The following is a 121,896-nucleotide window of genomic DNA, read 5'->3' as shown; positions in this document are numbered from 1 at the left end:
TTAAAAAACATTTGGAAAACTTTTCCTATCATATCTTGCTCAAGATTGGTGAGTCCATTGTAAAACAAAGACAAACCCTAAAGAAAAACCCATTTAGCTTTATTTAGCCGGTGTTTTCCAAGCCTGGTGGGTCATGGAACCTTCTGAACACCTCGTGGGGCAATGTTCCACGGACACCAGTTTGGGAATGCTTTGGGCAAAGGCAGCAGGGGAGCCTCTGAAAGGAAAGGAAGGGGTTCCCAGGAGAACCTGTCTGGCCCGGGCAAGCCACGGCAAGATTCCAGTGTGAGAGGAGGAGGGAGGTGGCTGCAAAGCCCAGGGTGAGGGACCCCATAACTGGAGGGAAGGGTTCATGTGAGAGACACACAGTGGGGAGAGAGAGAAGACCAGGGTGCTGTTTGGATGTGGAGGGGAGAGACGAGGAGGCAGAGGTGACCCTGAGAACTCGCATTTCGGGAGGGAGCAGGAAGGGGGCGGAGACTGGGGGGCAGCCATCACTGCGTCCACACCACCCAGTCCCGGCCCGCTCACCCCATCATTCCTTCCCAACCGTGTGACCGAGGGGAGTCTCAGCCCCGTGGCCTCCCCCAGAGGGGGCCTGGAGAGAGAAAGGTGGGGACAGCCGCATCATGGGGAAGAGCAGCCCCCAGGAGGCCAAAGACAGGCTGTCCCCGCTACGCACAGATCGTGTTGTTGTAGAATCGACAGCAGACGTCCAGGGCCTCCTGGGTGACTGCTGGGCCGGGGCTGCAAAGAAGCAAAGGCTGTGGTTTGGCTCCAGGCCTGGCTCTGCTGGCCACAAAGGGCTGTGCATCCCTGGGAAAGTTGCTTCATGCCTCTGGTCCACCCTTCCTCTCCAAGTCTGCTCTTCAAGCCCCATATCAGCCACGGCCTGAGCATTCCTACCCCTCGCCCCAGAGCCAGAGGCACCCCTGAGGCACTTGGGCCCTCTGCACCCCGTCACTGTCAGGGCCCCAGAGCCCCCGGCCCGGGCCTCACCTCTGGAAGGCCTCACGGCAGCACTGGTACACCTCGAAGCTGCTGCCGCTGATGGTTGTGTTCAGGAGGGTCGTGCAGTCGGCCGCCGCCCCCCGGGGCACATACAGGATCCCTGGGCAGGGAAACAGCTGGTGGGCAGTGTCTGTCCCCCCACCCCCACTCCTGCTGGGAACTTCCAGAGAGCTGGAGCCCCAGTGTCCCACCCTGGACAGACCAGCACTCACCTGCCACGCAGGCATTCACCAGGGACACACAGGTCCCTGTGCAGAGCGCCCGGAGCACTATCTGGGAGAAGTCGCTCTTCCGCTGGGGGGCCATGGAGGCTGCGAGGAAATGGGTGTTGAGGGCCAGGAAGCCCTCAGCCCTCGGCCCACAGTCTGCACCTCTGGATGCCTCTGCAGACTCCCTTTCCCCTTCTGGGCAGCTGGAGGGATAGATGTTGTCCTCCTGACCGCCTATGGAGTTCGGGAGTCCTCCTTGGCCTGACTTGGGCCCCCAGGTAGCGCCCCACACCGGCCACCATCAGAGGCAGATGTAGTTTTCGGTCAGGCAGACCTAGGATTCAATGCAGGCTCAGCCACTAGTAGCTGAGTGACTGGGGCCATCACTTCCCTTCCCCATGACCAGTTTCCTTCTCTGTAAAATGGGATGGTTACACCACTGGGCAGGGGATCAGTGAGGAGTGGAGCTGCCGAGAACCGTGCAGGGCTCTCCTCCCTAGGTCTCACCAGGGCTGCCTGTCCACCATGGGTATGGGAACCATGGGAACCGGCAGGCCAAAGCCTCGGGACGGGACGGGCCAGGCCCGCACCTTCCCTCCCTGCCAGACTCCTGAGCCAAATGCTAATCCCTGGGGAGTCCGGGGGCCACAGAGGTCTCCTGGGACTGGGAGGCTCCTCCACAGCCATCTTGCTCAGGCCCCACCCTGGACACACAGGAGGACTGAGGCCTAACGATCCCCCAGAAGGCTGTCTCAGAGCCAGGCCCCCGAGCGCCCAGGGTGCTGGGGAGGCCCCCAGGACTCACTCAGGCCTCCCAGCATGATCCCGATGGAACTGAAGTTGGCAAATCCACAGAGGGCGAAGGTGGTGAGGATTTCTGCTCTGACCTGAGAAAACAGAAGAGCAGTGAGGACGCCCGTGCCCCTCGCATGGGGCCGGGCACCCCCACACCACCCTGACTCCCTGCCCTACTTGCATCCACCCCCGTGTGTCTTTGATCTTTGCGGCCCACGGTGCTTGCCAATCCCCCACCCCAGGCCTTGCAAACTGGCCTCTAGGTCCGAACAGGCCTCACCGCCTGAGAAACAGCCCCCTTCCCATTGCTTCGGGAAGTCCCCTTATCTTAATTGTCAGTCCTTCCGGGTCTGATTCAGGGTAGCCCTGGGCCCCGGGGGCACTTGGTGAATTGGCTTTCCTAATCCTGTTGATGGGAGTTTGTCTTCCTGCAGGTGCTTTCAGGCTGAGAGCGGAAGGAGTGCAGCCTCCTGAGACAGTGAGGCACTGAGAGCCCAGCCGGCTGGGCTCCACGCGTGTCCCCACCTATGACCAGACTGAGCAAGTCAGTAGCCTCTCTGTGATTTGGTGTCTCTGTCTGCAGCGTGGGAATGACAGCGCCTGTCTGAAGGGCTGTGGCAGGGGTCACACCGTGTGGGGGGAGTACCAGAATTTAAGCAAAGTAATTCTCCTTCCCCTCCCAATGAAACAGTTATCTAATTTCCCAGAAAGAGGTGTTAAGAGCCAAAGGGAACAATTTGGAATAAAAAAAAAAAATGGCTTAGATCATACCTCACACCATATTAAAAAAAATCAATTCTAGAGCACTGAAGCAGATAAATACTGATATCTTAAACAGCAAATAATAGAAAATATAGGGAGATGATAATGATCCTTACAAGGTAGATTACTTTCATTTTGGAGAGGAGCAAACCGAGACTCAGAGAGGTTAAGTAATTGAGGCAATTCACACAGCCAGAAGGTGGCTGTGTCAGAATTGGAATTCAGTTCTGTCTGGCTGCAAAACTCATGATTTTAGGTATTTCACTACATTGTCTTAGGAATGTAACACCTACCAGATTTTTGGAATGGAGATAACTTTCTAAGTTTAGAAATAATAGAAGAAATCACAAAGGAAAAGATTTGGTGTAAAATCTGTTAAAAGAAAAATCCCCAAATGCAAAAATAAGGGGGAGAGAAAACCAGGAAATATATACATATAAAACAAAATAGAAAAAGGTTAATGTCTTTGTAACATAAAGAGTTTACACAAATGGATGGAAAAATATTAAGGCTCCTGCATCCTGCTTGCTCACCTACCATCACCTCTCTCTACAGCAGCTTGTGGAATCTTAAAATGTAAAATGTCAAATCTTCAGGAACTTTCTGCTGCTCCTCGGCCCGCCTCTGCTACAATTACCACCTGTTCTAACTGTGCTTCTCTCCTTTCGGTTCTCCAAACAAGTGCTTTTCAACCTCGGGGCCTTTGCACATGTCTTTTCTTTGTCTGGAATGCTCTTCCCAGCTTCACCTGGCCCCTTCGCCTCCCTCCAAGTCTGGGCCTAAATGCTATACCTTGCGGCGGGGGGGGGTGCTTTTCTGACCAGCCCAGGCAAGGAAGACCCCTCTGTTTCCTCCTCTTGTTTCCTTTGTAGAACTTCATTCAAATTGTGGTTTACTTTTTCTTGCTTCGCTTCCTTGGGCTTTTCACCAGATGTACATTCCATGACAATAGGACCACATCTGTCTACTTCCCCTTTTTAAATTTCTGGTGCCTAGCAGAGTGCCTGGTACCCTAGCAGTCTCAAGCAGTACTTGCTAAAGGAACAAAGCTCCTAAAAAGTTTCTAAAGGAGCAGCCCATCCACTATCTCTAGAGAGACTGAGACAGGGGTTAAGGACAAGGAGGAAGGGGAGATCTGTGCTTTTGGTCTCACTAAACGGAAGGCTACATTCCCTTACAATTTAAATCATAATTTAAAAGACAAGAAAAAATATTTCCCCTTCGAAGTGCTTGCACCCCAAGAGATGCAAATTAAAGCAACGAGCTATTATTTGCCTGTTAAAGTAAGCACAACTTTTTTTTAAGGAGGCTGCTCGGTGCTGTTTGGTGTGTGGTAAAGTCCGAGCTCGCAGCCCAGCTGGGGGCGGTTTCCGTCGGTGCCACCCTTTGGGAAAGTTACTGGGAGCGACCACAGGAGGGTTCATGCCACGTGACTCATCCAGTCGTCCCACATCTGGGAAAGCTCTGGAGGAAATGAGCCGAGAGGAGGGAGAAGTTCGGTGCACAGAGCTCCTCCTTTCAGCACCGCATAAAATCACCAAACGAGACCCTTAACCCAAGGGGGCCCAACAGCAAGGGGTGGGTTAAATGTGTCAGAAAGCATCCGTCAGAAATGATGTTTCTGTCCTAATAGTCGGGGTGGGGAAAGCCGGCTCCGACACAGGGTAGAAGCCTCCTAAGAGGCTTCGGAAAGGAGGCAGTGAAGCCCGAGGTCATCTTGTCGCTCAGGGCACTAGGACTGGGAGGCTGGGCACCACCTCCGGGTGTCGCCTGCCTGTCCAGGAGCTGGGACAGCTGTTGCCCGGGGCCCGGGAGCAGCAGCATCACACCCCTGCCACAGGGAGGGGTCCGGACACTCACGGAGATCCACTGCTTCTTGGTGCCGACCCACTCTTCTGCTCCCGCGAGGCGGCGCTGCTTGTACTGGGCCAGTTCCTGGTAGGCCACGAACTCGTTCAGGAACAGCTTAGTTCCCAGCAGCTCTGCCACCACCGGGCAGTCCTCCCAGGCCACCCCCATCAAGAAGGCCACAGGCCTCAGGGCGTAGGAGCAGATGAGCTGAGACACAAGGCAAGGGCAGCTGCTGGGACCAGGGCTGGCTGGGCCTCTGCCGGGTGTCCCCCAGGGCCGCCCCCCTCCCAGCCCCACGCTGCCCCTTGCAGGCCAAGCAGGCAGCCCAGCGGTACCTGGAAGCTGAGCTCCTGGGCACCCACCATGGCTCCCAGCCAGGAGAGGGCCGCGTTGACGAAGGCCAACAACGCCAGGAAGGCAATCAGGTTAGCTCCAATGTTCCCAACCAGCTTCACGGAGATGGCAGCCCCGCTGCTGGCGGCTTCCAGTAGGTTCCGAGCTTCTCTGTTTTGGGGACCAAGAACCACCATGATGGGCCTGTCCCCACACACAGCGGGGCTCTCATCCTATAGGCTCCGAGAGGAACCTTGGACAAAGTATTTCAGAGCTGAGGGAACTTGTTTTGTTTCTGAGACCCCGGAGAGGGGAGGAAGGGGCTGGTCCGAGCACTAGGATAAGGCCCGGACTGCCAGCGGCCACTTAGGGCTTTGGAGAACCTGAAAGGAGGCTGGTCAACACGGAGGTGTGTTATAAGCCTAAACTCAGACCAGATTTCAGAGATTCAGGACAGAAAAAAACCCCAAACAAACCATGAAATAGCTCATTAATAATGTTTTATATTGATTACATGTCAAAATGACAGTATTTTAGACACAATGGATTTAAGAATATGTTATTAAAATCACTTGTTTCTTTTGCCTTTTTAAAAACACAACTATCAGAAAACTTAGCATTCCAGATGGGGCCCACACTCTGGTTCCATGGGGCAGCACTGCTCTAGACCTGCCCGCCGTTTCCCCAAGCACACTGGTCAAAAGGATCTTCTCAGCAATTTTAACAAAGTCCGTGTTACACGGTGGTTGCTGGGCTGTGATGAGAGGTGTTAGCAGGGGAGGGAAATCAGGGATGGTGCTGATTCCGTATGTGGCCACCCTGGTGGGGGAGCTCAAGGCAAGGGGAACAGCTGGGGGAGGGCTTTCCAGGATGCTCTCCAGCACACACACCACCAGCTGCTCTCCCATGGGACCTGCTGGTCCTTTCCCTCTGGTCGCAGCCAGGAAGTTAAGATGCAGGACCGGAGTCCAGGTGTTTTGTGAGCGAAGCCACAAGCCGGGCAGTGAACAAGGAGAGGGACTGGGGCTGGGCTGAGAGAACCAGACACTGCTGCCCCTCCCTCCCCTCCTCCCCCTCTCCCAGAACCTCCTCTCTCTCCCCCAGAACCTTCCTCTTCCCTCCCTTCCCCCCCCCCCCGTGGCCTCCCCCCCCCCCCCGTCCCCCCCCCCCCCCGTACCACTCCCCAGGCCACCCTCCTGCAGTGCTCACCCTGCGGTCAGTTTCACCCCTTCTGTGCCCTTAAACTTGGACTCCTCCACCTCCGGGTAGACCAGCTTGGAGAGGGCCAAGGCACAAGGGGCGGCCATCACGGAGGCAGCAATCAGGGAGGCCGCATCGATCTGCAGGGTTGGGAGTGAGACTTACTGGGAGACAGAGAGAGACAGGAGTGCAGCCCAGGGCAGTTTGGTGCACGGATGCTCTGCCTCACTGGGTCATCCTGGCAGTACTGCTGTCAACCATGGTGACAGTAGTGACACCTTTTCTGGCCGTATGCTCAGAACGTGCTAGTTCCCTGCAGGACTAGCAGGGAAGTGGAGTGGAGCCAAGCAAGTAGTGTTAGCCCACTGTCCGGACAAGGAATCTGAGGGGGCCCCCCAACACTAAATGTGACCTGCCCAGAAGGAAGACAGAGAAGGAATTAGAACCTTCATGTCTTTTGGTTCCAAGTTCAGAGTTCTTCCTTCCCTTCTGGGCTGTCCCCCTTGGGGCACTAATCTGAAGGCTGGTCCACCATCGCCTGAAGGCTTTGTGAGGGTTTCAGACAAAGCTCAGAGGACAGGAGTTGGGATGGATCCAAACGGTGACTTAATTTGACCTCATGATAGAGGAATGTCCTTCCTCTATAGGATTCTTGTCTTGAATACTTACTGGGAAGGGAGCTTACCATTTCAAGGCAGCCTGTCACACCCACTGCTGTGGTCAGAGAGCCACCAAAGTGGCCCCCCTTTGGCCCTAGGTCTGTCCACAGGAGACACGCTATGGAATTCCTGCCCAGCACGATGGCCCAGCAACCTGAGCCTCAGGGATTTGTCCTTCCTGAGCTATTATCCTCACTCTGGCCTCAAACCCTTCCCTTTCCTGTGAGTGTATGTGTGTGTTTTAAGGTTTTCTTTATTTATTGGATAGAGAGAGCATGAGCTGGGGGGGGGAGGGGCAGAGGGAGACGGAGAAACAGACTTCCTGCTGCACAGGGAGCCTGCTGTGGGGCTCAGTCCCAGGACCCCAAGATCCTGAGCTGACCCAGAGGCAGATGCTGAACTGAGCCCCCCAGCCCCTGCTTCCCTGTTTTCCGCCCCAGAGATGGATGGGATGTTTTTCCAACGCTGTATTATTTACCAAGTGGAAAAATCAGAACCAACCCAAACATCTAACTCAAGGGAACGGCTAAGCATTGTCAAACCGCCACGGGGAGGCTCCCTGTGAGGTCATGACCTGAGCCAACATCAAGAGTCGGACATTTAACCGACTGAACCACCCAGGGGTTCTTCCTTCCTGTTCTTCTAAACCCCCTTCATTTATTTTCAGTGGGGAGTAGAAACCCCTTAACCCAAGTATCAGCACCAACGCCCACCTCCTGCACACCTGTCCTAGGCCCTGGGTGTGCAGCCCCCTCTTTGCAGGAAGAGACCAGCCTCGGGGCAGCAGTCCTCTCTCCACGTTCCAGGCTGGGCTTTGGAACATCACCAGCCTCCACGGGGCTGCCCAGATCCCATGGGGACTGTGCCAAACCAGAATCTAGGGCTTTCCCCTCCAGCAGCCAGGACCCTCTCCCTACTGCACTTTGGAGGTCACCTCTGCTTTGCCACCCTGAGCAGGGTACACATCCTATCGGTGTCACATTCCTGGACACTGAGTGGGCCAGGCCTGGCCAGAGCCTCAAGGGCTCCGGCTGGTCATTTCAGCTTGGAAAGGGCTGAGTTCTCTCCCGGCTGGCCTCCCTGGGGCAATGGGTCAGTCCACACACAGACTCCCCACTGCCAGCGACATCTCAGGCTGTGACACTTGCAGTCCTGCTGGCAGGCACCCCGTCAGAACACCTGTTCCAGAATCCCAGGGCCTACTTCTGCTCCAAGCTTTCCCCTCTCTACCCAAAGGTGTCCCATGTGGAGAGGGAGAGAGGGTATGAGCCCTCCATCAAAAATAACTTTACTGGGGCGCCTGGGTGGCTCAGTCAGTGAAGTGTCTGCTTTCTGCTCAGGTCATAATCCCAGGGGCCTGGGATGGAGTCCCATACGGCTTCTCCCTCTGCCCCTCATGCTGCTTGAACTCTCTCTCTCTCTCTGACAGATAAATAAATAAAAACTCTTAAAAAAAAAAAACAAGAAAAGAAAGGAAAAGAAAAGAGAGATGTATGAGAAGTTCACAATGAAAGAATTCAGTCAAGGGAGCCCTGGGACCTCCGAGCAGGGGAGGAGGTCTAGACCAGTGTCATCCAATACAAGTACAATGAGAACCATGTCTGTGATTTTAAATTCTCTAGTAGCCAATTAAAAAAGTAAAGAGAAACAGGTGAAATTATTTTCGGTAATGCATTTTACTAAACCCAACATATCTAAAACATTATCTTTCCCTTCACGCAATCAATATAAAACTTATCCATAAAATATATCCATTTTTCCCGCATGAAGTCTCGCAGCACACTTCACCTCAGACCAGCCACATTTCGCAGCTCGGTAGCCACGTGTGGCTAGTGGTCAGGGTTTCGGACAGCAAGGGAGAGAAAGGAGAAGTGTGTGAGAGGGATCCTTCTGGAATTCAGGGGCTGAGGGCAGAGTCAAAGAAACAGTGATGATTTGCCTGGGGGTGGGAGAGAAAGAGAAGGGGGGGCATGTGTGTAAGGCCCCCTGCTGTGGGAGACGGGGGGGGGGGGGGGGGGGTGGGCTGGGGCGCGCCCTGGGGCTGCTGCAGTGGCAGCCAAGAGCCAGGTGGGGGCAGAAGAGAGCTTCTCTTATACCATACAAGAGGCCCTTCCAGAGCAGGGAGGGAAGGAGGGAAGGAAGGTCTGGGGGGCGCTTTCCACCTGGGCCGGCTAGGGGGGCTGGGGCCTCGTACCAGGGCCTGTGCAGGAGATCTGGCGGCCTCTGCACATACTGTTGAGCTAAAGGGAAGTGGACCGGTCAGGGCAGCAAGGCTCCCACGGTGGGAAGAATGCCCTTCCTTTACTGACCCCCCCGCCCCCCAACACGCTGCCATGACAAAAGTTTCAGAAACAAAGTTGCGAGTTTCCATTTTTGAAACATCCAATTCCTTCCAAAATCAGTTCAGGGTAGGGGGGCTCTCCTGGGCCTCGGTGATACAAGTGGGAACCAGAGGATCTCTAAGATTCTCGTTGGGAGGCGGCCAAGCCCAGAAGACCGAACCCCAGAGCACAGGGGGACTTTTGGGAAAGTCACACAGCCTCTGCTCTGCTGGGGTGTGTGTGTGTGTGGTCTCTGTGGCCCCTGTGCCCTGAGGGCAGACTGGCCCATTACCCTGCCCACTCCAAAGAACAGAGATGAGAAAGACAGGGGGAATTTGGGACCAGAGGAGGGGACGGGGTGGGTCATTCTAGCATTCCCCTCTACACACACACATACACACACACACACCCGCATGCACACCAGGAGGCCCACCTCACTCTAGGGGCTGAGCCCCAGCACATGACAGGGATGACACTTAGGCTGTAGCTCTTTCTTTCCTTCCCCCCCCCTTTTTTTTTTGTAATTACAAATAATGTTGGCATTTGGCATTTTTCAACCGCTTATGAAAATATTTCTGTATCATAATAGTCCTAACCGGATGAAAGGGAAAGAGTATCTTTAAAAATATTTTAATTATTTATTTGAAAGAGAGAGAGCACAAGAGAGAGCAGGAGCAGGGAGGAGGGGCAGAGGGAGAGGAGCAAAGGGAGAGGGAGAAGCAGACTCCCCAACAAGCAGGGACCCCAATTCCAGGACCCCGTGATCATGACCTGAGCCCAAGGCAGGCGCTTAACTGACTGAGCCACCCAGGCACCCGGGAGGGAGTATTTGAACTGACAGATGTTCTCCCAAAGGTGATGGCAAATTACACTCCTATTAAGAGTGTCCCATAGTCTTGCCAGTTAGAAGCACATAAAGAATTCCTGTGTGGCTCGTCTGTTAAGGGTCTGCCTTCAGCTCAGGTCCAGATCTCAGCATCCTGGGATCAAGCCCCGAGTCAGGCTCCCTGTGGGGAGTCTGCTTCTCCCTCTGCCTGCTGCTCCCCCTGCCTGTGCTCCCTCTTTCTCTGGCAAATAAGTATTTTTTTAAAAAATAGAGGTGTATAAAATGCTACACATCTTCCAGAAGAAACAGAGGTTACTATTGTTTTAATTTCTTTGACCATCAGTGAGCTGGAAGATCTTTTCATGATTTATGAACTATTTTCACCTCCTCAATCATTTAAACTTTTTAAACATTGTAACTTTCACCATACAGACATCTTTCATTTTTATTAGTAGCTCTGTCAGCCTTTTCCCTTATACTTCTGGATTTCATATCATGCTCAGATTTTGCAAGAAAATATCAAACTGCAGAAAAGCATGGGTAGAATTACCTCATTTTTAGCCAAAAAAAAAAAAAAAAAAAGGCAAGTATATGCATATTCAGGTATAGATACTTAAATGACGACACAGACCGATCTGGAATGATGAATTTTAAGTCAGTCGTTCTCAAATTGAGCACTAGAGGCATCTGGAAGGCTTGTAATAATACGGGATGGCAGCCCCATTCCCAGTGTTCCTCATTCAGCAGGTCTGGGCTGGGGCCCAAGAATTTGCATTTCTAACAAGCTCCCAGTCAAACTGCTGCTCAAATATTCTAATCTAGTAAAAGCAGTTCCCTTGAGAAGTGGGTTTGAAGTTTTTTTTTTTTTTTACTTTCTTTGCTTCTGCAAGAAGCAAGAATTCCTTTGATAGTTAAGAAAAACATTAAGATCTTTAAAGATGTGCATGTGAAAGCACAAAGAAGCACAGAGTGTTGGACAAATGCAGGAGGCTATTACCAGGCACTCTGTAAGGGACGTGTGGGAAGATTCATGCCTGCTTGCCACGCAGGATGGGGACTGGGGTGAGGGTTCGAGTCACCCCATTGGAATTTGACCTAGAAATGCATTGCTCTCAAAAAGCTGCACAAGCAATAATTTAGGGGCAGACGAGGGACTTGTGCCCAGCAAGGATGTGGGGAAGAGGAGGGCAGGGGGGAGTAGGACAGATCTCCAGGGAGAGCCCAGGTGAGGGACCATGTGTAGGAGTCTTAGAGTCAGACAGATGTGGGTTCGAATCCCTGCTGGGGCATCCCACCTAGTCTCTGGGCCTCAACTTCCTCATCTGTAAAATGGGGATGTCGAGATACCTAGCACTTTGCCTGGTACGTGAGTGTGCTCAGTAGGAGGAACACTGGGACCTCTTGCCCCCAGTGGCCACGTGAGAAGTCGGAAGGGTTGAGCCCACCTGGCCTACTTTCATTCAGGGGCATCGCGGCAGCCCGGGTTCTGGACACAGCCCACGAGAGAAGACTCTAGGTTGCTCTGGCCATGGGCTGTGTGGGGCTCCCACACAGGAAGGTTTCAGGTTCTTGAGGTTTTCAACAAACAAAGGGAGAGCTCGACATACCCCAAAGGAGATGTAGGCGCCCAGCAGGCTGCCAGCAATGGTGGCATAGCCTCCGGTCATGACCGCGTGGATCTCAGAGAGGGTCATGTCGGCCAGGTAGGGCCGGATCAGCAGAGGAGCCTCGGTCTGCAAACAGAAGAGATGTCAGACAGCCAGAGCTGGCCAGGCCAGTGTGGACCCCAGGGTGTCTCCTCCCTCTGCCCCCTGGGAGTGGGGACATCATAGTGGGTCCTGGGGACCCCAGCGGCAGAGACGGGGTTGGGGCCATAGTTTGTGCTTGGCTGGGCCTCCCTGGACCTCTGCATTGGCCTTGCACTCTGGAGGGACCCCCAGCCCTTCCTCTTGGCCTGGTTTGCTCCCTTGGGTCAAGTGCTCACTAGGTCCTGGCATCCCACAAGCACCTTACATGTGTCACTCATGACCTTCTGAGAAAGAAGTGGTCATCCCCCTTTCCCAGGAGAGCACATAGAGAATCAGAGAGATTCAGAGAATTACCTCTGTTCATGCAAGGGGCCAGAAGCAGATGGAACTCCAGGCCTGAGCTTTTAATGAAGCTATGGGGTTTGCCAGAAAGAAAGGAGATGGGGATTTGATGGGTGTTTACCAGAGGGCATCTGGGGAAGCCTGGAGTCATTCATGTAGTCACTTAATAAACACTTACTGAGCACCTCCTATGTTCCAGACTGTTCTACAGAATAGGGATGGGGATTAAACAAGATAGAGCCCTGACCGCATAGAGCTTTTATCCTGGGAGTAGTGAAGGAGGGTGGGTTATGGGAAGAAATGGACAACCAACAAGGAAACTGGGAGATAAACAGTGTTTCATAGACAATGCTAAAAGCTACGGAGATATGTGTGGACAAATGCCTAGTGGCTGCAGCATATTTAGAATTGAGTAACAAGCAAAGGCCATCCCAAGGAGGGGACATCGGAGCTGAGACCACAGGTGCCATCGGCTGGGTTTGGTAGCACAGCATTGCAGGTGGAGTGAACAGCCAGGGCCCTGGGGCAGGAAGGGGGGCAGGGCAGGGGAGCAAGCCAGGGTTGCATGATCTGGCTCGTGTTTTTAAAAGGGTCGCTCTATCACGTGCGTGAAGGACAGAGGGTAGTGGCAGGAATGGAAACAGGGAGAGTAGGAGGGATTCTTTGTCTAGTGGGGGAGACGAGGGCAGCCAGTGGTGAAGGAGAGAGGCAGCAGGGCAGGGCTGGGACAGGGTCTGGGGGCGAGCTGGCAGGATTTGCCAATGGGCCAGAGGCTTCTGGGAGCATGGGAAGCCGAGGAAGGAAGGAAGACTCCTTGAGTTTTGTCTGAACAACTTCATGGAAGATGCTGGTACTCTTTCCTGAGAAGGGAAAGGCTTGGAAGTGTGCAGCTGTGTTGAGGAGGGAATCAGGGTTCTGCCTACTTGGACTTAGTGTGGTGAATTTGAGATGCCCTTTAGGTATCTAAGTGGAAGGTCAAGGGGCAGTTGGGTGGGTCAGACTGGAGCTGGGCTCTGGGTGACATTGAAGTAGTTAAACCACGGGGCTTATAGGACAGTGTGCCCAGAGAAGACGGCACAGGATGCCAACACTGGGGCTGAGATGATGCCGTTGACCCTCAGGGCTCCGCATTCCCTTGGGGTCTAGGTCAATGTGGCCGCCAACTGGCCGACAGTCGGTTCACTTGGGGAGCTCTTCACAGCACCCAAAACCCATTCACCTGAAAACTTGTATTTTGTCAGCAAAAACCATGGAGCACATTTGCCACATTTCATTTAAATAAATGCTTTTGTGTTTCTGTATTTCTTTCACTTTTGCTTCATTTTAAACATTTTAAGGGATTTGAGACAGGAGCACATCTGTCCTTACAGGGTTTTAAAAAACCTTTGAAATCAACACACCGGTACTACAGCCAAAAGACGCAAACATGGCATTCTGTGGCAAGTATGTCTTTTGGTGACTTCAAAGTTGGTCCAATGGACTGGGTCCCTGGAACGGGCTCTGGGGTCTCACCCTCAGGAGGGCCGGGCCTTCTGAAAGGGGCTCAGGACTGACAGGTGCTTTCACAAGTCACACTTACTTTGGAAAATGCATTTTAGAAAGAAAGGGGAGAAAAGAAGACAAAATGATGTCATGTAAGGAACGCTGCCCAGGAAGGGCGCATCTGAGTTCTAAGTCCTGACTTACATTGTGGGGTCCTGGCAAGCTGTTCCCACCCTCAAGCCTGTTTCTGCTGGAAGGGAGGAAGGTGGATGCCACCCATAGGATTTGTGAGTCTCTGAGCTGATGAAGACCTCCGCAGCCTAGAGTGGTAGAAGGTGCCAGATAGAGGCCATCCTCCCTGGCGCGACCCAGGCAAAGAGTGCCTCCCCAGATGGAGCATCCCCAGGGAAGTGGCCTTTGGTGACCCTGGGAGAAGGTCTGAGAGCCTCTTCCACTGACTGAATCTAGCTCCGGGGACCCAGGGCACCCACCCTCCCTGGGGATGCTGCCGCTGACCAAGAGGGCAGGGGGCTGCAGTACCCACCTGGCTCACAAAGATGTTTCCAGCCACACTCAAAGTCTCCGTGGCCGTGGTGCCCATGGTGGCCTGCATCAGCCAGCTGATCTAGAAGGCAGAGCACTCTTTGTGGGCGGGCGGGCATCCGCAGACCCCAGAGTTGGAGAGAGTCAGGGGTGAGGTGGACACACCTAGTAAGTCTTCCTTCCGACTTCCAGCCCAGCGTAGGAAACCCTCACCTCCGTTTCTCCCTCCACACCTCCACTCATGAGGGCTTACCATTTCCCAAGCCCCCCTTCACCTTAGGATAGCTCTAATCACTACAGTAGCACTTCTAAAATGCATGTTCTCTGTCTCTATACAAAAGCATTCCCTGGCCCAATGTACTTGAGAATTGCTGTACTTGCACATCTTGGAGGTTATCAAATACACACCAGGTTAGTAAAGGCTCTGAGAAGTCCTGCACAAAAACTTGTTCAAATTTGTCTACCCCAGAAGTATTTGACCGTGGGATCCCTTTACCTAGTAACATGTGTTAACCCACTATGGAGCTGGAGTTTTGTGAAAAAGCCTTTGGGAAACATTGTATTAGAAAGTTCTCCCTTTCGGGGCACCTGGGTGGCTCAGTGGGTTAAAGCCTCTGCCTTCACCTCAGGTCATGATCTCAGGATCCTGGGATCAAGCCCCCATTGGGCTCCCTGCTCGGCAGGGAGCCTGCTTCCTCCTCTCTCTGCCTGCCTCTCTGCCTACTTGTGATCTTTGTCTGTCAAATAAATAAATAAAAATCTTAAAAAAAAAAAAAAAAAAAAGAATGTTCTCCCTTTCAATCAAGATGAAGTCTGCTTCCCTGGAATCTCTCCCCACTGCAGGAACCTCCCTGGCTTTGCTTGCTCTAACCTTTCTTCTCTAGGTATTTGGAGACAGCTCTCCTACCCTCACCTCCTCCTGCCCTATGCTTCTCTTCTCCAGCCCAGCAGGGCTAACCAGCCCTACTTCTTACCACCATCCTGTAGAGGGCATGGCATCAGGCCCCATCACTGGCCCCTGAGGCTTCAGCTGTCATAGCCCCTTGGCTGAACACATGCTCTAGATTTGGAGAGTCCTGCCCCGAGCTGGGCACTCTTACCATAATGCAGGTGGGTTTTACCTTTCTGGCGGTCCCCTGCTGTGACTGATTTATCCTGAGCTCAATCGGCTAAAACCTCAGACCTGGCCTCATCACCAGGTCCAACTCCTGCCCAGTACCACCTCCTGCATCCTGGTTCCATGCTGCACATTTTATGAACATAAGCACAGGCTTTGACTGTTACACCAGCTAAGTCTGGCCCACATGGCCCACTGCTCCAATCTCTTAAGGTCTTTTCAGTACAAATGATTTCTTTTCCTGACCCTTCTTCTCAAAGCGGCCTCAATTCTGCAAACTTTCCTCACACAAAGAACACATTGGATTTGGTGCCAATTCTCCTTAGGATCATGACAGGAGACTCTGCGGAAGATGTTTGGCTAACAGTAAACTCTGAGTGGGAGGGTGTAGATGCTGGGAGCAGGATTCTGGGAGGGTGTGGACCCCGATTCTGGGAAGGTTCAAGCTCTCTGAGCTTGGGAAGTGAGCAACAGTCTGGGCTCTGGGTGCAAGCCCTTCTGGGAGAGCATGAGCCCCATGGGTAGGTGGTCCTGGGACAGCCCAGGCCGTGGCACTGGGAACTCACCTTCTGGATCACCCACTGCATGAGGCCCACGTGGTAGAGCATGGACATGACACAGCTGAAGAAGATGACAATGGGCAGAACCTATCAGGGGAGAGCACAGGTCCCAGGGTGAGAGGCAGGCAGCCAGCAGGGTACCCAGGGCCTAGGAGACCCCAGACAGCCCACTCAATCCAAGGCCTTGCCACGCGGACACCTGACCGGGTCGAGGAACAAGGTCCGAATTCAGTGCCTGAGGTCATGAACGGGGCCTCTTTGGAGGCACTTTGGTCCTCTCCGCTGCCAACTGGCCCAGCTGTCTCTCCCTGTCCCCTCCTGCCCACAGAGGAGGCCTGCGCCGTGGCAGGGAAGCAGGACTCGAGTCCTGCACTTATTATCCCCTCGTCTGTAAAGTGGGGATAATGCCAATTTCCCGAATAGCTGTGAGAAGCAAAGGAACCAGCTCAGGGCCCAGCACCCTGCACAGTGGCCCTCCTCCTGCGTGAGCTCAGTCCCAGGCCCCTGCCTCTGGGCTTACCCTCCCTCCCAAGCCTGGGGCCCCAACGAGAGGCCTCTCATCTCTCTAGTATTCCCTCCCCCTCAAGACCAACAAGCTCAGGACTAGAGTCACGGGGGACCTGCAGTCCTGTCACCCCCCTCCCTGTCACCTCTCTGCCTATTCCAGGCCTCATTGATTCTTCCTTCAAAACTGCCCTCACACCCCTTCCCTCCACCAGGGGCCTGGAGCCATCCCAGCACATGTCCCCTCCAGTCTGACAGAGAACAGCCACAAGTGCCAACCACTCAGACGTCTGTCCGTGGACGGCCAGTCTCCTGAGCACAGCTGACCAGGCAGCAGGGCACGGAGAGTGCGGGAACGGGAATGAGGCTCTCTGCGGGCCGTCAGGGAATGATTTCCAAGACAGCGTCTTTAATGGGAAAAGGGCAGGTGTCAACAGGGTGTGCGCGGTGCTGGTCTCTGGGCCAGGAAGGGTGATTGGTGCGGTGTGGGTGCCAAGTAGCATTAAAAGGGTATGCAAGTGTGGGCAGTTGCCTTGGGGAGGGAACCAGGGGACAGGGGTTCAGGTGGGAGGCAGACTTATGTTCTACTATGTCCCCTTCTGTACTGTTAAGAATATGTTAGGGGCGCCTGGGTGGCTCAGGGGGTTAAGCCTCTGCCTTCAGCTCAGGTCATGATCCCTGGGTCCTGGGATTGAGCCTCATGTTGGGTTCTCTGCTCAGCAGGGAGTCTGCTTCCCTTCCTCTCTCTCTGCCTGCCTCTCTGCCTAATTGGGATCTCTGTCTGTCAAATAAATAAATAAAATCTTTAAAAAAAAAGAGTTGTTAGTTGTTGCAAACAGTTCTATTGTTTTTTAATTTTAATATTTTCTTGTTTTAAAGATCTATTTATTTGACAGAGAGAGAGAGCATGTGCGCACACATGTGTATGCACAAGCCGGGGAGGGGAGCAGCAGAGGGATGGGGGAAGCAGACTCCCCACCAAGCAGGGAGCCTGATGCGGGGCTCGATCCCAAGACCCTGGGATCAGGACCTGAGCCAAAGACAGACACTTCACCAAATGAGCCACCCAGGCGACCCTCCAAACAATTTTAAAATAAGTTACACAGAATTGGTAATAGCAGGTGCAACCTTACGCTAAAACGTTGGGTGGGGAAACTAGATCTTAAAAGCATAGAAAGGCTGGAAGTCAGTACATGCCAACAGCAAGTAGCTGCTCTGCGTGCTGGGACTAGGGAAATGCGGTTTCTTTTTTCTGTATTTCTAATTTCTCATATGCTCCTGTCATTTTCTGTAAAAGGAGACACCTCTCAAGGGAGGGGAGCACGGGCAGAGGGGAGGTTTGGGGAGGCTCATCAGCTGTGTTCTACATGTGCTCGTTTGAGACGCCTGTGCAAAGAGCAAGGGGAGTGCGGAGTGGACAGGTGGATAAGAGGGTCGGGAGCTCAGAGGAAAGGTCTGGGCCAGGCCTGGTTTGGACCTGTTTGCCCAAGAGTATAGGCTGAGGCCATGGGACAGATGTAATTCCCCGAGGAAATTGCCCTGAGGGAGGAGAGCACTGAGGAAGGACAGGGCACTGAGGTCAGCCTCACAGAAGTGGGAGAGGGAAGGAGGGGCACAGCAAGGGGGCAGAGAAGAAATAGGTTGGAGGACGGCCAGGCCAGGGCTGTGATGGACACTGAGGACAGCTTTTCAAGCAGGACAGTCGGTCAGCTCTGCCAGATGCGTCCGAGCATTCCAGAAAGATGAGGAGTGACACGGACCCTTGACAGCTAGCAATCCAGGGGTCCCTGGTGGAGACAGCAAGAACAGGCCGCTCTTTCGAGAAGCTCAGCTGTGCAGAGGAAAGGCTGTGAGGAGAGGTGAGGGGCGAAGGAGAAGCTGTTTTGTTTTTAACAAGGGGAGTCTTGTGGAATCACACTCGGGCTGTGGTTCAAGATGAATGGGGATTGCACAAGGGCCCCAGAGGAAGACAGAAGCTCTATCCCAGGCAGCTCCACTAGAGACGAGAATCAGGCCCAGGCTGAGGTGTTTCCCCTGCCCCAGGCCACACGGACGCTGCGGGTTTTCTCTGGACCGGCCCCACGCCCCCGCCCTGTCACCAGCCTCCCTGCTGCGGGGATGTCATCCCACAAGGAACACAGGCTGTGCGTGGAGGAGCCCTTCTCCTGCCGGTGACTCGTGACTGCCCTGGCTGCCCGGAGCCGGCCACGCCCCCAGCACGAGGCTGCTGACATCATCCACCCGCCCTCGCAGCCAGACACAGAGACAATCACGTAGTGTCTAGACCGCTCGTCCAATTTATCATGAGAGGGACTGCCCGGCGGCGGCCTGGCAGGCCTGCAGGCAGGGCCCTCATCAGGGCGGAGAGAGCTGGACCAGACTGCAGATTTGGGACTCTCTCCCGGGAGCAAGCGAGAGACATTTTCTACCTGTGCGATGGGGAGTTTGGGGTGAAAGGGAGGCTGTGTTTTGCATTACATGGTGACTGTCTTGGGAGGGGAGATAAATGCAATGGAAGAGAGGTGACCTCCAAATTTCTCACGCAGGACATTTCGTAATCAGTAAGGTCCCTGAGGCCTACGGGATCTCTCAGCATGGGGAACAACTCTGGGGCCTATGTTGTGTGTGAGGAGCCAGGAGAGGGGACAGGCAGCAGAAGCCGGTGTTGCCGTGGTCAGGGAGGGGAAGTACACGCGGCCCTCGTGTGTGTCCACACGCAGCCCTACGTAGGCCAGGGTGTGGTGACTCTTCTGTCCTCACACCAACTGCGGTAGATGTAAATCCACTTCCCCGTGGGCACGCTGAGAGTGTGAGATGTGTGTTACCTGCCCAAGGTCACACACCTGCAAAAGATAGAGCCCTTCCTGGTCTCCAGCAGGTTGCGGAGGCCCTGCTGTGACCCTGAGGCAGTTTCCCTGGGGCTGGTCCTGGATCCGCATTTCTATGTCTCCATAGAAGCATTCATCTCCTCCAAGAGCAAGAGCTTCTTGTAAGTCCTGACCACAGCCAGCTGGTCTTTTCTAGTGCGGAGGCTCACCCATCACTGAAGGGAGGGGGACTTCTAGCTGGTCTAGGCCACTGGTTCTCAAAGTGTGGTCCCCGGACCAGCAGTATCAACCGAGATGTCGCTAGAAATGCCAATGTTGAGCGCCACCCCCAGAGTTTCAGATTCTGTAGGTCTAGGGTGGGCCTGAGGATCTGGACATGAGCATTGCCAGATGCTGCTGGTGCTGCTGGCCTGGGTGTCACAGTCTGAGAACCACTGCTCTTCCTGATGCTTGAACCTCCACACCCCCAGCCCCAAAGGCCTAAGCATGCAGATAGGGCCCTATTGCCAGATCCACAAAAAACCCACAAAAACCCCAAACCACAGAATCCAAAGTCGCCCAATAATACGTTAAAAGGATCATACACCATCAATATTTGGGATTTATTCTAGGGAAGCAGGAGTGGTTCAACATCAGCAAGTCAATCAACGTGATACATCCCATTAACAGAACAAAGGATAAAAATACACCATCATCTCAACCGATGCAGAAAAAGCATCTGACAAAATCCAACATCCGTGCTTGATAAAAACTCTCAGCAAAGTGGATGTGGAAGGAACGTACCTCGACATGATAAATGCCACACACGATGCACCCATAGTCTACATCATCCTTGGCGGTGAAAGGATGAGAGCTTTTGCTCTAAGATCAGGAACAAGACAAGGATGTCTACTCTCACCACTTCTATTTGACCTAGAACTCCTAGCCAGAGCAATCAGTCAAGAAAAAAGAAACAAAATGTATCCAAATTGGAAAGGAAGGAGTAAAACTGTTGCTATCTGCAGATAACATGATACTATATATTTAAAAAGTCCCTAAAGACTCCACCAAACAATTATTAGAACTACTAAATGAATCACTCAAGCTGCAGGATATAAAATTAACACACACAAATCAGTTGTGCTCCTATACACTAATAACGAGCTATCAGAAAAATTATAAAAAACTGGTCGACTGGGTGGGTCAGTCGGTTAAGTGTCTGCCTTCCGCTCAGGTCATGATCCCGGGGTCCTAGGATCAAGTCTGAGTCAGGCTCCCTGCTCCACAGGGAGTCTACTTCTCTCTCTGCCTCTGCCCCTCCCCCACCACTCATGCTCACTCACTCCTTTTCTCTCTCAAATAAATAAAAGATCTTTCTAAAAAGACACTGGTGAAAGAAATTAAAGATGACACAAATAAACGTAAAGATATCCCACACACATGGATTGGAAGAATTAATATTGTCAAAATGCCCACGCTACCCCAAATTATCTACAAATCCTATGCAATCCATCAAAATACCAATGGCATTTTTCACGAACAGAACAAATAATACAAAAACTTGTCTAGAACCACAGAAGACCCTGAATAGCCAAGGGAATCTTGAGAAAGAAGAACAGAGCTGGAGGTAGCACGTTCCCTGATCTCAAGCTACACTACAAGCCTATAGTAGTCACAACAGTGCGGTCCTGGCACGAAAACAGACACGTGGATCAATGGAATAGAACAGAGAGCTCAGAAACAAACCCATGTTTATGTGGTCAGTTAACCTACAACAAGGAGGCAAAATATCCAATGGAAAAAAGACAGTCTCTTCAACAAATAGTGCTGGGAAGACGGACAGCCACATGCAGAAGAATGAAACCGGAGGACTTACACTAGACACAAACATAAACTCAAATGGATTAAAGACTTGAAGGTAAGGCCTGAAACTGTAAACCCCTAGGAGAAAACAGAGGCAGTGAGCTCTCTGACTGGGTCTGAGGGATGTTTTTTGGAGCAGTCCCCTCAGGCAAGGGCAACTAACTCTAAAATAAACAAATGTGATTGCATCCAATTCAAGTTTCTGCAAGGGGCGCCTGGATGGCTCAGTGGGTTAAAGCCTCTGCCTTCCTCTCAGGTCATGATCTAAGGGTCCTTGGATTGAGCCCTGCATGGGGCTCTCTGCTCAGCGGGGAGCCTGCTTCCCTCTCTCTCTGCCTGCCTTTCCGCCTACTTGAGATCTCTGTCTGTCAAATAAATAAAATCTCTTAAAAGAATTTAAAAATTAAAAAAAAAAAAGTTTCTGCACAATGAAGGAAGCCAACTACAAAACAAAGGCAACCTACTGAATGGGAGAAGATATTTGCTGATCATTTATCTGTTAAGGTGTTAATATAAAAAACAGATAAAGAACTTACACAATTAACTTACTACCCCACCCAAAATAACCCAATTAAAAAATGGGCAGAGGACCTGAATAGATATTTTCCCAAAGACACCCAGATGGCCAATAGAGACATGAAAAGATGCTCCACATCACTCCTCATCAGGAAAATGCAAATCAAAACCACAATGAGAGACCACCTCACGCTGGTCAGATTGTCTATCATCAAAAACACCAAGAGGGGCGCCTGGGTGGCTCAGCTAATCAGTCCCAGCTCAGGTCATGATTTCAGGTTTGTGAGATGGGGCCTCGTGTTGGGCGCCACACTAGATGTGGAACTTAATTAAAATAAATAAATAAAACTTTAAAAAAAATTCTAAAAGTAAATAAGTCACAGGGCTGCAATGCTCAGCTAGGGAATAAAGTTGATAATACCGTAATAACTTTGTACAGTGACGGATGACTTAAAAGATGACTTATTATGGGGATCATGTCATAATGTCTAAAAATATCAAAGCTCTGTGATATACACCTGAAAAGAATAGGATGTCATGTCAGTTACACTTCAATAAAAATGAAGGAAAAGGAAGAAAAAAGAGAACCACACACACACACCAACCACATACACACACAGTAACACAAAGCCGGACGATCCCTCTGGGGAGGGTTATGGCTGGGAGGGGGGTGGCCCAATGCCTTACGGGGGCAGAGGACACTTACTCCATGGTCACAAAAAGTGGACATGCCTCCTGATCTCCTGTTCCCGCTGCCCCTTGCCCTGAATGACCTCACCACTGCTCCCTTATACCCTATTGCCCATCAGAGTCTCCTTCCCAGACCTTTGCAGAAACCAGATTGTCACAAGCTCTCTCCCAGTCCAGTCATCCCACCTCCTTCCTTCTAGCACCGACCCCAGTTTCCACTTACTTCCCACTCCCTCCCCCGAGAATCATGTTCACTGAGGTTACCAGGGGCCCCCGGTTACTAAGTCAACCACGGTCGGTGCCTTTTAGCCCGTTTCTTATTCAATTTTATTTTTAGCCAGATGCGGCACCATCGACCACTGGGATGGCCGAGGCTACATCGGGCAGACACCCTGAAACCCTTGGGAGATGAAACCATTTTCTTTCCCCCAGCTGTTCCTCAGGGAGAACATGTGAGCAGCACTGCTGAGCTCAGCATGTGGATGCATGTTCCAGAGGCGGGAGCCACAGCGTAGGAACCAATGAGCAAGCACGACCGGGTCCACCAGACCCAGGAAGGAAGCAGGAGCTTCGGGGGAGGTGACCGTGTGGGTGGGAAATTACCAGAAGGGAGATGGAGCCAAGGTGGGATGACTAATCAAGATGATACAGCCAAGAGGAGGCTGCCACGTCGACGGGTGCTGGACTCCAGGCCAGCGGAGGTGGAGGGAGGACCCAGAAGGCCTGGGCTGAGGCTCAGCTTCCCGGAGAAGTGATGAGCTGGCCTGTGGCCCAGCAGGAAACAGCGTGGATTCTGAACATCTGAGTGAGCTCAGAGAAGACTTCCCCAGGCCATCAGGAGCCAAAGGCCTTGGACCACGGTCCCATGACCCATGGAAAGAAGGCAAAAGAAGAGATCTCGAGACTTCCATTCGACTCAGCACCAATAAAACCACCCCCACCTTGAGGACCAGCCCCGGGTTTAGCAAGTACTTGTGCCTGTGTGTGTGTGTGTGCCCGGGTTTAGCAAGTACTTGTGCCTGTGTGTGTGTGTGTGTGTGTGTGTGTGTGTGTGTGTTTGAGTGTGTGCCCAATGCAGGGAGGGGGTGGGGTGGGCAAGTGAAATGTCATGATTAATGAATCTTGTGGAGAAGGGAATTCCATGGCCATGGAACATTTAAATCCTCCATGATCTGGTCTGTCTTAGCGAAGGAGGCCACTGGCTAATCCACTAACCACGAGTTTGGCCAGAGGACAGGGCCTCCCAGGAGCCAAAGCACAGTTAGTGTTTGCTGGGAAACGCTGCGTCTGGCTAATGATAAACCCTCCTCCCTTGTTTTTTCTCTCTTGGCTGAACATCCTAACTCCAAGTCTTTAGCAACCATTTAATATGTTTTAAATTTAACATTATCAGCATTAAAGTTGCTTTTTGTATTTGGAAGGGAGACGCGATGTCCCTGACTTCACCTTACAGTGTGAGAAGAAACCGGCCCTTGGCTGGTAGTCCAGTCACCCCATTCTAGCCCCGGCTCTGCCCTAACTCACTGGGTGACTATGCCCAGGTCACCGCTCCTCTCTGGGGTGTGGTTTGACCATCGGTAACGTTAAGGGGGGGGCCCAAAGATCCATGAGCTCCCTTCCAGCCCAACAGTCGATGAAGCCATGGTTGTACAGGGTGATTTGGGGAGACAGACAAGTAGCAATGTGCACATGTTCTTCCAGAAAGGGAGAAGAGATGGGAGGACACACAGAAAACACTGGCAAAAGGATGGAGACAGCAGCAGACCAGGCAGGTGATCATTTCAGTGCCAGACTGGGAGAGAAGCAAGGTAGTGGACAGTGGCTGCTTGGCCAGCCCTGTCCCCCTCCCCCTGCTGCTTTTGGTAACAAAGGTTTGAGAACCACCCCCTCCTCCACTCTCCCTCTGTGGACTCCAGGTCTGATGGATCCAAGGCATTTATCCTCCCTGGCTATAATCTGAAGATGGCATATACTCCAAGCCAGGCCAAGAAGAACCCACTCCTGGGTTCCCTGCTAGAGCTAGCGGAAATCAGGCATGCGCCCTCTCTCTCTCTCCCTGCAAAGTAAGGTTGCTAAGTTGGTTGGACATAAGCCTGGTATCTCTTTGCCTCTACCTCAAGGGAGCCTACCTGAGACTAAGTCTAAAACCAACACCAAGAACACAGAACCAAGACACAGCCCAGGTGGGTCCCAGGTGACGCCCAATACCCAGATCTGACAGGGTCCGAGACCCCTGGACTTCTCAGTTATAGAAATCAATCTTGATTTTTTTAGTTCTGTTTTGTTTCTTTTTTTGACTTAAGTCCTTTTGAGTTGTGTTTCTGTCTCTTACCACTGACTAAGTCGGGAGCTAAGCACCCTACTCAGCCAGCACAGCCTAGACTCCCAAATACGTCCCCACATTATGGCTGAGAGGGACATAGATCAAAGGGTCAATGCCACTGCTGCTTCTCCCAGGCAGGTGTGCTAGCTCTCACCTGGGCCCTGCTCCTGTACTAGGCCACAAACACCCCCGTGGAACACAAAGACGCCCTGAAAGAACAGATCCTACAGGGAGCTGGCTGCCTTGTTTTCTGTCCTGGAGGGATGGCACCGGCTCCCCTAGGCTGTGCTCCTTGCAGTGGTGAGCTTCTCAGGGTGGCGTCCCCTCAGCCAGAGCACCCCACTTCCTGGCTTTGGGCAGGAGCACAAATCCCAGTTGTGGCCACTGTAGGATCCCACGCCCTGGGCCTTGGTCCAGGGATGGTCACAGGCCCCGAGGCAGGGCAGGCTGAAGCCTGCCCCAGGATTTTTTGCTTTGGGCCGGCAGAGAAGAGTCTCCCTCACTTGCTGTGAGAATGAGCCCTTGATGTTGCTGGGGGCCCGGGGGAGATCTGGTAAGCAAAAGCGAAGCCAATGTCCTGGCATAAGCAGAAATGTGGGGCTGAGGGCCCTGAACCTGGCTGGCCCGGGTACAGCCTGACCTGCTCTACCTCGCCTTCCCACGTGAGAGGCCAGAAACAGCCCTCATTTCCCCCTCCCTTTAAAGCAAGTTTTAAATGGATCTCTGTCACTTGCAGCCAAACAGTCCTCAAGAATACTCTTTTCTGGGACCCTCAGTCCATTAAGCATCTGCCTTCGGCTCAGGTCATGATCCGGGGTCCTGGGATTGATCCCCACATTGGGCTCCCTGCTTAGCGGAGAGCCTGCTTCTCCCTCTGCCTCCTGCCTCTCTCTTTCTTTCTGTGTCTCTTGTGAATAAATAAATAAAACCTTTTTTTTTTTTTTTTAAAGTGAATACTCTTTTCTTCCAAACCAAGAGAAGAACAAACACCTAAGATCCGGGCCCTTTGTCGCCACTGCCTACCAAGGAAAGCGCTTTGATATCAAGGCACAGAAGCTAATACACAAGAGCTTTGGACCTGGGCTCCAATTTAATCCCAGCAGTCACCAGCTTTGTGACTCTGTCCAAGTAACAGCCACTCTGAACCTCAGTATCCTCATCTGTGAAAAAGAGGATAATGATAGCATTTCCCCTGTGGGTGGCTGGGAGGGCAAAGTGAGTGCCTGGCAGACGGCTCTGACTCCACAGCCAGGGGCTCTTACTACGATTTCCTTCTCCTGGTTCTTTTCTACTCTGCTTCACCAAGGTCTTGGAGGGGGACAAAATGGTTTCTGGTGGCCCTGGAGCTGGTGGAAAGCCTGTGTGTAGCTCTTGGCCCTGCCGAGGAGGTTTGGAGGAAGAAGAGCTTGGCCCTGGTCTTGGGCTAAAGGGAGAGCTGCTCAGGACCACACAGTCGGGGGAATGGTGGCCCGGCCAGGGAGAGGAGCCCAACCCACAGCGGTGGCTCACAGAGCCGGATCTTCCCAGCAGGCACAGATGGACATCCCACGTGCAGGCCTCGAAGAACCACCATTTGCTCAGCAAAGAGCAGTGTCCAGGCCCTGGGTGGGGCTTTGTGGGGCTCAGGGTCAGTCAAGGGACACAAGGAGGAGTAAGACCCAGGCATTGCCCTCCAGTAGCTAAATGCAAACATGGCTACAACAGCAGTGACGTGCTTCCTGCAGGCCCCCTCAGCCTCCCTTCCCTGCGGTGACCTCACTCCTGCACCGTGGCAGCCTGGTGGCCCCAGGTCACCACGTGGGGATGAGGCAGCCTCCTTTGGTCCTCTAACGCAAGCATCCTGGCTACAACCTTTCCCACCCACTGTTGACATGGTAACAGTCCAAAAGCTCCAGAAAAATCCCTCCTTGCTCAAAAATCTTCAAGAGATCCCATTTCCTGGGGACAAAACCCAGGGGCCTCTGCCTGGCATTTCGGGCCCTTCCTGGTACAGCCCTGCCACACATCCAGGTTGCGCCCTGGCCCATGCTTTCCTTACAGCAGCTCCCGAGCCGTCACACGGAACTCCAGCTGTACTTGGGACACACCAGCAGGTTCTCCCCTCAGTGCTTGTCCCGTGAACTTCCTCTTGCCTCTGCACATCCAGATCTTTCCTGTCCTGCCCGTCCTGCAGCTCCACAGAAAACACCACCTCTTGAGGGGGGCACCATCCTCACTGTCCCCGGTGGAAGCCATCCCTCCCTAAATGGACTGCCTGGGCACCTTTCCTTGTGCCAACTGCATTTGAACCTGGCTTCCTGAGGAGGTCAAGCTGCAGAGTGTTGTACGTTCGTCTTTTAAAGACCGTGAGGACGCCGGCTGCTGTCTCTCTGTCTGGTGAACGCAGGAGGTCAGCCAGTCTCTGCCTCTCGCTGCAGCCCTGGGAGGCCCCTACTTGGAAATGCAAATGTGAAGCGAGCCTTGTCCTACAGGGATGGTGTTCAGGGACCTTTGGAGGGGGCCGCCAGAGGCTGCCCCTCCACGTCCCCTCTCCACACAGAGCTGGTCTCCAAGAAATGTGATGGACCAGCTCGTCCCAGGGCACACCAGACTCTTGAGAGGACAGGAACCAGGTCCCTTGCATCTTTCCTCCTAGCACTGACATTATCAGAACGCCTTGGCGAGAGTGGACACCTCCCTGAGAGCTGCTGGCAGAAACAGACGCTGTGAAGCCAAGACAGCCTCACCACCACCCAGTGGCAAGGGAAGCCAACCTGGAGATGTCCAGACTCACCAGCTGACTCAACATCAGCCCAGCAGGGCAGAGCTGAACCCACGGCTCAGGCCGGAAGCCTCCGGGGCCCAACACCCTCCACCCTAGTACTGAGCTGTGGGAGGATCTAGAAACAAGGGCCAGAGTAATAGAAAAAAGAAGCCTCTAAAACCTACACGTGGATCCCACACGGCAGCAGCACATGGACAGTGGTCTGGGGCACACGGCTGTAGGCAGCATGGGATCATGTCCGTGGCGCTGTGGCAACAATGGCAGAGTGTCCCCCCTCCCCACCCCACCGCTGGCATCACAAGTGGAACTTAAGCCTGGAGGGGGCTTCAGGGTCTTTAGACAGCTCGGGGGTCAGGCGGGCAGAGGGGAGCCCCAGCAGAGGTCTTAGGGAAGGAGGCAAGTGGGTGCTCGGGCAATCGGAGAAAGCAGAAATACACGCACATTTCCACGCAGCACAGGGGAGTGGCCCCCAGCAAACTCAGCCCAGGCTGCCCCGCTTGGAGGCAGGGTCGGGGCTCTACCACGCACAACAAGGCCCTGGAGTCTTCCCGCTGGTTCCTCTGTCGTACTGTGCAGGCAGCAGGCATGCGATAAACAGCGGGAAGGAGGGAGGGAGGGGCTGTAGGTCCAGGAGAGTCCAGAGAAGGGTGGCCTAGCCTGCGGCTGGTAATCAGGGCTGGCTTCCTGCAGATGTGGCCCGTGAGGGCCTTGAAGTAGAAGCAGCCCTAGAGGGTCGTTTGCGACTAAGGGTTCCTGGAAAGTGTCCTTCACAGGCCTCGGGTCCCCAGCATGGTGGCGGCTACGGCAAAAGCAGGTGCCAGCCCTCCTGGCATAAGCATGTCCCTACCCTACCTTCTTGTCTTCAGCTTCGTGCAATTCCAGCATCTGCGGGTTCATTTTTAAGGAAAAGAATACAGACCTATCTTACTTTGCAAATGTTACAAAGTACACTGAAAACATACCAGCCGGTGAACACATTGGAGGGGCCCTACTCAGCCGGTGAGCCTCACGCTTCTTGCTACCCATGACACTGCTCCACCCGCAAGAGGCCTCCCCTCCCCCTGGGCCATCGGCTCACCCAGACTCCGGCTAGCTGCACACACCAGGCAGCCGTGACTAAAGGCCTCGTGGGCCAAGAGTTGAGCTGACCTGAAAGGCAAAGACACCCCTGACCATCGCCTCCCCAAACACGAAGCTGGAGCCGACGTCCGTGTAGCTCAGGAAGATCTGAAAGCAAAACACAAAACAAAGCAAAAGCCTGGAGGGAGGCCAGGAAGCGAAGAGGGAGAAACGGTGGCCTGGAGGCCGGGGCTGGGTGAGCTGGAGGGACCTTGCCAGCCACAGGCCTGTCTGGCAGCCCAGCAGAGGAGAGGGACGGCAGGCCTCCTGGGCCTCACGGGGGCCGGGGCACCACCAGCTGGCAGTGTGCTTTGGGAAAGCAAAGAAGACGGGGAGCCAGACTTAAGGGAAGGCTCTCCTCAGTGGTGCCTTGTGCGCTTGCTTACTCCCCTCTGACCAACGGCACAGCTGCCCTCCTGTCCCCACCCCAGACTGGTGGCCACCCTTCTGCAGAGCTGATTTTTGGTCCTGAATCTGCATCGTGACTGCAGGGACAAGTCAGTTCTCTTGCCCAGACCTCAGGTGTCCCGTCTGTAAGATGACGGTGGAGACCAGGGCAGCAGCTCCGTCTCCTCCACGACACGCGGGCAGACACGGTCGGTGCCAGGACACACCGATGTCCCCGCTCCCTCCAGACGGCACAGAGAAATCTGAGCCGGTGAGGTCGGGGTGAGGTTAGCCACGCACCCCTGATACTTTATACTTAAAAGAGTAGCTCATGATGGGTACACAACGATGTGAACGAGCTTCGTGACCCTTAAAGATGGTGAAAATGGTAGATTTCGTGGTATGTGTATTTACTACAAAAACAATGGGATTTAAAAATAGGACTTCATCAAACTGAACACTATTTATAGGCACACACATACACAAAGGAAATCAACTGGAATTTTCTCTTTGCACTTTTAACTATTCTAAGTTCCCTATCACACGTGACCGCCGAGAGCCACGTGCCCTGGGCCCAGGTTCCCTAAGACGCTTCCTGTCCTGAGACACCCTTCCACGTCAGACCAGCCTCTGCAGGGACAGCTCCGTCCACACAGGTGTGCCAGGCCCGAGGGGAGCGGCCGCCGCGCCGCTGGGACCCCAGCTGCTCACGTGGTCTGGGCCCCGGGGCGCACCTCGGGCCTGGTCCCGGTCCCTCCCTGCGGCCTCACCACCCAGCGCCGCCCACAGAGCGGCCTCTCCCCCACCTCCTGGCAGCTCAGGGTGTGCGCCAATGTTCGGGGAGCGCGGGCCCGTCTGCGCACCTGGATCTGGCTGCCCACCCAGCGGAATGCGGTAAATCCCGGTTCCGTTCTGATGACGAAGAGCCCAAGCGCAAGCTGCAGTCCAAGGCCCCAGGACACAGCCCTCCAGGACACCTGCCACCCAACAGAAAGGCCCTGGTGAGCTCAGTCCCCGGGCGGGGGCGGGGCAAGGGGTCCACAGGGAACAGCAGGGTAAGGCCAGAGAGCGGGCGTTTTGGCTGGTCTGCAGGACGGAGACTGGAGCCAACCAGAACTCTGGGGCTGTGGCCAATGGTCGCCTCCACCCTGGAGTCAGAGCAGGCCACACTCTTAGCAGCCACGGGCCTGGGGCAGTGGTCAGGGGTGGGGCGAGGTCTGAGGACGCATGCAAGATGAGAGCAGGCTCCAGCCTGCCACGGCCCCCGGGCCGGCTCATCGCGGGGTGGGCAGAGCTGGAGTTGTGGCGTCTGCCCCACCTTCCCCCACCCCTGCTCCACAGGTAGGGCTCCCGGCTGCCCTGACCCCATTCCCTCGATGCCCACACCCCCGGCGGAGGTGCTGCTGCCTCTCGGCATTTAATGATCCTTAGTATTGGTCCCCAAACTCAGGTGTGCATGCGGATCTCTGGGAGGCTTGGCCGGAGGCTGAGGGGGACGCTGGCCACTCTGTGAACCAGGGAGGGGTCCTGGCTGCGGGGGGTGGTTGCAAGGCCCAGGAGGACAGGGAGAGAAGCCCAGGCCGGGCCTGACGGCTCAGCACTCACTGCGCGGTGATGCTTGGAGCAGGCAAAGAGGAGGCTGACGAACACGCAGATTCCTGCAAAGGACACTAGCTGCTCAGGTCGCTGGGAAGTGTCCAGAACCAGCCACAAGACCAAGCCCAGGCAAGCAGCGAGGGCCAGACCCCTGCAGGGGAGAGGCAGAAAGCTACCACTCTCGGCATCTTCCCACCCCCACGTGATAGCACCCAGGGCCTCAGGGAAAGGGTGCTCATGGCTGATGGGAGGAGAGAAAGCTGTGTGACCTCACACACACTGCCCAGCCTCTCTGGGCCAGTGCCCTCATTGGGGAAATGAAGCCAAAGACCCGCATGTCTGCAGGCTGCTGAGAGGACGAAAGAGGAGAACGCAGGGACTGAGCTTCACACAGAGCCCAACAGGGCTCCATCAGGGGGCAGGAGCTCCCACAGCCACCACGATGCTCAGCCCAGCCTGGCCAGGCTGAGGCGGGGCCTGTGTGGCCCAGGACAAGGCAGTCGGCTCCGTGGGCTCTGCTCTCCAGAGCAATAATGTCGGACTGGGGAGCTGAGCCAAGCGCCTGAGCTCGAGGCCTGGACGCAACCTTCACAGCCACGCTTTCCTCCCTGGGCCTGGATGAGCTGGCTTGTCCAGGAGGGCTGGGCACTGGGGGCTCGAGACCTGCCCCTCACCCGGTCATCAACTCCCTCGGAACCCCTGAGAATGGCTAGTGTTCATGGAGCACCTACTGGATATCAGGAACTACACCGGATGTCAAGAGAGGTATGTTTCTTGCCCATTTTAGAGGTGAAGAAACTGAGGCACAGTGAGTCTGAATGACTTGGCCACAGCTGCCCATCTGAACAGTAGCAGATATGAGATTTTAACCCAGGAACCAGGAAGCAAGTCTGTTCTCTTAATTAGATCCGTGCACAGCCACCAGCTGGTAAGAGGCAGACATAGGACCAGAGCCCATGCGGGCCATGGCCAGAGCTCACTGCTCACTTCTGCCCGTGTTTCCAAGCACCTAACACCCCCGGGGCCACATGCACAGCTCTCGCCCCGTCTCTGTGCACTTGCCTTACTATTTCTCCTCATGCTAAGTCACTTTATAAAAACGTAAGCACAGGGGAACCTGGCTGGCTCAGTCTGTAGAGCAAGCAACTCTTAGTCTTAGGGTCATGAGTTCAAGCCCCACATTAGGTGTGGAGACTACTTAAAATAAAATAAAATAACAAGTGTGTGTTTGGGGCTGGGTTTTTGTTGTTGTCATTTGTTTTTAACAGCTTTGCAGAAGTACATTTGGCATATGATAAATAGAATACATTGAAAAGTACAATTAAAACATTTTTTCAAAAAAGGGTGCCTGGATGGCTCAGTTGGTTGAGTATCTGACTCTAGATTTCGGCTCAGGTCATGCTCTCAAGGTCAGGAGATCAAGCCCTGTGTCAGGCTCCTCACTCAGCAGGGAGCCTGCTTGAGATTCTCTCTCCTGCCACCCCCTCCCACTTGCACACACACATTCTCTCTCTCTCAAAGAGAAAAAAGCATATAATTTGATAAGTTTATGTACGACCTTGAGACCATCAGCACAATTAAGACAGTGAACGTATACCCACCACCCTCAAAAGGTTCTTCACGCCCCTCTGTCATTCCTCGCCTCCTCCTTCATCCCCAGGCAACAACTGATCAGTTCTGTCACTAGATTAGCTTGCATTTTCCAGGATTTTATATAAACAGAATCATCCCATACATATCCCTTTTTAACCTGATTTCTTTTGCTCAGTGTAACTATTTTGGGATTCCTCTACGTTTTTGCAGGTATCAGTGACTCATTCCTTTTTATCGCTGAGCGGTTTTCCATCACGGGGGTGCGTCACCACTGGCTTATCTGTTCCCCAGCTGAAGGACGCTGAGTTTGTTTCCACTGCTTGGCTGTGGCCAATAAAGCTGCTATGAACTTTCGGACGTTCCAGGGCAAATCTTTGCACGGATGCACACTTTCACTTTTCTTGGGTCAGTACCACTTGGGTAGTGCTTGGGCGAGTGAAACGGGTGAATCACACAGTAGACCTAACTTTGTAGGAGTTTGTCAACTGTTTCCCAAACTGACCACACAATTTTATACCCCTCACCAGCAGTATTTAATAACAGTTCCAGTTTCTCTATATTTTGGTCACTTCTGATAGTCAATCTTCCAAACTCTAGTCATTCTAGTAGACACGCAGTAGTATCTCTTTGCGGTTTGGACTTTTCTCTTGAGCCTCTTTTCACGTGGTGATTTACAACTTACATGTCTTCTTTAATGCAATGTCTGCTCCCAGCTTGAGCCCATTCTTTAATTGGGTGGTTTTTCTTATTATCGAGTTTTGAGAGAGCTTAACACAGTCTGGACGCAAGTCCTTTGTCAAATGTGTGATTTGCAAAACTTTTCTCATAGCCATGTCTCCTCTTCTTATTCTCTTAGCCATGCTTTTTGAACAGAAGTTCTTAATTCTGATGAAACTCCATTTGTCCAATTTTTTCATGGATTGTGATTTGGGTTTTGTATCTAAGAAATTTACGTTAACTCGAGGTCACAAAGATTTTCTCCTATATTTTCTTATAGAAGTTTTATAGTTCCAGGTTTCCAATTTACATTTTGTCTCCGTTTTCAGCTAAATTTTCCATATATGGTGGGGGCATGAATTATTATTTTGTTTCTCATCTTCTTCCTTTTGACTATAAATATACCATTGTTGAAGCATAATTTGTTGAAATGATTATTTCTCCACTGAATTGCTTTACCATTCTTGTCAAAAGGCAATTGGCTACATATATGTGGCTCCATTTCTGGACTCTATATGGTGCTACTGATGTATCTGTCTGTTTTAACACTGATACCATATTGTCTTGATGAGCACAGCTTCACGTTCCAGGCACTGTTCCCTCTAATCCTTTCGGGTGGGTCTTTCCTCGGTCTTGGAAGGTTTTCTCATATGCATTCACTGATCAGAACTCAGCGGTATACTCAGAGAGGACCCTCTGTGAATTTCTGGAGTTTTCTCTCTGTGCCACTGTCTTCTCTCATACTCTGTATCGTGAGGTCTCACCACCTTAGTTTCCCTGGCTTCCCAGCCCTGTATCCTCACCCACAAAATCTGCTGGCCCACCTTGGTTCCCTTTCCCTGCACCGTGGCCTGGAAACTCTCAATGCAGTAAGTGGGGGGCGATCATAGGGCGCATCTCCCTTGTTTCCTGTTTCTCCAGGATCACTGTCTTCTGCGGCCAATATTTTGTCCAATATTTTAAGAGCTATTGTTTCATATATTTGTTCCAATTCTTTAATTGTCTCTGTTACTCCATCTTGACTGGAAGCCAATACATCAAATACATGTGTTTTTTAAATTGAGACAAAATTCACATACCATATAATTTGCCCATTTAAAGTATACAACGTATGGGGCGCCTGGGTGGGTCAGTTGGTTAAGCGTCTGCCTTTGGCTCAGGTCATGATCCCAGGGTCCCGGAATCCAGTCCTGCATCAGGCTCCCTGCTCAGCTGGGAGTCTGCTTCTCCTTCTCCCTCTGCCTGCCACTCACCCTGCTTGTGCTCTCTCCCCGTCTCTTTCTGTCAAATAAATAAATAAAATCTTTTAAAAAAATAAACAAATAATATAATATAATGGCCCTCAGCATATTCAGAGTTGTGTGACCGTCACTATGATCAATTTTAGAATATTTTCATCAGCCCAGAGAAAAACCTAGCACCTCTAGCCATCACCCCCAATCCTTCCATCTGCTCTCCCAACCTTAGTCGATCACTAATCTACTCTCTGTCTCTATAGATTTTCTAATTTGGACACTTCATATAAATGGTCCTTTGTGACTAGTTTCTTTCACTTGGCATAATGTTTTCAAGCTTCGTCATTATTACTGCCAACAGCTTCCCTTTCTGTGGCCAAATATTCCATTATACGGATATACATATTGGAATGTATGGCAGACTAGCTGGAGGGCAGACTAGCTGGAGGACAGACTAGTTGGAAGGCAGATTAGTTGGAGGACAGACTAACTGGAGGACAGACTAGTTGGAAGGCAGACTAGCTGGGAGGACAGACTAGCTGGAGGGCAGATCAGCTGGAGGGCAGACTAGCTGGAAGGACAGACTAGCTGGAGGACAGACTAGCTGGAAGACAGACTAGTTGAGGGCAGACTAGCTGAAGGGCAGACTAATTGGAGGGCAGACTAGCTGGAGGGTAGACTAGCTGGATGGTTGACTAGCTGGATGGTAGACTAGCTGGAGGACAGACTAGCTGGAAGGCAGACCAGCTGGAGGGCAGACTAGCTGGAGGACAGACTAGCTGGAGGGCAGACTAGTTGGGAGGACAGACTAGCTGAAGGACAGACTAGCTGGAGGACAGACTAGCTAGAGAGTAGACTAGCTGGAAGACACACTAGCTGAAGGACAGACTAGCTGGAGGACAGACTAGCTGGAAGACAGACTAGTTGGAGGCCAGATTAGCTGAAGGGCAGACTAGCTGGAGGGTAGACTAGCTGGATGGCAGACTAGCTGGGAGGACAGACTAGCTGGAGGACAGTCTAGCTGGAGGACAGACTAGCTGGAGGACAGACTAGCTAGACGATAGACTAGCCAGGGAGCAGGCCAGCTGGAAGGCAGACTAATTCAAGGACAGACTAGTTCGAGGACAGACTAACTGGAGGGCAGACTAGCTGGAAGGCAGACTAGTTGGAGGACAGTCTAGCTGGAGGGCAGACTAGCTGGAGGACAGACTAGTTGGAGGACAGACTAGTTGGAGGACAGACTAGCTGAAAGGCAGACTAACTGGAGGGTAGACTAGCTGGAGGGCAGACTAGCAAGAGGACAGACTAGTTCAAGGACAGACTAGCTGGAGGACATACTAGTTGGAGGACAGACTAGCTGGAGGGCAGACTAGCTAGAGGACAGACTAGTTGGACAGTTGATGGACACCTGGTTTGTTTCTACCTTTGGGCTATTATAATGTTGCTATAAACATCTGTGTACAAGTTTTTGAATAGTCCTATGTTTTCAATTGTCAGGTATATACCTAGGAGTGGAATTGTTACATACGGTAACTCCAGTTATGATATAACTCCATGCATAATATTTTGAGGAACTGTTCTCTTTCTTTTTTTTTTTTAAGATTTTATTTATTTTTGAGGGGAAGAGCACACATGCACAGGGGGAGGGGCAGAGGGAGAGGGAGAGGCCGACTCCCCGCTGAGCAGGGAGCCCGACATGGGGCTCAATCCCAGGACCCCAGGATCAGGACCTTAACCAAAGGCAGACGCCTCACTGACTGAGCCACCCCGGTGCCCCTGGAACTAATGTTTTCTAAAGCAGCTGTAGATTCGCATTTCTACCAGCTGTGGGTGAGGGGTTCAGGGCTTCCATAACTGGGTCAACACTTGTCACCATCTGTCTTTTTGTTATCTTCCCAGTAAATGTGAAGCGCTATCTCATGTGGTTTTGGTTTGCATTTTGTTGATGGCTGATGATAAGCACGTTTTCATGTGTTCACTGGCTATTTGTATATCTTTGGAGAAATGTCTATTCAAATCCCTTTCCCATTCTTCAGTTGGGTTGTCTTTTTATTGCTGAGTTATAATTCTAGATATAAGTCCTTTATCAGATACCTAATTTGCAAATATTTTAAACTTTTCTGTGGGTTGTCCTTTTACTCTCCTGATGGCGTCCTTTGAATAAAAAGGTTTTTACTTTTCATAATGTCTAATTAATCTGCATGTATTTTTTAAAGAAAACCTTATATCTATACTTCAAATAGACAACCAGTATCAATGATTTGTCACAATTAAGGTGACTGTAAAAATAAATCCTCTTACACAGTAATAATAGTAAATATTACTAGTAATATTACTAGTAATAATAGTAAAAATTAAACTATTTAATTTTTTATTAGTATTCAAGTGACGCCCTTTTGTGTTTTACCAATTTTTTTTAGCTGCTCCAGAGATTACAATGTGTGTCTTTAGCATAACACAATCTACTCAGAGCTAATACTGTACTAGTTTAATAAAAGTCCAATTGTAAAAAAAATCTATTTATAGATTTATTTTAATTATTACAAATTATAAATTTTTAAAATTTTACTCAGTTTATGTAATTTATTAATTTTAAACTTTAATTCATTTAAAATTATGAAAAATTATGATTATGAATAATTATTATTTATTATACATTTATATATAAATAAGATGAAAAACATGTGCTCACCCATAGGCCAGCCCAAATCATTTTGCTGTGATACCTCCCTCGCTTAGTCACTGGACATGCTTGAGCACCAGTTTTCTTTTTTTTTTTTAAAGAGGATTTTTTTTTTTTTAAGATTTTGTTTATTTATTTATTTGACAGACAGAGATCACAAGTAGGCAGAGAGGCAGGCAGAGAGAGAGGAGGAAGCAGGCTCCCTGCTGAGCAGAGAGCCCGATATGAGGCTCGATCCCAGGACCCTGGGATCATGACCTGAGCCGAAGGCAGAGGCTTTAACCCACTGAGCCACCCAGGCGCCCCTTAAAGAGGATTTTTTAAGAAGATTTTATTTATTTATTTGAGAGAGAGAAAGTGGGAGACAGCATGAGAGGGGAAAAGCTGAGAGGGAGAAGCAGACTCCCCACGGAGCTGGGAGTCCGATGCGGGACTCGATCCTGGGACTCCGTGATCATGACCAGAGCCGAAGGCAGTCACTTAACCAACTAAGCCACCCAGGTGCCCCGAGCACCAGTTTCTATATCAATAAAATGGGAGACCTAAAATGGACTGGGGGGCTTCAGATTTTTTTTTAAGCCACAAAAACCTTTTTTCCAGCTAGCTTTTTTTTTTTTTTTAAGATTTTATTTATTTATTTGATAGAGATCACAAGTGGGCAGAGAGGCAGGTAGAGAGAGAGGTGGAAGCAGGAGCTCCACTGAGCAGAGAACCCGATGCGGGGCTCGATCCCAGGACCCCGAGATCATGACCCGAGCCGAAGGCAGAGGTTTAACCCACTGAGCCACCCAGGTGCTCCTCCAGCTAGCTTTTTATTTTTACTTTCATTTTTTGCAAACCTCAGTTTATAAAACAGATAAAATAGAGCTTCCTGGTTGAAATGGAGATTTGGGGGGGGCTCTGATGTTCTCCCCTCCAATCTCTCCCATCCTATGTGGTACCTCCAAGGTTTCTAGACCTCTAAGGAACCCAGTTTGAAAACCAGGGGATCTCAGACTGTTGTCCAGGAACATGGCTGGCTGCATGAGAATCCCCTGGGGGTTCACTAAGGCTCCCGGGAGGCAAGGAGAGTGGTGTGTGCTCCATTGCCCAGGATGACCCAGGTGGGGCAAGGACTGAGGCCCTCCTCACCCAGGCCAGCGGTGACCCAGAGGCCTCGGCCACGGCCCGCCCACCCTGCCTGGGGCTGTGAGCTCACTCACCTCTCAAACCAGAGGCCCAGGCGGTCACGTCCCAGAGGCTCCACACACCTCAGCAGTGGGGGCCCCAGCAGTCTCTTCAGCAGGCCGTGGGCAAGGACAGTGACCCCCACACAGGTGAGGATGAACAGTGCCAGGGCCCTCTGGAAATCCAGGAGGCTGGCAGTCAGCAGGAAAGCAGCAAACGCTGGGAGCAGCAGGGGAATGAAAGAGAGAGGGGTCAATGACAATGACATGGGCCGGCCGCCCTACCCCCCAGATCCACCTTGTCCCACCAAGGGCACAGAGAACCTCTGAGCCTCAGCTGCCTCATCTGGAGTTGGGGACAGGGGTCTCTGCTGTGCTGGAGGGTTGGTCCGGAGTCACTGAGGAAGGTGTGTGGAGGGCTTTGCACACCATGAACCTGCTGACTGGCTGCAAGGGACGTGGGTATGTAGGGAGGGGGCTCCGAGGGCCTGCTCTGTCCCAGATCACGCGAGCGGGGTTCCATGGCGAGCAGAGACAGACAGGTCAGTCACTCCGGGGAGGAGTTCACTCACGTGTGCCAGGATCCTACTCTGAAAATACGGACCACTCTCCTCCTAGAATGTCCTTCACCCTGCTCGCTCCCCTCCTCTTCGAGTCACTAAGTCAATCTGTGCTCTGCCTGAGAAAGGAGTATGACAGTGGAGAGCAGAGGGAAAAACGTCTCCCCTGCCTTACGGATTTCAGAAGTCAGGGCCCCTGAAGAATGGAAAGGACTTACGGTTCTTCCGCGGGGTAAAAATTGGAGTATGAGTAAGTATAAATCCTACCCTACTCCCTCTGCCGCCAGACTAGTCAGAGGATGCTAGCTGGAGGGCAGACTAGTTGAGGACAGGGGTTGGAGGACAGATTAGCAGGGGGACAGACTAGCTGGAGGGCAGACTAGTTGGAGGACAGACTAGCTGGAGTACAGTGGTTGGAAGACAGACTAACTGGAGGGCAGACTAGTTGAGGGCAGTGGTTGGAGGACAGACTGGAGGACAGACTAGCCAGAGGGCAGACTAGCTGGAGGGCAGACTAGTTGAGGACAGGGGTTGGAAGACAGATTAGCAGGGGGACAGACTAGCTGGAGAGCAGACTAGTTGGAGGACAGACTAGCTGGAGTACAGTGGTTGGAAGACAGACTAACTGGAGGGCAGACTAGTTGAGGACAGTGGTTGGAGGACAGACTGGCTAGTGGGCAGACCAGCTAGAGGGCAGACTAGCCGGAGGGCAGACTAGTTGAGGACAGTGGTTGGAGGACAGACTGGAGGACAGACTAGCCAGAGGGCAGACTAGCTGGAGGGCAGACTAGTTGAGGACAGACTAGCTGAGCAGGTCAGGACCTGGGGGACCCCTGAGGAAAGGGGTGAAGGGATAGTCCACATTGACAGAGATTAAGTTCCTATCATGTAGCTGGGATGATGAAACTGAAATGGAACAGGAGTCGAGTTCTAAGAAAGCCAGCTCCCTTCCCCTCACACCGAATGTGTGGCCTGGGCCTCCGACCTACACAGGTGTCACAGGGGGGCACGCTGGTGTGGCTCTGCAGGGCTGGGACGCAGGCCCAGGGAGGCTGTGGGAGGCTGAGGGAGGGGCAGCTGGGGTGGGAGGGGGCCGCGCTCAGCACCTCACAGCCTCGTTTAACCACCCACAGCCAGGTCTGTGCCGATCCCCAGTTAGAGACGCGGCACCTGAGGCCAGCAAAGCAGGGTGGCTTACACCCGCAAGGAACTGAGCTTAAATTCCTACCTAGGTCTGTCTGTCTCTGAGAGGGTGGGGGAGGACTGGCGCACTGTGCGAGAGGGGGCAACGTGGACAAGTCCCCCGGACGGGGCATGGAGAGATGTGTCTTCGGAATTATCTGTGTTCTTCTAGGGTCTGTAAACCCCTCTGGGGACAGGACGCGTCTGCTCTCACTCTGAGCCCATGTGGTCCGGTGATGTCCAGCCCACTTTAGCGGTGGGAGCCCAGGGAGGGGCACGCGATGCAATCAAAGACCTCTGGTGACCTGGCCAGAAATAGGGACTTCTGAGACTGGGGACCCCGAGGCCCTCTGTCAGTGAGCGGCCAGGGCTATCTCCGCACCCACGGAGAGAGCCCATGCGAGGGGAGGACCCTGACAGCTCAGACATACGGTGACAGAACATAAGCTTCCTTGCTCCGCCACACCTACGCCCAGAAAGTACGCAAAGGGCCTCACCAGAAAAGACACAATTCGGTAAAGCTATCAAACAGTGGGAGGAAAGCAAGACCACAAACATGGAGAAAATTGAGAATGGGCATTGTAAAGGATCATTTACTGACTGACAGCCACGACAAAGGCGAGAGAGGGTGAGACAGGTCATTTTCATGATCTTCCTCAATCATTTCTTTCCTTTTTAAAAGAATTTATTTATTTATTCGAGGAGGGGGAGGGCAGAGGGAGAGAGGCTCAAGCAGACGAGAGAGGGTCTGAGCTCTGGACCCTAAGATCGGGATCTGAGCCTCAATCAAGGGCTGGACGCTTAACCAGCTGAGCCACCAGGTGCTCCTACTTCAATCATCTCTTCAGCAGAAGCCAGTATGAGTCTGAGTGGGGGTGGAAGCAAGCAGGCAGAGAAGGCCGGGCTCAGATCCTGCCGAAAGAAGACTTCACTGTCTCAGGCATCTCTAGAAGGAAGCTCTGAGGGGCCATGAACCAGCCCCTCTCAGCAGACAGCCCTGCTTTCACTTTCAACATGGAGACCCCGGCCCTTGCCATCATGGCGCTCTGCGTCCTCTCCCTGCCTGGCCGCCTGTCGGGGGGTCTCTGCCTCTACACTCACACCCTCTCCACTTCCTACCTGCAGGACGAGGTGACCTGCCCCTTCACGCGGGCCCCTTGCCCTCCTCCCCTAGGTCTAGGGGGCTGCCCTCCACCTGCCGTCTGTCTCCTTGTCCTTCCCCTTCTTTCTATGCACCCCCCAACTCAGCTCACAAACATAGTCCAAGTGTCTCCTGTCTCCAGCACACACCTTCCCTGACACTGACACACCCTGCTTGTTAACATTCCCACCTGTCCTCGTAAAGAATCCCTCCAGAAATATGTCTGTCCTTGCTGTCCGCACTGCGTCACCTCCCGTTCACTCCGATCCAGCCCCCCCCCTCCTCCGCAGACCTGCTCGGCACTAAATCCCCCGGCCACCGCCCCGTCCCTGTTCCACAGCCCCACTTTCCGCAGAGGAGCCCTCCACCTCTCCTGACCACCCCTACCCCCGGGGCTCCTGAGTCTCCCGTCCCCCACCCCCATGCCCACATCCCCTCAGGCTCGCTCTGCCCCCTCCTCTGCCAACACCCTCTGTGCGGCTGGTCCCCAGGCTGCCGTCACTGACCCGATGCTCGATTCATTCTCCAGGTGTCCCTGGGGAGCCCCTCCCTTCCTCCGAGGCCTGGCTGTGGTGGCGTCAGCACCCTGTCCCAAACAACCGGCCGTCCCTCCTCCTGCCAAAGCTGCCTACTCCTGTGTTCCCCGGCTGTGGAGGTCCCATCATGCACCTGACTGCCTGACTAGAACCCCAAGGCACCCCGGATTCCAGGACATCCTTCACCCTGCACATTTGCTGGGCTTCCAGGTTTGCTGGAGAAGTAGATTCCCCAGGGCCTCCCCGTCCCCTACACTCTGTCTTCCCACCCATGGACTGCCGCCCTCACCACCTCCTCGTCCTCCCTGCCTCCCTCTCCCAGGCTTCCACAGTGTGGATCCCGCCCCAACGCCTGCCTGTTCAATCTCTCAGTGGTACTCTCTGGCTCTGGGGTAACATTCAGGTCCCTGAGCAGCCTGCCCGCACCATGCCGGGCTTCACCTCTGCTCCTGGGGTTCCTGCATGGAGTGCTTTCTCACCCCTTATCGTCCTGCTGCTGCACCTGGCTGGCTCCTGTTCGACTGCTGAGGCCTGAATGTCACCGCCTCCTGGAAGTCCTCCCCAATCACTCCCATCCCTCCTTGGCGTTCCTAGCTGGCTGGCTGCGTCATGGGAAAATATTAGCTCCCCTCTCCCTGGCTGAGCAGAGAGGACCTTGGGGACAAGACCTGACCTGGCTTCCTTCTGCTATCCCAGCTTCTGGCCCGGAGCCGGCCCTGAATTACTGGAGAAGTGGGTGCCCTGGGACATGGATGGCTGGGTGGTGGGCACTGGGCGGGGGGGGGGGGCGCGGGGGGGGGCAGGGCTGTCTCCCAGGTGGGGCGGGGCCCCAGGCTCACCGGCACAGAGCAGGCCGGTGCAGATCCATCGACAGAGCGGCGCGTGCTCCCTGCAGAAGCGTCGGGCCCTCAGGGCTGGCGACAGGCTCCTCCTGCGGGAGGCGGGGGGGAACCGGCAGGTTCTTCTGCCAACACCTTGGGCAGAAGCCACTCAGGCACATCCCCAGCGAGATGGAGGCGTGGGCGAAGCGGGGCGCCGGTCTCGACGTCACAGGACCCCAGAGCCAACAGAGAAATGGCCCGGACCGGCCGCGCCGCCCGCCCCAGAACGCGGCCCTCGGGCTCGGGAGGGATGTGACCCGGATGCTGAGGCGGAACGGGCCGCCGCAGACATGCGCAAACCAGGACGGCGCGCGCGGCCTGCCCCTCCCATGCCCACCTGTCTGCGGAGCCCGGGGTTGGTCGGGGAGGCTGCCAGCTCCGCATTCTTCCCAGGGACGGGAGACTCACCACCTGGGTTGCAGCCCGTCGCAGCCTGTGAAAGCCCGCTTCATGCCCGCAGTGCCCCCCAGCACCCGCCTTCCTGCCCAGTGCAAATGCCAGCTCTTGCCTGGTCACCTGGCTGCCTATCTCGGGAGGAAAGGAGGGCCCTGGGATGGCCTCTGGGGCCCCACAGGCTGGGCATGGAGGAGGTGCTCACTTCAGCCACCAGCTGCTATTTTAGGGACGCCCCTCCTGTCCCTGTCCCCACTTCCAGCCTTTCCCCACCTCCCCTCCACCACCCTCCTCCTCCCGCTCTGCTCAGCTCAGGATCTGGCCAGGGGGGACCCCTGCGAGCCTGGGCATCCAGAGACCGAGTTCTAGGCTCCAACTTGCTGCCTGTGTGGCCAGGGCCCGTCTCTCTTCCTCTCAGGGCTTCAGCCACCCCATGGGAAATGAGGGGACCAGACCAGTTCAGGGGGTTTCAAACCAAGTCTCGAGGTTTCCAGCAATGCCCCAGAGACTAAATGGGGTAGCAGGTAGATGGAGAGGTTGCGGGGTGGGTCAGGCTGGTTCGGGGGCCCCAGCCAGCTTCAGTCAGAACAGCCCCACAGGATATACTGAGGTCCCTGCAGGGACTTCGTTCCAGCCACTTCAAGGCAGGTTGGGAGCTCCTGGCCTGGGTCACCACTGCCCACAGTGCTCATTTGTTGGCTAAAGCATGTTTGCTCCTTTCTGTGACAAAGATTCTGGGAGCCCCTCCCTATTGTCAGCAGGCCAGGTTCCTGTCCCCGCTCCCCACAGTTACCTCCGCCCCGGGCCAAGGTCCCTCCTGGAGACCACCTACCAGCCTGAGAAGGGCTCCGGGCGGGTCTCGGTCCAGCTGTCCCCACCCTCTACAGGGCTTGAGACGTCACCAGGGGTCCGGCCTTCCTCCTAAAGCCACCAGAGAGGAAACAGTGAGAGTGGAGAGAGACCCTGGCTGGTACCTGCATGACCATGGGCACCTTAGGAGGGGGCTGGGGTGGCGGCTGGGCTTTCACACAGGAAGTCATTAGAGGACAACTTCATTAAATTCTGCAAAGCACACATTGAGTGCCTACTGTGTGCTGGACTCATTACCAGACACATCCTACCCTCAGGGAGCCCATAGTCTGCACGCAGGAGGGACCCTGGAACCTCAGTGGCAGCCGTTGGGGAAGCCACAGGCGGGTCCAACTCATGGCATGGCCCCAGGATGCCATCTGCCCTCCGTTTGTCTGCAGAGTTGTGTTTTGGGGGGTAGAGGCTCCTCTTGCAGAGGACAGTGTGAAAGGAACACCCTGGTGCTGCACGTTGTGCTGAAGGGACAGGGGCATGTGCTGGGAACAGTGGGGAGGGAAAAGGGTGCCATATTTAGCTCCAGAGTTCTGGGGGGTAGGACTCTACTTGGCCATTGCAGAGCAAGGACAAGATGGCCAGCTTCTTAAAGGCTGTGGCCCCAAAAGAGCTCTACCCCCACCCCACCTCTGATCACGTGGTCTCTCCTTGTTTCTTAGATCACAGCTCAAACGTCCCTTCCAACCAGGGCAGGTAGTCCCGGTACACTGCAGGGGCACAACATGGCGTTAATGAGCGAAACAAATGGGCTGCCCTGTGTGGAGGAGGCCAACATGTTGGGGGTTCCCTAAGTTTTCAAGCAAAGAGGTAGGGGGGTGAAGGAAGATGGTGTGCAAAGAGCCCTCCCACAAGGGAGCCAAAATAGGGAAGGGGAAGAAGACAGACCAGGCTTTCCAAGAACTCAGCCCCCATGTTCTCCAGACCATTAGCCACAGATGTGAGCGAGATGGACTCTCTTGGTTTTGGTGTCTTGTCTTCCATGTGTCAGACCTTCCAGCTGAAAGACAAAGTCAGGGCCCAAAGCTGAAAGCAAAAGGTGAGGCAGGACCCAGGGAGGGGGCCTGGAGAAGGGAAGAGGATGGGAGAGGGATGGAAATGGGGAGTAGACACCTGGTGCTGCTTTGATCATCCCAGAGTTCAACCCTCCATGTGCCTGGGGGGCCACAGGGGAAGGTACCCCTTCCTCCACTCACTTCTGAACCCATGGGGCCCAAGCCCTTGCAAATTCTGTCTGTCTCATGGGGAGGTCAAGGAAGGGATTCTGTAAAAGAGGCTCTAGCTTTCATCACTCCCACAGCAGGTTAAAGACTAAAGTTGTCACTAAGGGATAGCTTCACCATATTATACTGTCCCACCCCTGAAAGCTGGAAAAATAATATCCCAAAGACTCTTCCAGGCCCTGACTCTTCCAACCAGACCTGAAACTAGCCCTCCCACTGGACTTTTCACTTCTGAGAGCCAACATAGTCCTTTTTTTTTTTGCTAAAGTTCATAGGCTTAACTCATCTGAATAAGAGCCCGAGTTAAGACCCCATCTCTCTCCACTCCTGTCTCCTCTCTGTTTCTTCCCCTTGGGGAGCACCCTATTCGATCCAAACCCCAGCCTGGTTAAGCTCACACAGTGAGAAGCACATACACATGGGTGCCCACGCGAGCAGGGAGACGTGTGCAAGCACACAGACAGGCAGAGCCCAGGAGTACCTAGCTACCAGTGCATACAGGCAGACGCACAGCCACCAGAGATAGGCAGGACCCCCGTCCTACTCACGTATTTGTGGTGAACGAGTTACTTTCGGGCCTGGACAGGAGCGTGTATATCCACGGGGACAAGATGACTTTGACCTCCTTGCACTTCGGCCCGTCTTCTCTTTTCAGTGCAGGTTCCTGGGCAGAGTCCAAAGCCCAGGAAGTTGGGCCTCCCACCTAGCTCCATCCAGAGCTGGAGAGGTGCCCTCTCCAGAGCCCATGGCGGTGGCCGGGGCAGGGACCCCAACCGCTCTCAGGGAGAAGGGAAACAGAGCCAGTGGGTCCCACTCTGGGCCTGGCCTGCTGGGCTCCTGCTTTTAAACTTCATCTGCCTTCCTCCTCTGAGATGCCCTCCTCTTTACTCTTCCAGGTCCCACATGGGCCCACCTCTTCCAGGAAGCCTGTCTTCACTATTCTCATTCTTTGACGTTCATCCCCACCCAGCCCGTGGCCCGCTTCTCCACTGGCCCTCGAGGTCACCCAGGCTGGAGGATCATGCGTGTTTGCTTTTCATCTCGCATCTCCCCAGGCCCCCTTCCTCACGGAATTAGTGATTCTGACAGCAAGCTCTTTCCCCGCACTCAAAGGTAGGGAAACCAGGCTGCTGTCACAAACAGCAACGGCGGCTCATGTCCAAGCCTCCAAAACGTCAGGACAATGGAATGAAATCACACAGTTTGGCCACCTTTCTTCTTTCCTCCTTTCCTCTTCCCTCCCTTTCTTCCTCCCTCCCTCCCTTTCTTTCTTTTTTTCTTTCTTTCTTTCTCCCTTCCTTCCTTCCTTTCTTTCTTTTTCTCTTTCTTTTCTTTTTCTTCTTTCTCATATAAGTAATTTGTTTCTTTTTCTTTTCAAATTTTTATTTAAATTCCAGTTAGTTAACAAACCATGTAATCATTTCTTTCTTCTTTTTTTTTTTTTTTTTAGTCGACACCTAAGCAAAAGTATGTGAAGTCAAGGGACAAACACATTAATGTTTCAGTCCCCCAACTAAACATTAAACTGTTCTGACAGGGTGGACGACATGTCTTTAATAATTAATAATGTGCACTCGGGACAAAACCCCATGTGATGCATAAACATTTCCTGGTAACACAGGCTGGAGGGTTACCTGCGTACACCGGTTGTTCTAGATGTTTGGAGAGGGTGATGGATGGTGGGGGGGGGGGTGCCCTTTGTCTTTAAAAACATTTTTTGTCCGTCGCTGTGATTACCAAAGCATTACATGTGCTTCATGGAACACTGTGTAGAGATAAACAGACAACAGCCAGTTAAAGACCCCTCGAAGCTGAGCTCCCTGAAGGCGACCTGGAATCTGTGGGATTGTTCTCCAGACTTTTCCTTTATGTTACTGCTTTTTCAAAGGGGGCTGAGACTACACCAGCTTTCTTGCCATCTGGGGCAGAGATCCACACCCTGCCCCACTCTGTTGGGGACTCCTGTGTTGCCTTGATTGTAAACTCAGTGTCCAAGGCATCACCTGGCTTATCCTAAAGGACGCCCGTCTCCGTGGGCGGCCCCCCAGGGATGGGCTTGGAGCTGTCCCAGCAGAGGGCCTGGTCAAGCCCCGGTGAGCCTGCACCTGCTTCTCTGTTTCTGCCTGCTTCTAGCCTCTTCCCCCTGCCCTCCCCTCCCCTCCAACTCCCCCTTCCTCCTCCCTCTTCACCTCTCCCCTCCTCTCTTGGTTTCTCTTGGCACCCAGAGGAAAGCCACAGGGTACAGCTCAGCTAGCAGCAGCCAAGCTTGCTGGCAAACATTCCCTGTGCTGCACCTAAAACCCTTGACATTTTTGTGTGCCCTGATCTAAAACATGGATTTCATAGGCAGTGTGTCATGGTTTGAACCCTGAGCTAGACCTTGAAGACTCTGAAAGTTAACTTGTTTCTTTCAAGTTAACAAGGGGGGTTACAGTACCTACCTCAGAAATAAATATTGATGGGGCTTCAAGGAGCTAAAGCAGGGGAGGTGTTTGGCAGAGAGCCTGGTGCCGTCAGGCTGGCGGGTGTCATCACTGTCACAGGGTCCTTCTCAGGGATGCCTTGACACTGCTCTCCTTCTCCAAGCTGAGAGAGTCTGGAGGAGTGACCCCAGATCCCCTCAAATAATCCTGGATCCCAGAAGTCAAATGCTTTTTAAGGTGGAATTTGGCCGAGAGCCCCAGGCTGGGGGTTGGGAGGCTGGATAGGTTGGGGTGAGCAGCTCCCACATCCCCGGGGAAAAACCCAGAGCTAGAGGACCTTGGGGATCCTGGCTGTCCCCACCCTCTAGCTGAGTGACCTCAGCTGACCCTCTGCATGTCTGCCTCTTGAGGAGGTGGTCTCTGAGGTCTGTCCCATCATGGGGTCGGGAATGGGGGAGGGAAGCCAGGGACTGAGCTGGGGACGCTGGGTCCAGGGCAGAGGCAAGGACCACATCTCTCTATGTCTCTATCTACCTACTTTCCTGTATCAGTGTGTGTGTGTGTGTGTGTGTGTGTGTGTGTGTGTGTTTTCCCTTCCAATCAAAACAAAACAGCACTTGAAAGGATTTGCACGGAAGAGCCTGCTCTACCTCTCCCACTCACGTCCCACTCTGTCAGAGGCAGCCACACACCTGTTTCTGGTGTGCTTTCCCTGGGGCCGCTTCCTGTGTCGGGGGAATTCTTGGCCAGAGCGGGAGAGCATCCCTTCTCCTTGCCAGGCTCTGAGAGAAGAAAGAGAACGTTCGTAGGGCCGGTGAGTGAGCCATTCGGAACTGTCAGAGGCAGACGTTACCAGAAGGCATGTTCCCCGGTCTTGTCACTCTTGGCTCATGACTGTGCTCACACTCCTCCTCGGCTGTTCCCCGATGAGGCCCTTCCGTGGCACCTTTTCCCGTGTCCAGGCCGTACACAACAAGAGAGGCTCTCGCTGTCAGATTCCATAAACAGGAGCCTGTCATCCTTCTCTTCTAAACCTGCTTCTGTCTCTTACTCCTCAGCTGGTTGACAGAAAGGACAGCCGCTGATCCCATACGATGTTTCCTGTCCTCGGGGCACTGAGAGATGGGCTTCCTATAGTCGTGGCAGAAATATTCTAAACTCGAAGGCACATAAAAATTCTGGATACACAGGGCAAACTACAAAAGTGGAAGAAACAGTTTAGGCTTTTATAACCTCTAGTATAAAAAATGTAACTCATATAAATTTTATAAATTTGGGGAATGGACTCTCCCAAGACTTAGAGCATGGCATTCTTCCTAGCAACTCTACCACATGTCTAGGTGTTCACAAGGGAAGGAAGCAGTCCAAAGCCTTTCCCCCACCCCCTTCCCCAGGCCACCACCACCCTAGCTGGCTTGGCATGACTCTCCAAGAGTCCCCTGATATATAGTCCACCCCTTGCCCCTGCTCATTCATTGGGAACAGATGGGCACAAATAGCCTTTACCCAAAAGAATGAGAGGATGACTCTGGGGCTCATCTATGTCAGCTGGGCAAATAAGGACACCTGGTCCCACACCCACGCAGAGGGAAGTTTCCCTGAACAGTTAAGAGATCACTATCTCTAAATATTGAACTGGTTGCTATTTTGGGAAGTCTATTTCCCTCATGGTTCATTTCATTGAACATTTCCCTTGTTGTTCTATCCCTCTGCCCTTCCACCCCCTGTCAGCTTCTTACGTAAGGAGAGACTGAGACATTTTCTTTTCAGTTGGGTCAAGTTAAGATGTTCTACAAACCAAGATAGGTCGTAATTCACGTCATCCTCTTGGCTTCAAGGATGACGTCTCTAGCTTTGACAGATTTTATACCAAAGGCTATAACCCCCCTCTGAGGTGCACCATTTTCCATGTGTCATCCACAGGGGACATGGGCGCTACTAATTAGGATCTCCATGGCCTTGCTGGCCCAGAGCTGCCACTGAGTCACAGCTGAGAAGCTGGTTCATTACATAGGCAAAAACAAGTCCTTCATTGTTCCCTCCTCTCCTCTGTCAGAGAAGTGGTCTCATGGGACCCCCACTGAGCTTTAGAGCAAAGCCTTTTTTTTTTTTTTAAAGATTTTGCATTTATTTATTTCTGAGAGACTGAGGGGAGGGGCAGAGGCAGAGGGAGATGAAAGGAGTAGCAGACACCCCTCTGAGCATAGGTACTGACCATCCCAGGACCCTGAGACCATGACCTGAGCCAAAATCAAAAGTCGGAGTCAGATTTGAGCCACCCAGGAGCCCAAGGCTGATATTTTTATAGAAGTTTCCACAAGGAGGACCTTATGCCTCCTGGGAGCAGCCAATAAAATGAATCTACCACAGACCAGTAGTGTCTATAGGAAAGGTACTGATCAGTAGGGCTTCACAAATTACATACAATTGTTAGAACAAAAATGAACACCTCTGAGTGTCACATCTAGACATTGGAACTTTCCAGGCATAGCTTGCTTCCCTCCACCCAGGTGGAGTTCCACCGATAACATCGAGCCATGGAATGAAAGACATAGACTCGCCTCTGCCTCTCCTCTGACTAGTACCAACTGTTCCTCCTGTGAGCACCTGCCAGTCACACACCATGACTCATTCTGAAACATTTCCTTTCCATTTCACTCTTCCTGTAGAAGCAAGTTTCATATTCCAAAGGCTGGATCCAATTCCCTTCACTTCATGGCCATGGGGGTTTGTGGAGAGCCTGAGCCCATCCCAGGAGCTAAACATTGGCCACCTTGTGGGTCAGGAGGCCGTGCTGAGTGTCTCCCACAGGATGAGTGTTGACAAGATGGTTTTCAGGGGCAAGAGTAGAGATCTGTGTCAACCACTCCACCTTGAGGGAAAGGAGAGACACCAGGGTCTCACACCTTGGAGAAGAGCAGCATGTGACTGGCCCCGGGATGGATTCTATAGTTCCAAGAGATGGGAGAAGCTTGGCATATTCCAGGCTGGGCTATAGCCTCTACCTGTGTGGTCTTGATGAACCATTATAATAATCCAAGAAGGTCCGTCCTGGCCACTGTTTCTCCCCACCTGTCCTCCATGCAGGTGTGTGACGAGGGGACCACCGCCATAAATGGAGCCATCATGGAGAAGTTGAACAGTCCCAAGTAGAACCATGGGGCATCATGCTACATGTTTGTATCTGGGAGTTCTGGATCGGGCATCCAAACTGTCCACCCCATGTTTCTACCTCGCCAGCTGCTTGGCACCTGGATTCTGGGCTCACACTTAAAGCTGACGGCTCTAAATTGTGTTTTCTGGTCAGACCCCGTGAAATCTGGGATACTGTGTCTCTGAGCAACTTCCTAAGACCCAGCAAGAATTCTGCAGGGGCTGATATGCTGGACAATCACACGCTGAACCTGAGTAATTTGACTCCAACTGCTACAAACACATACATTTTGTCCTGAAAGAAAAGAAGAGCCCCAGTGAAAGTTCTTTTCCAATGGCAGAGTCCACACAGCAGGACACCTGATGGTCTCAGGTACATTCTTTAGCCTGAGGTGGGGATTCCTGTTCAAGTGATTTGCATGGGATGGGGTGCTCTTGGCAGAAGGGGAGGAAGAGATACCAAATAAGGCAAGGGTAAAAATAGAAGTGTGGTTTTGACTAGAATCTGGCTTTAGTTGGGTTCCACAGGAAAACTCTGGAACACGAACTTGCCCATAGGTTAGTCATACCTTGAGGCCAGGCTAGACCATTTGGTCATGGGCCAAGGACTGGGGAGGGATTAGGAGGCCTCCATTTGACTCAGGGCAATTCTTCGGAAAAGGGGTGGTTGTGAGATAACTAACTCACAGCACCTGGGGGATGGGTCACCAGTAAAGGGGCCTGGGCAGGGCACCCTCATTCCCAGGCTGCTGGAAGCAGGGCGCAGGCTGCAGGATTACCCCAGGCCTGGGCCCATGCCCAGAGTCTTTTCCATCAGTCTTCTGCCTGCCTCAGGGGGTCTTGTACATGACCCTGGCTTTGTCTGCAGCCTTGTTCCAGTCTCCTGGGGGTTTAGTGGAACCAAGGTGGTTTAGTGTGAAACCAGGGTGTCTAGTTTGGTTGGAAATGACAACAGCCGGTTGAACCATGAGGGCCATATCCCATACTGGACTTGGAAGTACTAGACAAGTCATTAAAAAGCCAATGGCCAGAGCAGTTGGCTAGACCATTCCAACAGGCCGGGAATCCCCAGACTCATCTCCTATCGTAACGCTGCCACCCGGGGATGTATGGCAAGTGTCAGGAGCATCCCTCCGTCTGCACATGTGCCATGTCCTCTGAGGCTGTGGGCACAGCAGCTGCTACTCCTCATTACCCTTTGGAAACAATAGATAAGAGCCATTTGTGAACCATATAAGTTCTGAGGCCAGAGGACAGTGCCTCATGGGTTCCAGGACCCCCTGCCCTGAGCTGGCTCCAGCCATACAACCACAGCCTCCTGAACCCAGAGACTCCTAGAGCCTGAGTTCCATCAACCTCGTCCTTGCCACTGCAATTCAACAACGGGGCTCCAGTTTGCGTGGTTGAGTGGGATACGACCCAGATAGGTGGTCCCTAAAGCAGAAGGAGTTGGGGGTCCCAAGGTGGGTACTTTTGTTTCAAGTAAGAGTCACATAAATGACCAAAAAAGGATACTTAAAGGAAGCGCACCCCTGGACAATCTCAGGGAGACAAGAACCAGGAAAACCAGAGACCAGCCCCACCCTCAACCCGACCTACAGAAAGACTGTCCTTGTTTATTCACTTCTGACAGCCAACTCTAGAAATAAAATAGGCAAATGACAGATAAATGGATGGATAGATGATTGATAGATAAAAATACGTAGACACTATTTTTTATTGTCAACTTCAGTCATTCTCTGTTGACTCAACTATATACTACGAGAATTCAGCTCTCTTGTTTGACAGTTGTATTACCATTTTCGTTCTTCTATTCATGACGTTGCACTTGGGGTCAGTTGCTACTGCTTGGGTTGGCAAGAAAGAGAAGAGACCCGGAGGAGCCTTGGCTTGGACAACATCCTAGAGCTACCATGCCAGCCCTACGTGGGCTGTGCCCAGATCTCCTAATGCCTACGTACCTCTTCCTAAGGAGGAAATAACTCTGTCTTGCTTAACACTACTGCCATGGGAGGGCTTCTCTACTATTTCCAGTAACCACTGATCCTACTGAGGCACCACTGCTCGTCGGGTTCAGTGCAAATGTCCTTCCATGTCTAGCCTCGCTGCTCTCTGAGCCTTGTATTTCGATACCACTGTGTTCTTACTGACCGCGCACTATCCACATGAGTTTTCATTCCATCCCTCTGCTACAACTGGACTCAGAACCTTGCACGGATTGTTTCCCCTGCCTGGTATGCTCTTCCCCTTCCTCTGACCAACAGCCTTCTGATTTCAGCTCATGTATCAATGCCTTCAGGTTGGCTCCTGAGAGCCCCAGTCTAATTCGGGTCCCACACTCTGCTGGTGCTCTCTTCCATTCTTCTGCTGTGTAGTACTTAACACACAATTCACCATTACACGTTTATTGGTGTATTTGTTCAATGTTTGTCTCCCCCACTAGACTGTAAGCTCCCTGGGGGAGGAGTCTTATGTCTGTTTTGTTCACTGTTATGTACCCAGAATGTATAATTGTCACATATGATAGGCAGTCTGTAAAAGTCCTAGTAAAGGGATTTAAACAACGATGAGGCAGCAGAATTCAGGGAATTTAAGCAACAGGTTCCAACTCCTCTGGCCAAGAAAGCTGGGTCTGAACTCGAGTTTATCTCCCTCATTCTAAGCTTGCCTAACAACTTTTCCATTTGGAAAAAGAAGGGAAGAATTTGCTTCTCAGGTCAACGCAAGTGTCTGGTTTCCTGGTTGGTTAAACTTCTCATTAAAAATCAATGAGATGGATTTTTGGTGCACAAATCCCATTTTCTCATAAGCTTAATGAATGAGACAGCCTCGCTGAGTTTTATCAGCACCGGGATACCGGCATGATTGAGTCATAAAATTGAGACCCAACCCTGTCCCCCACTACACTGCTGATCGGCCAATAACCAGAATCCACACTCAACATAGCTCAGGGGATGAGAGGCAGAATCAGAGCAGGAAAAAAGAAGAGTTACACCTGGAAGAAACTGTATTAAATAGCTAATACACACGGTCAAAAACTATAAGGAAAATTTATGGGAACTTTTTAAAGGCTGTTTGACCGAGACAGGTGGAATATAATTCTGTTTCAGGTTGTATTTATTGATATGTCTGCTCAGCAAAATCTACATTTAATGCAGAATCTCAAAGAGCAGGATACAGTTTGTAACCATTGCAGCGTTGGGGGGGGTGGATAACACAAATCTGGACCAAATGTTGACCCATGCTGAATTATATGAAAGAGACCAACTATCCAAGAAAACGAGCTCACAGATTTCAGGAGAAAAGAACGCTTTATTGGGTCCCTTGCCTGCATCCAGCCCATGCACCCTCTCCCTGTCCTCAGACAGGCCCCAGAAGATGGTCTTGCTCCTTGCCATGAGAAAGACGTGGGTGAGGCCCTGCTGGCTTTCCTCTCCAGGCCTGGAATGCTGGTTGGAAGAGCTGCTATGAAAATGGGCACCCTGGTCTCAGACGGATATGAGGAACAAAGTAGAGGAGTCGTCACAATGGTCATGGTCATGGAAACCAGACCTCCAGCTGCGGCTAATCAACCCTGGGGTCCCAGAAGAGAAGACCAGACAGTCCCTTAGATATCATCTAGTTATACCAATAATGTAAGACTTCCGGTTGGACAAAAAGGTCTGTCTCAAGCTGCCAAGATGGAGTCAAAATCTTCCACTAATTTCCAGATCTTCGATGGAGAGAAAGCCAAATATCGTTGAAGGGAAACCTTACTTTAACACTTCATGCATACTGCCCACCTTCCTTGGCCTTCCCCAAAGTGATCTGCATCCATTTACCTGGGAATTATAGAAGGAAGAGAAAGATACCCAAACCTGGGGAAAGGAGTTCCGTAGGATACTGGCGCCAAGCTGTCCAGTTTCTGGGCAGCACAGAAAAGCATGCGGTCTGCCAACCCATGGGGATGGTTGCACCGAATTTGCACCACGGTAGACACAGAGGAATCTCAAAGCCAGCCAATGATTGTTTTGACTGACTGGTTGAAACGGACAGACTTTGAAAGAGGCATCCCTCCCACAGTGGTGCTCTGATGAGTGGGGTAAGAGTGACCAGAGTAGGATAGGACAAGCATAGGCCATTGGAATTCCCCTCCCTACCAAAATTGTAAATCAAAGGTAGAACTGTATTTCCAGGGGGGGTGTAGAAATTGGTGTAACTACCGACGACTCGAGAGTGAAGTCCTAGTGATTCCCACCACGGCTCAGCTTGGTCAGCGCAAAACACCGGGAAGTCTCTGGATTGCTGTAAGCTTTAAAAAGTGACGTCTCCCACGGCAGGTGCCCTTCCAGAGATGGCCTTCTCGCCAAGCAAATTCATCCCAGCTCCTCATATGCGGTACGAATCCTTTGATCTAGTGAATTCATTTTTTTCTTCTATTTTGATGAACAAAGAACTTCAGAAAGCGTTTATCTTCAGCTGGGCTGCAGGAGGGCAGTGTATCTTAGCTGACCCGCTCTGGGCCACCACCTGGCCCCCAGGGACACTGCCCTTGCCGGCACAGTGTTGCCTCACACTGGCTGCATCGTGCTGATAGAGCCTGGAATCAGCAGTTTCCCGAGATGCCTTGATAAGACATATGTGAGTCAGAGGTGGGAGATAAATCATGTGAAAATGGAAAAAAAAAAAAAAAAAGGTCTAAAGGTCTTGTAAAGCTTCTGGGGGTTGAGAGGTCTGATGAGGTCAGGATATTTCCTCCACAACATAGAACAGATGACCGCATTTTGCATCCCTTAACACGAAGACCCAGTTCCAGAAAATATGTCACTTTAGAGCCTCTTGTTCTGACCTATGTACTGAGTGACATAGAGGGCCACCAGCTTTGGGCTGGGCCGAGAGCAAGTGAAGGTTCTCCAGCTGGGAGAATGGTTCTCCTGCCAGCCCCATGACCTGACAGATCCCAGGGGGCTTGACGTGTCCCTCTGTGGCATATTGGGGAGCCGTGTGGGGCCTGTGGCATAATGGAGGGCTAATGAAGCTTGTGACAAGTCCTAATAAGAAGAGAATGGCAGGGAAACCCAGGTTTCAGAACCAAGTGATTCTCTGGCCAACAAGGAACCATTACCCTTTTGAGACATGGCGCTCTGGCTTGCCACTGGGCTCTGGGGGAGCCTAAATGCTTGGTTACAGCATAGCGGGGGGCCATGCTGCCCCTCATGAGCTGGGGCTATCTGACCCACCCAGCCACAGTGAGCCATGGCCAGAAGCACTCAGAGCATCAAGGAGATGCTCCAGGACAGGGCTCTGACGCCACAGGTAGGCCACGTGCGTGAATTCTGCCCACGTCCTTCCATGCTCCCTCCTCCTGCTCTATGCTGAACCTCCCTAGTCTACGCCTGTCATTTCAAGAGGACAGGAATCGGTCTCGGCCACTATGGGCCCTTTATCTGCATGTGGATTTGCTTTCCCTCCGTCATGCCTCTCCCACCGTCAATATCCATCAGATGCTGGAGACATCACTGTGATGCCCCACACAGGGCATCCAACACTCTCTGGCAGACGTAAAGCAATGGGTGGGGGCCTATGGCATTCACTCGTGGGATCAGGATCCCTGCGGTCTGGGAGCAGTCAGCTTGCTCAGACCATGAGATGGTTTGCTGGAAACTCAGCCAGGGCGCCAGATGAGTGGCAGGGACCGACCCGCTGGAGGCAGCACAAGCTCTCGGAACTGGCGAGCATCTCCTCCTGGTGCTCATTGGCCCTCACAGGCTGGGAAGCAGGTGGAGAGGGGAGACTTTGCTCCGTCTTGATGCCTTGCCCACGCCTGAGGTTTGGGACAAGTCTGGCACAGAGGTTTTGGTCTCCAAGGAGACACATCCTCAAAATGTCATAACAACACAGGCATTGGAAACTGAGGCACACCCGGCTGGTACAGGCTCCTTAGAGCTTGACACACAGCAGGAGGTCATGGGAGTAGTAGGGTGATTAACCCTTTCAAGGGAAAATTTGATTGCTGCTGCTTAGAAGGGGGCAGGAGTACAGATGGAGGCAGTGGGGGTGGGGGGGGGTGTCCAAGAGTGCTTCCTGGGCCTCCATATGCCATGCTAAAAAATCACCTGCTGCAAGGGCAGGACCACCAAGGAGCCGGACTTCAAGACAGAAGCTTGGGGTCACTCCCAACAGGTGGAAAATTCCCTAGTCAGAAGCATCAGTTCTCGTGACCTGTTCTGGAAATGGTCTCAGGCCTTACCCGTGCTGCCTCTCTTGCTGGGTTCAAGAATTTGGGTTGACTATGGTTCATTTTTATCCCCAGGCTGCAGAATTTCAAAATGGGATTGTGATAGCAGAGGGAAGAGTGTCACTTCTGATACTGGATTTGGAGAATGGTAGCTCCTGGACTTAGTCACCGGACGTGACCTTGAATGGTCTCACCCAGGCAGGGCGGAATTTGCTCTTGGTTTTGTGTGGGGGAGTCGTAATAGGTCGGGGGAAAGAACAGTGTGTGTGTTGGGAGGGGGTTATCTTTGCTGTTGCTGCCAAGTCCTTTCTACCCTCCTCCTCTCCACCATTCTCCTGGTAAGAATCCTGGTCCTTTGGAAGACTGCCTCTGTCCCTCTCCACAGTGCCCTGAGCTCTAGGACAGGAATTCGAATCTCGAGTGAAGGGAGTCGGGCTGGTTGGTGTCGATCCGCCCACAGCAGCAGCTCCCAGAAGGCGAGCTCTGCAGCTCTGCTGGCTCCCACCGTCTCAAGCCCAATCATTCAGCTACTCCTTTGGCTCTGGGAGCTGCCCCAACACCCTTCCCATGAACCCCTTTCTCTTTTGAGACCGCCTCACGTATCTGTGCCTCCCACAGCTGTCAACGGGGGGCCTGGCACGGAGGTGCTCAGTGTATGTCTGCCGAGCGGACGGACGCATGACTGGATCACGTGCCAGCTCAGTTCACCGAGGCAATCCGGGTCTGCAGACTGGGAGTCGGGAGCACACGGGGGCAAGAGGAAAAAGTGGGGAGAATCCCCTGAGCACAAGAGGAGGTAGAGAAGTCAGAAGTGCCAAAACCGAGAGGCCTACCTGTCAGGCAAGGAAGGCCTGGCTGGCGGCATGGGGCTGCTGGGGACGAAGAAGCCTCCGCAGCTTGGGGAGCAGGCAAGGGCCGGTGAGCAGCTGAGAGGCAGATGCTGCTGGTCCCTGGGGTGGCCTTGTAGCGGGGGAGGCAGGCCCCCATGCCTCCAGCCCTGCTCTTCCCTCCTGGGGTCCTTCCTCTGTGTTCCTCTTCCAAATGGGGGAACAATTCCAAAGACCTAAGTCCCCAGATCCCCATCATCCCAGCTGGACAAGCAGCACAGACCATGTGGCTGTGGCCACAGGCTGAGACTGTGTATCCATCCAGGAGCCGAAGCCTGGGTTCATTGCTGCGGTGGGCCCAGCAGCTGCAGGGCGCCCTCAGAGCATCCGCCTGGTGAGGGGGGACCCTGACCTCATACACCTACAACCACACCAGATGCGGGCGAGCAGGGTGCACAAGGCTGCCTTTATTGCAATCCAAGGGGAGCAGACTAGCACCAGGCCCACCCCGTCCCAGGCTTCTAGGAGGGGCTCTCAGGAAGGACCCCGGGGGGTTGGGCTGAGCACAGCAATTCCTTGGGGACCCATAGGGGAAGCCCCAGAGCTGGAGCCCCGAGATCAGGAGTTAATGGCTGGGGCAGGCGTCCTCATTCCCGGGCACAGAGATGCCCTCAGCCCAGCACGCAGGTGGACCGCATCCTTCCTCGAACTCCCCTGCACACTCCCCTATGGAGGAAGCCCTGGCCCTCCATCCCCGCTCTAGAGGGCATGTGAACTGCACTGTGACTGCACCTCCCTCCAGGACGGAGCACAGGATCCCTCCCAGTCAACATGGCCCTCTGGCCACAGGTGCTGACCCAACCTCCCCACCACCTCTCCCTCACGGGCAGAGGGCCTGGGAGAGGTAGGGAAGGGGCGGACAGGGTGCAGGGTGCGGAGTCGGGCTGGGGAAGCACCTGGGCAAGGGGGCAGGCAGAGAGGCAGCAGAGGAGAGGCAGCAGGCTGCAGGGGGCTGGAAGCTGGGGGCAAGGGAGCACAGCAAGCAGGTGCGTGAGTGCCTGAGTGCTGGGGGAGGGAGCCTAAGAACACGCATCACCAAAGACCACCGCACAAGAACAAGACAGGCTCTAGAAGGGCCCTGAGCCCCATGTGGCCTCAGTGACAGGTTAGTCGCAGGACACGCTGGGAGGCAAGAGGCCAAGCAGCTGGAAGGAGAAAGCTCCCTGAGAGTCACCAGGCCAGACTCAGCGCAGGAAGTCTGGAGCCCCGAGGACGGGGAGAGATCGGGGCCAAGCAAAGGTAGAGGGTAACCGCTGGTCGGCGCGCCCCTAGAGTACGGCATTCATGGCAGGGTCTATGGTGGGGTGCTGGGTGCAGAGCTCATGCAGAGGGCTCGGGAGCCTCCAGCAGTGGCCCGTGTAAACTTCAAGGAGGGGCTAGACCGCCAGGCACTTGGGAGTGGGGCCTGGGAGCCCCAGCCAGCGGCGGCACCAGGAGGGGCCCCCGGGTGCCACCACGTACAAAAGCCGTCCGATGAGGGGCGGACTGAGGAGAGGACCGAGAAGAGCTGCTCTGAGAGCCCCCCGTGGCGCCTCCTCGGCACACCTTCTTTGGTTAGTTCCGTAGTTCCGGAAAGTCTCCATCGCCTCGAGCTGCTTCCTTGTTGGTCTGTTGCCGGGTGGAGGCCCCCAGCCTCCTGTGGGGGCTACCGCAGGCCCTGGGCCTTGGAGCTGCCCTCTTGGGTGGGAGGCTGTCCCAGTAACTGGGTGGAGAGTGCCCCTGATGCTGGAGGGGTGGCCTTGGTGCTTGGCGTACTCTTCCGGGTGCCCTGGGGACTGGGGGGGCCTTTCTTCTGGGGCTGAGGACTCAGCTGGCCGCCCTTCCTGCCCGTGGATGGGCTCTTGGAGCCTTTGGCCTTGCCCGGAGGGTGGGCAGCCTCGGGGCCTTTGAGGGGCTGGAGCCCCAGCATCTCGCAGAAAGGGTTGCACTGGTGGGAAGAGGCAAACTGGTCCAGCAGGGCGGGAAAGCAGCTCTCCTTGAGGCCTTGGTATCTGCAGCCAAACAGTGAGAGCTGAGCAGGAGCCCCAGCCACAGGGAGAACCCCCGGGGGCCTGCGGCGGGGTGGCCGTGGCCAGGGTGTCACGCCCCACCCTTTTGGGGGTGCTGGGGAGTCCAGCAGGGGGCAGCACCCCAAACCTCCATCCCACACGGAGGCTCCACTACACGGTGGTGCAGGAGTTTGTCATATCCACACTGCCTGGTGTGGGGATGATCTGCTTGTTCGTACCAATCAGAGCAGACTCCGCATCCCCCCTTTCCTCCTAGGGCCCTGGCTCATCTGCACCATGATGAACTTTCTCTAGCTGGAAGGAAGAGGAGACCAGGGTTGCAGGTGGGGGAGGGGGGCCCCAATACTGTCGCTCCAGACCTGAAGTCAGGGGCACGGAGGGTCTGGGATGTGGCTACATGGCCACCCTTACAACTGGGATCATCTGGCCACAGGCCAGCCCCTCAGGGAGGGAGACACAGAAGACCTTGGACAATTTCATAGCCTGAGAAGATTCTCAGAGGGCCTCCTGGCACGGACAGTCACTCACCCTCGCAGTTTGGTTGCAATCTGCACATCTGTCATCTTCCAATCAACCCCTGGAAAGAGACAGAGCTGGAAGCTGGGGCAGCCCGGGCTGGTTCCAGGGGCCCCCCCAACCCCCAAACAGGTCTATCACTGGACGGGGGCGTCCCAGGGCTCAGGGCGTGCCCTCACTTCTAGCCGGGCTCACAGGCGGTATGGGCGTCTAGGTGTTGTTAGTAGCAATGATGCCCCCTTCCCACAAGTGAGGAGGTGGGCTCAGAGGTCAGGGGCTAGAGCAAGTTCACAGCCATTCTTCCCGTTTGCTAACTGTGCACTGACAGTGTGCAGCAGCCGCTGTCACAGTGCGAGCTCAGTTCTTACTCCTAGACCCCAGGCCCCTCCAGCTGTGCAATCCTGCCTCTAGCCCATGACAGTAGGCCACAAGCAGGGCTGGCCTCTTGCTCTGAGCCAGCATCTGCCCCTTCTTCTGCCTGGGATTAGCCTCTCTGGGCAAGGGAGGGCAGGTGGGAATGGGAACGTAACCTGGGCTAGGCCGGCAGAAAAGTAAGCGTGGGGAAGACTGGCTTCCACCTACTCACATGGGCAGCAAGCATGCACCCTAAGAAGCCGAGATGAGGGGACGGTGCTGGGAGAACACAACCAGGCAGAACGGGCTTAGGGGAGTGGCCTGTCCAGCCCGGCCGGTCCACCCCAGCATCCCAGCATCCATGCATTAGAGGGGGAGCCTCTCCCCACTTTCAAACTGTGCTGTCATATCCTTCTGGGAACCTGCCTTTCACTGCCAGGGCCTGGGGCTGGGTGTGACGAATGAGAGTCGGGGCATACGGGCACTGATTTCCGAGCTCTGCGAGCTTCAAGAACCATCCCTAGTCCACAGCTCTCAGAGGAGTGGATGCCACCGGCCTCGCAGGCGATTAAGAGCATCAGGGGGTGTCTAGCTTAGTGTCTGGGGCACGGCAGCCACACAGTAGACGTTAGTCCCTGTCATTTCTCTGCCGGGGTTGCCACCTTCCACTCTGCACCCCAGTAACCATGGCCCCTGACATGTGCACAGAATTCTGGTTTGCAAAATCACTCACAGCCATGGCCTGGGAGGGACTGGTCAGAGAAAGGAAGATTTGTGCTTATTGGCTTTTGATGATGGGGGAGGGATCTGAGGAATGGGGGAGATAGAAATAAGAAGGAGTCACAAGACTAAGATGAATCCTGTAATAAAAGCTAACAAAAGTGGAGGAGGAGGGTGTAGAGGAAGAGAAGGAGAGGGAGGAGAGGAAAGCAGAGGAGGAGGAGGGGAAGAAGGGAGACAGAGGAGGGGAGAGAGGGCAAGGGCAGGCTGAGGGGGAGGAGGAGATGAGGAGGAAGGAGAGGAAGGAAAAGGGGCAGGAAAGCCAGCGAGCTAGGATGGGAGAGTCTGGGGAGTCTGCCGAGGGGGACTGTCCAGAGCGGATTGGCCAGGAGGGGAAGAAGGGAGATTTTGAGAAGATTTTGGGTGTGGGTGTTTCATTAGCTCCCATGTCGTGTTCTTTGACCTAAATTCCTTCTTAATTGTAACTGGAGCCTGGAATGTGCTCCCGGGGATGCCACGGCAGTTCTGGACAAGGCCGGTGAGGCCGATGTCCTTGACCAGGTTCCCGGGAAAAGCAAAGGAGAGGAAATGTGGGAGCACAGGGGACCCGGCTCTGCCCCTCTGCACACTCTCGTTCTCAGGCACACATGCACCCACACCCGCCCAGACTCCTACCTGCCAAATCCGTGACAAGGAAGCTGCCATTTGTCCACAGATAGAGCCAGTGCTGGAAAGTCTGGCATTTCTGCCTGACCTCAGAGCTGCCAGCCGTCTCCGGCGGGGCACTGCCCCACTCCCGGGAGCAGTAGGGCTGCAGGGGCCGGCCCAGGTCCTCCTCCAGGGTCGCGTAGGGGATGTTGTTGGCCGGCCGGTAGATGAGATACAGTGGGAGGATCCTAAATACAGTTGCACTCCACTGTGAGCGGGAAGTGCGGCCCCAGGAGCCCCCCGCCCAAGTCTACACTCTTGGGTTGAAAAGGAGGGTCCTTCCAAAAAGGGTATTCTCTGCTCCGAGACCAAAGGACGGAGAGGGAGGCCAGCTCCACCCTGAGCTCGGGGAAGGAAATGAGGCCATCAGCTTCAGAGTCCTGTCCGTGCCCTGAGCCCAGTGGGATGAGAACCGAACGATGCTGTGGTCCCAGGAGGACCTGAGCTTGGGCGAGGGACCCAGACCTGGATGCGTCCACCCGGAAGGAACCCCTCTAGAGAGGAGGCTGCCACACCCTGCTCCATGCCAACCAGACCCCAGGGTTCGAGAGTCAGAGTTCAGTCTCAGCATGGAAACAATGACCCTTTATAGCTGACTCCTGCAAAAACCTGCACGGACACTGGCTGCCCGCCTGAGAAGAGTCCTGAGCCACTGGCCTAGAGGCCTAGCTACCCCCCTCCCCTGTCCCTTTTGGAGAGTCCCAGCATCCTGCCATCCACAAGCGAAGGAGGGGGGACCTGGGGTGAGCAGGAGGAGACCAGGAGCTGGGCAGAGGCTTTTCTAAAGTGGGCAGTTAGGGCTTCGCTTCTAGATTTTGGGGGACCATGGAGCCGAGCATGGGATGTAACTCAGGATGCCGCTGATGGACCCTGAAATCACTGCTCTGGGCCAAAGCTCAAGTCTGTAGGTCCGCACAGCACCTGCCCCTCCTTGTGAGCACTCACTCTGGCACCTCTCCAAAGCCAGCGGCCGCCTGGGCTTCGGCTGCAAAGATCTTGCAATACTCCCGGCTCATGTTCTGGATCTTGCAGCCCTGGGGATCAAAGAGAACCAGGTCGGGTCAGCAAGGGCACTCCGCTGCTCTCCGTCACATCCAGCTGGAAGCGGGAGGGTCCGCTGCAGCAGGACTGCCGGGGGTGGGGTGGGGTTCGGATTCCAGTCCTGGGAAAGGTGGGGGTCACTCCTTCCCTGCTCCCTGCTCTGCACCTGAGTTTTCTCATTTGCAAAACAAGAGGCTGTGGGCTTGTTTTCAAAAGTGGTTTCCAAACTGTGTTCCCTGGAGCCCCAGTGGCAGTGCCCCAGGGCCCACCCTGTGGGGAGTGAGACACCGAGACTGTCCCCCCTGCACCCAGTCACTCTCTTGATCTCACGCAGAGGGTCCAGGAAGATATGCATGAAGGCAACGAGAAAGGTTTCTGCTACAAAAATACGCTTTGAGGGGCGCCTGGGTGGCTCAGTGGGTTAAAGCCTCTGCCTTCGGCTCAGGTCATGATCCCAGGGTCCTGGGATCGAGCCCCGCATCGGGCTCTCTGCTCAGCAGGAAGCCTGCTTCCCTTCCTCTCTCTCTGCCTGCCTCTCTGCCTACTGTGATCTCTGTCAAATAAATAAATAAAATCTTTAAAAAAAAAAAAAATACGCTTTGAAAACTATGGCCCCAAAGACAGAGCCAAGCTCGTCTGCAGACCCGTCCCAGAAGCCTCGTGAGGATTCACACAGTCAGCCTCTGCCTCCAGTGGGACCCAAGCTGGGGAAGGGGAGAAGGTGACAGGGGAAGGAGGGACCTGGGATGGGACATGGAACCTGAATGGTGACGTCGTAGTTTCTGCCCAGGAGAGAGGTCTCGCTGCTGGGTCCAAACACGAGAAGGCTGGACACCTTGATGACGCACGTGCGGCCTGACTCGAAGATGGGCTCCAGGCCGTAGATGACCTTGGCCTGGGAGGACTTCCGCAGGCCACACCCATGTCCACCCCCTCGTAGCTCTTCGCTCACCAGGCGTCCAAAGAGCTTGTCCCCCCAGCAGCCAGAGTCAGCCAGACCCTTTGCAAAGACCATGGGGGTCATCTCAATCTCCTCTCCAACTGCAAGGGAAAGGGAAAGGTGCAGAAAACTAGACATTGTTGCCCCACCGAGGTCGGGGGTGTGTGGGGCAGGGAGAGCCAGAACAGTACCCCCTCCCCCACTCTAGTACGCTCACTGTCTCCCACGACTGCTCTCCAGGGGCCCGCACAACTCGGGGCCCAACCCAGCCCGTGAGCTCTCAGCAGTGGATCTGTCTGATGCAGGCCCTGCCGTTTGATGGCACTCAGCGTGCCCCCCATGTGGCAAGGATGTGCTCAATGTCTGTGTAAGTCACAACTTTTCTGGGGAAGCGGCCACCCGGGTGTGGATTTTGTTTGGGAATTAGGTGTTTGGATCAAATAAACAAATGTCTCCATCTCAACCAACATGTCTGACTGCAAAAGGCTTCAGGACCCTTCCAGAAGCATGGGCTGCCTCAGTGCTCAGACTGTGGTCTCTACAAGCCATCTCCCTGCAAAAGGACCCCGAGCTCCCTCAAGAAATGGCTGGGTCCAGGTCTCGGGCAGGAAATGGACTCAAAGCATCTGGGACATCCTGTCTGACCCGAAGGCGAAGAAGCCATTAAGACCCCAGAGGCTCAACAGAAGGACACAGGAGCCGTGGAAGGGCCTTCCTTGGGGGCAGATCAATCTTACCAACCAAAAGGAATGATTTCTACAATGTGGTGAACATATCAAATATATTTCAAAAATCACAGTCATCATTGTAGTTGAAAAAAACTCACTCCTCCCCCCGACACACACACAAAACCCCAAACCTCATTGGTGACCTTTGGAGGACGCTAGGGACCAACTCGAGGCAACAAAAGGACCATTTCTCCTTTACAGAAGAAACTCAACGGATGGATGTAGAAATGACAGAATTAAAATACTCTGGTTGGAAACCCAAACAAAGTCATGGATTCGGGCAATAACTGGTAGCTGCTAGAACCCCCAGGTAACAAGTATCAGATACAGTTCTTGAACTTTTTCAAAGGATAGAGAGGGCAGGAGACCGTGGAACGAACGCAGGGATCAATCTTAACGTTACTCGAGTAAACCAATCAGACATCATGTGCCTCCGGATGGGATGCTAAGCGGCAGACAGAGCACCCTGTGATGGGTTCTTGCCCACCCGCACAAAGAACTGCACTTGAATCTGACCAAGCCTCTCCATCGAATTACCAGTTTAGGAGAAGCACATGAGAAGAGAAACATGTTAAATGGGATTAAACCATCAAAATCCAGATTGCAAGAAATCCTACCCACCAAGCGACTTCAACAACTAAAGAGGGAAAACAATGAGCAAGAACAGGTATGTGTTAGAGACTTGAGACTGCCCAAAGCAATGAGTGATTCCTAACCCAGGTAAGCCAGCCGTGACAACACAGCGGGGGACGTGGGACTGAGAGTTTGAGCACGTTAACGCGCTATTGCTAAGTGTGTAGGTGTGAACTTCCATTTGATTTTGCTTGCACTTGACAACTGATCAAAGACGCTAGTTGAAGGACTGAGGGATTAAATGAGTGAATGAGCAAATGAATGAATGAATGCATTAGTTGGCAACGAAGCTCTAAAATTTTATCCCCAGCTGCCTTCACAGCCCTGATTCTCAGTGTGTTTCCTACGGAAGCAGCCCAGACTTTTGCTCTAATGTTCAGGGACACGCATTATAATTTAGGGGTACTACAGTCACCAGAGACCTGCTGAAGATGCTGCTTTTCTGGGTCCCTTTCCCCAGATGTTGTGATTAAGGGTATCAACAGCAGGGCCCTGGAAACTGCATTTCTAGCAAGCTCACCGTGTGGACTGGAGGCAGGGACCCACAGAGCATGGTGAGAAACTCTGGGAAAGGAGCTGGCAGGGTCAGGCAGGCTCTAGCGGCCAGGCCTGCCCTTGGTCAAGGGCTCCAATATGAGCCAAGGGCACAAGGCTGAATTAACCTCTTGTGGAAGGACCTCTTGGCCACTCCTTCTCCCACAATCTTCGGAAATAGCACTCCTCCCCATCCTCCATCCCGAGCCCTATCCTAAACGAGGAGGCCCAGCATAGCTGTGTGTGGAGGTAAACACAGCACTTGGAATGGATAGAGTAGGTCCTCCCAGAGGATGGCAGGAGTAGGGATGAGGGCCACTTGCCCCTCCCCCATATGGGCATCATACCTTCACCTTCTTCTCTGGAGATGAATCCCGACAACACTGTGTGGAAAAAAAGAAGAGGAAGCAGCTGCCCTCAGGCTGGCCTGCCTGGAGAGAGCACCCTCTCTGCACAGATGACCGCTGCCCGCCCCTCTCCCCCCGGCCCCGGAGCCAGGCAGGACAGAGAGCGTGGGAGGGGGCCCGCTCACCCTCGGGGCTGAGGCAGAAGTCGGTAGAGGCGGAACCGTGCTCATTGTTGATGGTGCATCGGTACACGCCACAGTCAACGGAGGACGCCTGCACGATGGCCAAGGCTGCCGGCCCCTCGTCCCCGGCACTGCAGAGAAGGGAGACCCTCCCCGTGAGGTCCATTGCTGTGCACAGCCCGGGGCCAGACTGTGGTCCTGAGGAAGGTCATGCCCTGCCCTCCGAGGCTGCCGTGGACCCAGGCTCTGAGAGCTCAGGCAGGGGGGCGAGAGGTACTATAGTCAAGGGGTAGTCCTGGGTCACACAGGTCTGGGTGGCTATCTTGATGCCCCCTAGCTGTGTGACTTGGCAAGTGATTTGATGCCACCAAGCCTCAACTTTCTCCTCCCTACCAAGGAAATACTAGCGTCTCCCTCGTAGGGTTACCTTGAGCCTTGCATGATGGACAGTGGGAAATCCACAGTGGGGGAAACACGCCCCGTGTTACTGTCGCTGCACCTGGGGAGTCAGGCCAGGTGGGCGTGGTATCTGGCTGGCTTACCTCCTGCCCACCTCGCCCACTGGGCACTGATCCTTGGCCCACGTCAAGACTGAGTCACTGAGAATGTTGAAAAACTGACACCAGAGCTTCAGGCTGCCCGAGGCATCAGGAAACTGCTCCACCCGAATCTTCCGGATCACCTGTGGGGCTGAGAGCAGGGGCCCAATTGAGAGGGACAAGCCACTTCCCCGCCACCTTGGCCCCATCCCTGCTTCCCTGCATGTGCTTAGTGGGACGGGCCGAGAGGAAACAGGATTCAAGCCCCCATACCAACCCACCCTTCCTGGCCCCCAGCCTCATCCCGTGTGTATCTCTGAGCCGTTGGCTCTGACCGCAAAGCACACATCCTAGCTGGAAAGGTCCCACTCCTGGGCCCCCACCCCAGGCCTGGGACAGCCTCGGAGCCCAGGACCCAGATGGCAGAGAAGAGAGGACAGAGGGCAGCTGCACTTGTGGGGAGCACAGTGTGACATAGGTAATTGTTGAATCACTGTGATACGAACGTAACATTGTGTTTAATGATACCATGTTATTTCTATACACACACATTATATTATAGATACACATATTACATTCTTATACATGGTATTACAACTATACTCAAATTTAAAAACAACAACAACAACAACAAAAATCCATGAGAAATCAAATGCCTAAGTGGGAAGAAGAAACAGCAACATAAATGACCAGAATCAGAAATGCCCAAGGTTGTGTCAGAACCTTCAGGGATGAAATGGATCACAGAGGATGCTGTGGCAAATATGAGCTGCGACATTGGTTTTATAGATGAAAAGAGAGAACTCGCGGGATGGTACTGGCTAGGAAAGCCCAGCCAAGAGTAAACAGATAACGCAAGCAGCCTTACATCTATTAAAGGAACTGAGTTCACTAAAAAGAACAAAGAAAACACAACAACGAAACATAAATCTTCTCCTCAAATAAAATGCAAGGCTCTTGTGGCAGGAGAGCGAGAGAGAGAGGACTCCAGTTTGGGTTCTAGGCCCTAACTCGAGGAACCTGCATCGGGATCCCGACCCTCCTGCTCTGTCCTCCCGGGACAAGTCTGTGCAGAGGGGACAGCGGGGACAAAGGCGCCAGACCTAGGACTACCTGGGAAAGGCAGCCCCGCGCTCAGGACCTGATTTCTTCCATCCCACTTCACCCTCGGTGGCACACAGTTTGTACTGTGCCCCCGTCCTGCGTGGCAGAGCCAGGATGAGAACTAGCCCTCGGAAGGGGGTCTAGTTCCAGGAGACTGTTTTAGGAAGGGCGCTGTAAACCACTCTTGGTTGTGCCCCTCCCCCCACTGTGGTGTGCAACCCTCTCCCCTGAAGCCCTCCCCGACCCTCCCCATTGCTCACCTTTCAGCAGGTCTTTGGCTTTCTTGGACTTGGCCGAAGCGTCCTGCTTGCCTTCATCCAGGACTTGCTCTGCGTCCGCACTGCTGGCCTTGGGGCCGGAGCCCAGGTCTCCTGCTGCCAGCTCGTCCTCTGCCCGCGGCACCTCCAACATGCCGGCCTTTCTACCCTGGGTTGGGGAACGTTTCTCCCGCCCTGGGGTCCCCGGGGACCCGGGTGCCAGGCCCTTCCTGGGCCCCCGAGGGGAAACCGTGGGGCTCTCCCTTTCTTCAGCCTTGGCTCCTTCCCCATCTCCTCCTGCTCTGACCTTGGGGAGAAACCTCTTCCTCCGGGCCCCCAAAGCTAGCTCCTCCGGTGTCGCTGCGGGGAGGCCTGTCAGGGCCTCCCCTGGGGCCTCCTCCTCCTGGAAGGGCTCCTGGGCCCTTCTGTCTGCTGGGAGTGCTCCTGGACCCGAGGCCGTCTGCCCACTCGTCTCCCCCAGCCACCCGCGTACACCGCTCTCCGGGGAGGCCCCTGGGAGCCCAGGCCCCTCGGGAGGACCCTCAGCCTCGCCCTCACTGGATCCTTCGGAGGCCCCCTCCTCACCTACCACGATGGCAGGGACGGTGAGGCTGCTGGGGCCAGGGCCCCGGGCTGCTGCGAGGGCCCGACGGCCAGCCTGCACCTCACGATCCAGGAGGCCGGTGAGGCGGCGGGAGGTGCAGGGGCTCAGCGCCAGGCTCTGGGCGCTCTGCACTAGATGGTTGTTCTCCACGCGCTCCAGGATGCGCCTGGACGTCCGGGGACTCAGACCGGCCACCTCCACGTCGGGGACCAGAGCGGCTGAGGACACCGGAGCCCCAGCGGCGGCTGCCCCCTGCGCCTCGGCGCCCCCGCCCCCCGGCTCTGTGCTGGAGAGCTTCAGCAGCAGAAGCAGGTAGTTCTTCAGGGAGTCTATGAGGCCGGGGTCGCAGCTCTGGGGACCCGGGGGCCTCCCCTCCGCATCCGGCCCTGGGGCACAGGCCCCCTCGCTGGTGGCAGACATGGCTGCTGGTGGGTGACTCTGGGTGGGGGTCTCTGGCCCCAGGGACAGTGGGGGAGCCGGCCTCAGCAAGGCCTGGTCCCCAGAGGGCAGGAAGGCAGCAGCACACGTGTGCTCAGGGGCCGGAGTGCTGGGCGGAGCCTCCCGAGAGCTCGTGGTCAGGGCCCGCCTGGGAGGAGAGGGTACAGTGGGCACCTCCGGGCTCCGGCCAGCTGGAGGACAGCCACCTAGATCCACGGACAGCACCTCCTTCAGTTGCTCCTCCTTGGGGCCTGGGATCAGGCCATCCTCTGACTTGTCCTTAACCAGCCCCGGCCACTCAGGCCCTCCCCGCTGCTCCAGACCACCCTGGAGAGGCCGCTGGACTGGGAGCGTGCGACCGCCTCCTGGGGCAGCCAGAAGTGCTGGCTCGTAGCTCCTGGGGGCTGTGAGTGCCGCTTCTTCAGATCTGAGCACAAAACCAGGTTCTTCTGGGACAGAGGGCCCTTCAGGGGTCTGGTCGAAACACTCACTGGACTGTGCGCCAGGGCTGCTCACGGAGCCCTTCTCGGACTGACCTTTCATGGCTGTGGGTGTGCTCTCCTCAGACCGTGTCCCTCTGTCTTCCTGCATCCTCCTGCCTGTGTCCTCCTTCCTCTGTGTCCTTTCCACCTGCGTCCCTGCCCTTCCCTGGGCCACCACATCCTCCTGGGACCTCCTGGCGGATGCTGGCCTCTCACTTTCTCGTGGCCCAATGTCCACCCCGCTCTTCCTATCTGCCTGTGTCGTCTGGGTGGCCTGTGTCCTGTCTCCCTGGGTCCTCCCATCCACCTGCATCTTCCCATCAGCCTCTGTATTCTTCTTGCCTCCACGTTTCTGGTCAGCAGATGTCCTCCCAGCTTCCTGGGTGTCTGTGTCCATGGGCTCAACGATGCCCCGGCTTCTGGAGTCACTGCAACCCACAGAGACCATGTCGGCGGTGTTGGCGGCCAGCGCGGTAGGAGCCGGGCTTGCCTGGGATTCCGGGACCTGAGAACACGTGGAGGAGAGGAAGAGCTTGACCACGCGAGCCTTAGGATCTCTCTCAGCCTGGCGTCCCAGCCTCCTCTGACCTCACCCAGATGAGCCCGACCGTATTCCCGCCACCTGGTTTTCCAGGCCTGCTAGGGGTTGGAGGCAAAGGACATGTGGCAAAGTCCCAATCCCCCCATCCCAATCCCTGATATCGTTGGATATCCCAAGGAATATCCAGAATCCAGGTCTAGCTCTGGCCCTTCCCACCTCTCCCTGAAGAAAAACCTGCCTTCCCTGAAAGACCCCTCATCCCTGCTATTTGGAGGAGAGGGTCCCCTCTTCAAGGCTTCTGAGCAAATTGATCTGTCCCTCTTTTTTGGCATTAACTGCCACCAGGTAGAATTACAGGCAACAAGGGAGAGAGCCGAAGGGTCTCCTGACAAGGGGCTCCATGGCAGCATCTGCCATTACCATAGAGCGAGTGGTACCAGTGTGATGTCATCCGAACACAGAGGTTACAGTCACTCGGGACACCACCTGTGCCGGAGAAATCAATGAAGTATATGCTACTACCCTTTCGAATGCCCTATTTAATTGCAAATCACTATCCTAGGCCCCTATTTGTTACACATGCATGACCTCACTTACTCCTCACGGTGTGAAATAGTTGTGAGCGCTCTCTCCATTGTCACTCAGACGGTAGAGCGCACAACTCTTGAACTCGGGGTCGTGAGTTCAGACCCCACACTGGGTGTAGAGATTATGGAAAAATAAAAATCTTTAAAAACATTTCTTTAAAAAACGTTAACCTAATAGGTAGGAACACACCCATGGCCAAAAGAGAAAGGTGATTGTCCACCGTCAGACAGGAAGTGGTAGAAGTCAGCCCAGAAGCCGGCTGTGTCTCACTTCAAGCTGGAGAGAATACGGGAGAATGCCATCCCGTCCAACGTAATTAAAGGACTTCTGGTCTAAACATAGTGGCACAAGAGACAAGTTGCCTCTTTTCCTCCCCAATATAATCAAAAGCAACAATAGAAACAAGAAAAAAATATTAAACTTCATCATGAGTGAAACTGGAGGCATATAAAACTTATAGTCTCAAAAAAAAAAACCCAAAAAAAGTAAAAGAAAAGAAAAACCGAGCAGGGGCTGCCGCAGGGAGGTAGCGGAGTCGCTGGAGGCCGCTCTGAACGAAAGCCGCGGGGAGAGAAGAAACCATGAGAGCACTGGGGCAGGCGGAGAGTGAAGGGCTCTGCGGGGCTCAGAGAGTGGCCGCCAAGCGCAGTTACTGTGGGCACAGGACTCCTCCCGGTGTGATGAGCACCCAGAGCCCCCCCTCCAACGAGAGCTGTGGGGCCGCGGAGAGCTGGGTGGGAATCACCCAGAAGACGCCCAAGGCTGACGTCCAGCGGACACAGGCAGAGGAGAGAGGAACGGCCCAGCGGCAGCCCATCTCAGAAAACACCCGCAAAAAAACACGCTTCTGAAGGAACTTCCTGAAAATCTCCAAGCATAGGAAGGTTGTCTTTGAACATACGAGGACTTCGGGAATATCATTCCCATGAGCCCGCTTGAGCACACTACCAGAGAACATACTCCGGTCAGCCGAAAGATGATTAGGGGAACCACAGCAAAATTCTTGCTGAGCATTAAATATGTATTAATTATATAATCAAGACCACACTCAAAGGGGTTTAGAGTGGCAGAGGAAAATGTCAGCGTTCTACGCCCTGAGCAGGCAGAAATGATACAACTTGTACAAAAAGTGGAAGGAGTAAGAAGGTGACAAGTGGAGTCTATCACCTATACAAGCCAGGAACCAAAGATTTAGCCAAAGCTGGAAAAACCAGGTAACAGAAATACAGGATATCTAACTATACAGAGATAATCGCCTAGATAGAAGATGTGGGGCTAGTATGAGATGGAAAATGACAGGGAAAAAATGACATGATCATAGCTGTCATGAAAAATTAAGACCCTGAACAGAGGAAATACCTAATGGTAGCATATAAAATATAAAATATATATTATATATTACCACATACAAATATCTCTAGTTATCAGAAGAACCACACACAAAACCAAAGGATCACATAAAGAAAGACTTTAAAATATATATAATTAAACTACATTTGAATTAAGTATAGAATTTAAAGTTATTGAATATGGGATTTTGAATGAATGATACCATTCATTCAAATATGGGAAAAATAAGAGTGTGGTGATTTTCAGAAGCCATCAAATAAATCTGAGTGGCCAAAGAATGTTCGTAAAAATGCTGCTCTAACTTCTCCAACAACCAGTAAGAGACTAATAGACAAAAACCCCTTGGAGCCAACAGACAGCGGATAATAATACATTAGAACCTTCTGTTAACTCCTGGTATTCTAGGATTAGGAAGCATTAACACAGGCATAAAATCCATAAATTTACAAAGAAAATGCTGACTTTGCATAAATCTCAAGGGAACAGAGTTTCTTTGATTTTTTTTTCAAGATTTTATTTTTAAGTCATCTCTATGCCCAACATGGGGCTCAAACTCACAACCCTGAGATCAAGAGTCACACACTCTACTAACTGAGTCAACCAGGTGCCCCTACAGCCTTTGATTAAAGCTCTCTTCTCTCCCCCATCCCCAAGCCTGATCAGTCCCTGAGTCCTATCAAACCTACTTCCTCAGGGTCTCAATACCCATTCCCTTCTCTGTCTCCCCTGCCAACCGCCAAAACCATGCTGCCAACAATTCCGTCTCGCCTGGACCCCTTTCAAGTCTCCCAGCTGGCAATCACAACTCTAGTGTTTTGCCTCTGCGCAATACTTACCCTCACTGCAACCCAAGTGATCTTGCCAAAATACAGATCAGATTGTGACACTGTCCTGCTTAAAAACCTCTCCAGGGCTCATCATCACTCACAGGATAAAGCCTAAAAGCCCGAGCTTAAAGGAGCAAAAAGTTTAAGAACACTGCTGGCCAGGGTCTGGGGAAAGAGGCTGTCAGCACCACCTCCACGGACAGCCACTTAGCATCATTGAATAAAACTAAAAACGCTTATGCTCTTGGACCCAACAGTTCCGTTACGAAGAATTTGTCCTATAGATGTATTTCCAAGCGTAAATGGACTTACGGACAAAGATGTTCACTGAAGCACAGTTTATAACGGCAAAACTAGCAATGACCTAAATTCTGTCAACAGCACCAGCCCAGTGAATTACAGTACATCCATATTCCAAATAACTAAAATAAATATCCAAGTAGAAAGGCAAGGTGTGGACAGAAAGTACAATATGCAACCTTTGTGTGGCAAATGTACAGATACATATTTTTAAATGCAGGGAAAACAGTTCTGGAGGTATGCTCAGGAAACTTGTTCTGGTGACTGACTTCAGGAAGAGAAACTGGGTGGGGGAGCGGGTGGTCCAGCTGAGGACGACAATATTCTCCATATACCTGTTCTACTTTTTAAATTTTATACCATGTGCACATGGACACATATCCAATAATGTTCAATTTAAAGTGAAAATAAATCAATTACACCTCATGTGATTAACGAAGCCCATCCTTCCGCAAGCGTCCCAGATCTCTCTTCCAGTTTCATCTCTTGGGTCCCTCTGCCCAACACCACTAAGTTACCGTAGTGACCACTGTGCTATTTTATTACTACTTGGTGTGTTTTCTCTCTGCTGGACAGTCTCAGCCTTCTCCTTGCCCACCTGAAAGACTCCTCATCCTTGAAGACCCTCTTCTTGGAAGACTTCTGAGCCACGCACTCCCCCAAAATCATTAGAGGCTCCCTACGCTATGTACCCACAGCAAATGTACCTAATTGTATCGGGATTCCCTCATTCTGTGTGGTAGTGTTTCATCCAGGTGGCACCTGTTAATGTATAAACTCTTCCCTTCCAAAGAGATGGACCCAGCACAGACCCTGGATTAGAGGGGATGCTGGGTAACTCTATGGTAAAGGTTCAGTTGAGTAATTTCTGTACACTTCTGCAAAGGATGACCTCTTTAAACACTGTGGGGTGTGTGTGTGTGTGTGTGTGTGTGTGTCCACATCTGGAACCGTGTGGAGCGATGAGAAGGACTGCCATGTATTCTTTAAAATAACCATGGTGTGAGCAGGGGTGAACCCAGCTAGTTCTGTATGAGCTTTGTCACTACAAGGAAGAACAGTAGGTTTAATTATCCATCCGGACCTACTGTCTTCCTCATAAATTCTCAGAGATTAGGGATGCAGTCTGCTTCACCTCTGCACCTAGCACGGGCTCAAGCACATAGGAGATTTTGGAATCAACTACTAATTGACAATACAATGGCTTCTAACCCTCAAAGTGGGACATGGTCCCAGAGGGCTGGTTTGAGGAAGCAGGGACAAAACCAGGAGCTTAACAGGAATGGTGAGGGCAATGTCTAGGACCTGGAATCTCCTTCCTCTGAAACCTAGACCCAGGGCTGATACTGAGGCTTTAACATCTTTAAATCCTCAGTAGATTTGCCAGAAAAACTATCTGGTCCAAAAGACTTCCTATTTGGATGATTTTTAGCTACAAATTTTATTTCTGTAACAATTATAGGATTATTCAAGTTATCTCATTGTTTGCAAGAGTTTCATAGCTTGTAGTTTTTAAAGAGTTGGTCTAGTTCATCTAAGTTGTTGAACTACATGCACAGTTTTTCATGATGGGCCTTGATTATCCTTTTAGTACTTGCAAGATCACTAGAGAAATTACCCTTCATTCCTTTTCAAAAAAAATCTTTTTTCTAAGGATTTATTTATTTTAGAGGGATTGAAAGAGAGAGAGGGAGAGAGAGAGCATGAGTGGTGGGGAGGGGCAGAGGGAGGGACTCTTCAATCAGACTCCCCACTGAGTGCGGAGCCAGACACAGGGCTCAATCCCACGACCCATGAGATCACGACCTGAGCCAAGACCAAGAATCAGACATCCAACTGCCTGAGCCACCCTGGTGCCCCTAAAAGTTTATTGAGGTATAATTGACAAAGACTGTATAATTTAACATCAGGTGTACAACCTGATGTTTTGAGATGCCTATCGTGTGAAATGATCACTATGATCATGCCCTTCTTTTACCTTAATGCTGGTCATTTGTGTCTTCTCTCATTTTTTTCCTTTGTGAATCTTGCTAGAGGTTTATCAATATTACTGATTTTTTCCAAATAACCAGGTTTCAGTTTGTTTTCTCCATAGTTTTCTGTTTCCAATGTCATTGTTTTCTGCTCTTTTTTTTATTACGTTCAGTTAACCAACATACAGAACATCATAATTTTTTGATGTAGTGTTCAATGATTCATTAGTTGCGTATAACGCCCGGTGCTCTTTTACTATTTCCTTCCTTCTCTTTGTTTTGGGTTTATTTAGCTCTTCCTTTTCCACTTTCTCAACATGGGAGCTTAGATTACTTAGACCTTTCTTCTTTTCTAATATAAATATTTTAATGTTATAAATTTTCCTCAAAATACTTATTTTCCTCAAAATACTGATTTATCCAAACTTTTCGTGTGTTGTATCTTCATTTTCATTCAGTTAAAAATATTTTCCATTTGCCCTTAAGACCTTCATCTTTGACTCATGAGTGCGTCATAAATGTTTAAAGCATTTTGAGTTTCCTGTTATCTTTTTCTGTCATTGATCTGTTGCTTAAGTCCATTTTGCACAGAAAACATACTTTGTATTATTGCAATTATTTTATATTTGTTAAGGTTTGTTTATGACCCAGGATGTGATCTATTTTGGTGACTGTTTTACACGCACCTGAGAAGAACAAGTATTCTGTTGTTACATGGAGTATCCTATGCATGTGTTAGACCTAGTCAGTTGATAATGTTGCTCTTTTATATTCTTATTCGTACTGATTTTCAGTTTATTAGCTCAAGACATTACTGAGAGAACGTTAAAGTCTCCAGTTATAATGACTGATCTTTCTCTTTCTCCTTCCTGTTCATATATTTTGAAGCTCTGTTGTTAGAGGCAAACACATTTTTTTATTATGTTTTCTTGAGCAGATCCTTTTCTCATTATATAATTCACAATTTTGCCCTGGAGTCTACGTTGTCTGAAATTAACAGGGTCACTCCAGTTCTCAACAGATTAGTGTTTGCATAGTGTATATTTTCTATCATTTTATTTTTTGCCTACCTATAATATTATAGTCGAGGTCAATTTCTTGTAAAAAGCACAGCTTTGAGAATGTTATTTGATCCATTCTCATAATCTCTCTTATTTGTGTGTTTAGACCACTTACATTTAATATAATTATATGTTTGCATTTAGGTCGATTATTTTATTATTTGTTTTCCATTTCTTTCCTCTGTTTTTTCTGTCCTCCGTTTCCCCTATCGTGTCTTCTTTTAGATTATTTGAACATTTTTAGTATTCCCCTTCAATTTATATGTTGTGATTTTTACTATATTTCTTTGTATAGTATTTTAATTTTTGCTCTAAGGGTTACAATATATATGCTTAACTTCCCACAGTCTATTTGGAATCAATATTTAACTCTTCAAGTGAAATGTAGTCATTTTATCACCATATAGATCCCTTTGTCCTCTCCCTTTTATGCTGCATGTTTACCCCAATATTTACCATTTCTGTAGTTCTTCCTTCATTTCTGGTGATACAGGTTCCATTCCAGTATCATTTCCCTTCTATAGGTAAAACGTACTTTACCAATCTTTCAGAACAGGTCTGCCAGTGATTTATTATCTTAGTTTTATCAGGTAATGCCTTTATTTCACCTTCAATACTGAAAGACATTTTTTGCTGAATGTAGATTTACAGATAGAAAGACACTTCCTTTTAGCAGGTATATTATTCCACTTCCTTTTGACATCCATTGTTTTCGATGAGAAATCTGCAGTCATTTGAATCATTTTTCCCCTATAATGTGTTGTTTTTCACTGACTACTTTCAAGACTTTTGTGTTGTCTTTAGTTCTCAGCAATTTGCTTATTGCTTCTTGGCATGGAATTCTGTAGGCATATCTTATTTGGGATTTGCTGAACTTCTTGTGTGTAGGTTTGTGTCTTTTGCCAAATTTGGCTAGTGTTCAGCCATTATTTATTCAGGTATTTTTTCTGTACCACACCCTTGTCTCCTGGGTCTCCAATAACACAAACATTAGATGTTTTGATATGGTACCACAGGTCCCTGAAGGTCTGTTTATTTCTCTTTCTTATCTTTTTATTTTCCTTCTCTGTTATTCAAGTTGAATAATATCTATCGACCTATCTTCAAGTTCACTGACATTTTCCTTCCACCTTCATTCTGATATTGTGCCCAGTGAGAAAGCATCTTTATTTCAATTATTGTATTTTTCAGTTCTAAAATTAAAATTTGGTTCTTTATATCTCGTATTTCTTTGCAGAGATGTTCTATGTTTCCAATTATTTCCAGAATGTTTACCCTTACATTTTGTCATGTTCTTATAGTTGTGGACACTAACTGAGATAATTCCAATATCTCTGCCATCTTGACACTGGTATTCTTTGTCTTTTCCCATGCAAGTTGAGACTTCCTGATTTTCCATATGCCAAGTTACTTTTATTGTATCCTAGACATTTTGAATATCATGAGACCCTGGTTCTTATATAAATCCTATGGATAATGTTAATGTTTGTGTCTTAGCAGACAATCTACTTGGTTGTGTTCAGGCTGCAAGTTTCATTCAGCCTGTTGAGATTGTAGTTTCAGTGTGAGTTCTGTTTTTCAATGCCTTCGCAGTACTATTCAGACCAACCAGTGTGTATGCCACTGGGGACCAGTCCGGGACCTGGATGACGGTCTTTTAGTTCCATTCTCAAAGTTTTTGATACAGTGTGCAGAACCAGATCCATGCATGCATAAATAGCTTGGGGACAAGCCCAGGAATTTATAAACAGCTTATGAAGTCACTTTCTCAAATGTTCCTTCTCCAAGATCTCTCCTGTACTTTCTGGGTCCATAGGGCTCCCTTTTTTCAGCCTCTGGACAGATAGATGAGGCTTCATTTATTCATCATATACTTTCACACATGAACCTGTGTCCTAGGCTAAGAAAGAGACCCAAAAGAGAGAGAGAGAGAAAAAAAAGCAACAGGGATTCATCCTACTGTCTTGGAGACCACAGCTTCTCTGAACAGAGAGAAAGATTCCCTCCCTCAAAGTTTGACACCTGTGGCCTCTTCTGCCATTACTGTCACTATCAGGAGATTCCTTTCCTATTCCACAAGCTTGATGTACAGTAGAGAGCTTCTCCTAAAGTAAAGCTAATCCTTACTTCTGAATTTCTGATTGAATTCAGACCAGGACAGAGAATACTAGATTTAAAAGGCAAAAAACCAAACAGGTAAACACTGCTAGTTCTAGGGTACTTTGAAGTCCAGTCTTCCCCAATCTGCCTACTGCTGTTTACCAAAGTCATTAAATAGCTGCACCAAGCATTTTGCCCAAGTTTTTTTAGCTGCATTCAATGGGAAATATAGGGTGAGTGTTTGCCCCATCTGACCCAGAACTGGAAATGTTATAACAACTAGCCTCATACTGATTATTGTATTTTTCAGTTCTGGATTTCCAGTTGGTTGATTTTTAAGTTTATCCCACTTTTTATAGCTTCTAGTTCTCTGAAATTTTCAATCTTGTCTTTTTTACCTTTTTGAGTATAGGAAATAGAGTTTTAGTTTTATAGTTCATGTCTAATAATTCCAAAAGTTGGAACACCCTGTGGACACATTTACACTGTCTGCTGTTTTTGCTACTTTTTTTTTTCATGTTTTCTTCTCTTGGAGTGCTGCTTATCTTCACTTATAATACTAAATATTATATTTGAAACACTTTTTAAAAACAATTTAAGGCTTAAAGTGATGCTATCACCCTCCAGATGATTTTTGCTTCTTCCGGGTGCTCGGGGCACCTGCTATCTTGAATCACATTAACCTACTTTCAGGGACTGAGATATTTCTTGTCACTTGGGCAACTCAGAGATTAGCCTCAATCCCCTATGTGGGTAATTTACCTCTGGCTCACTACTCCTTCGGGGTCCCAACTCAAAGACCAGGGGGGTTTACCAGGGCTACTACTCTTGAGACCACAGGCTCTAATCTTTGTATCCCCAGTCCCAGGAGGCTGTCTAAAACACTGCTGAGTCTCTCATTCTGCTCTTCTGGAGTAGCAAACAGCCACAAGATAAAAGATATGCCAAACACTGGGCTCACCATTCTGGACTTCCAACTCCGTCCATATCCTGGGCTGATAACTCTTCATTTTGCCTTTTACTAGTTGTCCTCAATAGGGAGTTGGTCTGAACTATCTAACCTAGCATTACTAGAAGCTGATATTCAATAAATGTTAGTTCTCCCCCATTTCTGCCTCACCCCCAAGCCTGAATGATGTTACACTTCAGGCTAACAAATCAAAGCAGCACACAAGACACAGAAGAGAAGAAAAAGTACTGAGCAGCTTCAAAAGCATCTGGGCATCAAGACTAGGACAGGCAGGTTTGCATTCCTCACTAGCCCACCACCTGACCTTTGCTTCATGATCCATGTCCTTCCCAGAATGCCTTCCTTTCTCTCTTCCACCTATCTAAGCTCTTTCAACCTGGGGATATTATGGGCATCCTTCTATATTTAAAAAACAACAACAATTTCTCTTTGATGTTTTTCTACTATGGTATTCTCAGTAATGAGTCCTATACATGTTGCCAGCCAGTCTGGCCACTTCCCAAATGCCTTCCCTAGCAACTGCAGACCACCCCACTCTCCTTCCCTAGAAATCTACTACAATAACCATTCACCACACCCTCTTTGTACTTATGGTTTGGTTTAAGTCTAATCCCCTAGAGTCACTAGGTAATTCCTTAAGGACCATGTCTCTCCTCAACCACCCCTCCCTTCAACAGCTCTCCAAAAATACTTGTATTCATGTATTCTCTGAAAACCAAAGATCCTTTATTATGGGAGTAGGGTTTCCAAATCTTGGGATAATTATCCTCAAGACTCAGGGTTTCCTGGACAGCCTCTCAGGTCCCCTCCCTCTTGGGGTGCTCTGTACTATCACTCAATAAACTTTGCTTTGCTGCTCACAAAAAAAAAAAAAAAAAAAAAAAACCCTAAACAACAAAAAAGGCGGGGGGTACCTGGGTGGCTCATTTGGTTAAGCGTCTCCTTTTGGCTCAGGTCATGATCTTGGGGTCCTGGGATTGAACCCCACATAGGGCTCCCTGCTCAGCAGGGAGTCTGCTTCTCTCTCTCACTCTGCCACTCTCCTTGCTTGTGTTCTCTCTCTATCAAATAAATAAAATCTTAAAAAAAAAAAAAAAAAGACTTCCAGGGTTTCCCAAGAAGACACACTCTGAGGTCTCAAGGCATTCAGCAGAGCTCTGCCATGCGTACACATCCCCTCCAAGGATCTGGGCAGATGGCACACTCTACCATGTCCCCATACTCCTGTACCTCAGCTCCAGATATCTAAGCCAGTCTCAGAGAAGGTCTCAGACTAGGGCACTAAAAAGCAACTTTTGAGGTACCTGAAGGCCAGTTCCCATTCACTAAGTACCTTCAGGGAAGATTGCTTTTGCCCGGATAAAGAGCCCTCTGCACAGCATCACTGGGTTCTAGGCAGGGAGAGGGGGAGTGTCTGGACATACTTCACAATCCAAGAGGTCTCAGTCCCAACATCTGCTCCCATCCATACCCAATATGGAAGCCTAATTTGAACTGCTGGAGATATCCCCTATATCCGGGAAAGGAAATCGAGACAGAGTAGGGGAACAGTGGCATCTTATCCCAGAGGCAGGGATCCTTCCAGTACCTGACCCTGACAAGTGACATGCTGGCCCATATGAAGAAAATAAGAGAACTAAAATGAGATATGAAAAAAAGGCTTGAATAATGGAAATGAATACCATGCTGTCAGACGAGAAAGCTAAAGATACGGGTTTTTCCAAATTAATTCCTATACTTACTATATTCCCAATCAGAATCCCAATGACACAGAAACAGAAAGCACATTTGTGGTTGCCTGGGTCTGCGGGGTGGGGACAAGGATGAACTGCAAAAAAGGAACAGGGACCTTTTTAGGGTGATGGAAATGTCTGAAAACTAGATTTTGGTCATGTCTTCATAACTCTAAACTGTGTACATTATGTTGCACATTTGGAATAAGTGAATGTTATGGTATATATACCTCAATAAAGCTGTTTAAAATACATAACTGGCAAGTTTTACCAAAAGATCATTCCAAATGCAAAGTGGACTTGAGTTTTCCATGAGAAGATTTAACAAGCTTGTGAGCTTGTTAAAAACAGCTTACCGCTTTTTTTTAATGTGATTTTTTAAAAGTGGTAAATATACAGGTACAAGGTTAAAAACAACAACAACAACAAAACCAAACAAATGAAAAGAAAACCGCAGTGGCATCTGGAAGTTTAAAGAACTTGAAACAATGATTCTGAAGTTTCCCTAGAGGAATAAAATGGAAAAAAGAGCTAAGAAAAATTTTAAAAGGCATCTAAGATGGTTGTTCTGCCAGAAATTAAAGCCGCAATCATTAAAACAAGATCATTCTGCTGTGAGGATCGATAGCCAGATTAATGGGTTGTGATAGGTATACATAGGAACTAAAATAGGCTTTAGTGTGTATAAAAATAAGTATATACAGAAAGAATCACAAATGAATACCTTAGAGTTAAATATTTCACAAATGATATTGGGGGGAATTACCTATTCAATTAACGGAAGATCGAGCTGGAATCTAAGGAATCTACGTACTCAGACCAACATCAAGTTAATTTAAAAGTCAAGTGGAGAAATTCAAACAACAAAAATTATTTTTAAAATGTAGATTCATACTCAACTAACCTCAGAATAGGGAAGGAATGCTTAAACCATGGGAGGTGGTTCAATGGTAAACGGCAGCCCATACAAACATTAACGTTTTCCAGAAAACTTTTAGGGACTGTGAGAAAATGCTCATGAAATAATGAGAAAGAGGGGCGCCTGGGTGGCTCAGTGGGTTAAAGCCTCTGCCTTCCGGTCAGGTCATGATCTCAGGGTTCTGGGATCGAGTCCCGTATCGGGCTCTCTGCTCAGCAGGGAACCTGCTTCCCCGTCTCTCTCTGCCTGCCTCCCTGCCTACTTGTGATCTCTGTCTGCCAAATAAATAAACAAAATCTTAAAAAAAAAAGAAAAAATGAGAGGGGAAGAAAGCAGGATATATGACTGAATCAGAGGAGCAAGACACACTGAATTTTAAAAATAAGAGAACTGCATATACAGAAAGATTGGTAGATACATCACGATGCTTCTCGATGGTAGAATTCTAGGTGAGCTGTTATTTATCCCATTGAATTTTTAAGGGTTCCCCCCATATTTGTCACCACAAGTATGGGTGTCTTTCAAGAGATTTTTTAAAGACTTGGTAGGATGAGAAGATGAAAAAACAATCGGATTCAGCCACGAAAGAGCAGCAGGTTTGGCATATGCCTAGACGTTAAATGCATTTTTCACCTGTGTGATCTATGTCACAGTTTTCTAAGTACAGAAAATAGAAGTCGCACATGCGTCTTGCAGGGACCATGGAACCAGGGCGGGCCGCCTCTCCTGCGCCTGCCGCTCCTCTGAAAGGCAAGGAGGGCCCCGCTGGGAGGGGGCAGGCGGCCTGGCCCTGGTGTCCCCTCCGCTGTGGGCAGGGAGGCCGCCTTCGTCAGACCTGGCTGCTGGCCTGGTCACTTCCCGAATGCGCTCCCTGGGGGCCCCTGCCTGTGGGCTGGGTCAGGCACGCGGAGCAGCGCCATCAGGGCCACTAGGAACTCAGCCCACCAGCTGCCAGCATCCCCGGAGACCAAGCATGAGCTCTGGGTCACCAACCTCCAAGAGTCTGGCTTGAGGTCCGCCCCCTCCCAGGCCCTCTGGACCTACTGTCCCCACAGACTAACTCAGCACCACTCTTGAAACGCCAGAAGTTCTCTCTGTGGGAAGGGCAGCCCCCCCTTTGCCTGTGAAGCTCTGTCCCCCACGAGGTCCCAGGGCAGGTAGCTTGTCCCTTCTGCCGTCTGTCCTCCCTCTTGAAACCGTTCCCTTTCTGCCACTCAGAAGAAATATGGCCTTTTTTCTGCCCATTGTGAAACTGTCTCCCCAAAACTCCTGTGAAACACCGTCTGCCTTCCCCTTTCGGGGGGCCTGGCTGACTCTTGATTTTGGCTCAGGTCGTGATCTCAGGGTCATGGGATCCAGCCCCACTTTGTATGGGGGAGGGGGGAAGTCTGCTTCTCCCTCTGGCTCTGCTCCTGCCCCGCTCACTCTCTAATAAATTTTTAAAAATAAAAATAAAAATGAAATACGATCTGCCCTCTGCCTGAGACATGCAGCACTGACCAAAGGGGACAAACTTCCCTCTGTCACTCTTCTCAATCCCGTTCTCCCCCTCTGCTCCCTGAACTTCTCAGTGCTGTCACTCATCTCTTCTTTGAACAGTGGATTCCCCCATCCCTACCTTCCCTCCGTTGGCCACCTGATCCCCAGGAAATGATGGCCCTCCTGTTCCCAGATAAAAAAGGTGTCCTCGGTCCCCCACCTGTCGCCCACCGTAGAAATCATCTTACTCCTCCTGCCATTTACTAGTTCTTAACGCGCTCCAGGCCCTCGGCTGAGCAGGCAGGCTCTCCCAACAGCCTACGACGTAGGTAGCATTTTTATTCTGATTTTATAACTTGCCCCAATCACCAGAGTTAAGCATAGTCAGAATTGCAAATAGGTACGCCTGACTCTGAAATCCTAGATAAAAACCCAAATTAAACCAGAATTTCCTGGACAGTTGATATTCGTAGAAATCTAAGCATCCAGGTCGAGACCCACCACACCCTACAGCTCACCCCTGCTCCTCAGTCTCCCCATGAAACACTGCTGCCTCAGTGAACCCCAGGAAAGCCCTCCACTGGCTCTTTTCTCCCTAAAGGACATCGTCTCCCTCCACTTCCGTCTGGAGATCGGCTGGGGCAAAGGCCAGGCCTGTGGTCCTCTGCTCCCAGCTGGCACTCCACCACCACCTCACCCCTTCTATAAATAGTGCACTGCACACTGGCTGCTGAGCTGAGGGAGCAAGAGTTTCCATGAGCTCAGCTTCCCAGAGTGGCCCTCCAGGTACCCAACACCCACACTTACCTCTCCCGAAGTCCTGTGGCCGGCTGGCCCCTGCAGGGGTCTCTCCCGGGGGCCGTGTCTCCGCCGGGCAGGGGGTGTGGGCACTGGGGCCGAGGCCTGAGGTGGGGCCTTCCCTGAGCTCTGGGCCCCTGGCTCTGGAGCTCCACTCGGGGAACGATCCGGCTTGCTGTTGGCAGTGGGCTCCCCTTTGGGCTTCGGAGGGGCAAATCTCTTCCTGTTGAAAGGCCTAGTTGTCTGGGGGGCCGAGGCGGTGGGCTGGGCGGGGGCAACAGCCCCCTTTTCACCTCCAGCCTCACTGGGTACCTTCCCAGGGGGCCTCTCTCCAGGTGCCCTGCCGCCTGGGGTCTGGGAGCCCTCTTCCCCCTTCGGCCTGCCCGCGAGGGTACTTTCCAGATACATGTCCTTTAGGGAGAAATACACTTGCTGGTCTGGGGCTGGGACGGGGCCTGGGCCGGGGGCCTCCCGGGCCGGCTCTTGAGCGCCCACAGCCGGAGCGGGCTTCCTGCTGCTCTCTGCTCCAGAGCACCCCGGGCCCCGCGCAGCCCTGCCTCCGCGCCGGGTCTGGGCCTGCTCCACGTCCGCAGGGCCCTGCGTCCCGGACTTGTCTGAACTAGGGGCGCGGCCTTCAGGAGAACTTGGGCTTCGAGCCGCCTTCTCGGACTCCGGCTTCTGGAGACCTTGCTTAGGTTCCTCGTCTTTCTTCTTCTTCTTGGCCCCAGACTCTGCTTTGGGGGCTCGCTGAGGCGCCAGCTCCATGGCCTCGCAGATGTACGTCAGCAGCGGGTGCTCGCCGTCCTCCCCATTCTCGGGGGCAGCCTCCCCGTTGGTGGTCACCTCTCCGGGAGCAAAGCTGTTGAGGAGGCCCAACGCTGGGCGCTGAGCGGGCGCCGCCTCTTCCTCCTGCCAAGCTGCTGGGGTCCCGTCCTCAGCCTCCCGGGCGGGGGCCGAGGGGAGGGACGCCTCGTCCCGGCTCAGCCGCCGTTTCCGCTGGAAGCGGTCGGGGCTGAGCTTGCGCAGAGTGTCGGCGTCTCCCACCACCTCCTTCCGGGGCTTCCAGCTCTGCTCGATCTCCCGCATCTTCGCGGCAGCCTTGATCTTCAGCTTGGCGAACCAGCGCTGGTGGATCTTGTACTCCGTCATGGTGCCGACCTCCAAGACCCCCGAGCAGGACACGATGCCCTTGGTGTTCCGGGCAGAGGCCTGGTAGATGGCCGCGTCTTCCTCTTGACACCTAAAGGGAGGGGCGCGAGATGCCCATTCTCCCCTCCCGCCTGGTAGGAGGCCCCCCGCCCCCCACTGCCCGTGTCTCCCAGAGCTGAGCATGCTGCCCCGCCCCCCCAAAGTCCTGCCCTGAGCACCCCACGCCACCCCGTCCAGCTCTCCCCATTGCAGTTGGGGAAACTGAGGCTGGCCACAGGGAGGCCAGGGAGGGAGCTGACCCAGGTCATGCTGTTCCAGAAGGGATTAGACATGGGGCCCAGGAGCACTCCCTTCAGAATCAGGTGACCCACACAGCCCCTTGTGAAGTAAGGACGACGCGGGAGCTTTTTTTGGTAGCTGACCTCATGGAAAATGTTTCTGTGGGGGTGGGACGCCTCTGGCTGGGCTTTAATCTCTGGCTGTCAGAAGTCCTCCCACCCTGGCCTTTGGAGATCCCAGACCCTGGCAGGCAGGCAGCTCGCCAGCAAGTTCAACTCAGCAGCAGAAACCCGCCCTGCACCCCTAGATCCCGCCTGGACATCAGCGTGCAGCCAAGCCCATCTCTAATGGGGCCACAGGCCCCCAGGAGCGCAGAGAGAGCAGGACAGGTCGGTGCCCCCACCTGTAAATGTGAAGCGTGTGGCGGTTGCCCTGGTGAGTGATCTCGTACTTCGGCAAACCACAGTAGCGGTCCAGCTCTATGTCATCCTTGTACCAGGTCACCTCTGGCTCTGGGTATCCTAAGAAGGAAACGGGGGACTGGGTTGCAGTTCCAAAACAGTGGAAGGAGAGCACAGGATGCCACAGGAGAGAATGGCTTCCCCAGACTACCTACCCCACTCGCAGGAAGAAAAGGGCTATCATTTGGCTCTGCTTATTCTTAGAAGCTAGCCCATGTCAAGGCTGAAAACTGTTCCCCTTCAGCAGCTGGAAGGCAAATATGGAGGAGAAACTTCCTAGCAGAGAAGCAAGATGTTTCCAGAGAGCCTTGGCTGGTAGTAACAAGCCCCCTTCCTTCAGTGTCCTGACCTACATTCTCAACTGTGGTAACAGCTGTATCCTCAAAGGTCTCCCCCAGTACCCCAACACCGAGAGCCCTCCTTCTTTTGTCCTAGGTTGCTGGAATGCTGGCCTCATTTGCTGACACACCTAGAACATCCATCCATCCGTCATCCATCATCCATCCACATTTCCCTACCCACTCATTCACTGCTGTGGCCCCTTCTCTCTGGGGACTTCCAGCCCTGGCCACAAGGATCACTTCCAACTGTTAGAGTCACCTGTCCTGCCTCCATCCCTACACGGCTGGTGGGTCCAGGAATGGACACCCAATCAGCTCACGGAGTCTGGTTATTTGACCTAGGTTTTGGCAATCAGGACCTGGAGGCAATCTAGCCTTGGGCCTGGAGCTAGAACTTCAGAGGGGTGCCGCCGAGTCCTCCACGAGAACTGGCCTACGGTGAAAAGCAAGAATGAAGGGGATATTGAGGGCAGAATACGAGATAGGAGACAGACAGATGCTCCCAACATCCTTCCATAGACTGGCTCCATTCCCTGCCTGGGCGCCGAGGACCTCCTGCCTATCAGTCCCACAAGAAGCCCCCAGCCTTACCAGTGAACTCTGCTTCATTCCTTAAGCCGACTCCCAAATGATTTACACTGTCCATCCGAATTCAAAGACCCTTAGCTCGCCTTCCCTCCAACATACATATTAGGCACGTGCTGAGACATGAAAGGGTTATTACACCTACAGAAGCCTGGCCGGCAGGTTGTCTGCTCTTGGAGAACCCACGGTACAGTAGGAAACCTAAGTCAGGGCACATCCGCTCTGCCTTCCCGCGTGGATGGGTCCGCGGCGCACACGCTTCTCCAAAGCTGTCCTCACTGGACCCCATCTCCTCTTGCCTCACCGAGGACATCTCTCCAACAATTTTTCCTGCTCTTGCCTGCATCAGCAAACCGTTCCCCTCTGTGACATCACCACTGGCACGCAAGCCTGCTGCATGAATTTTACAAGAACGTTCTCTGCACTCTGTCTTCCTCCCTCCCCTCCCATCAGGCTTGTGTGCGCACACAGCACCAGAATCGTGTCCGTGGAGGTCACTCCTGACTCGCACGTCGCCAAGTCTCCTGGCAATTCTCATCCCTCATCTGTTCAATCTGTTGGCGTCGATGCCCACTCCCTGGGACCTTCTCACTCCTTGGAGCATTCTTCCTGCATCATGGGCCACTCTTTCTAATTTCCTTCATCCATCCCCCTCACCACCAGAGCCTGTGAGTGGGAGGTGCCCCAGGGCTTGGGCCCCAGAACTGCTTCCTGCTCTCTCTCCATATAACCTGAGGTCTGAGGCTGACCGGTGGGCTTTAAAGATCTGTGTGCTCGTGACTTCCACGTTTGTACGTCCAGCCCAGACCTCCCCCCTGAACTCCTGGTTCCTGATTCTGACCTTGTGTCTGACACCACCCCTGCGAGGTCTGATAGGTCTGGGACTTACCATCCCCCGGGCCCAGCTCCTCCCACGCCCCTCCAGGACAGTTGCGGCATAGCTTGGTACCCGGTGACTTTATCCTTCTAAGTTGATTTGGGCCCCAAATCTGGAGGTATTCCTTTATTCCTTCCTTTTTCTCACGTCCGCGCCATCAGACAATCCTATGGGCCCTCCCTTCAGAATATATCCACAACCTGGTCTCTTCTCGCCACTCCCCACCACCAAGCAGTCCCCAGCCCCGTCTCACATGTCAGTCTCTGTAATTACCCCCCACTGACCTCACTGCTCCCGCTCTTGCTTCTGTTCAGCCCCCGTCTACACAGCAGCCAGAGTGAGCCTTTGCAAGTCAAGTCAGGTCGTGGCACTGCTCTGCTCTAAACACCCAGGAGCTCCCATTCCGCACAGGTTCTCCTGATTGGTGCCCCCCACCCCACTGCCTCGTCTCCCACCACTCTCCCACTCTGGGCCTTGCTCGCTGCTACCCGCCCCCCAACCCCAGCTACAGGGTCCGACTGGCTCGCCTCTAACACATGGTGCAAGCCACCCACCTTTATTCCCTCACTTTCTTTTTTTTTTTAATTATTTTTAAAAATTTTTTAAAGATTTTATTTATTTATTTGACAGAGAGTACAAGTAGGCAGAGCAGCAGGCAGAGGGAGAAGCAGACTCCCCGTTAAGCAGGGAGCCCGATGCGGGGCTCGATCCCAGGACCCTGGGATCATGACCGGAGCTGAAGGCAGCCACTTAACAGACTGAGCCACCCAGGGGTCCCTATTCCCTCATTTTCTGTCCTCACATTACCTTCTCAGAGGGGCCTTCTCTCCCTCCCTGCGTAAAACAGAAGCCTCTCCCCCCACGCCTCTGCCCCTCTCACTGTGTTTAGTGTGTAGAACCCACTGCCATTTGACACGTTACACACAGAGGACTTTGTTAGGTGGCGGACACCCTCGCCAACCCCCATGGGAACATCGGTTCGTGACTTATTTGTGTTAGTCACCGCTGTGTCCCCGGTTCCTAGAATAGTGCCTGGTCTGGAACCAACGCTCATTAAATATTTATAGACAAATACACTAAGTTCTCTGGGTGCCGAGAGGGGACCAAACAACTGTGGCTGGGATATCGGCAAGAGCTTTATGGTGTGAGTGGCACTGGAACTGGCCGTGAAGGGTGGGCGGAATTTCAGAAAATGTAAAGTTCGGTGTCTGCCCCTCCCCTTCACGGCAGGAGTCATGCCCCTGTGGTGACCTGTGTCCCTGTCTATGTCTTCTAGACCCACGTCCCACTTGCGCAGGAATTCTGTCTTCCCTGCTGTTGTGTCCCCAGCACCTAAGTCAGGGCCTGGCCCAGAGTGGTCACTTATAAAACGCTGATGGATGAGGGAGTAAAGGAGTGAGGAAGGGAGTGAGAGAGCAAACAAGCAGGAGACAGATGGGGCCGGCACGCCTGATGTAGGAACCGTAGCAGTAGCGTGTGGGGGTGGGAGGCAAAGGGCATGCCGGGGGACTGCGTCCAGGAGCAGGGAGCACAGGAGGGGAAGCTGTGCTGGAGTCAGCCAGGAACAAACTCTGGGCAGCCCTGACTGAAAAGCGAGCCCCATGTTTCCACTGTGAGCTAAAACCCCTGGTTACATCACCGAGTGGGGCCAAGGCCAGCACAGGTGTCCCCTCCATCCTGTGTGATGACCTCATCCCTCCAAGGGCCTGGCTCAGAGCCTCCCAGCCTCATGATCTGCCCAGTAGGGCCTTAATCTCCAGGGCATCTGAGTCCATCAAGCTGGGCCAGGGAAGGAGATATGGAACGGACCCCACCAGCCCAAGGCTGACTTCTCAGTCCCCATGATGTCCTCTGATGCCTCTTCACAAAATGGCGGCCAACCTGGCAGCTCGGGGCTCCATGGCAGTAGTGGGTTTTTAGAAACACATCTATTTGGACAGAAAACATTTCCTTGTGCCCTGGACGATATGAACTATATTCTAAAACACACAAAAAAACAGGAACGTTCCTTCCCTCCCAGCTACATACACACTCCTGCCCATGCATGTGTGTCCACAAGTGGGCGCGCGCACACGCACACACACACACGTTCGGCTCTGGCCAGGAGAGCCCACAGCGGTCCCACAGCCTGGGGCTTTCCCCATTCCCCCTCCCCCTTTCTGCCCCGAGACCTCTGATTCACAGGCGACAGGCCTAAGTCTCGAACCCAACCTGGAGACTTGCAGCCTTGTCCCGACCAATCCCAGTTTGAGAAGCTCAGGTGACAGAGATGATTAATGATGAAACCCATGTTGGAGTTCTCAAAGAGCTTTCGAACGGTCTGGCCCTCCTCACAATCCTGTGAGGATTCTTCACACTTACTAAGGATTCACTATGGGCCAGGTACCGAGCTGAACGTTTTTCTTGTATGATGTAATTATCACAAAAATCCTACAAGGAATATACTGTTATTAATCCCCAATTTAAGAAGAGGAATTCAGGACACCTGGGTGGCTCAGTCAGTTAAGCATCTGCCTTTGGCTCAGGCCATGATCCCAGGGTCCTGAGATCGAGCACCGTGTTGGGCTCCCTGCTCAGCCTGCTTCTCCCCCTCCCTCTGATGCTCCCCTTGCTTGAGTTTTCTCTCTCTCTCTCTCTCTGTCAAACAAATAAATTAAATCTTAAAAATAAAAAAATAAAGAAGAGGAATTTAAGGCCCATGAAATGAAGACTTCTGCCCAAAATCTTCTAGCTGATGATATGCGGAAGAACCAAATTCAAATCCCTCTTTTCTACAAAACAGGCAAGTCAGGGGTTTTAATCTGTGTTTCACACAAAAGAGAGACAGGGCTCTGGGAAGTAAAGTGACAGCCAGAGTCACAAGGCACCTGGCTTCCTTTTCCCTTTACTGATGCTCTTTCTGGTGAGGATTCTGGGACCAATATGTAGGTTTGTATTCCCAGCATTCATTCTATTAGACTCATTTCTCTAAGAAAGGTGTTTCTCTGGAACTTGGTTCTGTCTAAAGGCTCAGTCACTGTCCAGTGTCTTTGGCTGCTTCTGCCTCCTGCCTCAATGTCTATGCACACACACATGCACATGCACCAACACAGAATCCACAGAGTTGAGGAGAGTGGGGGAATGGGCCACCATGCTGGACAAAAATGGGCAACATCAGAGTAGCTTTCTGACCAAGGGAGCCCCTGGGGGAGACAGTCAGAAAGCAGAGTCAAGGTCTACCATCCCCCCCTCCAAGAGGGGAGAGACTCTGGGTTGTATAATCCTTCTCCAAGACCACAAGGACTTCTTCCAGAGCTCAGCCAGCAGGAGAAGGGGCAAAGACTCCTCTCCCTCATGCGGTCTAGGTTCTGACCCCCTCAGAAAGCATCACCTGCTGCTGGCAGGGGGCCCTGATGGGCCTGACTCATCACAGTCTAGTTTAAGGAAGGAATGCTACCAGCAGGGTGGGAGGAGGACGGACACAGGTGGTCATTTTATCTCCACGGACACAAGCTGGGATCACCACGTGAGTCTCCCGTGGAGGCCGATCTCAGCCAGAGACCGATCTACCATCTACTCCTCCGGATCAGGAGACTCAGCTCCTGTCTCCTTTGTTCTCTGCTTTTTCTGGATCCTGCTTCCCCCTCCCCCTTCCTTCCTCATACGGTCAACATTCTTGCCTTGCTAACTGGAAAAGGCTTATTGGCGGTGGACTATGGCGATCACAGAGACCTCCTCCTTAATCTACTGCATAAAACTCAAGTGACCTCAGATTTTTTTTATGTGTGGGGGGCAAGGAGTGGGGAGAAGGAAGTTAGGGACAACAGGGGACTAAGGTATGGATATTAGCAATACCTAGAGCTCTGGAAATCTTACAGCCCCAAATGGGAGTGCTAGAGACCTGGGCATGGCAGGTGCTCCTGAGCAGAAAGAAGACCGTGGCCTTGGTTGGTCATCATGAGACATGGATGTTATCTCAACGGAGGGGATAAAGGTTTGCTCCTTTGGGTTGGGCTTAAAACAGGGGCAAGCTTCATAATGACAATGGGGGGTATTGAATAAAATGCCCGAAGATTCTGGAAATCAGACTCCTGTCTGGCTTCTCCAACATCCCTCTCAGAGTCCATGGCTACGAAGGGTAGAAAGGAAGAGGGAAAGAAGAGAGACCAGTCCCCGATGCCTGCCCCTCTCAGGCGGCCCAAGTCCCCAGCAGCAGCTGCGACCGAGAGGAACAGGCATTCGGCCAACAGGTACTGAGCGCCTTCTTTGTGCTTTTTCCAGAAAGGCAGCGTGTGCCTGGTTTGCACTCTATCCTCGCAGATCTCACAGTTTTCCTGGAGGAGCAGAGAAACAGATACAGCAAGAGATTTCCATGGCAGTGCTAGAGATGGATGATGTCCTAGAGGATAAGCCATGTGGTCTGGGCTTTGAAAGATGAGAAGGAATTTTCCAGCAAAGGAGTAGGCTTCAAGGTAAAAAGACAGAATGAGCATATCACCTGTTTTCACTCTCTCCACTATGAGTACTCTAACGAGATTTTTAAATTAAAAGACATAAAACCACAGGGGAGATGAAAACAGATGAGGCAAGCAACAGGAGGAACAACAGTCTGGAAGTCAAAGCAGATGGACAGTGAACACAGGCTCTACAGAGCCTGGACAGCTGAACCCTAACGTAGCAATGGGGGAACAGAGAGCTACACTTTGAGCACTGGAAAAGCCCCTGAAAGGCATAACTGCAAGCAATCACTTGGGGGAAAGGGAAAGGAGGAGAGGTTATAAGGTGCATGAAAAACCATCAAATCTCTGGATCCCCTCACCCCCTCCATACCCCTAGGTAACTACTTCTTCCCGCCCCCATGGCCAAAGGTGAGGATGATTATCTGGAAAGGTAGACGTTTACCCCGAGGGTAAGCCAGCACAGCTGAGAGCACGGCTACTCTGTGGGAAACGAAAATGGAGTAATTGTATGCATAAAATAAATGCTCTCTAATGAGAGCCCACTCAACCCTACGATCTGCATAGCTCCTGGAAAATCTCTACCCGTCCCCCAGGCAAGACATGGAAAGAGTATTCACTAGGGATGCTAGCTAGCCCAAGATGAAGGGATTAAAGAAACTTGCTTTCTCAGTTCCCACAGTGGCTGCCAGATCTCCCTACAAGGAAGCCCCAGGTTTTCAGGACCCTCCTGCTTCCTCAGAACCAACAACCAGATTTTTGGTCTCCACTCTTAACCATTATCTGACAGCTAAGGATCGCTAGGTGTCTGAAGACAGCCTATACATAGAAGACTAAGGATGAAAACAAATTAAAAAAAAAATAGCAAATTGGAAGGAACTCAAGCTATGCAGGGAGAAGGAAACTTTTAGAACTACCATTACTAGTGTCAGAGAGCTAAGAGAAGATGGTACATTCATGAAGAACAGGATGCCACAGGGGGAAAAAAATTAAGAAGGTCTTAGAAATTAAAAGCCCCACGGAAGAGTGGAAAGAGAACACTGAGGAAATCTCCCAGAAAGAGAGCAAAAAGACTTATAGATAAAAGGGGAAATGTATACACTTATAACTAAATGTATACACTAGTAGCTAAAAGGGGAAGACGGTTGTTTCCGGGAAGACAAACTGGTGGGAGGAGTGAACGCCTTTGATACACGCCTGCTAGTATAATTTGAAGATGCACATTATGTGCATGTATGCATTTGATTACATAAAAATTAATTTCCTTTAAAAAGAAGGATTAAGGACCTTCGATATAGGGAAAATAGCAGATGTAAAAGCATAAATTTGTGAAAGAGCCAGGTTTGTCCAGAAAACCGTTAGCGCCACAGTCACAAAGCGGGCATAAGCAAGCAGCCTCAAATGCTACAGAGAGCAGAACTAGCATTTCCTCCTCACCAACTTCGCGGACTTTGGCAAGTCACCTAACCTATTTTGGGTTCTCCGTAAAACTGGACTAACAATAGCACTTACTTCACCAGGTTTTGTAAGAATCCAGTGACAATGGAAACAGATGAATATTGCAAAATGGGTCATGCCACGCAAATGTAAGGGATGTTGGCAGAGGTCTGAGTCCCCTGGAACAGACAGGGTTCTCAGCCTGGAGCTCAGAGGCTTCTGGGTCAGGGTGAGAACTGCCTGGGGGCACCCAGTCCCGGAGAAGCTGTTTAGATGGCTGGGGCAGACAGGTCCCCCAGAATCAGGGCATGTCACACCTGGAAACCACCAATGCCTTTAATTTACTGGGGAAGGGGGGGGGCTCTCAGAGGGAAGCTTAACCTGGGCCCCTTGGTCTGATGGCTGCACGGCTGGGAGGGGCAGACCTGCAGGCCCACAGACAGGTCAGGCTGGTGTGACGGGAGGTCTGGAGGGGAGGCCATGCTCAGGGCCAGCTTTCCAGTACACCCACCCCACCCTTCTCCCTTCCCAAGGACCATCACTCTGCCTCCGGTACTGCCAAATCCGGCCGTGGAGCTCAGGGAAAAGTGAGTAATAGTAATCTTCATCTCTAGCACTTACATGGTACTCACTGTACACCAGGCACTATTCCAAATGCTTTGCAGGTTTGAAGCAATCGGTCTCACAATAATCCTATAAGGTTCCTACTATTATCAACCCCACTTTACAGACGAGGCACTGCAAGGTCGTGCAAGGTTCTGCAACCTCTTCTGTATCACATAACTGGGAAGGGGATGGATCCGCCTTCCAGCCGGGCGGTCTACAGCCGGAAGCACGAGACATCACTGTCTCCCAGGCTTGACACTCCCAAGCCTCAACACCCTCAACTCTAAAATGGGGATATTTGGGAAAATGACCTCAAAAACCTTTTTCAGCTGGAGAGCTTCTTCCCTTGCAACTAAGATTCATTAGTTGTCAATGTTTGCCCGAGGGTTAAGAACCTTTACTGAAGATAGGTTTTGAAGAAGAGTGGGGCGTGTATGTGGCTCCAGAATGGGAGGAGAAAGGGACCCCAGCCCACCCAGGGAGATTCAGCTGGAGAGAAAGCTAAGGAAACGAATATGAACTTGTCCAGTTTTGTGCAAAGAGCCAACCCCTTCTGTGCCTGGACCCATAGCCCCCCGGGACCCTTCTGTGTGCAGTGACCCTGGTGTGGACCATACAGAGGGCTTCATTACCTGTGACGATGCAGGTGAACTTGGCATCACTGTCCTGGGACACAGCCCGGGACTTGAGTGTGGTCTCGAATAGCGGCTGGGTCTCCTCTGTTAGCTGAGCAATGATGGAGCAGAAGGTGCTCCTAGGAGAGGCAAAGAACTTTTCAGAGTGGTCTTCCCCCCACACCCCGCCAAGATATCTGGTATCGCCCAGTTCAGACTGGTGTTGTCCAAAGCAACTTCAATCTTACCATATCCATCCATCATCCCGTGGCCATGGCTCCAGTACCTGAGCAAGTCTTTCTTCAAGGGAGCCAGATGTCCTGGCCAGGCGGGTGGCAGGGATGGAACCGAGGGGCTGGATGGAATCCTGATCCAGACCCATTCCAATAGGCAGGCTTCTGACCATGGGCCAGGCTCCTAAGCATGCTGAACCACCAGCCGGTGTCCCCTTCCCATCCTTGTCAGAGGGCCTTGCTTTACCCTCTACCGTTTATCTCCAGGAAAGCTCGTGCATGGGGGTGGCACACATTTGGACAGGCCCAGCCTCGGAGATGAAGACCCCAGCACAGCAGGGCTTCCATCCATGCCAAAGAGGGAAAGCCAGTCAACCCTCAAGGAGACACAGTTCAGGGGCCTCTCCAAATGTTTGGGCTCAGAAGAAATGCCCCCGAATGTCCGAATGTATGAGCATAGGTCATAATAAACAACGAATAAGCCAGCCAATGCCCGGGGTCCAGATCCAAGGGTAGGCTCTCATTCATTGGGGTGTCAGGAAAGAGAGTCTGCTCTTGGACCCTCTCTGGACGCCACATGCTCGCGTGGATACATGGCTGAGACCAGCCAGTGGGACTGCCAAACCATAAACAGACCCACCCCTGCAAAAGCCAGGACTTTGAGTTCCAGGGTGATGGTCTGCCTCCCCAAATTCAAGGGCATTTGCAGGCTCATGGGAGTCCAGCGCGGACTCACCGACACTGCTAACCACATCAGGTCCCCTCCTTCCCAGGCACGGGAAGCAAACCACCATGCCAAACCCTCTCACGGACCAGCAGAGACACAATGCGTCCCTAGGCGTGAAGCGTTAACCACACAGCCAGGTCGTCTGGTGCCTAAGCCGTGCCCAGCCCTCCCTACCCCCCCAACTCAGACAGCCCATTGTGAGCAGCAGTGAGGACTGTGAGGGGAGAAGTGACCAGAAGCAGGAGGGTCTGCCTTTCTCTGTGCCTCGGAGGAGGGGCGGTCACCCAGGCAATGCGTGTCTGCTCGAGCCCCTTCCACCAGGGGCAGTGGGGTCTGTGGGAATGCTGCACCAAGGGGCTATGACCCTGTGCTTTGTGGGGAGAAGCCTCCACACTCAACTCCTCATTTCTGTGGCTGTCATTCTGGACTTGAGTTTGAGGAGAAAAGTTCTAGCCCAGGAAACACATCTTGAAGCAGTGAGACTTCTGGACCAACAAGCGCTCCAGTCGTGACATCTCCACGGGAATGCAGATGCCTGGGCCTCCAGGGAGTTGACAGGAGCCCTCCCCAACAAAGACTACCCAGAAAGGGGACCCTAACTCTTCACACCCCTGAACGCTTGACCTGGGCCCGAAGTCCGGCTTCTAGGACACTCCTTGGGATGCCCTTATCTAGAACTCCTCTCTCATACGCAACTTTTCCTTCTCCTCTAACCCATCCAGGAATTCAACTCCCGGACACTCAGGAACAGAACATCTGAAAACGTTTCTTGCTGCTCTCACACTAAGACAAATTTCTGACTTCGGGGCATACCAAATCCCAACCAACAGCTGCCCGAGGAAACTGCTGTGCCCAGAGGAATTGGACTTCCATGATGTCGCAGCTAATTCAAAACATCCCTCATTCTGTCCCCCCTCCAGAACCTGAATCCTATCTTTCTTGTGAACATGAGCCTGGATCTAATACCAGCTTAGCCTCAAGGGATGGAGCTGCTTGGACGAGTCTAAGGAAATAAGCTACCGGAAATGGGCTACCGTGAGAAAACAGGGAAAGTCTGCTTCGAGGAAATTTGCGGAGGCAGTGCTTGTGCTAAATATTCAGCAGCAAGTAGTTATTTTGTGTCCGTACTGATTTTGAACAGGAAAGAACACTCATCTTCTCAAACTTCCCACACTAGGTTCTAAGCTACATTATAGAAAATGTTTGTGTGGAAAAATCACACGTTAACTGTTCAAAGGCATGGCTAGCCGAAAGCCCTTTGGGAGGTAAGTGTGGGATGCATTCGGGGAGACAGGGGAGTCCTTGCATAAGCTGTCCATTGAATGTCACCTGCTTTCTGTCCCCTTCCTCTGGACCACTCTGCCGGACTCCGGATGCGCTGCTTCCAGGGTCCTGGAGAGCCAGAAGTCCACACATCTGGCAATGGTCTGGTCCCACCCTGACACCTCCAAGTTGGAAAGACTTGTGACTTCATAAGGAGATCATAGCCTAATCGTGTGTTTCTAAGGAACACCAGCATCACTGGCTTTCGTGGTGTTCGGAGGAACCTAATGCTGCCTTTACGTTGCTTCTTTACCTTGCTTTAACTTCTAAGGTCCTTTCTCTTTTAGCACTTAGCACTCCCCTTAGAATTTGGCCGTGATGCCCTCTCTTCCACCCACCCAGACCCTGAACCAACCCAGAACAAAGGTTCCACAAGGCTCTCCTACAGCAGAGGATACGTGCATGGTAGGTCCTAAGCGTGTCTGTAGACATTATTAGCTAGTTGGGGACCATCTGGCTCTGCAGGAATCTTTCTCTGTGTACAGAAAGTGTAGGCACCTCTCCCCAAATCTACCACAGTCTGGGATGAGGCCCAACTGGTGGGAGAGAGCCAGGAAATGTTCCCACTTTATGAAAGTCAGCTCAGCCAGTGGTAAAAAGCTGTCCCCAGCTCGGGAGGAGAGGACAAGGCATTCTGTGGGTGAACCCCGACTGTGGGCCCACTTGGGTCCTGCCCTGCTTCTGCGGTGGGTTCTGGGAATAAGCAAAAGTGGTAATACACTAACATGGTATTCCCTGCCCTCAAAGAGTGCATGGTCCTGCAGGGGTGGACAGAGCCAAAGGAGAGGGGAATTAGAGAAAGAGGTGGTAGAAGAACTTAAGGGACTCAGGAGGAAACAATTTAAGGCAGGAACCATGGTCAGAAGATCGGCAATAAGGTGTGCAACCTAAACGTGGCATGACAAACACGGTGGGGACCTTGGATTGGGAAGTGGGCCCCATGCCTGGTGGCTTGCTGTCCGGGCCCCGTGGTGCCTCTCCCAGGGGCACAGAGACATAGCAGCAGGCACCTCCGGAAGCCTTGCCTATTTCTGGGTCCCCAGATGCCTTTCAGTGGCCCATGCAGGCATCATCTCTGGCCCCCGTGGGACCCTTCCGTGCTCACAAGAGTGCCCTCTCACACTCCCCACCCACCGCCCTCCAGCCCTCCCCTCGCCCCATGCAGCCTCCCCCGATAGTGCACAGGCTGTCTCCCAGAGGCCCTTCAACGCCCAGACCCAAGAAAAAGAAGCAGTCAGAGAAATGTAATGCAATGTGCGTTTACCTTCCAGAGCTGGGGTGAGACAACCGGTTGCTTGATAAGCTAAGCGAAAACAGCAAATGGAATCATTAGGCCAAAAAAGCAAGGAAAGGAGGCGACACCAACAACATTCTGCGGAGTATTAATTGGCCACCATCTGGGGCCCAGAGGCCTTTCTATTAAAAGGGACCAGCTGTCTTAGTTGGCCTGCTCTGGTTAGCAAGTGGCCTCATCCCCAGACACCAGTGTATCTGAAACCAAGAGCTCATTAAATGCAGCCGAGTCCAGGGGGATGGTTAGGCAGGAAGGAGGCCCCTTGGGGCTGCGCTTTGAGAAAAATGCGTGCCAGGCACTTGGGTCACTGGCTCCCAGAGAGGGGCTCAGGGCTGCCTGGCATGCTTCCACACCCCGCAGCCCACCAGCCTTGGGGGACAGCTCCTGCTTCAACCCTCGGCCTTTGGGGGAGAAGAGCCCCCATTCCTAGAAGGAGACAGGTGGCTTGGAAGAACACCCATTAATAGGTTAAAGTATGGTTAAAGGGGCCACACAAGGCAAACCAGCTGGAAGAGAAAAGAAGAGGAGAAAGACAAAGCAGTTAATTCAGCGGGAACCAGGAGGCACCCAGCTCCATCAGACCAGCACACGGCCCATGATGATGCCCACAGGCCCTGATCAGCCCTCCTATCCCGGGGCAGCTCAAAGTGGACACTGGCCGGGGGTACATCGGCCACTGGGGGCAGAGGACCCACACAGGGACACCACCCCACCTGCCTCTCCCTTCACCTTTCCTAATATGATTGCCTCTGGGAGAGTCTAGGGCCACTGTCCCATGGCCCTTTGGGAGACCTTGGGGCCATTCCCCCCACACTGGTTCCCTTCAGCTGTCCCTACATCTGCATCTCCAACTACAGCATGTTCCACTGACAGCCTGTCCCTTTATAACCAAAACCCAGAACTCCTCCTCTGCCCCCAAACACGGCTTCCCCTCCAGGGCTCCTGGGTTTGTGGCCACCTCCAGAATCCTCCCAAACTCCCAACTGTAAATCTGCCGTTTGGACTCCTCCCTCTCCTCCAGCTCCCAAGTGTAGCTGGTCAACAATCCTTGCCCTTCTTTCTCCCTTTCTCGCTACTCCTGCTGTATCCTGGTCTAGACACCCCCATAGCTCCATTTCTGAGGACCACCTTGGCCCCCTTCTCCTTCACCCCCCATATCACACCACTTCCCTGAAAAAGATGTGACAATCCCCCCGTTGAGTCTCAACTCCCTAATTGGGCAATCGGCTCACACCCCCATGACCGCTATGGTTCTCTACTTCCTAACACCCATGTTCCACTGGAACCAGACCTGTCCCTAACTGCCATGGACATGTCCACTGCTGGCCTCTGAGCCCATACTTCCATTCTCCCTGCTTGGAAAGCCCTCCCTCCTTCTGTCTGCTCAGCTAAACCCTGTCTGCCCTGCCTTCAGACCGAGCTCTTTTTGTAGGTTTCCTGCTCCCAGCACAGTGCTCAGCAGACAGCAGGCATTCAACAGCTGTTTTTGTGGAAGGGAGAGAGAGAGAGAAAGAAAGAAGGAAGAGAGAGGGTATGCACGAGCATCTTTCAAACAGGAAGGGTGCTGCCCCCCAGAGGGAGCCGCTGCTCCAGAGAAGATGGGAAGAGCAAGGACGCAGCTGCCTTTGCTCAGAGCTTTAAAAATCCTCTGGAGGCTGCGTGGGCAGAACCTCCCATGGTTCCAAGACACTGGCCAACTCCATCCTTTCCTGACCATGAACTTCCTTTGCCTTTCTCCTCGTAATTGAGAGATTTCTCCTCTGTTGGGTCTGGATTTCTTCCCTGGGAAGGAGAGGGAGAGAATCAGCTCTCTAATTCTGAGAGGAAAATGAAAGGTGCCACCTGCAAGCAGATTAAGACCCTGCGCTGGACTGAGACCCCACCCTGGCTCTCTCTAGAGCTTCTCCTGCCGCTCTGTCCCATCCTGCTTTCTCTAGGCTTCGCCCTTCCGCTGTTAGCCGGGTCAGGAGGGGTCCTGTGCCACGGGGGCACCTTATCTTCAGCGGGTGGGAGCTCTGCATATGTCCTGTCGACGGGGCCCAAGCTAGGCTCAGGGCTTCACCCAAGCAGGAAGGTCTCCTTTTACTGACCGTGAGGGGGTCAGAATCTGAGGGCATCAAACGTTGGTGCAAAAAGTCCTAATGAGTTCTTAATGCCACCTTCATTGTATAGAATGGCGATGCAGGACCCAGGAAGGAAGGCTCTCTTGGTAAAGCAAGAACGTGAGCCTGGAGGGAGCCAGGACTGGCTATGGAAACCAGGGTCTCCCATTCATCCTGGCTTTTACATATTCTGGGACATAAAAGGCTCTTGGAAAGTCCTAGCCTGATGACTCAGTTTCCCCAAAAGCCTAAGCCCTCTTGCGTGACCCAAGTAGAACAGAAGAGGTCTTCCAAAGCTGTCTGTAGTGAACATATATAGGTTCTAGGGCTCTTCTGAGCCCAGGTGGGCCAGGCTCTCCAAGAAATGAGGGGGCAGGGGTTTCTGAAACTTCTGAGTGTCTCTCCACCTGAATATAGCTCCTTACCTTGCTCTAGTCCCCCATGCCCCACCTTCCTAGAGGGATGAGGTCCTAGAGGGCAGATGTCCTACAAAGCTGGACCTACAGGGATACAGGAACTACCTGTATGGTGGACCTCTGACCCCAGTGGGCACTGGAAATATCCTTGAGCTGACTACAGTCTGGAAACCAGCTCAGGGCTGTGGGGTTAACTGAGGGGAGATAGGCACAGAGAGCCAGGTTCTAGACCTGGGCCAAGGCTTCTGGTGGCCCAGCCCCCAGCCCAGCTGTCCATCAGCTCCCAGAGGCAGCCCATCCTCACTAGGCCCCTGAGAATGATGCCTCGTGAGCTCCAGGCAGAATAGGGAAGGCAGTAGATCTGGACATAGACCCAGAAAATGTTGGAGCCAAGAGTGCGTAGAAAAGAACTTGCCTCTCCATCAGGACTCTGGGATAGTCAGGGTTCATCTGGGGGCTAGAGCCAAGGACAGCTGGCCAAGTCCTCAAGGGACCCTCTTTCTCCTTCATCTCTTGGACCCTCTTCCTGTCCCCAAAGGCAGTCAGGCCGTTGCGAGGGACAGAAGACTGCAGGGTTGCCCGCTCTAACGTGAGAGTCAGGCCTTGCTGGGGAACTGGGAATCGCTCCCCCCACCCCAACACAGCCATTCACAGTCCCATTCTCCCCTCTTTGGCCAGAGGCTTTTCCAGAGATGAGATAAATCTGGCCTTCCTTGTCCCTGAGGACCTGTGGGGGTCCAGAGCCAGCCAGCAGGGGCAAAACAGAGCCCTCTCTCCCACTGCCCCAGCCCAGCCTCCTCCAAACGCCTGATGAAAAGACTGTCCTTTTAAGAGCTTTCATATTTAGGTGCAAGGGGACTTGGACCAGCCACTTCCATCCTGCCTGCAGTGCTCAGGCTGGGACACTGCCTTGTGCTCATCAGGTAGGCAATTAAAAATCATCTACCATATGTCCGCTCAGTGAGGTAGCTGTCCTCTCGCCCGCTTTTCCTCTGCCAGTCCAGATCCACTGCCTTCCCTATTCTGCCTGGTTTTCAAGCCACCCCTCCCTCCATCACTGCTTCTCTTCTGTTTGTTCTCCTGGTGTTGACAGAGGCCAGACGCTAGAGGCAAAGCCCAGGCGAGTGGCCGAGTCAAGTCGCCGTGACAAGTGTGAGACAAGTGTGAGGCTCCCACAAGGCACTCAGCTTCGCCACAGATGGGAACAAATGCCCAAGGTTCACTCCAGTTTTTCCATAGAGCCAATGGTTCGGAGGAAGGGGCATTCTTTCCTGGCAGCCAGGGGCCTCGTCCAGTCTGACTCAGTCACTAACACCAGCCCTCAGCCCTGCCCCAGACATGTGACACCATTTGACGAGTTTTATGCAGAAACCGGTTCCGGTTACATTTGAACTTTTCCAACTCCAAGGTCAACAGAACTCAGCCAATTCACGAGGAAGTGCCTGGGACTTTTCCTGAATGTCCTTGATGTCTGTTTTTGTGCTGTTTTAGGAACGGAGGACAAGAGGTTCCCAGACAGCTTCTCAGATGAGTGGCTGTTTTCTGCATAAGCTACAAGCCAAGCTCTGGGGCTGGGACACAACCACTGTCCCAACAGCCAACCATCACAATTCCCTTCGGAAAACGGGCTCCAGTGTTGGAGGGAAACTGAGCTGCCCAGAGGCGGGCAGGAAATGTCCATCTCCGTGGCAGGGCACGTGTCCCTGGGTGTCTGGGTGCCTCTGAGTGCCTGTAGGCCTCTCTGTTGACTGTGTGTCTATCTGTGAGTAGTCTAGCTCCTAAAACAAAGAAACCCCACCCCTAATTCTTGGCGGAGTGTACAGACAGGGCTCATGAGCTGGAGCCCTCCCTTGGCATCCCACTCCCACAAACCGGCAGGTTGCTTGGCTCCCTCGGAACCACAAGCTCTGATTCTCCAGACAGGGCCAGCCAGCACCTCCTCCCACCCCTGTACCTGCCCAGCCACCCGAAGATCCTGGGGGAAGACCCAGCCCTGGGCTACCAGGAACATCTTATTTGCCCAGAAATAAGAACTTATTTCTTCCTGGCGAACCCCACCCCCGCACCCCCCTGAGCTAAGCAGCCCTCACTCAGGGTGGTCCTCCCCTCCCACCCCCCACACCATGCTACTCCCCAACTCCCCCCTCCCACTAGGCCCCTACCATGTGAATGCTCCCCGCCTCCCTTCCAGCCAGGGAGGAATTTCACCACTGCCTTTCCTTATCGCTCACTGTGGAATCCGAGGCCAGGGAGTGGCTGAGTATGGGGTGAGGGTGCCGAGGGGACGAGGGGGTACGGAAGCCAGGTAGGGGGTAAGGCAGGACTTCGGGGGCCCTTGTGAAATCGCCCCCAGAGTACCGCCCGTCTCCGCTCTCGAGCCTCCCGTTGCCAGAGGCCCGAGGCCCCGAAGGCCCCGAGGGGTCAAAGGCCCGGAGGGCCACCGCGCCCTGGCCACCGCCTCAGGTCGCAGCACCTCCCCCACCCTCCCCAGGAGGAGGGCGTCGCCTCGGCCTCCGCCCACCGCCCCCAGCCCGGCCCCGGGGAGCGCGCCACGCACCTGTTCTCGGGCCTCACGCTGAGCAGGTAGCTGCGGCTGGCCGGGCTGGGGATCCACACCGGCCCGTCGTCCTCGCCGTCGCCCCCCGCCCCGGACCGCCCGCCCGAGCCCCAGCCGCGCCCGGGGACCCTGCGCGACCCCATCCCGCCGCCGGCCGCGCTCCCCAGGCCACGCTCCCCAGGCCCCTGCCCTGCCGGCCGCCGCTCCCGCCCGCGGCTGACGCGCGCCCCTATTTATAGCCCCGCGGACCGGCCGTCGTCACCTGCTGCTGTCCCTCCCCCAGCCCGGCCGAGGAGCGCGGCCTCCAGAGGCGCGGGGAGCGGTGGGGGTGGGGGCGCCGGGCCTTGCCCGAGGCGGGGACCCCGCAGCGCTGGCCCGACGCGCCCCGGAGCCTCCCGGGCGTCGGGGCCAGAGCCTCGGAAGGCCTCCCGCTGTGCCCCGAATTCCAGGCCCCAGGACCCGGGCTTCCTGCCAAGCTTCCTTCCCGGGCTCCCGGCGCCCCTTCGCCGCTGGGGAAGCGCGGGCCCCGCGGCCTTCGAGCAGCAGAAGGTGCAGAAGGCCCCGGGAGCTGGTGGAGCCGGCCGGGCGAAGGCTCAGGGACATGGAGACGCCTGGAGCCTGGACTCCACGCGGTTGGCGCCGAGGGAGCCGGCCACCGGGCCCCTGCTTCCAGGTGGCAGCCTCCGCTAACCCTCGCCTTGCCAGTGACTGTTGGTGGACGACTTAGACGAGCCCACACATCTCCATGGAGCCCCTCTGGATGCGTCTTGGGTTCCCTTTCCATTATCTAGCATAGATGAAGGGCTCAGAAAACACTTCTAGAATAATCGGACCTCCTACTCCACACAGCCTCCATTTCTGGGCACCTTGGCGGGAAATGGCAGAGTCCTAATGCCCAGAAAACTATGCAACCATGCACCGATTTCCAAGAGTAAGAATGTAAGCCCTGACTCATCCTGGTTCTGAATACTGGGAGTGATCAGTATTTATCCATTCTTTTTTTTCTCCTTTATCCTTGGAAGCATCCAGAAAGTGCGTGGAGCTGGGTGGCTATGGTCATTAGGAAGTTAGAGCTAAGGAGTACCAACCACCCTTCTGTCCCAGAAGTTGCACGCATGTACATTCCCCCTTGTTTTGGAAATGGCTCTTCCCTCCCTCTCCCGGTGTGGTCCCACCCGCAACCGCCTCACTCCTACACGACCCCATCCCTGGCCTCTGTTGGCTGGCAGCTGACTCACGCCAGGCTCACTGTGGTACCCGGCTCCCTGACCACAGAGGTAAGCATCACCCCCAAGCTGTGCTAGTGGGAGTCCTTCACCAAGAAGTTTTTTAACTGGAACTGGAGGAGAAAAACGGCCTCTCTGTGCTGGAAAGCGGTGAGCTGTGAGGTCTCAGCTCTCAGCAGCCATGCTTCCTGCCTGGTGGAGGAGACCAGTCTGCAGGGAGGAAGAAGGAAGCTGACCACAAGAGGAGCAAAAGGAGGGGGCTCAGAGTCCTGATGGCTTCGGGTCCATCTCCGCAGGCGTTCCTGAAATCCGGCTTTATCCCTGACCTTCTTGTAGGTCGGTGTCTGACCAGTTCGTCAAATCTGTGTACCAAAAAAGTTCTCTTTGCTCAAGCTGCTTCAAAGCAGGCTTCTGTTGGGAGAATGGGAGTCTTGACCGATAAGAAGACAGTTTCTCCCAGGAAGCCCAAATCCGCCTCCTGACCACGTGCCTCCATTTCCCCTGTTGTTGGCTTTCTGGAGGTGCATGTGTTAAAGCACCTCAGTCATCCACATCCAAATCCTTGAAAGCAAGCTTGAAGTTTTGGTGCATTTAAGTTGTATGAACACCCCTGAATCGTGCTAGGGCAGTGTGCTACAGGTAGGAGTCACGGGATCTGTGCTTTCAAGAAACTTTCGTCCAACAGGAAAAACAGGCATATAAATAAAATACAGCAAAGATGAAATGTGTAATTTTAGAACTGTATGTAACGAAGCATGAACGTATAGAGAGAAGAGTGGGTTGCTCGGGGTTTGGGTTCGGACAGTTCACAAGGCAGTAAACTTGAGAAAGATTTTGAAAATTACACAGGAGCTCACCAAGTAGACTGTTGGGGCAGAGGGGGAGAGGACAGACAGAATATTCCAGATGGAGGGAAACAGAGTGGGCAAAGGCATGGAGATACAGAATAGCCTGGTGGGCATGTTGTTCAAATGTGAAGGAGGCGGGGAAATGGACAATTTAGGCCAGATCCAGAAGATCTTTTCTGCTCCACCAGGAAGCTAGACCTCCTTTGAGGCCACCTCTCCCTAGGACCACAGATTTGGTATCACTAGTCACGCAAATGACCCTTTAATTTATGAATTTCCTTTTCAAAAAGTGACCCACACAGAGGTCACCCCACAGCAGCCTACATGTGAATTAACACCTCCCTGGGTTTGGGCCCCGCTAGCTAGCAACAGTGTTTTCGCAGCCAAATCGTTTCATCAGTTCCGAACCTGTGCCTGCTCAGCACAAACTACAGTTCACCTAAGTCTTCCCTACTCCTGGTTGTAAAGTCTTTTTTTAATCCCAAGTGCAAACTTGTACCTTTTTTTAGTTAAAGCTCATCTTCTTAATCTCCCACTCCCTTTCCTTCTTGTCTAAACCTTTGTAATTTCTGCTCCTGTCATCTAGTGTATGATCTATCCTTCCAGCTTCTCGTTGTGTGCTGACTTAATGAGCAGACTTTCAGGAGGATAGGGGCAGAGCTGAGTAAGGAGTGCCAAGGCACTCAGGGATGGAGAGGTCAGAAAGGCACAATCTCTTTCCTCTCTAAGCTTTCAGTCTAGCAGGAAGACAGAGGACATGTTGAGTGGTGTCAAGTCCTGGGCTGGGAGTCTAGACACTTGGGTTCTCATTCTCCTCCCCACTGAGTGTGACCTTGGGCAGATGGCTCCCCATCCCCAAGTTTTAGCTTTCTCCTTTGGAAAGAGGAATGAGGCATTCCCTTTATGACCCTGTAGGTCGTGGCTGTTCCTTCAGCACATATTTGTTAAGTAATTGCTAACGACTCCGTGCCGGGCATTATGCCAGGTGCTGAGGGTAGAGAAATGAAGGTGATCGTCTGTACCTCTCCAGCCTGAAAGAAAGACAGCCTCGGAGAGAAGTTCATGCCAGCTGCTGGGAGAGTATGGAGAAGCTCATGCTATTCTGCATTTGGCAATAACCATCGTCCACGTTTTGCTGTCAGATACGCGAACTGATGAAGCACTGTAGGAATTTCTTACTGGTGCCAGGACCCCCTCTCCTGGTTGTTTTGAACTTCCCAGGGCCCTGCAGTAATTGGGCGCTTGTGGTAGGAAAGTCTTGGGCTACTGTTCATTAACATGTGTCGCTCAGCTGGAGAAGCTGGTCCCTGTCTAGGCACGGCTGTGGCTCCTGGGACACCTGCCCCCCCCCCCCCTGAGCCCCTCTCATCGCGGTCTACGTGAGGGCCAACACGCCTCCTGTTCCAGCTTCATTCCATCTCTTCCCCTTCTGCTCTCCTTTGAAGCAGACGTCACCCAACATTTACGAGCTGCCAGGACACCATTCCACGTGCCTCACCGTCCTCCGCCTGAACTTACTGAGTTCAGGCCACTGCACAGTGAGCGCCACTGTGTACCAGGCTCTGGGCCCCTGCCTTCATCCCTGCCTTTCTAATAACTCAGCCAACGCACTGGCAGTAGGCCCGCTGACCTCAGCCTCTCGAAGACCTTCACCCCCACTTCCCTTTAGCACCCCAATCAAATGCCCATCACTTGAACCTCAGCAGAGGAATTTCTCCGCCTCTAAAATGCCATTTTGTTATCCTTCCCCCTACTCAGCCTGCCGTCTGCTTTAAGGCAACTCCAGACCCCTAACTTGCCCTCTCATGAGTTTCTCCTTGGCTCCTTTACCCACTGCTCCCCCATCCCTGTCTGAACACAGGCACAGTGTAGGGAGGACAATGACTCTGTCGACAACTGTACTCTCCTCAGAGGTCTCATCTCCCTGGGCCCCTGACCTTCTACTAAATTTGCCTTGTCAGTCCCTAACCTGGAATCTGGCTGTGGCTTCTAGCAACAAGGCTGGTTAACTCTGGTTTCTAACCTCAGTCTGGTCTCAGGCAGCTTGGCAATCCTTTCCCAGTTCCCTAGGCTGACCTTTTCTTTCCCTAGAGCAACGGCTCCAAACAAGATTCCAATGTCCCCTTTGCCCTCCTGACTTGCAGTGGCCAACAGTTCCTTCAAAATATAGGGGAAGGTGAGACCATTGGATAAGAACTTCCACTTTGAAGGAGGGCAGGCTAGCTGGCATCTCTGAGTCCTACTAACCTCTGCTTCCAAACGCACATTGTTCTTTAGAAGGTTCTCGAACGCCTGCTGTCCGCTCTCCCTGCCCTCCCCGCCCAGCCTCCTTCCTCATGACCTAGGAGGATGATTGTTTGTTTTCCCTGACATATTCACCCCTTCTTTTCCTTCCCTCACTACCTCTGCTCTCGGAACAGCTCAGAGGGAACCAGTCACATTATCAAGCAGTAATGAGTTACCAGAATTAGGTTATAAAGGGCAAACTTTGGCCTCTTGAACAAGACAGAAGCAGCCCAATGAGCTGAAGCGGAGATCAGAGCCAGGCCCGCCCAACAAGAGTGGCCAGAAACCAGGCCCTGAGTGTTACAGTGGAGCTCCTGGAGGTCAGGGCTGGCTCCCTGGCCTGGAGCAGGGAGAGGTCTGAGTGCAAGAACATGTGGAAGGGAGGAAACGGGGGTGGGGGTCAGAGGGACCACTCAGGGTTGGCAAGAAGGGGACTTGGTCATCGCATGGTATGCCCTCCACCTCTCGTTGGGAATACTCGTCTTCCAGGCAGCCCATTTCGTTTTCAGGAGGCTTTTCCTTTTATTGAGTCTTATTCTGTTGTGCCCTCCGAGGCCACACAGAGGAAGTCTGGAGTGGAGGTCTTTTTGATAGAAAAGCCCTGGAAAGTTGTGAAAATACTGATCAGGGAACACACCTCTTTTCCTGATGAATTATCAGGTTCCTGCAGTAGGTCCTTGGGTGGAATGGCCTGGAGAGCCCTACACCAGGCCGGATGCTCCCCCCCGGGAACACGTCCCCCTTGCCAGTGCCCGCCTTAAGCTGCTGGACTGTGAACGTCACGTGGCACTTGTGAGCTCTTCTGGGCACAGTACAGCTATCGTCCATGCCCTTCTGGTTGACAGACTCGAGATCTTATTTTGCTTCTCGTACCTGTGTAGACATACACCAAGGTAGCCTCTTCCACAAGTGAAGGCGTAGGAACTGAGGTCAGAGGTCAGTGAGACCCTCCTTATGAAGCAACATCAGCTTCGACTCCAGTCATCCAAGCCCCCCAGTCCTGTGGCCAATCTCAGGGCAAGTCATTAGTAGCAGGGTAAGTGAATCAAACACACATCCACTCCTCCATTTTCTTCTGTTTTTCCTTCTTTTGATTGCACTCATTTAAAAGTCTCAGCCCCGAGCTCAACAAAGCCCTAGATTTCCGCTGGTCCTACCCCCACCACTGCCCCCTCCCCCACAAGGACCTACTGCCTTCTGCTGCAAGCTGCCCTTCCTGCTAGGGAATTTGCAGTGCTCTGGAGTGCTCTCCTGACCTGCCCCCGACAGCTCCCAGCTTGGGGGTCTGAGCCCCGGACCCTGGAGGGTGGAGACTCCAGGTTCTACCACTCTGGGATGAGCGGGCCACTCTGGCGCTTCAGGGACGGGCGATGTGGCCGCATCTGCGCTGGAGTAAGTGGACGCCAATTAAAGGATTACTGGATGCAAGGAGCCACTCCTGATTCTGCTTTGATTGGAAGGGGAACAGGGGACTCAAGCACAGAACTGCTCCAGCCCGGTGCCCTCCCCAGTGCACTTACTCTGATTCCACATGGGATTGGAGGAGTCAGGAATTTCTGCCACAGATGTAGGCCCTGTCCAGGATAAAGCAATCATGAGATGAGAGGGAGACTCTGTGGTCAGGGGGCAGCAGCTGTCACTTGGGCCCAGGACACAAGCTCCACAACCTCAGAGAGACCTGGGAAAGGCCCCTCCCAGCCCAGGCTTCTCCTGGTCTCCTTGCAGGGTAAACCAGTCCTTCTCCTCCCCTTCAAGTCTTTCTCTAAGGACCTTCTGTATCTCAGCCAGACCTCAACAGCTACATCTTCTCATTTTTTGCAACTTCAAGTGGCTGCAAGGACTGCTCACCCAAGGTGCGCCCCTGACAGACCATTTCCAAGCTGGCTGGGACCCACCATGCTTCTCCTAACGGGCTGGTCTTAGTGTGTAAGCCCACCGCCACCACCACCCTCACCCACCTGAAAAGTCGAGTGCCGTCTCCAGGCTCTAACCCCTCTACCTGTCCAAACTCTCCTGCCTGCCCACAACTTTCTACCCCTTCCTTGCTGTCCCCTTCCCACTGCCTGCCTTGTCTGACACACAGTTTCCCTGCATGGAAATCACATTCCAGAACCAGCCTAGGGTAGAAAATGTGAAGCCTCCATCTCAGGCAAAGTGCTTCTTTGGAAGCAAAACCTACCCTCCTTCTCAGATACAAAAAATATTCAGCCCTATCTCTGCACAGTGGGTCCTAGGGAAAAATTCCAAGCAAACTGCTCTAAGGACCAGAAAACCCCAGAGGAAAATAGGAATTGTGTACAGAGTGCCCTGGGCTATCCCTGAAAAAGGGAGGTGAGAAACAGCAGGTCTTCCCAGTTTAATGAACGAACCCCTCACCAGAGAGCAGGTTACCCACTCTTCAGACATCAAAGGCATGGTCAACATCCCCATCTTCACAGGAAGTGGAGGCCAGAGCTGTGGGGCTAAGCTGTAGAAGGAAGGTCGACCGGATCGTAGACTATCACCGTGATATGATGCCACGCCCGACCGTGAAGACAGACGCGCTGCTGGTCACTGGAGCTATCACTAGCTATGGGGGCTTTTCCCACTCAGAACTGCCTTAAATGGCTTTATCATGTCCTTCTGCCCCATCTTCCATTACAATCAGTTACATATACATTGGCTTCCTTTTCTAGCATTTATTCACTAAAAACTCAACTTCGATTTGCGATAATAAGTATGATAAAAAATAGAAGCATCTTAGAAAGCCAATGCATGACGCAGAGAAGTAGCTCAGGAATTCCTCTGGACCCAGGCCCCTAATGAAAGCTGGATCTGAAGACACTTTTAAATCCTTAAAAGTCAACAGTTCAGACTTGGAAAGGACTGACAAGAGATACTTATCCAAGAGCCAGACGCCATTTGAAAAAGCAATGATCTGATGCCCATTACAACATAAATAAATGCAAATGAAAGTGATAACTGCCTAGGGGGAAGGGGGCACAGAGGGATCCTTTCTACTTCTGTATATGGCTAGACCAAAAGTCAATAAATAAAACAATTAAACAGGAGAAGAAATCCGATTAAGAATTCTTGCCTTTAGGCAAGTCTCCTCTCTTTTGGCATAAACATAAGGAACGAGAAGATAAAATCTAGCCAGATCTCAGGATCCCCACAGACTTAACCCAACACCCACCCCATTTGACAGATGGGGGTACGGAGGCCAAGAAAGATCAAAGAACTTAGTCACTGAGCTCAGACTGGAACCCAGCGCTTCTGATTTCTAGTCGCTGGCTTTCTTCATTCTATCACATTGCCAGGAAGTTTAGTCAAGGAAAATAGGGATAACCCCCTGAGGCAATAATTCTGCAGAGGCAAAAAGCTGTCTGCGCAGGACTCTGCACCGCACTCACCAGTTGGAAAATTTAAATGTTAAACAGGAAATGGGTAAGTAAATTGATTTGAAAATGATTACAGTGATTGAAAATGAGGATTTAGGGGCTTTGCAGAGACATGGAAATTGTCCAGATATAATGCCAAGTAAAAAAAGTAGGGTACTGGTGTGCCTGGGTGGCTCAGTCGGTTAAGCGTCTGCCTTCGGCTCAGGTCATGGGGTCCTGGAATTGAGCCCCGCATCAGCCTCCCAGCTTCTCCTTCAGCCTCTACCTCTGTCCCTCATGAATAAATAAAACCTTAAAAGAAAAGGTAGTGTTCAAAATCAGAGACAGGGCAGTACTAGTCACACCTGAATGAAACCCAGCTCTGCCCATTATGAGCTCCGTGGACTTAGGGAAATTCCTCAACCACTCTGAACCTCCAAAAGAACAGCAGTATCCACCTCCTAGGATTGTTCTGCGCCTACGTAAGAGAATGAATGTGAGAATCCCGTGTGTCATGTAGAAATGTTCGATTTCTGTTACTATCACAATCGTATCATATTTGACTGTGAACTAAACAGGAGTCCAGTTGGAAAAGCAGTTGGAAAGAACTGGATACTGATACATAGACATGAAAAGAACCGCAAAAGTAGGATGGAGTTACAAATACGCACGGTTTTTATTCTAATAACGCGATGTCATTTTCTGATCAGAGAGAGGCATTTTAAATAGGGACCTCAAAAAAAAAAAAAATCCTATTCTTGGGATCTGGCTCCTTCAGTTTGCTCTTTCCTCCAAAGGGGCTCAAGGCTCCCCGCACCTACTTTCCTAAGACTGCTGTGGCATCTGTTGGTGGACAAAGTCAAGAACAGCCTGGATCCCTTGGAAAAGATGGGGGTGGGGGTGGACTGGTGATGACACAACACATTCTAGAATCCAGAACATCCTGCTTTGCTCAGAGCAGACCTGAGAGGACTTTGTGGCTACCAGTTGAATCAGATGCTTTCACGCGCGGGTGCATACGTGCCTCCATTCACTCACTCATCCCAACACTCTTTGGACCACTACTGTATGCGAGGAACTGTGCTAGGAGCTTCTAAAGAATGAGACTGATCCACTGGATGAATTTGGAACAATCTCGACTACACAAGTGAAAAAAGCAAGCTGCAGAACACTGGGCATAGAATGCTACAATTGTATTAAAAATAGATATATAAATATACATATTTATAAACTTGTAAATGCATAGAATTGCTCAGAAAGTGTACACAAGATCTGGTTAGATAACAGTGATAAATTCTAGAGGGGGGCTGGGGAACTGAAGGCTGACCTCCAATCGGAAGGTTACTTTGTACTGTATATTCTTTTGTATTGTTTGGATGTCTTACCAGATATGTGTATTAATTTAAAAAAAAAAAAGCAACAAAAAAATTTTTATAACAAGGAAAAGTGCGGCCAGAGCTGAGTGTACAGTTGGCGAACGGGGCAGGCAGGGGGCTCCTGCGCAAAATGTCTCACACTTGCTAAGCCACAACTGCTACAGTTTTTAAAACCAGACTGTTTACGTAAGTTAAGGGAACAGTTCTTTCTACAACAATTATAGTAATTTGGCACATCATTGTACAGAGATAAAGCGGTTGGAAAATAAATACTAGTCATTCGACAAGCCCGTGAAAATTAGGCTGTAGTTTCTACACGGGTGGGGAGCTTATCTGTTTAACTCCATCAGCAGAAAGGTCACTCCCGAGAACGTGTACATAAGCACTTGTTACAGCAAAAGCATTTGCTGATGATGACAAGGGATAAGATAGCACACCCACTAAAAACATCTTCAGGAAAGATGAGAGCGGAAGATATTGGGCCCTGAGGGAACCATGTTTTCTGGCACGGCCCCCCCAAAACTGACGGTCTTCAACAGCAAGATCAACCCCCAAGGTAAATGAAAAGTCATGGGCACCCCCCCGCTCTGCTTCAGAACGTCCTGTAGAGGTGTCTTGCGCAGGATTCTCCCTGGGGTGACGAGGCACACACCGGCTCCAAGGAGAACCTGGCACTCCGGGGGGAGGGTGGAGGGGTGCACCCAGCCACAGAGGAGGTAGGAAAACAGGTGTCCTGATGGCTGCAAAGTGCTGACAGGCTGGGAGGCAGCCAAAGCAGCCAGGCCAGGAAGGCAGTGTGGGGAGGGGGCTGCTGTGGACTTTGGAACCAGACGGACCTGACATGGCACCAGCACGTACAGGCGGCCCAGCAGGTTCTCTGACCTCTCTGAGCCTCTGTTCTTCTCCGTGCCATAGAGGTGGGTTAACTGGGAGGTCCTTGTGATTACAAAAATCAGGGGGATGTGGGCCATATCATTATTGCTGCAGCAGCGTGCACGGGCCCACCTGCATGCCAGCAGCAGAGGGAGGTGCCCCTCACCCCCCACCCCTGCACCCTAACGGCAAGAATCCATCCCACATGAGTGCCTGTGCGCTCACCATCTCATGAAGCCCGGGAAGCAAGCTGGACGGGAATTACCAGGACTATTCAGCAGTGGGGCGGGGTGGGGGTGGTGAAGGGAGAGGGTTTCCTAAGAGCCAGTTTAGGGCAGAATCCAGGCTGTGCCTCAGGTCTCCTGGTGAGTAGCTGGGCATCCTGTCCACCCCGCACCATCCCCAGGAAGGAGGGCGGATGGGGTCAGGCCAGGCAGAGGAGCCTGCAGCTCGCTACCCTGCCCCCACTCCAGCTACCACTGCCTGGGGGCCGGAAGAGATCCACAATCCATCTCAAGCCCTTCTCAGAGCCTCCTTGGTAGTGTTCCCACAAACGGATCATGGGGTGTGGGGTGGGCACCTGCAGTGGAATTAGGAAAGGGACGGCAAACAGCCAAGATGGGGTGAGCTCAGGCCTTGCAGGCAGCCTCACTACCTGCTTGGGAAAGAGGGACATGGTGGCCTTGCCAAGCGTAGCAATCCTTAAACAGCACAGCCTCTCCAACAGGGAGGCGAGCACTAACCTTCCCAGGGTCATGAGCATTTCCACTAAAAATCTGGCATTGGACAGAAAAAGAAAATGCACTTTTTTTCTGTTGTGAAAAGGTCAGACGGATTTATCTGACTTAACAATTTACGACTGACACTTAATGCCTTCCTTGAAAAAGCGCCTCTAAGAACTCGGCTAGTACCCACTTCCCTTTGCTGTCCTAGACCTGCCGGGCCCAGTAGCACCCCCAGCCGCACAGCAGCAGCTTGGGTTGGGGGTCAGAGGACACCTCCACATGGCCTGCCCCTGGGGCTTGGTTGAGCCCAAATTCTGACCAGCCTGCCCTGTCTAGTCCCGATGCTGCCGCCCGAGAGCTCCCCGTGGCAGCAGCAACACCAGGACCTCTTGAACACTGCGAGGTAACCCTAGAATTCCTCCCCTCTATCCCTCCCCCGACCGCCACCTTAGTAAAGGGGTCTCTCAGGAGGAAAATCCATTTGTAGGAAAGATGGGGGTGCCCAGAACATTCCAATAGGCCCTGAGGCCAATGCTGCTAGCCCCGGGGGAGGCCTCGCGGGGGGCCCTTGGCCAGTATTAAGACCCTCCCCTTGTGTCCTTAGAAAGTCTCTCGGGGACCACGTACCAAGCTCCCGGTTTCCTAACCTCAGCTCCAGAACCCAGACAGGACCGTCCTCGGACAGCAGGCACGCTGCTCTCCCTGAGATGGGACCGGGAGGGAGTCTGAGAGAGATTGAAGTGGAGCAGGGCAGGGCCAGGCTCACTTGAAGAGGAATACAAGAGCCTACCCGCGTGGTAAGAAGATTTTTTATTTGAAATATAGTCTGAGCAACATGAGTGTAGCCGAGAGGAGGAGGGGCTGGCCTGCCTGGGGCGGCAGCCTCTCTAATGGCACAGGAGCAAGAGTACAAATATTCCAACGTCTGTGTGCCCCCAAGCCCGCGGGTCAGGAAGGGTAGAACCTCGGCAGAGCCAGGACGCACAGCTCCCTCCGACGGGGTCTGCCCGCCTTGGCTGCGCCGCCTGCTCTCCCGAGTTCCAAGCAGGCACGCTGCGGAACTTCCTCCCACCCACACAGACGGGAGGAGCCAGTGACAATTCATTCTCCAGGACTACTTTGGAGGGGAAAGAATCAGAGAAGGCAGGAAGGAAGGGCAACGATCGGGGGCCCTCACCGAGCCAGCCTGGCCGAGCTCTCCAAGGGAGGGGCCAGCACCCGCATTCCCCTTCTCGGGCTCTGCGGGCAGGGAGGAGGGCTCCCACCAGAGCCCCGGCTGAAGGCAGCACGCGGGAACCTCCCAGAAGAGCACAGTGCTGAGGGGTTTCAAGCCGAGTTGACAGCGTTGGGGCCGGGCCACGTAAGCAGCCTGGGGTTGGAAGGACACAGACGAGGGCTGGGGTACCAAGAAGCAGCACAAAGCCATAAATAACAGAAGCAGATTCGGAGCTGGGAGGGTCCTGGGTGACCGCACATTTCCCGGGGCTGGAGATGCCCAGCGCCCCGCAGCTCAGGGCAGACACGGCTCCAGGGCACAGCCGGCCACACTCATACTGAGGCAGAGCCTTCTCTCCCCCACTGTCCGCACGGCAGACGGGGAACGCCGGGGCAGCACCCCGACCGCATGCACCGCAGAGCCTCCGGTCACACCTGAGGGGACGGAGCGGGGCTGTCCTGGTCCTGAGAGGCCTGTGCTGGACTCTGAGCATCTGGGGCACCGTCCTCCTCGGAAGCCGGGCCTTGCGATCTCGCCTCTGGGTCGCCCAGCAAAGGCTCTCCGGCACATTCTTCCAGTCCGTTCTCCCTGGTCTCCATGGACACCTCCTCCCCGGAGCCCTCCTCGGGCTCCGCCGCCTCCTCCTCCTCCTGGTCTCTCACCTTGTGGACGATGAAGAGGTGGCGGCTGAGGGAGCTGGCCGAGGTGTAGCACAGGCCGCAGAGGAGACACTGAGCTGTGGAGCTGTCCGCCTGGTGCTGAGGTATGTGGCTCTGGAACTCGAGCCCCGAGTCCGTGGCAAAGCTACATTTCGCACACTGGAACAGGGACTTGTGCCTTTTGGTGGAAGAGACGGCTGCGCCATTGCTGGTGCCCGGAGCGTCCCCAGCTCCGCTGCCTGGTCTTTTCAGATGGCTCACCTGCAAGGGGACACGGCATGAGCGGTGTCGGGAGGAGCCCGTGCCCTGCCGCAGCCCCACACCCCAACGCTGCCACCCACGGACTCCCAGGAGCCCCGCCCCAGCCGGGCTCGCCCCAGCCCCAAACCGTGGGTTTAGATTCGGTTTCTTTCAGGTTTTTGGGTTTGCTTTTGCTTTGTCTCATGTAACATATGCATGTGGCACCACATTCCAAGGATATGGGACGGGCAGGAGAAGTCCCTCTTGGCCAGCTCTCCCCGGACCCGCCCACCAGAGAAGGCCACATGGCCTGGGTTCTGCAGCTCCCCGAGAGACCGTCTGTGCATCCACAAAGGGACAGCTGTTGCATTTTACAAAATGAGACCACCACATGCATACTTTGCTCCGGCGTACTGTTCCTACTTCAGGACACGGGCTGGCCGCTGTCTCCAGGAGGCCCTACATAGCATCGGCGAGGCAAACGGTCCCCCCCGCGCCACATGAAGCTGCGCTCCTGCGTTGTTGTACGGCACATGGCCTTGGGTGCGGGGCGCGGACCCCTTCAGGCCCAAGGCCAAAGGCGTCGGACAGAACAATCCCAGGGACAGAACCACTGGATCAAAGGGCATGTGCATTTGGAGGGTGGGGGTGTGCATGTCAATCGCAGACAGACGTCCCCAAAACGTCAGCGGACACCCCCCTGCCGCGTATGAAAGGCCTTCAGCTGACCCACGCCCCTCTCCAAGCAGCCGGGAAGAAACGCCCTGCAACCCCGGACAGCTCTCCGAGTTTCCCAGACATGCCTGACGCTCTGAGGGGCAGCCCTCCCTGCCCCGGCGTGGGAGAGCGAGCCGTGAGGAGGGGAAAGCATGTCGCTCCTCAGGTTCACCGGAAATGGGACAAGGGCACAGAACAGCGCTCATGTCGTACAGCAAGGGTCCAGGATCCCGGGAGTCTAGGTTTGGCTCCTCCCGTAACGAGTGTGTGTGTGTGTGTGTGTGTGACACAAATGTGCACACACGCACACACTCAGGGGAGCGCTGCCACCCTCAGCCCTGCACCCCTCACCCCCTCCACCCCTCCCGGCACTAGAGGGGCAGCAACAGCTTGACACGGCACCTGTGGATCCGCTCCAGTGTCCACCAGTCACAGGAAAGCCACAGGCACAAAAGGCTAATGGCTGCCTCCCAGGTCTTTGTCCCTGTCCTTCATCTGCGTGCGGTCCCGCACAGGACGAGAGAATGAGCCACGGGGAGGGAAGCTGCTGCTGCTGCAGGCTCCATGGCCGCTGTCACACATGGGCCCCCTGCAGCCGGCTCAACGGGCTCACGGAGCAAGTCACTCCCAGGGGCAGGGGCCCCACGCTCACCTGAGGGGAATGTCCACCCGGAGGTCTGACTTTGGACGTCTGGCTCAAATCAGGGTTTCTGATACCATGCATAAGGCTGATGTGGCTCTCCAGGAGGGAGGGCCGAGGAAAGCTCGGGCTGTCCTCTGCGCAGTACCTGCGGGAGCATAGCCCGAAGACAGGGTCTAAGGTGACAGGCCCCAGGGAGACTGGCGGGGCCACGCACACTGGCAGGGAGGTGAGGCGCACACTGCTCCTGGCTCCTGGGGAGAGAGCTGGCTCGGGGTCATTAGGTGGCCAGGTAGTGCCGGGCACTCCCCAGAAACACGGAGCCGGCAAGCCGGCCAAGGTGGTGGACCATAGCAAGTCAGAATGCTCGTCCCGGCCCTGAGCTATGATCTCTCTCCACTCCCTGCCATCACTGCCCAGAGGTCCCAAGGCTGGGCCAGTGGTCAGCAAGGAGGAGGCCAGACGGGGCACATGGTCCCATCACCATCACTACTCCTAAAGCTCAGGGCCGGTCATGCTGACTGGCAGTGTAGTCTGGGGTGAGGGAGGTAGGAAGGGGGAGGCTCCGGGGCCACCAGCAGCTAGAAGCTCGTCCCCAACCGTCCCGGCCTCCCGACTGAGCCACCGTATCTTTCCAGGAGAAACTTGCTTCTCTCCTGCTTCTGCCCCCCGCCCCCCTGATCTCACAGCAGAGAAGAGCCCCAGCAGTGCCGGCCACAGTCCTTTTGAACCTCAGGCCTCCTGGCTGGCACGTCCAGCACTCACCCGCAAGTATAGACTTTCTTCACTGTGTCGTGGTTGTTGCGGATGTGTTTGCGCAGGCTGTTGGGGGTGTGGAAGGACTGCTCGCACTGCCGACACGGGTACCGCTTCAACGCCTGCGGGAGACGACAGGAAGCAAAGCATCAGAACTCTAGGACCGCTCTGGGGGTCTCTGTACGCAAGCGGAACAGGCAGAAAGCCCTCGGGCTCTGTGGGACCCACCCTGCCCAAAGCCCCGGGCACCCTGAGGGGTCCGCCACATAAGGGGGCTCTGACCCCACAGGACAGAAGTCCAGGACTCTGGCACTGCCCGGGGACCACGTGCCGACACTTACCCGACCGTGGCTCTTCTTCATGTGGGACACGTAATTCTCCCGATCAGGAACCCACTCCTGGCACTCCTGGCACGTCCAGCCAGTGTTCCTCAGCCGGGGCCTGGCCTCGGCCCTGCGATGGGCCTCAGGCCTGCCCCAGCGGCTCGAAGGCAGGGAGCTGCCCCGAGCAGCCACGCTCGTGGCTGGGGGCTCGGTGGGAACTCGGGAGCCGGGGCGGCTTGAGGACGTGTCCGATGAAGACTGGAGGCTTGACAGCTCGTCCACGTTTCGGGGAACACCGTGGGTGCTCTGGGGATGGGGAGAGCGATTACTGACTGGGTAAGGGGAAAGAGGCACAGAGTCAGACCCCCGGCCTGAGGCGCGTGCCCTCCTCCCCAGCCTCCTTCCCCGGGGCACCCCACCTTGACATGCTGCATCAACTCTGGCTTCTGCAGGAAGAGGAGTGGGCACTCGGGGCACTTGAAGACGCCCACCTGCGTCTTGCTGGCGTTCTGGTAAAAATGCTGCTGAATGTGCCTCTTCTTGTTGAAGACCATTTCACAGGAGCACTTATAAATGAGCCTGGAGAGACGAGGCCCAGGGAGTGAGGGGGCCAGGCTCTGGGCACGGAACCTCCGCCCCATCTCTGCTCTCTCTGTACCAGGGTCGGGTTTGGGAAAGCACTGATCTGAGCTGATGTGGCTACTCCCCTGCCTTGGGACGCCTTCAGTGAACCCCGGGCAGCCCCAGCACCAGCCCCAGCTCACTGGTCCATCCTAACACTTTCCCTTAGAGAGCCCAGGCCACTCGGCTCCACCCCACAGGCCTGCCGGCCCCACGCCACACTCACTGGGAGGGTCTGTGAGGCTGGGTGGGGTGCTGGGCAGCGCTGTGGTCCGCGGTGCTGCTGGCAGTCTTGAAGGCCATGGGGCAGAACGCACATTTGTGGAAAACCTGGCAGTGTCGCTCCTGGATGTGGCTTTTCAGCAAGGCCAAGGTCAGGTGGACGACCCCACAGTGCACGCACCTGGACAGGGGTGGTGGGGTGTGAGAGGCGCATGAGACCCAGAAGTCGTGCTGGGGGAAGAGGACGGAGGGCAGGAGCAGAGCCAACTCGGGGGCCCCCTCTCCCCGTCCACACGTGCACCCTGAGAGCCTGTCTGCTGCCTCCACGCCCAAGGCTATGCTGGCAGGAATGGAGAGGGAGGGGAATGGTCCCAAGACGATATAAGCAAAATCCTTTGAAGCGCGACACCGCCGCAGGGGTGCAAGAGGCCACAGGAGCCTGGGCCTTCCCACAGGCTGCTACCGAGTGAGCAGGGACGGCCGCTTCACGCAAAGTGCGACTGGGAGACGCCAGGCTGGCCCGAGCCACAAGCACCGGAAAACACGCAGCCTCAAAGCCCAGGACAGAATCCTCCTGGGATTCCTGGGCAGAACAGTCCGGGGAAACCCGTGCTGACCGCGGGAATGTTCCACACTGTACTGGCCATGTGGCTACTGAGATTTAAATTAATAAAATAAAACACAGCGGCCGGTCACGCTGGCCACATGTCAAGCTCAACAGTCAGGCACAGCCAGTACAGCTCTGGACCACGGGGCTCCGAAGGCCCAGGCTGTGTTTTCCAAACACCGTTTAGCAAATATATCGTTTGGATCATGCATGAATTATATCAGAGCACTTGTTTCTGAAACCGAGGCCGGACTCTTCTGCCAACTTCACAACCTCCCTCTCTAAATGGCCTTCCCCTTCCGCAGTCCTACGAGCCTGTGACCGACATGACATTCTTCATCCACTCCAGGCCCTAGACCCTCTCGCACGCTCCTTCTTTCCTCCTGCCCACACACAGAGTCCCATCTCCCCCACGTGAGGAAACCGCTTCCCTGAGCCCAGCCACTCCCCTCAAGGTAACTGTGAGCCCCCCCTTGTTGCAGTATTGCTTGACCCCATAACCCCAACATCCCAGTAAGACCAAGAAGAGAGGCTGTTGCATTACTGAAGAAAAGGACATGCCTTCACTTACAGACCCTCTGACTCCCAAATACAGCCCTTCCATTCACTCCCCGAGCCTGTTTTCACAGTGCACTGACATCATCACAGAATCCCGCCTGGTCCTTTTCGTTTTTCCTCCTTTTCTGTGTATCTGGGGGGGTGGGGGGACACAGGGAACCCCCTTTGCAAATTTAATTAGCTATGAGGAGCAGCCCGCAGAACCAGGAAGCTGTGTGCGATGACCTCTGATGTGCGCTCATCACTAAACTTGTATGTGCTTTAAATTAGAGTTTCCACACGAGCTACTTAATTATATTTTCTTTTCTCTCCCCTAAACAAAATAGCGACCAACTTCTAGCACACAGAAGTACTTACACACCACAAGTATCGTGGGAAGAAAAGAAAATCCACATATTTCCAAATTCATCCGAAGTGGCCAAGTAGACCTGATCCGTGTAAGGAATCTTAAGTGGCCTTCCTCGTACGAGCCGACCAGACTTCAGCAGGGGCAGTATAAACACGTGCTTCAAAAATGCGGCTAAAAACCCCCCCATGTACTGAAGAGACACTCTGCAAAGAAGCCTCATGGAGAGTAAGAACTCCGGGACTGAAAGAACCCACGCCGCGTCAGTGAGAGACTGAGTCAAGTATGGTTTACAAACTGATGAAAAAGTGGGAAGAGAAATCTGACCCCAAGACAGAACTCTTTACACCAATTTTTTAAAGAGAAGATACACAATTACAGAATCATATGCCATGAAATATGTAAAGTATTTAGTAAAATACTTGATTGTCCTAATAATCACAAATAATTTAAAAAATGACAGATCATTAAGAATAGTTCAAACTTGCTCCTTTACAACATCACTGGCCACTCCCCAAATTTTCAACAAAGAGCAGAAAAATTTACACAATTCTAAACTGTATATATAACATATATACACATTTTACACGAAGTACCTACACATAAAACACATAAAATGTACTTTGACAATGTCTTCGAGAAAAGCAAAAACAACACAAAACAAAGTAAGATTTTAAGACTCTGTAGTAGAACTCAATGAAATGGAGCACAGGGACACTGAGAATTCACTGAAATGTAACACCCACAGAACAGGAGGAGATATTTGCATGTCATGTATCTGACAAGGGACTTACATCCAGAATAGACAAAGAACTCTTACAATCTCAATAGTAAGATAATAAATAACCCAATTAAAAACCAGGCAAATAGACATTTCTCCAAAGAAAATACCGAACAGAAAAGATAC

At 52.7% G+C, this 121,896-nt stretch overlaps 3 protein-coding genes and 1 long non-coding RNA gene across 7 annotated transcripts in view; all 4 read right to left on the bottom strand.

The window, feature by feature from the left end:
• Positions 1–295: 295 nt before the first annotated feature.
• SLC28A1 (solute carrier family 28 member 1) lies at positions 296–45,171 on the bottom strand. The gene is made up of 18 exons (XM_032836858.1): positions 45,048–45,171; positions 44,165–44,276; positions 43,248–43,336; positions 41,981–42,072; positions 37,759–37,942; positions 30,338–30,479; positions 29,596–29,709; positions 28,376–28,453; positions 15,766–15,846; positions 14,084–14,164; positions 11,575–11,700; positions 6,171–6,301; positions 4,964–5,132; positions 4,638–4,835; positions 2,026–2,107; positions 1,224–1,322; positions 1,000–1,111; positions 296–747 (listed from the first exon to the last, which is right to left on the bottom strand). The coding sequence occupies exons 2-18, from the start codon at positions 44,258–44,260 to the stop codon at positions 675–677; spliced, it is 1,947 nt and encodes a 648-aa protein (XP_032692749.1). The 5' UTR covers positions 44,261–44,276; positions 45,048–45,171; the 3' UTR covers positions 296–674.
• A 752-nt stretch (positions 45,172–45,923) lies between these two features.
• On the bottom strand, positions 45,924–47,216 carry LOC116854797. The gene is made up of 2 exons (XR_004380217.1): positions 46,941–47,216; positions 45,924–46,264 (listed from the first exon to the last, which is right to left on the bottom strand). It is a non-coding gene; the product is annotated as an uncharacterized LOC116854797 (long non-coding RNA).
• A 10,935-nt stretch (positions 47,217–58,151) lies between these two features.
• Positions 58,152–103,555, bottom strand: ALPK3 (alpha kinase 3). The gene is made up of 14 exons (XM_032836814.1): positions 103,392–103,555; positions 98,287–98,325; positions 94,758–94,879; positions 85,786–85,903; positions 83,964–85,194; positions 67,795–69,820; positions 66,434–66,581; positions 65,895–66,022; positions 65,710–65,745; positions 63,288–63,568; positions 62,432–62,520; positions 61,454–61,674; positions 59,717–59,765; positions 58,152–59,170 (listed from the first exon to the last, which is right to left on the bottom strand). Exons 1-14 carry the CDS (start codon positions 103,532–103,534, stop codon positions 58,825–58,827), a joined length of 4,977 nt encoding a protein of 1,658 aa, XP_032692705.1. The 5' UTR covers positions 103,535–103,555; the 3' UTR covers positions 58,152–58,824.
• An 11,319-nt stretch (positions 103,556–114,874) lies between these two features.
• The window catches only part of ZNF592 (zinc finger protein 592), a 47,724-nt gene continuing 40,702 nt past the window's right edge, over positions 114,875–121,896 (bottom strand). For all 4 annotated transcript variants that reach the window (XM_032836920.1, XM_032836918.1, XM_032836919.1 and 1 more), the window contains 6 exons: positions 119,483–119,659; positions 119,055–119,214; positions 118,654–118,941; positions 118,322–118,434; positions 117,569–117,704; positions 114,875–116,220 (listed from right to left, as the gene is read on the bottom strand). In XM_032836920.1, coding sequence (XP_032692811.1) covers positions 115,729–116,220; positions 117,569–117,704; positions 118,322–118,434; positions 118,654–118,941; positions 119,055–119,214; positions 119,483–119,659 — 1,366 coding nt within the window. In that variant the 3' untranslated portion in view covers positions 114,875–115,728. The remainder of the gene's footprint in view (positions 116,221–117,568; positions 117,705–118,321; positions 118,435–118,653; positions 118,942–119,054; positions 119,215–119,482; positions 119,660–121,896) is intronic.

Source organism: Lontra canadensis, unplaced genomic scaffold (assembly GCF_010015895.1).
Source record: "Lontra canadensis isolate GAN:19392208 unplaced genomic scaffold, GSC_riverotter_1.0 scaffold94, whole genome shotgun sequence".
Classification (NCBI taxonomy): Eukaryota; Metazoa; Chordata; class Mammalia; order Carnivora; family Mustelidae; genus Lontra; species Lontra canadensis.
The sequence above is the reverse complement of the archived record's forward strand: the minus strand, read 5'-3'. Positions and strand labels throughout refer to the sequence as shown.

Excerpts from the sequence above, each read along its gene's own strand:
- SLC28A1 (XM_032836858.1), bottom strand. The coding sequence starts at position 44,260 with ATGGAAGACAAGACACCAAAACCAAGAGAGTCCATCTCGCTCACATCT. Across the intron at positions 42,073-43,247 it reads CCGGAGCCCTTCTCAGGCTG|GAGGAGCCTGTCGCCAGCCC; the intron begins GTAGGTGGTCTC and ends CGCCTCCCGCAG. Across the intron at positions 1,112-1,223 it reads GGTGAATGCCTGCGTGGCAG|GGATCCTGTATGTGCCCCGG; the intron begins GTGAGTGCTGGT and ends TTCCCTGCCCAG.
- ALPK3 (XM_032836814.1), bottom strand. The coding sequence starts at position 103,534 with ATGGGGTCGCGCAGGGTCCCCGGGCGCGGCTGGGGCTCGGGCGGGCGG. Across the intron at positions 98,326-103,391 it reads AGCGTGAGGCCCGAGAACAG|CTTATCAAGCAACCGGTTGT; the intron begins GTGCGTGGCGCG and ends GTTTTCGCTTAG. Across the intron at positions 62,521-63,287 it reads ACTACGACGTCACCATTCAG|GGCTGCAAGATCCAGAACAT; the intron begins GTTCCATGTCCC and ends TTTGATCCCCAG.